A 144,179-nucleotide genomic window follows, 5' to 3' on the forward strand; every position below is an offset into this window, starting at 1 on the left:
AGTATTTGGATGACATGTTTCGTATCACCAAGATAACTATTCAAAGATAGCACAAATGGTTGGAGGATTCCATCCATCCATTGTGATACGTGCTCAGTCAGTGAGCCAATCCCACTGACAATGGGTCGTCCCTTAACTTCAGTAAGGGATTTGTGTATTTTAGGAAGATGGTGGAAGATGGGCACTACAGGGTGATCAACACATAGAAATTCAAAAGTGTCACGATCAAAGTGCCCATCCTCCAAGCCATCATCCAGAATACCCAAAAGTTCACGTTTATATATTGAAGTGGGATCAGCAGACAAGAGAGTATAATTGTCAGTATTATTTAACTGTCGAAAGGCCTCTTGTAAATACATATCTCGGTCGAGGACCACAATAGAACCTCCCTTGTCTGCTGAACGCACCACAATATCTTTATTATTTTTGAGTTCATCAAGGGCTAGTTTTTGTTGTTTCGTCAGATTGGAATGCGTCTTATTTTCTACCGCTTTCAGTGCTGTAAGGTCGCGTTCAACTCTTTTAAAAAAGGTTTCGAGTACTGGACCTCTAGTGTGTATAGGGTAGAATTCAGAGGGTTTCTTAAAAGTACCGTAGAAATTAGTGTTGTCTGATTGGGTCTTAGAATCGCCCTCTCTCATTAATTGCTCCAGTGTAAGGGTATCACATACCTCACTGAATGTCTGTATATGTCGTGTATTTTTCATATGTGATGATAATGTTACTCGTGGGTTATCTATCTCAGCTGCAGATAAATTACTTGCTCCACAATAAAATTTCTTTAGAGTCATGTTTCTTATCAATTTATTAACATCTAATAACGTTTTAAAAACGTCAAAGTTGCTTGCAGGAGAAAAATTCAAACCCAAACTTAATACAGATAATTGAGCTGGTGTAAGCGTGTACTATATATATATATATATATATATATATATATACAGGGAGTGCAGAATTATTAGGCAAGTTGTATTTTTGAAGATTAATTTTATTATTGAACAACAACCATGTTCTCAATGAACCCAAAAAACCCATTAATATCAAAGCTGAATAGTTTTGGAAGTAGTTTTTAGTTTGTTTTTAGTTATAGCTATTTTAGGGGGATATCTGTGTGTGCAGGTGACTATTACTGTGCATAATTATTAGGCAACTTAACAAAAAACAAATATATACCCATTTCAATTATTTATTTTTACCAGTGAAACCAATATAACATCTCAACATTCACAAATATACATTTCTGACATTCAAAAACAAAACAAAAACAAATCAGTGACCAATATAGCCACCTTTCTTTGCAAGGACACTCAAAAGCCTGCCATCCATGGATTCTGTCAGTGTTTTGATCTGTTCACCATCAACATTGCGTGCAGCAGCAACCACAGCCTCCCAGACACTGTTCAGAGAGGTGTACTGTTTTCCCTCCTTGTAAATCTCACATTTGATGATGGAACACAGGTTCTCAATGGGGTTCAGATCAGGTGAACAAGGAGGCCATGTCATTAGATTTTCTTCTTTTATACCCTTTCTTGCCAGCCACGCTGTGGAGTACTTGACGCGTGTGATGGAGCATTGTCCTGCATGAAAATCATGTTTTTCTTGAAGGATGCACTTCTTCCTGTACCACTGCTTGAAGAAGGTGTCTTCCAGAAACTGGCAGTAGGACTGGGAGTTGAGCTTGACTCCATCCTCAACCCAAAAAGGCCCCACAAGCTCATCTTTGATGATACCAGCCCAAACCAGTACTCCACCTCCACCTTGCTGGCGTCTGAGTCGGACTGGAGCTCTCTGCCCTTTACCAATCCAGCCACGGGCCCATCCATCTGGCCCATCAAGACTCACTCTCATTTCATCAGTCCATAAAACCTTAGAAAAATCAGTCTTGAGATATTTCTTGGCCCAGTCTTGACATTTCAGCTTGTGTGTCTTGTTCAGTGGTGGTCGTCTTTCAGCCTTTCTTACCTTGGCCATGTCTCTGAGTATTGCACACCTTGTGCTTTTGGGCACTCCAGTGATGTTGCAGCTCTGAAATATGGCCAAACTGGTGGCAAGTGGCATCTTGGCAGCTGCACGCTTGACTTTTCTCAGTTCATGGGCAGTTATTTTGCGCCTTGGTTTTTCCACACGCTTCTTGCGACCCTGTTGACTATTTTGAATGAAACGCTTGATTGTTCGATGATCACACTTCAGAAGCTTTGCAATTTTTTTTTACTTTTCTGAGCCTGTCAAGTCCTTTTTTTGACCTATTTTGCCAAAGGAAAGGAAGTTGCCTAATAATTATGCACACCTGATATAGGGTGTAGATGTCATTAGACCACACCCCTTCTCATTACAGAGATGCACATCACCTAATATGCTTAATTGGTAGTAGGCTTTCGAGCCTATACAGCTTGGAGTAAGACAACATGCATAAAGAGGATGATGTGGTCAAAATACTCATTTGCCTAATAATTCTGCACTCCCTGTATATATATATATATATATATATATATATATATATATATATATATATATATATACATACCTTTTGAATGAGCATGCAATTGCTAACTATGGCTTCAGGGAGCTGCAATTGTGGGGTCTGAATATTTACCCCAACACTGAGCTCCCTTAAGCTCCTGCCATCAGCCCAGCACTTTCAGTCTCCAGGGTGGGGGGATGTCCTCTGCATTCCCAGATTCCCCTTGCAATGCGGGGCCACTTGTCCACCTTGTAGTCCCTGGTAAGTGCAGGGGTGTTGCAATTAGTTCTAAAGGTGCCTCCCCCTCTCAAATGAAAACATTTAGTCTTCAACTGCACTTAAAGGGAGGGTTTAGCCAAACATTTTCAAGGTTAAGAGGAAAAAGGGAACAAACGGCAATGATTTGGTTTAATAGGTTCAGCAGTAATTCATGGAAGCACTTCTTTACAGAAAGGATGGTTTATTCATATCTCAACGTTCCATTAAAGGGACACTAAACACTTCATGCACCTCCCTCTAATTATGGGTGTCACCATTTTAGAAATTAGGTTTCACTGCAGGTATTGGAAGGAGAATTACTGCACATGTGCAAACACATCAGCACTGGAATGTAGTGAGAGACCGATTTCAATATGGTGGCGCCCAGTACTAGAGGGAGGCATGGAACTTCAGTACTATGCTTATAAAGTGTATTAAAGGACTAGGCAACACAGTAGATTTGCATAATCAACAAATGCAAGATAACAAGACAATGCAATAGCACTTAGTCTGAACTTTTTTCTGACAATTTTAAAAGTTATGTCTTTTTCCACTCCCCTTTTACCATGTGACAGCCATCAGCCAATCACAAATGCATACACGTACCATGTGACAGCAATCAGCCATTCACAAATGCATACACGCTTATTCTTGCACATGCTCAGTAGGAGCTGGTGACTCAAAAAGTTTAATTATACAAAGACTGTGCACATTTTGTTAATGGAAGTAAATTGGAAAGTTGTTTAAAATTGCATGCTCTATCTGAATAATGGAAGTTTAATTTTGATTGAGTGTCCCTTTAAGCGTTTAAAGTTCCTTTATAATTGGTAAGGACAAGTTATCCTATGTCAAATCCTATGCGTCTATGTTGAAATATCTACAACAATTTCCTGTGGGAGTTATATTTTTGTTCATATTATTTACTTACCTCTCCCTGCCCAAACTTCACTAATAAATATTTATGGCTATATTTGTTAATGCTTTTTTACACTTGCAATAGCTAGAATCTTAAAGGGACATGAAAGTCAAAATTAAACTTTCATAATTCTTGTAGAGGTCATAGTGTTAAGACACTTTTAAATTCAATGCTGTTATCAAAATTACTTTGTTCTCTTGGTATCTTTTGTTGTAAAAGCATATGCACATATCCTCAGCAGTGACAATGCACTACTGAGAGCTAGCTTGTGATTGTTGTCTACACACATTTGTATCTTGTCATTGGCTCACCAGATGTGTTCAGCTGTCTCCCAATAGTGCATTGCTGCTCGGGAACTGACTTTATCACTCCACTAGAGGGGTGCGTTAACTATGCATGTTTTTTTCCCCCCGCACCTTTTAAATAACGCTGGTATTTAGAGTTCACAGAAGGGCTGCGTTAGGCTCCAAAAAGGGAGCGTAGAGCATAATTTACCGCCACTTCAACTCTAAATACCAGTGTTGCTTACATACGCGGCCAGCTTCAAAAACGTGCTCTTGCACGATTCCCCCATAGGAAACAATGGGGCAGTTTGAGCTGAAAAAAAACCTAACACCTGCAAAAAAGCAGCGTTCAGCTCCTAACGCAGCCCCATTGTTTCCTATGGGGAAACACTTCCTAAGTCTGCACCTAACACCCTAACATGTACCCCAAGTCTAAACACCCCTAACCTTTCACTTATTAACCCCTAATCTGCCACCCCTGCTATCGCTGACCCCTGCATATTATTATTAACCCCTAATCTGCCGCTCCGTACACCGCCGCAACCTACATTATAGCTATGTACCCCTAATCTGCTGCCCACAACATTGCCGACCCCTATATTATATTTATTAACCCCTAATCTGCCGCCCCCAACTTTGCCGCTACCTACCTACACTTATTAACCCCTAATCTGCCAACCAGACCTCGCCGCTACTCTAATAAATGTATTAACCCCTAATTCTAAGTCTAACCCTAACACTAACACCCCCCTAAGTTAAATATAATTTAAATCTAACAAAATAAAATAAATCTTATTTAATAAATTAATCCTATTTAAAGCTAAATACTTACCTGTAAAATAAACCCTAATATAGCTACAATATAAATAATAATTATATTGTAGCTATTTTAGGATTTATATTTATTTTACAGGCAACTTTGTATTCATTTTAACTAGGTACAATAGCTATTAAATAGTTATTTACTATTTAATAGCTACCTAGTTAAAATAATTACAAAATTACCTGTAAAATAAACCTTAACACTACACTAGCAATTAATTAACTAAACAATCTACAATTAAATCAACTAAACTAAATTACAAAAACAAACAAACACTAAATTACAAAAAATAAAAAAAGATTACAAGAATTTTAAACTCATTACACCTACTCTAAGCCCCCTAAAAAAATAACAAAGCCCCCCAAAATAAAAAAATGCCCTACCCTATTCTAAAATAGGGCTACCCAGCTCTTTTACCTTACCAGCCCTTAAAAGGGCCTTTTGCGGGGCATGCCCCAAAAGTCATCAGCTCTTTTGAATTAAAAAAAACATACAATACCCCCCCCAACATTACAACCCACCACCCACATACCCCTAATCTAACCCAAACCCCCCTTAAAAAACCTAACACTAAGCCCCTGAAGATCTCCCTACCTTATCTTCACCACGCCGGGTATCACCGATCCGTCCAGAAGAGGGTCCGAAGTCTTCATCCTATCCGGCAAGAAGAGGTCCTCCAGAGGGTCCGAAGTCTTCATCCTATCCGGCAAGAAGAGGACATCCGGACTGGTAGACATGTTCATCCAGGCGGCGTCTTCTATCTTCATCCATCCGGCGCGGAGCGGGACCATCTTGAAGCAGCTGACGCGGATCCATCCTCTTCTTCTGGCGACTCCCGACGAATGAAGGTTCCTTTAAGTGACGTCATCCAAGATGGCGTCCCTTGAATTCTAATTGGCTGATAGGATTCTATCAGCCAATCGGAATTAAGGTAGGAAAAATCTGATTGGCTGATTGAATCAGCCAATCAGATTGAGCTTGCATTCTATTGGCTTATCGGAACAGCCAATAGAATGTGAGCTCAATCTGATTGGCTGATTGGATCAGCCAATCGGCTTGAACTTGAATCTGATTGGCTGATTCAATTAGCCAATCAGATAATTCCGATTGGCTGATAGAATCCTATCAGCCAATCGGAATTCGAGGGACGCCATCTTGGATGATGTCACTTAAAGGAACCTTCATTTGTCGTTTAACTATATTCCTCTTGAAAAAGCCCATCCGTTCAGACGGGGGAAACGCCTTGAGGTGTTTGTGTACGAGCTATACACATTTTCAAGTTCTGCCAGCTATCACAGTTGTAGGTGGGAAGTGGAGACCTATACCATTATACCCTGCTGCTCCTGTGTGATCATCTTTGATTTCTATGTGCATGTTGATTTTATTCATCTGGTAAGTGCATTACTTACCTTTTATATATTTTATCAGCTATTCGTCCAATAAATACTACTTAAATCGAGGTGCCCTTTTTGTCTTTTCTTGTCCTACATGTGTTTCCGTTGGCTGTGGGGAGAAGAACACAGCTTCAGAACAGTTGCACCTCTGCTGCCGTAGTTGATCTGGGGCTATGTCATCACTCGACACGCTTGTTTGACTCCAGAGTACATGGAGAGCAGCCGACTTAAACTACTATCAGCTCTGCTCACAACGGGTAAACATCTAAAACCCTTTCAGTGATTTTTCTTTATCTTCCTTGTGAAAGAGTGTTTTATGAGACTGAAATCAGAACATTGCTGTCCATGTATTTGCACAGCGTATACTGGACATTTTATTATTTGATCATTGTGCTTGTGAACTAATGTTTGGCCATCTGGCCTGTTTGAAGCGGTTACACTATATATATTTTTTTATTTGAATTGATACCAAACACAAGTATGGTCTGTATATAGGGGTTGTTTTAACACAATTTTTATGTAATATTTCTATGAAGGGGTTTTAGCGCAGTGAGTTTTTCTGTTGAGGGTTTATTTTACAAGTAAGTATTTAGCTTTAAATAGGATTAATTTATTTAATAAAATTTATTTTATTTCGTTAGATTTAAATTATGTTTAACTTAGGGGGGTGTTAGTGTTAGGGTTAGACTTAGCGGGTTAATACATTTATTAGAGTAGCGGTGACGTCCGGTCAGCAGATTAGGGGTTAATAAGTGTAGGTAGCAGCGACATTGGGGGGGGGGCAGATTAGGGGTTAATAAATATTATGTAGGTGTCGGCGATGTTAGGGGCAGCAGATTAGGGGTACATAGGGATAATGTAGGTTGCGGCGGTGTGCGGTCGGCATGATTAGGGGTTAAAAAATTTAATTATAGAGGTGGCGATGTGGGGGGACCTCAGTTTAGGGGTACATAGGTAATTTATGGGTGTTAGTGTACTTTAGAGCACAGTAGTTAAGAGCTTTATAAACCGGCGTTAGCCCATAAAGCTCTTAACTCCTGACTTTTTTCTGCGGCTGGAGTTTTGTCGTTAGAGTTCTAACGCTCTCTTCAGCCAAGACTCTAAATACCAGCGTTAGAAAGATCCCATTGAAAAGATAGGATACGCAATTGATGTAAGGGGATCTGCGGTATGGAAAATTTGCGGCTGGAAAGTGAGCGTTAGACCCTTTCCTGACTGACTCTAAATACCAGCGGGCGGCCAAAAGCAGCGTTAGGACCCCTTAACGCTGGTTTGGACGGCTAACGCAAAACTCTAAATCTAGGTGTATGTTTTTAATCTCATTACATTGATTAAACACATATAAATGTGAAAGCAAATGTGCAAAAACATAAATCAGTTTTCCTGTTTGCACTTTTACATCCCTTGAAGTCCTACCCATGGCAAGTTGATACATGAAGAACATGTGACTTGAAAACCACAAATTTAGCTAAAAAGACAGGTGAGCATAATAAGTCAGGCTCAAGTCAGCTTTAAGTCAATGCTTTGCTAAATTTCTTCAAGCAACCTGGACAATTTTCTCAACAACCTGATTTGAAACAATCTGATTAGCAAGTCAAATGTAAAAGATATCTTTAAAGTGAACTTGCCGTTTGAGAATACCTGACCTTAACATTTTTCTCCAAGTCTGTTATTTTAACTGACTTAGCACAGTTTGTAGATTCATGATCATGTAAAATCTAAAAAGTTATCTTTCAAAACAAATTATTAAAAGTTAACCCTTCTTCTCAAAATATTTGCAGTTAGTATCCGGGAGAAGATGACTGAGGGAGAAGCTTGGTGGACCAGGGATGGAGTCTCAAAAACCTGGAAAATAGTTATGGTGGTTATGGTGGAAGACACACATTTCATGGACTGGGTCAAGGCAGGTTGGCACATGGTTAGGCAGTCCTTATTTTCACTATGTCATACTGGACGCATAATAAATCTCTCAAACTGGAACTGTCCCGCAAAATATATAATAAGGGTAATTTGCTCCACTCAAGCATATCTAGACTAGACTATGAGTTTCTGCATCTTATTGATTGTCTTATAATTATTGTAAAGCATTGTTGTTTAAAGCAAATCAGCTTAACCAGACTTGTCCAACATAAGGCCTAAAGCCAAAGTATGGCCTTCAGATATGTTTTATCCAGGCCTCCATTTTTTGAAACTGAATACTGTATATGTATGAGCCAGGGGAAAATTAGCTGATACTTTTATTTTACAAAGGCAATTACCATTTTAAATAAGTAAATTAGATTCATAGTTCATATAGGAGAGAGAAAATGTGTGAGACCTTGTATTAATATATTTGTTGCTCTATATAAAGACACATACACCCCTCAGCACCCCCATAGAATTGCCACTGCACCCACTATTCATAATTGTGTGAAACAGCAGGCTGTGTTATGATACAGTCAAATGAACAGATTGTTGCAAGAGACAATAAGGGCTTTCATTGTTTTCAATCCTTCAACAAATGTATTGTTTCAAATTTCTATTCAAAAGAAACATAGTAAAATGAAAGACAACTAAAGCCCTTCATCTGCTTGCTTATATATTACATTGTAAATAATGGGACAAAACGAGCTAAGACAGCAGCACACACGTGTTTTATTGCACATATTCTTTATCTGAGAACAATTAAAGTAAGTGCTGCATATAAGAAGTGCATATCAGTGTATAACATGAAAATAACTAAAATTCAAAACTATACAGCATCTGAATGGACTAATCAATTCCCATAATATTTATTTTCTATCTGGGGTTATTTTCTTTGATAGCATAATTTAAAGCGGCATGAAACCCAAAATGTTTATTTCGTGATTCAGATAGAGAGTACAATTTTAAACAGTTTTCTAATTTACTTCTTTTATCTAATTTGCTTCAGAAGCAGCAATGTGCTATCTGGGAGCCAATAACATGAGGCATTTAAGTGCAGTAACCATTCAGCAGCTCCTGAGCCTACCTAGATATCATTTTCAACAACAGATATCAAGAGAAAAAAATAATAATTAGATAGAAATAAATTGGAAAGATGTTTAAAACCATATGATCTATCTGAATAATAAAAAAATAATTTGGATTTCATGTCCCTTAAAGGGACACTGAACCCAATTTTTTTCTTTTGTGATTCAGATAGAGCATGCAATTTTAAACAACTTTCTAATTTACTCCTATTATCAATTTTTCTTCGTTCTCTTGCTTTCTTTATTTGAAAAAGAAGGCATCTAAGCTATTTGTTTTGGTTCAGAACCATGGAAAGCACTTGTTTATTGGTGGATGAATTTATTCACCAATCATCAAGAACAACACAGTGTGTTCACTAAACATGGGCCGGCATCTAAACTTACATTCTTGCATTTCAAATAAAGATACCAAGAGAATGAAAATAATTTGATAATAGTAGTAAATTAGAAAGTTGCTTAAAATTGCATGCTCTATCTGAATCACAATAGAAAAAAATTGGGTTCAGTGTCTCTTTAAAAGGGAAAAAAATGTTGTATAAGAAATAATTTTGCATTATAATTGAATTTGCTAAAATTCTTAAACGTTATTACTGCCTAAGTGGTAAACTGTAAAGAGAACATCACCAAATAGCAATACTGGTGTAGACCTTTGTGCATAAACATACTCTCACATGCTCTAATCAGCAAGCACTACCCAGGTGCTGAACTAAAAATGGGCTGGCTCCTAAGCTTACATTCCTGCATTTCAAATAAAGAGAACAAAGAAAAAATTGATAATAGGAGTATCTGAATCATGAAAGAAAAAAAATGGGTTTTATATTCCATTAACATTTTTAAAACAAACTAACATGTTGTTTGATGCATTTTTATTTCAATAGCCAGACTCCACCCACTTCTTGCTTTATTTGGAGGAGTGAATCCAAGCTTGAGTCTTCAGACAGTGAGGCCGATTTATCAGTGTCAATCGGCCCCAATGCATCTGTTTCTGCTGCATCTGTTTTATTAAGACCGCTGCTTCTTTACTCATACGCCTCCTCTGAGGCTGCGGACATCAATCCGCCTTATCACGTACGATCTGGTTGAATAACACCCTGCTAGCGGCCGATTGGCCACGAATCTGCAGAGGGCGGCATTGCATAAGCAGTTCACCAAAACTGCTTGTGCAATGTTAAATGCCGACAGCATATGAAGTCGGCATTCAGCGATGTATGGCGGACAAGATCTGTTACAGCGGATCATGTCCACCAGACATTGATAAATCGGCCCCAATAAGTCTAGCCATGGTCATAATTTTATTATAAAGTATATTGTTTTGCAGTTGTTATCTGTTAAAGGCACGTAGGCGTGGATATGTAGAAGGGTTAGCTTTGAGAAGTCTTCAGGTTCTGAGAAATAGAAAATCCTCAATATTCAGAGTTAAATCATAGGAAAATGGGGCCAAATAAAAAATGAAAGTATATTGCAACATTTGATTTTGCAAAGTTACAATTAAACCTCACAGTGTTTATTGTTCCTTTAATGCAGCAGAGTTGAGCTATGCATCATGTAAATGCATAGACATTTAGACCCACACATTAAAAAATTAAAACTGAAAAGGGGGAAAAATAAATAGCGCTGTGGAATCTGTTGGCGCTCTACAAATAACCGATAATAATAATAATAATAATGATAATAAATAATGAAAGAATATTGCAAAGCTCTCTTACTATGCACAATCAAACTTTTTATTTTGAAACCTCAAGGTGTTTGAAGGATCATTCTATTGCAAGAGTTTTCATTAGCTCTAGAATGAAATGATTGAGATTTAGCGACACTGAATGTTGCCTACACAACTCTTAAATGGATTCTCCTTGTGCAATATAAGTGTTAGGACAATGTGATACTAAGAAATGTACAAACGAATGCTAAAGGGATTTAGGCAGTTTGGAACTTGGCGGCTTGGATTACAGGAAGTGCACGGTAGCGGCTGAACTGATGATAGGAATCATATTGAAAAGTATTGACAGGCTATTAATTAATTGTGGAACTCATTGTCTGAGGAGGTAGTAAATGCCAATACCTTAGATACATTTAAAGATGGTATAGATACATTTCTGGCTAGAAACAGAATTCAGGTATATGATGGCTGGTGTTAAATGGGTCACTTTTTTAAGGGGATTAATTTAAAGGGACAGTAAACGTTACAAACTAGTTTTAAAAACTAAATAAACTATTGCCTTTACACAATAAATCTATCTATCAATGCAGAACAGAAGCACTGTGGAAGGTTTTTTATTGTTAAATTACCAAATCATGGATCCCCTGGCCACCCATGTATCAGGAGCATTTAATCTCTACCAAAAAGCTATTTTCTTAAAATAAAACATTGTTAAAGACTGATGTGTGATCATCTTTCACTATTTAAGTTTTGAGCAATTTCAAATGTTTTCAGTCAAGGCTGCCACAAGATAACCTGTTTCCAAAGAGAAATGTTATTTAGTATTTCTTTCATGTAATTGGCAAGAGTCCATGAGCTAGTGACGTATGGGATATACAATCCTACCAGGAGGGGCAAAGTTTCCCAAACCTCAAAATGCCTATAAATACACCCCCCACCACACCCACAATTCAGTTTTACAAACTTTGCCTCCTATGGAGGTGGTGAAGTAAGTTTGTGCTAAGATTTCTACGTTGATATGCACTTCTCAGCATTTTGAAGCCCGATTCCTCTCAGAGTATAGTGAATGTCAGAGGGATGTGAAGGGAGTATCACATATTGAATGCAATGGTTTTCCTAACGGGGGTCTATTTCATAGGTTCTCTGTTATTGGTTGTAGAGATTCATCTCCTACCTCCGTATTCAGATTGACAATATACTCTCATATTCCATTACCTCTACTGATAACTGTTTCAGTACTGGTTTGGCTATCCGCTATATGTGGATGGGTGTCTTTTGATAAGTATGTTTTCATAACTTAAGACACTCTCAGCTATGGTTTGGCACTTTATGCATTAATATAAAGTTCTAAATATATGTATTGTACTTATATTTGCCATGAGTCAGGTTTATGTATATTTCCTTTTGCAGGCTATCATTTTCATATTTGAGAAAAAACATATTTAGGAAAATATTTTTTCTTACCTGGGGTATAGTCTTTTTTCAATTGACTGCTTTTTTATTACATTTCGCTGGCAAAATTATGCTCGCGAGGGAACAAAATGCCAAAGTTTATTGCGTCATTCTTGGTGTGAGAATTTTTTGGCGCGAAGGTACGTCCGATGACGCAAATTCATAATTTCCGGCGTCTTAGTTGACGCCGAGTTCCTTGCACAAGTTTGCATCTACAATGGAAAATTCTGTTTAAATTCTGTTTATAAACCTCCTGTGGTTACTCCAGAGGTTTTTCCAGTTCCTGGTGCTATTTCTGATATGATATCTAAGGAATGGAATAGGCCTGGTACTTCTTTTATTCCTTCTTAGAGGTTTAAAAAATCGTATCCTTTGCCAGCAGTTAGATTGGAGTTTTGGGAAAAGATCCTCAAAGTTGATGGGGCTATTTCTAATCTTGCTAAACGTACTACTATTCCTATGGAAGATAGTATTTCTTTTAAAGACCCTTTAGTTAGGAAACTTGAATCTTATCTAAGGAAAGCTTATTTATATTCTGGCTATCTTCTCAGGCCTGCCATTTCTATGGCTAATGTTGCAGCTGCATCAACTTTTTGGTTGGAAGGTTTAGCGCAACAGAAAATGGATCCTGATTTGTCTAGCATTGTTTGCTTGCTTCAACATGCTAATCATTTTATCTGTGATGCCATTTTTATATCATCAAAATTGATGTTAAATCTATGTCTTTAGCTATTTTAGCTAGAAGAGCTTTGTGGCACAAATATTGGAATGCTGACATGGTATCTAAGTCTAGATTAATATCTCTTTCTTTCAAAGTTAATAAGTTATTTGGTTCTCAGTTGGTTTCTATTATTTCAACTGTCACTGGGGGGGAGGGAGTTTTTTTGCCTCAGGATAAAAGACCTAAGGGTAAATCGAAAGCTTCTAACCGTTTTCGTTCCTTTTGACAAAATAAGGAACAGAAACCTAATCCTTACCCCAAAGAATCTGGTTCCAATTGGAAACCTTCTTCAAGTTGGAGTAAATCCAAACCATTTAAGAAGCCAAAGCCAACCCCCAAGTCTGCATGAAGATGCGGCCCTCATTCCAGCTCAGCTGGTAGGGGGCAGATTAAGATTTTTTTCAAAACATTTGGGAAGATTCTGACCAAAATCAATGGATTCAGAGTATTGTCTCTCAAGGGTACCGAATAGGATTCAGAGTAAGACCTCCTGTGAGAAGATTTTTTCTCTCACACATCCCAGCAAATCCAGTAAAGGCTCAGGCGTTTCTGAAGTGTGTTTAAGACCTGGACCTTTTAGGGGTAATCATACCAGTTCTGTTTCAGGAACAGGTTCTGGAGTTTTATTCAAATCTATTCATTGTGCCAAAGAAAGAACATTCATTCAGGCCAGTTCTGGATCTGAAAATTTTGAATTGTTATGTAAGAGTGCCAACTTTCAAAATGGTGACTATAAGGACTATTCTGCCTTTTGTTCAGCAAGGGCATTATATGTCCACAATAGACTTACAGGATGCATATCTTCATATACCGATTCATCCAGACCACTATCAGTTTCTGAGATTCTCTTTTCTAGACAAGCATTACCAATTTGTCGCTCTTCCATTTGGCCTAGTGACAGCTCCAAGAATATTTTCAAAGGTTCTCGGTGCCCTACTCTCTGTAATCAGAGAACGGGGTATTGCGGTGTTTCCTTATTTGGATGATATCTTGGTACTAGCTCAGTCTTTACATTCTGCAGAATCTCACACAAATCAACTAGTGTTGTTTCTACAAAGACATGGTTGGAGGATCAATTTACCAAAAAGTTATTTGATTCCTCAGACAACGGTCACCTTTTTAGGTTTCCAGATAGATTCAGTGTCCATGACTCTGTCTCTAACAGACAAGAGACGATTAACATTTGTTTCAGCTTGTCGGAACTTTAAGTCTCAGTCATTCCCTTCAGTGACTATGTGCATGGAAGTTTTAGGTCTCATGACTGCAGCATCTGACGTGATCCCCTTTGCTCATTTTCATATGAGACCTCTCGGGCTTTGTTTGCTGAACCAATGGTGCAGGGATTATACAAATATATCACAATTAATATCCTTAAATCCCAATGTTCAAGGGGCCTCTTTTGTTCGTCCAAGCTGGACTGTGATCACAACAGATGCAAGTCTTTCAGGTTGGAGAGCTGTCTGGGGATCTCTGACAGCTCAAGGAGTTTGGAATCCTTAAGAAGAGAGGTTACCAATCAATATTTTAGAACTCCGTGCTATTTTCAGGGCTCTTCAGGTTTGGCCTCTGTTGAAGAGAGAACCGTTCATTTGTTTTCAGACAGACAATATCACAACAGTGGCATATATCAATCATCAGGGTGGGACTCACAGCCCCCAAGCTATGAAAGAGTATCTCGGATACTTGCTTGGGCAGAATCCAGCTCCTGTCTAATTTCTGCGGTTCATATCCCAGGTATAGACAATTGGGAAGCAGATTATCTCAACCATCAGACTTTGCATCCGGGGGAGTGGTCTCTCCATCCAGATGTGTTTTCTCAGATTGTTCAGATGTGGGGTATTCCAGAAATAGAACTGATGGCTTCCCATCTAATTAAGAAACTACCCAGGTACCTGTCCAGGTCCAGGGATCCTCAGGCGGAAGCGGTGGATGCGTTAACAGTTCCTTGGTGTTACCAACCTACTTGTATTTTCCCTCCTCTAGTTCTTCTTCCAAGAGTGATCTCCAAAATCATCATGGAAAAATCATTTTGTGTTGCTGGTAGCTCCAGCATGGCCTCACTGGATTTGGTATGCGGATCTTGTTCGGATGTCCAGTTGCCAACCTTGGCCACTTCCATTAAGGCCAGACCTTCTGTCTCAAGGTCCATTTTTATATCAGGATCTCAAATCATTAAATTTGAAGGTATGGAAATTGAACGCCTAGTGCTTAGTCGTAGAGGTTTCTCTGACTCAGTGATTAATACTATGTTACAGGCTCGTAAATCTGTTTCTAGGAAGATTTATTATCGAGTTTGAAAGACTTATATTTCATGGTGTTCTTCTCATAAATTCTCCTGGCATTCTTTTAGAATTCCTAGAATTTTACAATTTCTTCAGGATGGTTTGGATAAGGGTTTGTCTGCAAGTTCCTTGAAGGGACAAATCTCTGCTCTTTCTGTTTTATTTCACAGAAAGATTGCTAAGCTTCTTGATATTCACTGTTTTGTACAGGCTTTGGTCCGTATCAAGCCTGTCATTAAATCAATCTCTCATCCTTGGAATCTTAATTTGGTTTTGAAGGCTTTACAGGCTCCTCCGTTTGAGCCTATGCATTCTTTGGACATTAAACTACTTTCTTGGAAAGTGTTGTTCATTTTGGCTATCTCTTCTGCTAGAAGAGTTTCCGAATTATCTGCTCTTTCTTGTGAATCTCCTTTTCTGATTTTCCATCAGGATAAGGCAGTTTTATGAACTTTATTTAAATTTCTACCTAAGGTTGTGAATTCTAACATTAATAGAGAAATTGTTGTCTCTTTTTTGTGTCCTAATCCTAAGAATTCTTTGGCGAGATCCTTACATTTTTTGGATGTGGTAAGAGCTTTGAAATATTATGTTGAAGCTACAAAAAATTGCAGGAAGACTTCTAGTCTATTTGTTATCTTTTCTGGTTCTAGGAAAGGTCAGAAGGCTTCTGCCATTTCCTTGGCATCTTGGTTAAAACTTTTGATTCATCAGACTTATTTGGAGTCGGGTCAGTCCCTGCCTCAGAGAATTACAGCTCATTCTACTTGATCAGTCTGCACTTTGTGTGCTTTTAAGAATCAGGTAAGTTCTTACATAAATTATGTTTTTTAAAGTTGTATACTTTATGAGTAGATGCCATAGAAATTCAGGACTCTGTTTACATATTAAAGAATTGAGCCCCATTTATCATGTTATCTGCAAACAAGTTTCCCAGGCAGGGAACTTATGCACATGCCTTTTGAAAAAAAAACACTTTTGCAGCTCCTCCTCCTATTCCCACACAACCAATTGCACAAAAGTAGGGTTTGTCAGTCATCCTGGACAAATGAGTCCTGCATTTATTGATCTACAACCTCTGAGACTGTGGATAGGTTAAAAAGCATTGGTGGTAATACTGGTCAAAATGGTCCCAAAGTTGCTTACGCAGCATCTTAAATGCAGGTCTTAGGATATAAAGAGTGCAATAGTAGTTTTGTACTAATTGCTAAACTATTTAAATTTTTAAAAATCATAGAATTATTAACTTTAACAGCTGCTTTAAGAAAAAGTAGAAAGGAGTCCAACCCGGACCCCTAGCAAGGTGTATCTAACAAAGTGACCAGTGAGTGTATATATATATATAAATAATTGTAGAAACATTTATTTAAGAATAAATAGAAACATATTCTGCTAAGTGAATAACACTGGAATGTGAAATATTAATTTTTCATGTCGGGTTAAATGCGTTCAGGATTGCGCTCCAGTAGGGGTATTAGTTTTTTTTCCCTCTTTTCACGCTCCATTGAAGTCAATGGGGGAATACGTTAAAGTGAAGGTCAATTTTCATGTGAAAGTGCCTGGTTTTTAAAAAAACTATTAAAAACAAGTTCACTTTCATTCATGAAAATTGACATTTCAGCCGTTTTTTTTTAAATATACTTACCTTTTCTTCTTGAAGCCGCTCCAGCGCATCACCAGCCCGACGCAAGCCTCTTCATACGTCAGCAATGACGATTCTGGCATCCTCCAATCACAGCTTCCCCCCGGGGTAATCATTGCCTGAGGCTACGCCGTGATTGGAGGAAGCCGGTTTCGCCATTGCTGGGTGAGAAGAAGCAGACGGGGCATCGTTTCAGAACGACGATCCGGCATTTCATTTGAACAATAGTTTTTTTTAAAAACGGACACTTTCACATGAAAATTGACCTACACTTTAAAGTGGTTGCTATATTCGAAGTTCCACTTTTTGCGAGCATCAGGTAAGTGCTCGTGCACAAACTTTTATACATTAGATTTGTATTAGCGGGATCGCTAATTTGCGCGTCACCTGTAATCTAGCCCATATTGAGATAAATATATTTCAAGGTAAAATTTGTGTTTCTGAAAATGTTTTGAGAGACTATGCTGTCCTGCCTAAACTTTTTAGACCACCTCGCCTGAGAGGAGAACTTTAGATCATGGAGCCATTAGAAAGGATCAAGTGTAATAAAAAGAGTTTAGAGGTTTGTAAAAACACAGTTCTCTAATAAATAAATATAAAATTCCTTAAGTGACATAATCTAGATCCCTTGTGCTCAATTTCATAGTGGAACTCCTCCACGGAATGCAGTACACATTGGTTGTTTAAAACATAGAATTTGATGGTAGATAAGAACTTAACAGGCCAGTCAAGTCTACCCATATTATATGTTTTCTTAGGATAGCCTTATGCATGTCACAGGCATTTTTAAAATCCATTACAGTCTTTGGGGACTGTATTTGCTAATGGCCGATTGGCCGCAAATCTGCAGGGAGTGGCATTGCACAAGCAGTTCACCAGAACTGCTTGTGCAATGATAAATGCCGACAGCATATGCTGTCAGCATTCAGGGATGTCTGGCGAATATGATCCGCTACAGCGGATCATGTCTGCCAGACATTGATAAATCGGCCCCTTTGTGTTTACCACCTAAATTGGAAGCTTATTCTATTAATCTACCACCCTTTCTGTAAAAAAATGGTTCCTCACATTTCTCCTGAATCTGCTAGCCTCTTACTTAAGATTGTGACCCCTTTTTTGCTGTAAAGTCAGTGTCCATATGATTTTTAATGTTCCAAAATTCTTCGTTTGGAGGAAGCCTTCTTCTCCTATGCTCCACTCCCTCTGCGTAATACCCATGCAATGCCAGTCACATGTGGTGTAACTACCAATGAGGATTAAATCTTAAGGCAGTACTAATGGCTAATCTTCAAATAAATAAAAAGTTCAACCAGGGAGATAATAAAACTTAGCTTTTAATCACACCAAAAGTGCTGTGTAAAATACACGTTTATGGAGGATTGTGATTCAAATAAATGAGTACTTATAAAGCATTTACATATAAACATTTATTTGATCAACGTAAGTATCATATTACTGATATGATATATGTATATATACCTTTATCATATAATAATTTGCAGGCTCAAATAAATGAGATCACCCTGAAAATCTCATAATATACTCAAGTTGTGAGAGCATACAAATTACATAGTCCATGTGACATCATCAATTGTCAGAATGTAACCATAATAAAAATTATACTCACAATAAACCCAATGGTGCACATGTTCGTATCTTAAATATCCAGAACATTTCTTGCCTGGAAAACAAATTTACTTTTATCTCCATCAGATTTTTTGAATTGCCGTCTAAGAGAAGGACCCAACATCCTTGTCATGAACTGTAGCAAAATGTTGAACAAGGAATCCTTTCCAAACCTAATTGATGACTAATGTTCTCTATTGGTCATGAGTTCTCCTTATCACAAATTGCAAGAAACACATGATCAAATAGATTACAATTGTGGATTTTTAATTCAAACACCCATTGATAGCAAAGGGTGACAAAATCTCATGCCTTACAATTGAGGATGCCACAGCAATACACACCTGTGATGGAGAGCAAGGAGATTTGGCACTGAGTCCGTTATTTTGAAGTTGTGTGGGGCACAAGATATTTCCCAAGGTATTTTTCCTCCTGTAGTAGAATCTACAGCCTTTATTAGTTAAACTCACCAATCTATCATCAGCTGCCAATAAAGAGAAATTATGTTTGATAACTTAGCAAATATCTTTATATTGTGCTGTATAATCCATCACAAAAGTAATACCTTCAAACTTAGAGCGTTGTCTTTTTTCACTGTATAATAGTGAACAACCTATCCATCATATCTTCTTCTCTTCTGAATCTCCTTATAGGATGTTCCCTGCAACCCCTCTCCCTAATTGCTAGATTATAGCTGGAGTACATATTACAAGTGGAGCAGTTTTTAAATTACCACAAGTGTGTTTGTGTGAATTTGCAATATTTTGCACTCCCTATTCTTTAAACAAGTCCTGTAGAGCACAAAAGTGCGCTCATATTACAGGTTGAACTTAAATGTGATCGCTCGAACACAATCACATTTTACACTCAAATATTTTATGCAACTTGAACGTTTGCATTAAGAGGTTGGGAATGTTTTTTTAATTTTTTGTAACTTAGGGCGTCTTAGGTTAGGGTCTTAGGGAGGTTAGCTTTTAGGGGGTTTAGGGTGTCTTAGGTTAGGGTCTTAGGGGGGTTAGCTTTTAGGGGGTTAATAGGTTAGGAAGTAGTTTGTGGGGGGGTTGTGGGGGTTTTTGGCAGTTAGGGGATCAATAGGTTAAAGGGTAGTTTGCAATGGAGCTAATGGCAGTTTAGAGGTTAATTAAGTAGGCAGTAATTGTGGTGGGGGTATTGACGGCTTAGGGGATGATAGTGCAGGGAGTTTATTGCGTGAGGGATGTGGCAGTTCAGGGGGTTTAGAGTGTGCAGAGTTTATAGTAATGGGGGTTGTGGCAGTTTAGGGGTTAATATTGTAGCAGAGAGGTTTGCGTTGGGGTAGTGGCAGTTTAGGGGTTAAAATTGTAGAGAGTTTATAGCAGTGGGGTGTGTTGGGGTGTGTGGTGGTATAGGGGTTAATAGTGTAGTGGGGTAATTTGCTATTGGGGATGTGGTGGTATAGAGGTTAATATTGTAGCGGAATTAAAAAAGTAGGGGGAAGTGTCAGTTTAGGGGCTGTTATAGTATGGGTCTTATTGCTATGGGGGTTTATGCACAAGTGTATGTTTTAGGTTGTTTTTACATTTCTGCTCCATTGAATTCAATGCAGTTACTGTAATATCGTGAAAGTAATATCCTCTGGTTAACTTTTTACGTGTCAGATTTTGTGTAATACCAGTACTACTGGACACGCACATCTTCTGGCGATGTTAACGGTAGAGCAGGAGTGGTAATAACCTTTCCACTTGTAATCTAGCCCTAAGTCTGTTCTCCTATCGATTTGCCTTAAATCAATACCCATTAAGATCTGTTCAATTTCTTTTCAATCTTTTAAAAGATACAGTACATGTAGAGAGTGACAACTCCTAGAATGCAAGAGTGTGTTGCCAGAAATACATCAGATCTGATTGATAGATCAATACTTGACATCAATGTGACAACTAAAAAAAATTATAGAATCTTTATTAAAAAGTCATAAATTCAGAAATGTTGTCCTCTGTACCATGACAAATAAAGATCAAATCATCAATGAAGCATCTATAAAATTGAATTGAGTTTCTGAAGGGATTTTCAAATGAAAAGATGTTGGAAAACTTCCACCAACCCATGTACAGGTTGGCATAGGAGGGAACAATTTTAGCCCCATAGCTGTTTCCTAGTCTTTGCAGGTAAAAAAAAACCAAAACCTCAAATTAAAACAAATTACGAGTAAGTAAAAAATATATCACATGTAAAATAAATGATAATAACGTGAAAAATCAGACAATCTCTCCAAAAAATATTGCCTTTAGACCCTGATGTTTGGGAATAGTGGAATACGGTGCTTTCAACTCTACTTTTAGTCAGCAGTATACTGGCTTCCAGGATACTGTAGATAATACATTCAACATATGTTGTGTATCTCTAATGTACCTGGGAAGTTAAAAAACCAAGGGCTCTAGGAGATCATCTACCCTTTGGGATAAGTGTTCAAAAACACTTACACTGGAGTGACCTGATGCTCCACATAAAAAAATAAAACGTGTCAAAATCAATAATGCCAGGCTCCAAAGCCTCATTCAGAAGGTCCCATAACTCTCCCTGGAATAAGGATGTGGGATTCCGTCATAATACATCATGTAAATGTCTCTTAGCTTCCTCAATATATGACATTTTGTCCATAACTACCACTGAGCCTCACTTGCCTGCCTGACCAAGGATTCATTACTACTCAAGTCCTCTAATGCCTTGATCTGTTCAATTCATAGGAATGTTTTTAATTTAATCATGTAATGCTACCAGATTATTTTACACCCTTTGGTAAAAGGTTTCAATGACCTTACCCTGCTATGTATTGGGTAAAAACTGAAGGGATTTTTTAATGTCCAGAATTTAGAGACAGTTCTCTCTGTACTCAATTCGGAGACATGATGAAAGTTACTAAGAGTGTAAAGATCACAGGCATCATGGAAAGACAACAAAGTCAACCTTTCCCAAGAAGCCAAAGAGGCTCCACCCCCCGCAAATCCACAATCATTATGTGTTGTTGAAATATCACTGAACTGTCTGCATAATGTAATGTTTTAGTGACGTCCAAAATAGTTTTAAACAAGTTAATATTGCCGTGGAGCCCTGGGCACAAATGCTAATCCATAGCCAAATTGTATAGTGAAACACCAGACAAATTAATCACTGGGTTTGTATTTCCTGTTCATCATGCCTTTTCATAGAGAGTACCTTCCTTGAGTGTTTTGAGCTAATCCCTGTCTCCCTTTGCCTCGATCTATGGTAGGGTTTGTGGAAAAAAAACTGTTCCAATAAAGTTAAACACCTGTCCTGACTGGTATTTTGTGTCGACACTACTTTAGTATATCTATTATTATTTTTTGCTTCAAATTTTTTTTATTGGGTTTATGAATTGTACAAAATGACAACCAAAGTACATTTATACAGATGACAAAGAACTGAGAACAATGAAGGAAAGTACAATGGATGTTGTCAACTTACCCAAGCATTTTAACCTTTTTTTTAAAAAAAATAACAACAGATTTCGTATATAATCATTTGAAAACAGTTTCAAAAGGAGACAGAGAGAGGGGGTGGATGGGAAGGGAAAGGAAGAAGGGGGGAAGGAGTCCAGACATGTAGGATATTATAAAGGTCCTGTAGGTATATAAAAAGTTAGGTCAGGGATTCATCTACCTGTCAACTATTCCTAAGAAACAGTCCCCACCACAGAATGACTGTATTTAATCATCAAGGCTAATGACTAACCAGTAAGCTCAGAGAGTCCCTGCTCCCAAATAAAAAGTATGTCTGTAAAAAAATCTCGTTTACCCATATAACAGTAGCATTGGTTCTCAAGAGTAAGTATATATTCTACTTCTGATATCCACTGGGTGTGTGTAGGGATCGATTGAGTTTTCCAGAGTCTGGGTATTAATCTTTTTGCACAGGCTAGCATCAGAAGCAGTAGTTTCCTACGATATGCACAGTGAAGTGTTGGAAGAAGGTTCAGGAGAATAAGGCTAGGACTAAGAGTTATCTGTGAGCCTAATATCTTATTAATACTAACTTCTAGTTGTCTCCAAAAGTCAGAAATGAGCAGGCAATCCCACCAGATATGGGTCATAGTACCCATACCTCCGCAACACCTCCAGCAGGCAGATGAGGCGGATGTATAGATATATCTGAGATGCTGTGGAGTCAGGTACCATCGGGCTAAAAGTGTATAATTCATTTCAGCTATAATTAGTGAGGTTGAGGCTGAATGAGAAGACTTGAAGCATAGCTTCCACTTATCATCATCAATAAACTCTGGTAGTTCTGCGTTCCATTTCAGAATTAATGCAGGTCTTAAGAGGTGTTTTCTCTTAAGTTTGGGATTTGTGCAAAGTCGCTCAAATGTCGATAACGGTCTGAAGATATTAGATTTGTGCATACTATTATTAAGTGAGTGTCTTATCTGAAAGTACGCAAACCAATTATGAAAAGGAGGGCCTAGGTCATTATGTAACAATACTCTGTCTTTAAGCGCACCTGCGTCTAATAACATATAGACAGGTAAGTTGTGTAAGTGTTCTGTATCATTCAGGTGGCTGAAAGAAGGGAGTTGAAGGAAAATCTGATTACCTAAAAGTGGAGTGAGAGGGGAAACTGTAGTAGAGATTCCTTTAGTATGTGTGACCAAATAGTCCCATACATCGAGAGTGGCCTTAACATAATTATTCTGATATGCCAGAAGTGGTCTATGAGTTTTGGCTAGCCATGTTATATCCCTCATATCTGCAACTCGAAGCAGAGAACTCTTGACTTGTAACCACAGTGCATTAGGGTAAGAATGGGACCAAGAGATCACCCTTGACAAGTGGACAGCCCTATAATAAGTCTAGGTTTTTTGTATAACCAAATAAAGGAATTGAGCAGTCTCTGTTGTGTGTGCAAATATGAGTCTGGTAGTCATCGGCAAAGTCTGAAAAAGATATAGATATTTTGGTATTATCGACATTTTGACAGTATTTATTCTTCCTATCCAGGACAAGTGCCCCTGTCTGTGCCAGCACTCAAGGAGAGATATTACTGAACGCTGATAAAATTAGATTGGAAGAGATGTTGATAGTTGCTGGGAATCGTTAGGCCCAAGTATTTAATGTTGTCGGTTATCCTAAATAATGTGTGATTCCTTATAAAGTCTGCTGAATATAAAGTGTGTTGAATAACATTATCCCCCACTTCTCCATATTAATGGAGAAATCAGAAACCTGGCCATAAGATTCTAGGGTCCGTATTAAGGTGGGGAGGGAAGTGGAGGGGGATTGGAGAGTGAAGATTATTTCGTCCGCGAACGGTAGGCATTTTTGATTAATGTGGTTATATTGCATTCCAAGTATATCTATGTTTTCTCTAATTTTTATGGCCAAAATCTCTATTGTCATTGCAAATAATAAGGGTGACAGCGGGCAACCCTGGCGAGTGTCGTTTGTGATGGGAAAAGATTGGGAGACCGCGCCATTCACTTGAACCCCAGCTTGAGGACTCGAGTATAAGGCCTGGATTCTAGACAGAAAAGTGTTGGAGAAACCAAATTTTGACAGGGCCCCCCACATAAAGTGCCAGTTGACCCTGTCGACAGCCTTCTCTGGGTCTGTTGATAGAAGAGTGAGAGGGGTCTTATTATCATGAGAGGCCTGTAAGGAGTGCAACACTCTGATAGTGTTATCCTTTGCTTCTCTCCCCTTAACAAACCCCACCTGGTCCAGATGTATAATTTTCAGTAAGATATTGTTCATACGATTCGCAAGTATTTTAGCATAGATCTTTATGTCAATATTTAGTAGTGAGATAGGTCTATAGTTACCCATCTGGTCGCTCGGTTTATCAGCCTTCAGAATGACCATGATTAGGGCTTCCAATAGTGAGCTAGGGAAAATTTCACCTCTATCTACTGAGGTAAACAACACATGCAATGGTGGGCCTAACTGGAGTTGGAATAATTGAAAAAATGTGTCCGTTAGGCCATCCAGACCAGGGGACTTGCCATTAGGGAGAGCTTTTATAGTGGTTGTGATTTCTTGGAGCGTTATAGGGGAGTCTAGGGAAAGTCTGTCATCGTCTGTAAGTTTCGGGGTCTTTAAGGTGTGTAGGTATTTCTCTATGTTACTGATTTTTCCCTGTGACATGTTAGGGTTGAGGTTATAGAGCTTAGAGTAATATGAAATGAGGAATCGGCGATACTTTCATTTTGGTTAACTGATCTACCTGAGGGATGTGTGATAGTTCGTATGAAAGATTTGTAACGTCGTTTTTTCAATGATCTGGCGAGGAGACGACCCTCCTTGTTGCTTTCGGCAAAAAATTTAGCCTTGGTAGTAAGAGCTCTCAAGTGTGCTTTTTGAGACAAATAGTTATTAAGGTGTTCTCATGCTAAGGAGAGATTCGAAAGCGTTTGAGGGGAAGTCGGATCTGCCTTGTGAAGGGTGTCTGCTCTGCCTAGGTCAGTCATCAATGAAGTGAATTGGGCCGAACTTAGCTTTCAAAATTTAGCAGCGTGTTTTATCAGATACCCTCTAATATAGCATTTGTACGCCTCCCAATTGTTTGCAGCAGACGTATCCTCAGGTCTGTTTATATGAAAATATTCATCCGTCGCCCTAGTCAGCTCTTCTAGTGTTTCTTGATTTGTTAAAGTAGAGTCATGAAGCCTCCAATTTAAAGAGTTTCTAGGCCTAGTATACCAGTGAAAAGAACCATGACATGGTCCGACCAGGGTGTGTGAATTATTTTGGAATGAATTAGGTCGGTTAAAAATGTTTGGTTGCTCATTATATAGTCCAGTCGGGAATAAGTGTGTTGGGGGTGAGAGAACGTATAGTCTCTTTGTGTGGGATGGGCTATCCTCCAAGTATCAAACAGGGAGATGGAATGTAGTGCGGTACAGTTGGCTTTTAGTAATCTATTGCTAAGATACGATTTCCCAGTTGAGTTATCTAAGGCCGGGTTCAATGTGTAATTGAAGTCCCCTCCTAGTATAACTGGTCCTTTAGAGATATCTAATATTTTGTTGACAACTGATGTATAAAACAAAGGTGTAGGCCTATTTGGAGCATAAACGTTAGCTAAGGTAATTGGACGACCAAAGCAAAGCCCGACCAAGATCAATAATCTACCCTCTTTGTCTGAGTGTTTCTGTAGGAGTTCAAAGGGAACATTTCGCCTAATAGAAATACAGACCCCGTTTTTCTTGTTCGGGCCAGAGCTTAGGTAGTGTTTATCATAATACCTTGTAGCTAACTGGGGTTCGCTACGTCTTTTAAAGTGGGTCTCCTGTGTCATAATTATGTCTGTATGTTTTTTATGAAAATCGTGGTATGCTATTGAATGCTTTTCAGCAGAGAGAAACCCCTTCACATTTTGACTAGCTACTGTTAAAGTACTCATATCTAAATCTGAGGTCCTAAAGTCAAAATTAGAAGTAGCTAGTGCCTTCTATATAATTTTAATATACACTAATTCACACGGGTATATCAGTCTAAGGTGTCTGGTAAGGGCAGGAAATAGGGAGGGTAAGGGAAAGGAAAAAGTAATAGGAGAAAAAGATAAGGATTTCAATCTAGTGAAAAAGTACACGTTAGATCGCTACAGGTAAGTGTGATAGGGGGGAGAGGGAAAAGTGTTTTAAGATTTCAAGTTTTGTCAAACCTATAAAACATGTAACAAATGACAAATAAACAAACAGATGAATAAATGGGGCAGGTTAACAAGATGAGTGTATGCATAAATCATAGTGGTGTTAATCAGCCTTATATGTTGTAAATCCCTGAAACCCGGGATGACAAAGGCAACAGTTTACATCATGAGAAACAGTAAGCTTATGTATTGCAAACGGAACAACATAACATTATAATAACAACTATTGACCTTGTGGTTCTCCAAGTTCCAACAGGAGCTTATGTTCATCAAAGGGGCGAAAAATATAAATTGTAGTACAGTTCACTTATTGATCACATAATTAACAATTACATATATATGGAATGTTAGTAACCAATTGATCTTAATCTATACTGCCAAGTCATGTTAATTCTAATGTGGTTTGGAGGTGATATCTCACAATGTCCAAGTTCCTTATATACTATTAGCAGAGGGGTACGTTGCACCACTATAGGCAAGTGGTGCAGGCCTATGGCACAATAGTTTTTATGCAAGTACCATAAGAACCGTTGAATTTCAGTTACCACTTTGTGCATATAAAATTAAAATTACTAAGGCCTAGATTTGGAGTTTTGCGTTAGAAGGGGTGCGTTAGCTACGCGTGCTTTTTTCTGGCAGCACCTTTTAAATACCGCTGGTATTTAGAGTTCACAGAATGGCTGCGTTAGGCTCCAAAAAAGGAGCGTAGAGCATAATTTACCGCCACTTCAACTCTCGATACCAGCGGTGCTTACGGATGCGGCCATACGCGGCCATCTTCAAAAACGTGCTCGTGCACGATTCCCCCATAGAAAACAGTGGGGCTGATTGAGCTGAAAAAAAACACCTGCAAAAAAGCAGCGTTCAGCTCCTAACGTGGCCCCATTGTTTGCTATGCGGAAACACCTCCTAAGTCTGCACCTAACACCCTAACATGAACCCCGAGTCTAAACACCCCTAACCTTACACTTATTAACCCCTAATCTGCCGCCCCCGCTATCGCTGACCCCTGCATATTATTATTAACCCCTAATCTGCCGCTCCGTACACCGCTGCCACCTACATTATAGCTATGTACCCCTAATCTGCTGCGCCTAACACCGCCGACCCCTATATTATATTTATTAACCCATAATCTGCCCCCCTCAATGTCGCCTCCACCTGCCTACACTTATTAACCCCTAATCTGCCGAGCGGACCGCACCGCTACTATAATAAAGTTATTAACCCCTAATCTGCCTCACTCCCGCCTCAATAACCCTATAATAAATAGTATTAAACCCTAATCTGCCCTCCCTAACATCGCCGACACCTAACTTCAATTATTAACCCCTAATCTGCCGACCGAATTTCGCTGCTACTGTAATAAATGGATTAACCCCTAAAGCTAAGTCTAACCCTAACACTAACACCCCCCTAAATTAAATATAATTTAAATCTAACTAAATAAATTAACTCTTATTAAATAAATTATTCCTATTTAAAGCTAAATACTTACCTGTAAAATAAACCCTAATATAGCTACAATATAAATTATAATTATATTATAGCTATTTTAGGATTTATATTTATTTTACAGGTAACTTTGTATTTATTTTAACCAGGTACAATAGCTATTAAATAATTAAGAACTATTTAATAGCTAAAATAGTTAAAATAATTACAAAATTACCTGTAAAATAAATCCTAACCTAAGTTACAATTAAACCTAACACTACACTATCAATAAATTAATTAAATAAAATACCTACAATTATCTACAATTAAACCTAACACTACACAATCAATAAATTAATTAAATACAATATCTACAAATAAATACAATGAAATAAACTAACTAAAGTACAAAAAATAAAAAAGAACTAAGTTACAAAAAATAAAAAAATATTAACAAACATTAGAAAAATATTACAACAATTTTAAACTAATTACACCTACTCTAAGCCCCCTAATAAAATAACAAAGCCCCCCAAAATAAAAAAATGCCCTACCCTATTCTAAATTAAAAAAGTTCAAAGCTCTTTTACCTTACCAGCCCTGAACAGGGCCCTTTGCGGGGCATGCCCCAAAGAATTCAGCTCTTTTACCTGTAAAAAAAACACATACAATACCCCCCCCAACATTACAACCCACCACCCACATACCCCTAATCTAACCCAAACCCCCCTTAAATAAACCTAACACTAAGCCCCTGAAGATCTTCCTACCTTTTCTTCACCATGCCAGGTTCACAGATCCGTCCTCGGAAGTGTTGATCCAAGCCCAAGCGGGGGGCTGAAGAGTGACGTCCATCCTTGGGCTGAAGTCTGGATCCAAGCGGCGGCTGAAGAAATCCATCATCGGGCTGAAGTCGGAAGTCCATCATCGGGATGAAGTCTTCTATCAAGCAGCATCTTCAATCTTCTTTCTTCCGGAGCGGAGCCATCTTCTTCCCAGCCGATGTAGATCCATCCTCTTCTAACGACGCCTACTAGCCGAATGACGGTTCCTTTAAATGACGTCATCCAAGATGGCGTCCGTCGAATTCCGATTGGCTGATAGGATTCTATCAGCCAATCGGAATTAAGGTAGGAAAATTCTGATTGGCTGATGGAATCAGCCAATCAGATTCAAGTTCAATCCGATTGGCTGATCCGATCAGCCAATCAGATTGAGCTCGCATTCTATTGGCTGTTCCGATTAGGCAATAGAATGCGAGCTCAATCTGATTGGCTGATTCCATCAGCCAATCAGAATTTTCCTACCTTAATTCCGATTGGCTGATAGAATCCTATCAGCCAATCGGAATTCGACGGACGCCATCTTGGATGACGTCATTTAAAGGAACCGTCATTCGGCTAGTAGGCATCGTTAGAAGAGGATGGATCTGCATCGGCTGAGAAGAAGATGGCTCCGCTCCGTAAGAAAGAAGATTGAAGATGCTGCTTGATAGAAGACTTCATCCCGATGATGGACTTCCAACTTCAGCCCGATGATGGATTTCTTCAGCCGCCGCTTGGATCCAAACTTCAGCCCAAGGATGGACGTCACTCTTCAGCCCCCCGCTTGGGCTTGGATCAACACTTCCGAGGCTTGGATCAAGACTTCCGAGGACGGATCGGTGAACCTGGCATGGTGAAGATAAGGTAGGAAGATCTTCAGGGGCTTAGTGTTAGGTTTATTTAAGGGGGGTTTGGGTTAGATTAGGGGTATGTGGGTGGTGGGTTGTAATGTTGGGGGGGGTATTGTATGTGTTTTTTTTACAGGCAAAAGAGCTGAATTCTTTGGGGCATGCCCCGCAAAGGGCCCTGTTCAGGGCTGGTAAGGTAAAAGAGCTTTGAACTTTTTTAATTTAGAATTGAGTAGGGCATTTTTTTATTTTGGGGGGCTTTGTTATTTTATTAAGGGGCTTAGAGTAGGTGTAATTAGTTTAAAATTGCTGTAATATTTTTCTAATGTTTGTAAATATTTTTTTATTTTTTGTAACTTAGTTCTTTTTTATTTTTTGTACTTTAGTTAGTTTATTTCATTGTATTTATTTGTAGATATTGTATTTAATTAATTTATTGATAGTGTAGTGTTAGGTTTAATTGTAGATAATTGTAGGTATTTTATTTAATTAATTTATTGATAGTGTAGTGTTAGGTTTAATTGTAACTTAGGTTAGTATTTATTTTACAGGTAATTTTGTAATTATTTTAACTATTTTAGCTATTAAATAGTTCTTAACTATTTAATAGCTATTGTACCTGGTTAAAATAAATACAAAGTTACCTGTAAAATAAATATAAATCCTAAAATAGCTATAATATAATTATAATTTATATTGTAGCTATATTAGGGTTTATTTTACAGGTATTTAGCTTTAAATAGGAATAATTTATTTAATAAGAGTTAATTTATTTCGTTAGATTTAAATTATATTTAACTTAGGGGGGTGTTAGGGTTAGACTTAGCTTTAGGGGTTAATCCATTTATTACAGTAGCGGCGAGATTCGGTCGGCAGATTAGGGGTTAATAATTGAAGTTAGGTGTCTGCGATGTTAGGGAGGGCAGATTAGGGGTTAATACTATTTATTATAGGGTTATTGAGGCGGGAGTGAGGCGGATTAGGGGTTAATAACTTTATTATAGTAGCGGTGCGGTCCACTCGGTAGATTAGGGGTTAATAAGTGTAGGCAGGTGGAGGCGATGTTGAGGGGGGCAGATTATGGGTTAATAAATATAATATAGGGGTCGGCGGTGTTAGGCGCAGCAGATTAGGGGTACATAGCTATAATGTAGGTGGCAGCGGTGTACGGAGCGGCAGATTAGGGGTTAATAATAATATGCAGGGGTCAGCGATAGCGGGGGCGGCAGATTAGGGGTTAATAAATATAATATAGGGGTCGGCGGTGTTAGGGGCAGCAGATTAGGGGTTCATAGGGATATTGTAGGTGGCAGCGGTATGCGGTCGGCAGATTAGGGGTTAAAAAAATTTAATAGAGTGGCAGCGATGTGGGGGGACCTCGGTTTAGGGGTACATAGGTAGTTTATGGGTGTTATTGTACTTTAGAGCAGAGTAGTTAAGAGCTTTATGAACCGGCGTTAGCCCAGAAAGCTCTTAACTCCTGACTTTTTTCTGCGGCTGGAGTTTTGTCGTTAGATTTCTAACGCTCACTTTAGCCACGACTCTAAATACTGGCGTTAGAAAGATTCCATTGAAAAGATAGGATACGCAAATGGCGTAGGGGGATCTACGGTATGGAAAAGTCGCGGCTGGAAAGTGAGCGTTAGACCCTTTCCTGACTGACTCTAAATACCAGCGGGCAGTAAAAACCAGCGTTAGGAGCCTCTAACGCTGGTTTTGACGGCTACCGCCCAACTCTAAATCTAGGCGTTAGTCTATTAGGTATATTGGACAAGGAACCAGCAATCAAAACCTTATCTTAATAACTGCAGCTAGACTAGACATTTACTACAATAATGTCAATGCGGTAATGACATGTATAATACTTGCCACAAGCCACTGGATCTTCTGCAAAAAGCTTCACAGTCTGTAGAAGAATATTTGATGTATGGTGTGAAATCACTTCCATAGTGATTTAAAAAAATGGGAATAAAAGATAGCTGAAGCTGGGGAATTAGGAAAGAAGTTCAACCCGGTTGCTGTACTTCAGGATCTATTGGGTCCATCTGTTTCCTTTTAGGTTGGTTGGATGACTTTTCCGGCCAAGGCCTCCTCTGTGGTTTTGGTCTTGTGATGAATTTTGAGGCTGCTGTGTGGAATCTGTTGATGGATGTGGGATGCCCATAGTAGTGCAAAATTTATCTACCTCAGATAATGCCTGACATTCATATCTATTCCCATTTCTGGTGGCAATCACTGAGGTAGGAAATCACCATCTATAAGGGATCTTTAGATGCCTCAAATGTAGAGTTAGAACTGAAAAGTCTCTTCACTTCTGTAAGGTCCTAGTGGATAGATCTTGAAAAATTTGTAGCCGAATGCCTTGATATATCACGGCTTGTTGCTTCCTAGCTAGATTATAGATATCTTCACGTGTCGATAGCTCTGGAAGCGAACAATTATGTCTCTTGGTGGAAGATCTGCAGCTGGCTTGGGACGTAAGGCCCTGTGGGCTCTGTCCAAGATGATGTTAGAAAGGTCCATGTCAGCTGCGCTTGCCATTTCCAAAAAGAGCCCCTGCAGGAAATCATTGTATCTCATTACTCTGAACGGACTCTGGTATACCCCGGAACTGCAGGTTATTGCTTCAAGTGCGATTTTCAAGGTCATCTAGTTTGTCTTCTAACTCCCCAAAATGTTGTTGGTGATGTGTCACCTTAGAGGTTAGCTGAGCCATCTTCTGGGAGAGAACATATTCATATTCTTCCAATGAATCCACTCTGCGACCTAAATCGCTGATATCCTTTTTTAAATCTGCACATTCACTCTAGTATATTTATTTTTATTTACATTGTTGGTGTGAATACTTTATACATGAGTGATGTTTTCATAAGGTTGCTTCCTTTCTATTACTATGTATCAAAAGAGAAGGTCTGTTGAGCTGGCTATGGCTCCCTTGGAGGAGCTGCTTGTTCATAGCATTGCTTGTTATAGAGGTTGCTTGTTTTGTTTAGCACTAACTATGCTATTGGATATGTGGTCTATCTCCACTTCATCTGATGTAGAACTCTTGTCAAGGGTCTTAAATTCACTATCTGAAAAAGTCAACTTCTTATTGTCCCTATTGCTTCTTGTTGACCTCTGATGTTGTTCTGCTTCTAGATTTCTGTCTCTTATCCTCAGACCTGCACTTCCTTTTTTAAATGTAAACTGAGTTACTATCATACGGCTAGATTACTTTTTGTGTTATGTAAACTGAGTTACTATCATACGGCTAGAGTTTTGCGTTATGAGTAAAAAAGCAGCAAATCATCGCAAATACTAAAATAACATTATTAACCCCTAATCTGCCTCTCCGGACATCGCTGCCACTATAATAAACATATTAACCCCTAAACCGCCATACTCCTGCATCGCAAACATTAGTTAAATATTATTAAAAACTAATCTGCCACCCTTAACATCACTGATACCTACCTACATTTAATAACCCCTAATCTGCCGCCCCCAATGTCGTCGCCACTATACTAAATGTATTAACCCCTAAACCTAAGTCTAACCCTAACACCCCCTAACTTAAATATAATTAAAATAAATCTAAATAAAACCTACTATTATTACCTAAATAATTCCTATTTAAAACTAAATACTTACCTATAAAATAAACCCTAAGCTAGCTACAATATAACTAATTGTTACATTGTATCTAGCTTAGGGTTTATTTTTATTTTACAGGCAAGTTTGTATTTATTTTAACTAGGTAGAATAGTTACTAAATAGTTATTAACTATTTACTAACTACCTAGCTAAAATAAATACAAATTTACCTGTAATATAAAACCTAACCTGTCTTACACTATCACCTAACCTTACACTACAATTAAATAAATTATCTAAATTAAATACAATGACCTAAATTACAAAAACAAACAAACACTAAATTACACAAAATAAAAAACTTATTACAAGATATTTAAACTAATTACACGTAATCTAATAGCCCTATCAAAATAAAAAAGCCCCCCCAAAATAAAAAAACCCTAGCCTAAACTAAACTACCAATAGCCCTTAAAAGGGCCTTTTGCGGTGCATTTCCCCAAAGAAATCAGCTCTTTTACCTGTAAAAAAAAATACAAATACCCCTCCAACAGTAAAACCCACCACCCACACAACCAACCTCACAAATAAAACCCTAACTAAAAAAACCTAAGTTCCCCATTGCCCTGAAAAAGGCATTTGGATGGACATTGTCCTTAAAAGGGCATTTAACTCTATTGCTGCCCAAAGTCCCTAATCTAAAACTAAAACTCACCCAATAAACCTTTAAATAACCTAACACTAACCCCCGAAGATCCACTTACAGTTTTGAAGAACGGACATCCATCGTCAACGAAGCCGGGAGAAGTCCTCAACAAAGCGACAAGAAGTCCTCAACGAAGCCGGGAGAAGTCTTCATCCAAGCTGGGAGAAGTGATCCTCCAGACGGGCAGAAGTCTTCATCCAGACGGCATCTTCTATCTTCATCAATACAGCGCGGAGCAGGTCCATCTTCAAGACATCCGGCATAGAGCATCCTCTTCTTACGACGACTCCCGACGAATGAAGGTTCCTTTAAGCGACGTCATCCAAGATGGCGTCCCTTAGATTCCGATTGGCTGATAGAATTCTATCAGCCAATCGGAATTAACATTGAAAAAATCATTTTGGCTGATGCAATCAGGCAATAGGATTGAACTTCAATCCTATTGACTGATCCAGTCAGCCAATATAATTGAGCTTGCATTCTATTGGCTGTTCCAATTGGATCAGCCAATCAGATTTTTTCAACCTTAATTCCGATTGGCTGATAGAATTCTATCAGCCAATCGGAATCTAAGGGATGCCATCTTGGATGACGTCACTTAAAGGAACCTTAATTCATTGGGAGTCGTCGTAAGAAGAGGATGCTCCACTACGGATGTCTTGAAGATGGACCCGCTCTGCGCCAGATGGATGAAGATAGAAGATGCCATCTGGATGAAGACTTCTGCCCTTCTAGAGGACCACTTCTCCCGGCTTGGATGAAGACTTCTCCTGGCTTCATTGAGGACTTCTTGCTGCTTCGTTGAGGACTTCTCCCAGCTTCGTTGACGATGGATGTCCGTGCTTCAAAACTTTAAGTGGATTCTCGGGGGTTATTGTAATGTATTTTTAAGGGTTTATTGAGTGGGTTTTAGATTAGGGACTTTGGGCAGCAATAGAGCTAAATGCAAGTGCAATGCCCATCCAAATGCCCTTTTCCGGGCAATGGGGAGCTTAGGTTTTTTAAGTTAGGGTTTTATTTGGGGGGTTGGTTGTGTGGGTGGTGGGTTTTACTGTTGGGGGTTGTTTGAATTTTTTTTACAGGTAAAAGAGCTAATTTATTTGGGGCAATGCCCCGCAAAAGGCCCTTTTAAGGGCTATTGGTAGTTTAGTTTAGACTATGGTTTTTTATTTTGGGGGGGCTTTTTTATTTTGATAGGGCTATTAGATTAGGTGTAATTAGTTTAAATATCTTGTAATTTGTTTTTATTTTGTGTAATTTAGTGTTGTTTTTTTTGTAATTTAGGTAATTGTATTTAATTTAGATAGTGTAAGACAGGTTAGGTTTTATTTTACAGGTAAATTTGAATTTATTTTAGCTAGGTAGTTAGTAAATAGTTAATAACTATTTAGTAACTATTCTACCTAGTTAAAATAAATACAAACTTGCCTGTAAAATAAAAATAAACCCTAAACGAGATACAATGTAACTATTAGTTATATTGTAGTTATCTTAGGGTTTATTTTACAGGTAAGTATTTAGTTTTAAATAGGAATTATTTAGTTATTAATAGTAGGTTTTCTTTAGATTTCTTTTAATTATATTTAAGTTAGTGGGTGTTAGAGTTAGACTTAGGTTTAGGGGTTAATAACTTTAGTATAGTGGCGGCGACGTTGGGGGCGGCATATTAGGGGTTAATAAATGTAGGTAGGTGGCGGCGATGTTAGGGGCAGCAGAATAGTTTTTAATAATATTTAACTAATGTTTGTGATGTGGGAGTGCAGCGGTTTATGGGTTAATATGTTTATTATGTGGCGGCGATGTCCGGAGCTGCAGATTAGGGGTTAATAAGTATAGACAGGTTGCAGCGACATTGTGGCCAGAAGATTAGGGGTTAATAAATGTAATGTAGGTGTCTGCAATGTTGGGGCAGCAGATTAGGGGTTAATAAGTATAATGTAGGTGTCGGCGATGTCGGGGGCGGCAGATTAGGAGTTAATAAGTGTAAGATTAGGGGTTCATGTTAGGATGTTAGGTGTAAACCTAAATTTAGTTTCCCCATAGGAATCAATGGGGCTGCGTTACGGAGTTTTATGATGCTTTATTGCAGGTGTTAGGCTTTTTTTCAGCTGGCTCTCCCCATTGATGTCTATGGGGAAATCGTGCACAAGCACGTAATACCAGCTCACCGCTGACTTAAGCAGTGCTGGTATTGGAGTGCGGTATGGAGCACAAGTTTGCTCTACGCTCACTTCTTGTCTTTTAACGCCGGGTTTATAAAAACCTGTAATACCAGCGCTGTAGGTGAGCGGTGACAATAATGTGCAAGTTAGCACCGCAACCCTCTTACTGCAAAACTCGTAATCTAGCCGATAGTCAGGACTATCCTTTAGGTATTTATCTTGTCTAATTATTATGACTTCAGATTTAACCTCAGCCACTGCTGCTTGTAACATAAGGTCAAATTGAGGATAATTGCTATCACCCCTCTGTGTAGTAAGCTCTTTTTGTACCAAATTAATAACATTACTAATATCTGATAGTAATTTAGTCTTATAATTAATGAGCAGTTCCTTCAGCTGAAAAGAAGAATCACTTATAACAGTATTCCATGAGTATATAATCCTTATCAACTGAGAATGTAGGACATTTGTTTATTTGTAGACCCCTTAGGATCATCTGTAATTGTGTATATTTATTAAAAATCCAATTATCCCATTTTAACTTATTTTCTTTTATAATGAGACTCTCCATTTCTTCAAATAGTATAGATAGTGTAAAATTAGCATGATCAAATGCAAAAATCGGTGAGAAGTCACATCCCACAGAGACCACTAGAACATTCACAAACCACTCCGGAGGGTCGGGGCTCCGCTATGGAGATAGCAAATTATGCTGTAGTGCTTTTGCCAACACCGCTTGAGGAGGCCCTGGTCTGAGAGGAGCCGCTATCCGACACGTCATCTTGGCCTCTGTTAGATCCGAAGTGTTCCACTAGCTTAAGGCACCCGGTTATCCCCTGAGCCTGAACATCAGGCCTGCATAGCTGATAAGGCTAACTAACCACCCTGTCGCGAGCTGGATTGGGGACTGATTCGAGAAGGAGTACCGGAGGGACAAGGAGTGGCACGAACAGCCGCCATCTTGCCTGACAACAAGGTAATTTCTACACCCATCGCAGCCTATCTCTAGTGCACGTAGAAACTACCCAGATCCTCCAGCCTACCAGACCAGGTTCCGAGTACCGGATTGAGCCACACCAGGTTCGATCACAGATCTACCTCCCTGGCAGCAACTTTTGTCAACAGACACCACCATACAGACTGTTAGGTGCTTATTGCACCGCATCCTGCACCATGATCAAGGCAAAGCAAGCTGCCGTGCAGAGGACGACACCTCCTGGAGCTTGGTGAGACCTTTCTGATTTTTCCTATGCCCCTGGTTGCCATACAACTCCCTGACCTAGCTTTAAACTCCTGGGGCCTAGAAGATCGTGCAACTGATCCTGCTGTTTGTGTACCACATTCAGTGGAATACTTAACCCTACAGACTCACCACACCCAGGTTACTCTGAGAACTAAAAGCTAATGTATCTCATCATACCCACTTTGGAGAACATAGCCTGGGGAGAGGCTTCTCAAGGACACTGGGCCACCTTAGAAAGACCCCTTCTCCAAACCACACATCCCAAATATAAACTGTTGCTGATGGTTGATAGAGAAAAACCTTCAATCATTTTTCTCAATCTGCAGGACATTTTATTACTGTTATCATTGTAAGTTATACACTGTGCTATCACTTGTTCTGAATTCACATGATATACTGTTTGTGGGTTCGTATTGTCATTGTGTGACCTTACCTCCCCCCCCCTTATGCAACTAGTAGATGACTCTTTACTGAGTCTCTACTTAACTCTGACCCCCTGCCATGTAGCTCTTCTCCCACCACCCCCTTTCCTGCTTAGCTTATAGGTGGGTCACTTCCCCTCTCCTTTGCCCTTCCCCCTGAGTCATATCCCTTTGTTTCCCTGAGGTGGGGGATAGATCTCAGCCTTTTCTCTGGGATTAACAACCACAATGCAAACTAGTAGCCCTAGATCTATGTATTAACAATACTCCAAAGCAGTGACACCCCTCTATAAGTAACCTGTGTCACTAACTCATTGTGTAGTCCCCCTCTCACCTCCTCCTTTCTCACCTAGCTTGTCTAGGTGAGTCACTTGCTCTCTCCCTTTTCCCTTACTTTGAGTCGTATTCCCTTTCCCTGAGGTGAGAGACAAACTTTGCTTAACTGCAGTTCATATCAGGTCCTCCCTAACGTAGCTAAGTCACAACTGTGTTTCAACAGCACCCACATATTGTTATTTTGATGAAAATATTTTTTGTGTATTGTTTATATGCCAACATAACAAACTTCTTGTAACCGTTGCCCTGTGGTTGGCTCCACCCCCCCTCCACTGTGCCAGGGCCTGGCTGTTTGGGCCGCACAAGCCTGTAATTACTAGCTATACCTTTTTCCTCTATTCGTGGAACTTTTACCGCTACGGGGGATGGTGAAGTCAACAACTAGAGCGAACGCATATGTATTATATCACTGTATTGCTTTGGTGTGTCCTCTGATTTTGCTTTGTGGTGTCTTCTTAGTACCTGCCCCTCCATTGCTTCCAGATTTAGCACACAGTATATCCCACAATTGGTGACAGCCTACAATTAGATTGACAGCTTATCGTATATCTAAAGCTTATCAGATAAATTAGGCCCACACTTGTGTATCCCTGACCAGCCCCTTTCCTTGTGGGCCCCTACCTGCCCTAATTGGTCCTCTGTTTCAGAACTTTGGCCCACCCCACTAGCTGACATGAGGGGGTAGTGCCAGAGAGATACCACCCAGCCCTGCTCCAACTTACGTGATACCCTAATTGAATAAGTGATTTCTCTTTTGTCAACTAAAAATAACCTAACACCACTTTTCAAACTACTATTAAAGAGCCTGTATTTACCCTATCTATGAACTTCAATTGAAAATGCCTCACACTTCTAGAAGGAACCCGAAGACCCAGACGAACATTAAAAAGACAGTCTTTGATCACTTCACTCAACCACCTAAAGACCCAGAGGAGGGGTCAAATGATGGTCTTAGTGACTCAGAATCACTAAGAGAAGGCTCACACTCTAGTTTGCACCTCTTCACCCAATCCCAACACTTCATCACTAAAGCAACTCTGAAAAAAATGTTTTCCCTGCAAACTCGTTCTATAATATTACACAGGAGATACAAAGAAGCTCTGCTAAACTGCAGAAAGATATTTCTGAGATATGGGAGAGAGTAGATGCCCTCGAAAAGGAAAAAAGATGATATGGTCACAGACTAAACGAACCTCTTAGCGTACTCGGAATCCCTGGCTTACCAGCTAACACAGCTCAAATTTAAGTTAGCTGACGTGGAAGATAGGGCCGCAGAAATAATGTCTGGTTTCATGGGCTCCCAGAAGATGTCCATCCGACAGACCTACAAGGATATCTAAAGGAACTCTTTAGTGAGCTCTTGGGCCCTGTTGAATATATGACGTCTACCATGGAAAGAGCCAACAAAGAGCTACGCCCGAGAACAGTTTTACAAGACAAGCCAAGAGACGTGATAGTCTTTTTACACAGCTTCGTATTCAAGGACAAATTGATGCAGGCTGCCTTTGGAAAACCGAATCTTTCAGATAAGTTTAAGGACATCCAGTTACTACCCGATTTGTCTGCACATACCCTCCAGCAGCACAGACAATTCCAACCAGTGACCTCAGTGCTGCGCAGAGCAAGCATAAAATATAGATGGGACTACCCAACAAAACTAATAGTTACAAGGGATAACTAGACACACGTGGTATCCACCTTGCCTCAAGGCTACACCCTTCTCACACAGTGGGGTCTCCAACCTGAAGTATTACAGATTCAAACCCCTCTACATCCAAAATTAAGTGCATCTGGATCGGAATGGTCTGTCAAAGATCAAAGAACAAAGAGGCAAAGACCCTACAGAACCAGGAATATTCACAGCCTCACACTCCTCCGCCCTGAACTCAGGCTCTATGTAATTAACTTATGATATCCCCTCTATTGGGTGCTATCAAAGCGGTCATAAGAGGATACATTATCCGCAAACAGGCCCGCCTGAAAAAACTTGCTGGACTCACCCTAGCCCAGGCACACAGAAAGCTTAGAGCTCTAGAGACCTCCAACCGCTCTAATATCACAGAGTCTACACAAATCACCACCATTCAAACCCATATTAGCCAACTGTAACTGCGTAGATCACAACAAAATGTATCAAAACTAAAATTTTTAACCATAAAAGTAACAAGGCTGACGCTATGTTAGCTAATAAACTTGCACCACAGGACCGACACATCCCGCATCCACCAAATTCATCAGAGCAAAAAACCATCCAACTACCTTCACAAGTGGGAGACAGCTTTGCAGACTATTCAAAATTATATAACATTGAAAAATCGGAAAGTACAAACCCCACTTCACCACACAACATCCGATTGTTCCTTAATTCACTTAATCTACCAACCCTCACAGTTGAACAACAAGACACACTCACTGCCCTCATTCACTCTTCCAGAAATTAAACGAATTGTAAAAACCTAAAGCCCTTCAAGGCCCCTGAGCCAGATGGATTCCCCGCCCATTTTTACAAGACATACTTGCAAGAACTATCTCCTTTGCTTCTTAGATTTTTTTGATTTGGCAAAAGAAGAAGGTGGGTTTAAAAAGGAGTTCTTGGAGGCTACTATTGTTACAATCCCCAAACCAAATAAAGACCCCGCTATGTGCTCTAACTACAGGCCCATCTCATTGATCAATGCAAGGTATGTGATTCAAGATGGCGTCCCTTGCATTCCTATTGGCTGAAAGATTTGAATCAGCCAATAGGAATTAGAGCTGCTAAAATCATATTTGCTGTTCAAATTAGCTAATAGGATTTAAGCAGCTCTCATTCTATTGGCTGATACATCATTCAATAGAATTAGAGCTGCTTAAATCCTATTGGCTGGTTTGAACAGCAAATATGATTTTTGCAGCTCTAATTCCTATTGGCTGATTTAAATCTTTCAGCCAATAGAAATTCAAGGGACGCCATCTTGAATCACATACCTTGCATTGAAGATTTAGTGTACTGCAGCGACCATTGGATGGACCCGCTCTGCACCGCCGGGATCAAAATAGAAGATGCCGTCTGGATGAAGAATGAAGAGGCCGCCTGGATTAAGACTTCTCGTCGCTTGGATGAGGACTTCGCTGCCGGGATGAAGATTGTAGAGGCCGCCTGGATGAAGACTTCTCTCCGCCCAGATGAGGACTTCTCCGCTGGGATGAAGATCTTTCAAGCGGGACTTCAAAAACTTTAAGTGGATCGTCGGGGGTTAGTGTTAGGTTTTTTTTAAGGGTTTTTTTTTTGGGTGGGTTTTTATTTTAGATTAGGGTTTGGGCATGTAAAAGAGCTAAATGCCCTTTTAAGGGCAATACCCTTAAAAGGGCATTTAGGGCAACCTTAGGTTTTTTAGATAGTTGTTTTTATTTTGTGGGTTTGTGGGGGTGGGGGTTTGTAATGTTAGTGGGTATTTGTATTTTTGTTTCACAAAAAGAGCTGATATCTTTAGGGCAATGCCCTACAAAAGGCCCTTTTAAGGGCCATTGGTAGTTTATTCCAGATTAGGTTTTTTATTTTGGGGTGTTTTTTATGATAATTTGTTTGTTATGTTGTGTAATGTAATTTTTAGGGGGTGTTTGTTTTTTGTAACAAAAGAGCTGTTTAACTTAGGGCAATGCCCTACAAAAGGCCCTTTTAAGGGCCCCCCAAATTGCCCTTTTAAGGGCCCTTGGTAGTTTTGGGGGGTGGGGGTTTGTATACAGTTAGGGGGTGTTTGTCTGTTTGTTTTTTTTATCAAAAGAGCTGTTTAACTTAGGGCAATGCCCTACAAAAGGCCCTTTTAAGGGCCCTTAGTAGTTTATTGTAGATTAGGTTTTTTTATTTTTATTTTTTATTTTTTAAAGGGTATTAGAATAGGAATAATTTTTATTTTTGGATAATTTCGGTTTTTTTTTTGTAATGGTAGTTTTTTTTATTTTTTGTAATGGTAGTTTTTTTTTAATTTTTTTTTAATTTTAGGTTTTAGTATAAGGTAGCTTAGGTTTTATTTCACAGGTATTTTTGTATTTATTTTAACTAGATAGTAAATAGTTAATAACTATTTACTAACTAGTCTACCTAGTTAAAATAAATACAAACTTACCTGTGAAATAAAAATGAAACCTAAGCTAGCTACAATATAACTATTAGTTATATTGTAGCTATCTTAGGTTTTATTTCACAGGTAAGTATGTATTTAGTTTTAAATAGGTATTATTTCATTAATAATTGTAACTTTACTTAAGCTCTATTTTAATTATGTTAAAGTTAGGGGGTGTTAGGGTTAGGTTTTGGGTTAGTGTTAGGTTTAGGGTTAGGTTTAGGGGTTAATAGTTTAATTTAGGTTGTTGCGATGTGGGGGCTGTTGGTTTAGGGGTTAATAACTTTATTTAGTTGCGGCGATGTCGGGGAGCGGCGGAATAGGGGTTAATAACTTTATTATAGTGGCGGTGATGTTGGGGTGTGGCGGAAAAAGGGTTAATAACTTTAGTATAGTGGCGGCGATATCGGGAGTGGCAGATTAGGGGATAATACCTTTATTTAGGTGACGGCGATATCGAGAGTGGCAGATTAGGGGTTTATAACTGTAGGCAGGCGTCGGCAATGTTGGGGGCAGCAGATTTGGGGTGTTTAGACGTAGGGTTTATGTTAGGGTGTTAGGTTTACACGTTAGGTTTCTTCCCCCACAGACATCAATGGGGCTGCGTTACTGAGCTTTTCTTTCTGCGATCGCAGGTGTTATACTTTTTTCTTACCCGCTCTCCCCATTGATGCCTATGGGGAAAGCGCACATGAGCAAGTCAAAACAGTGCTTGTTTTTGGTGCGTTATGGAGCTTAAAAATTCCATATCGCACGCACAAGCCGGGTTTTGAAAAACTTGTAATGGCTGCACTATATGGGGTTAAATAACCCAACTTTTGTTGCGTTCGTTAATTTCCCTATAGCGCTCAAAACTCAAAATCTAGGCTATTGTTTGTTACGTGTCTGAATTCGTAAGGTCTACAAAAAGACAAAAATAATATAAATCTTTCTAAAGCACATGCATACAATACAATTCAAATATAGCAATGTAAATCAGGTAGCATTTTATATAGGAAACAACAGGGAACCCGGAACATGGATGTAAGATGTCACTTTTTTTCTTTAATTAGTGTTCTCTAAGTATATGTCATTCTTGGATAATGAAAGCTGGGAGCATTTCAGAATCTGGGTCATTTTAAATCCTTGGGGGTTGTATTTTACGGAAAAAAAAAGTATAGGAGAATAAATGATTATCACGTTAAAAGAAAACAATGTGAAGTCTGCCTTCATCTTTCTTGCTAGACTATCATTTATTAGGTAGTAACTTTTCAAAAGGCAAAATAACAATATGCGGCATATGCATTAATTTGCATTTCAACCTTGCTATTATTTCTGAAAAATAAATTTGAGTGTCAAAAAAAAAAAATCACAACAAGGCCGCCTGCTAAGAAGCAAATCTGCACTTACTATATTTGGGGTAGTCATTCTTAAGCAAAGGATAGGCATCCTTAATAATATTCCTAGGAAATCTGTGTATAATTTTTATTTTTAGCCAACTTTACAAGTTATTTACATTCATGTTTTAGATATTCTGTGTTTTTAACAACCATGCTACGCTATACACAATGGAAAGTAGAAAGAATTCATAGGCAGGTAATCACTTTGTGATTAAAGGGACACTGTACCCAAAATTTTTCTTTTGTAATTTAGAAAGAGCATGCAATTTTAAGCAACTGTTTAATTTACTCCTATTATCAATTTTTTCTTCATTCTCTTGCTATCATTATTTGAAAAAGAAGGCATCTAAGCTTTTTTTTTTGTTTCAGTACTCTGGACAGCACTTTTTTATTGGTGGATGAATTTATCCACCAATCAGCAAGGACAACCCAGGTTGTTCACCAAAAATGGGCCGGCATCTAAACTTACATTCTTGCATTTCAAATAAAGATACCAAGAGAATGAAGAAAAGTAAATTAAAAAGTTGCTTAAAATTTCATGCTCAATCAACCTTTTCTATAAAAGAATATGCAGAGAGTGGCACAATCTGTAGTTAGTCTATCTATGGAGCAATCAATTGGCGTGTGGAGGTAGAGTGTAAAGAGTTTTCCTTTTTTTGGGCTATGGTTACTGTGACTCATTCCATAAGGGAGGATATAGGATATAATGATGGAAGGATCTCATTTGGCTTTTATTTTAATCTCGTTTTGCCACCGAACTGGATATATTGAGGTTTTATATTTAATCTTGCATTGATGGAGCTTTTTCCACTCATTGTGGTGGTTTGGATTCTGAGCTTCCAAATAAGAGCTACAAGTGAGGTTACCAAAGACCCTAAAGGGACATTAAATTTATGGGAACAACTACAATAAATGGTTAATACTCCCTTTGCTATTGTTTTTACATTTGTGTCATCAGCTCTCTTGAAAGCTACTTCTCTTCATACTAGTTCCACCTCTTCATAATAGGCTGAAAGGGACACTAAACCCCAAAATTTTCTTTCATGATTCAGATAGAAAATACAATTTTAAACAACATTCCAATGTACTTCTATTATCTAATTTGCTTCATTGTTTAGATATCTTTTGTTAAAGAAATAGCAATGCACATAGGTGAGCCAATCACATGAGGCATCTATGTGCAGCCACCAATCAGAAGCTACTTAGCCTATCTAGATATGCTTTTCATTAAAGCATATCAAGAGAATAAAGCAAATTAGATAATAGAAGTAAATTAGAAAGTTGTTTAAAATGGTATTCTCCATCTGAATCATGAACTAATTTTTTTTGGGTTTAATGTCCCTTTAATGCACTTTCTGGTTAGATAGCATGGGTAACAGGCCACATTTTGAGGATATCTGAACTGGAGTACAGGTGAAATAATCATCTGCTAAGTAAACATAATTATTTTACCTGCTCTCATATAAGGTAATTCTGAAAACCTGGCCTGTTAGGGAGGTTTGAAAACCAGTGCTCTATGCTATTCCTGAGTTCTTTTATATTTACAGTAGACAAGGCATAGAAACTGTAAAAAAAAAGTGTTAATTAAATAAACAAATGCAAAGCTTACAGTATGTATATTGCATGCTAACACCATGCAAATGATAAACTATTAAAAACCTAGCAACATCCCTGATCTGTAAGTGTAAGCCCTCTCTGTCACAGGCTGTGAGAATATGTGTGCTCCAAGATGGCGACATCCAGTATGAAAAGGTGGAGCTTCAGCAACTGGCACTTTCAAGGTGTTCAAAAGAAGAGAATGGTTCTGAAGAGAGCTGCAGGCACAGGAATATATATAATAACAATGAGTAGTAACCATTCTATTATAGTTGGGCCAAAAAGTTTAACATCCCATTAAAAAGCTTAAAGAGGTTGCTCTTTTATCATCAGTGTTGTCCATTCCAACTCATTTCTCTTCATTTCCTCTTATTTATTGGTAAGCTTGTTTACACAGATGATCTTTAGATATTTGGATCATACTATAGATTGTATTGTGTGCCCGGGAGTCACCATTATGACTACTTACTTTCTGTCTTGTTGTAAGCAAACTATGTCTCACGTGGCTTCTCCATTTTGTAATAGTCATTGTCAAATGTCTAACATAATTCCAAAAGGTAGTGTATTTAAATGGGTACAAATTAGATATGCATATTTGTCATTGGTTTCTATGAATGAATGACAAATATGCCCGCTGGTAGCAGCATTCAGCTCATTTTGGATCCGGATTTGTTTAAAGTGTTGCAGTTTTTTGATTATTGCACTTTCAAAGGAATAAATCTGGCTCTGAAAAGACTATGGCCATATTCATCATTCGTTCATAGGAACGAATGACGGATGCACATATCTAGTAAGAAGGATAAGTATACAGTACAATGACAGGTGTTTCTTTCCCTTAAAAAAATATTACAGGACAGGACAGCAGCCTAAACTTAAATAAAGTTAAATTGGTAGCTAATGCTAGTGCTACAATTCAGCAGCAGCAACATCTTTATAATATATTTTTTTTTTTTGTTCATGGGTTCAAAACTGTCAAGAACAAAAGTAAATCTTACACGCTAAAAGGGTGATACAGAAATCAATCAACTGACAAAGACATTGCTGTATCGGTAAATCAGAAGCCTTTTCCACCTGCATAATAGCACTGCCTGCCTTAAGAGTAATGCTTTTCACCTCATCAATAAATCAACTCATTTTTTTGTTGCATACATTCGTACATTTGTACAGAAAATTTGGATTTTTTTTATATTTGTCTACTAAAAATATCTTGCATATTAAGCAGTCTATCACACAACCAAGCTTGTAGAATTTGAGGGAGTAGTTACACGTTTATGGGTAAATGTATTAAATGGCGAGTGGCGCTATAGCGAATCATGTCTGCTCAACATCACTAAATGCTGACAGTGTACGCTGTCGACATGTATCAGTGCACAAGCATTTCTAGTGAAATGCTTGTGCCATGCCGTACCTTTCTCACTGGCGGCCAATTGGCCACTAGCAGGGGCTGTCAATCATCCTGATCGGATTAGTATGATTACAATCCTTCACCTAAAAGGTGGCGGAGAGGTTAAGTAGCAACGGTTGAGGGTATCTGGCTAGGGAAAAGAAGAATCACTCTGCTTCTATACGCAGATGATCTTTTGGTTTTTATAAAGGATACTAAGAGAAACATCCCCATTCTAATACAGGCTTTGGAAAAGTTTAGAATATTTTCTGGCTATAAAGTAAACATTAATAAATCTGAGATCTTTTAGATTTATAAAAAGAAACATAGTTATTGGAACACCACTGTCATGAGATGCAGGACATATGCAGGACAATGCAATGATGGTACAACTCTATTTTATTGCAGAGCATAGCAATACACATCTAGTCAGGTTGATTGTACTAAACTAACTGCGACACAGACACCGGACCTAAGCCCCGGCCACAAACTAGTGACATCACATCCTGCTCTCATCACATCTTCCCCTTTTTCAAAGGCAAAGCATACATTTGCATATAACAAATAACAAGGTACACAAACAGAGTATACAACAACATCTTTGTTTTTGAACATTATATAAACAAATCGGTTAGAAAACATGAACAAATAAATTACATCCTGACTTGGACATCGGGGTAGACTACCCTAGTCCACAGTGACCATGGGATTATTCTGCCCATACTTCCGGTCACTGTTCTAGCTAAAGTCAGTCCCTATATCGGGCCGGAAGTTTCACCACTCTTCCGCTTGATGTAACTTTGCATGAACTGTCCTCTGATATAGAAGATGGTGAACAAGAGTCCGCTGGAGGCAAAGATATATCCCCGTTGTGGTCTTGCTGAGGGGAAGGCACCTCTCTTAGAACAGGGGATCCCACCGGCGGTGGTACTGAGGCATCCAGTTCCAGACTCTCAGGTACAGACTGAAGATGTCTTCGGTTACGGCGTGTAACCGTCCCTCCCTCCGTAAGGACTGTATAAGACCTTGGTTCTGGAGAGCGGCCAACTACCGTAGCAGGCGTCTTCCATTTCTTCTCATCGTCCAGTTTAATTCTGACACTTTGGCCTGCTTTCAGTTCCTGTAAGGGCCTGACAGAATGTCTCCTGTCGTAGAAGAAACGATAACCCTTTTTGGCCTCTTCATCCCTCCTAAGGACTTCGTCCCGAGGAACAGGGCCAGGCGGCTTGAAGACACCCACTGAGGGTAAAGTGGTGCGAATCTGGCGTCCTAGCATCAGCTGTGCCGTGGCTCGAATGGGCGTCGCCCTGTATGACAAGAGGGCTAGGTACGGCTCAGATTGCTTTAGAATGAATTTTGTTGTTTGAACTGCCCTTTCAGCCATTCCGTTGGCCTGCAGATAATGTGGACTTGATGTGGAATGTACAAAATCATATTCCCTGCTGAAAGCACTGAACTCTGTAGAAGCGAACTGCATACCATTATCACTCACCAGCTCCATTGGAATGCCCCAGCGGGTGAACAAGCTCTTTAGGCGAATGATAACGGCCTGACTTGTGATATCATTCAGGGGTGCAATTTCCAAATACCTGGAATAGTAGTCGATCACAACAAGAAACTTTTTCCCGTGCAGTTCACACAAATCAGCAGCTATTATCTGCCACGGTCCCGCAGGCAGCGGAGTAGAAATCAAGGGCTCCCTTCTCTGAGTAGGCCGGCGTTCCCGGCAAAAGGCACATTTAGACACGTGATTTGCAATGTCGGAGCTGATCCCAGGCCACCACACAGCTGTAGCTGCCCTTTCTCTGCACTTTGTAATGCCTAAGTGACCATCGTGAATCCTGTTTAACATCTTCTTCTTCATGCTGACAGGAATTACAATGCGGTCTTGGAACAGCACCGACCCCTCAAGCTCCGCGAGCTGTGACCTCTCTGGCTGGTAAGCATTTAAAGACATCCAGGCTGCCTGGCTCTCGAGCCAGCCTTCTTTTATGTAGCTTATAACTTCTTGCAGATCTGTGTCCAAATATGTCTCTTTCTTTATGTCTTCCAGTTTCCTTGAAGAAATGGACTTAGAGGCCAGAACTGAATCAACATACACTTTCACATCCGATTCTGTGGAGGATTCTTCAGCAGCAGCCAGCGAGAGCTTGGATAGTGTATCCGCCACAACCAGTTGTTTCCCCGGCACATGCACTGCCTGAACATTGAACCTGAGCAGTCTCATTAAAAGTCTCTGGCATCTCAAGGGTGTTTTGTCAATGTCATAAGAGTTGATTAGAGGGACTAGCGGTTTGTGGTCAGTTTCCAGACTAAATTCCTCCAAACCCACTAGATAGCGCTGGAAGCGCTCACAGGCCCAAACTGCAGCCAGGCACTCTTTCTCAATTTGAGCGTATTTTGACTCTGCAGCCGTCAGTGTGTGGGAACAGTAGGCGATGGGTTGTAGTTTATTTTCGTTCAGCTGCAGGAGTGCAGCCCTCAACCCATAACTGCTTGCATCGGCACTAACCACAGTCTTTTTTGAAGGGTCGTAGAACCCCAACACTGGGGCAGATCCCAGCAGGGACTTGGCATGCAGGAAAGCTTTTTCTTGAGAAGGTCCCCAGACCCAGGCAACATCTTTTTTAAGCAACTCTGTGATAGGGTGTAAAACTGTTGATAAATCTGGAAGAAACTTGCCCACGTGATTTACAAGGCCCAATATCTGTCTCAGCTCATGTACATCAGAGGGACTTTTCATCTGTTCAATAGCACAAATTTTCTCGGGGTCTGGTTTGATGCTATCCCGGTTGATGATATGCCCAAAGTAGCATAATTCAGTTTTCCTAAAATGACATTTTTCTTTATTCAGCTTCAGCCCAGACTCTTTGATAGCTTGTAGCACACAACTCAAACTCTGATCATGCTCCTCCACTGTAGACCCATACACTAGAATGTCGTCCATGACGACCGCTGTGCCCACGTGGTCACTCAGGAGAGAACTCATTTCCCTTTGAAAGATTTCAGGAGTGGAGGATATCCCAAAGGGGAGTCTGCAGAAGCAGAACTGACCTACCAGTGTGATAAAGGTAGTCAGTTTGCAGCACTTTGGATCCAGGGGGATCTGCCAAAAGCCGATAGAAGCGTCTAATGTGGAAAAGAACTTCGCCCCAGCCAACTTTGGAGCTATATCTTCTAATGTCGGCAGCACAAATCTCTCTCTCTTCACTGCCTCATTCAACCTTTTCAGGTCCACACAGATGCGCACCTTTCCGTTTTTCTTTGCAACTAGAACAATGGGGCCACACCAATCAGTCGCTTCAACAACCTCTTCAATAACCCCCATAGACTTCATGCGCATAAGCTCCTTCTCCACTTAAGGCATGAGCGGGAACGGAATTCTACGAGGAGTAGAAATACTGTATGGGACTGCATCACTTTTAAGTGCTATACGAACTGGTTTGCAATTCAGTAGGCCCAACTCGCCAAACATATCTTCGGAAATCTCATTCACTCTGGCCATGAGGCCTAAGTCACAGGCTGCTTTTCTGCTCAATAAATTGTTAACACACTGACCTCGAATCACATGCACCCACATGGTGAACGTTCTTTGCTTGTACTCACAGCTGGCAAGAAATTTCCCCGCACAATCAATGCGGCCACCAGGACTATGGACATTTGTAGTAACCTTCGCCAGCTGGGGCTGTCGAGGCAGTTTCATAAATTCAGCAAAAGACATTACAGTGATATCTGCTCCTGTGTCAATCTTAAAATCAACTTTGTCTCCCATTACAGTAAAAGTAACTTTCCAATCTTCCTCTGAGCTTGGCCGTTCCACAACGGACCCCACAAAAGACCCTTCCTGACTCTCCTGGTCACCGTCCACCTGCATCTCCTTAATGTAGTATTCAGTTCTACACACCACTTCAAAATGGCCCATTCTGTTACATTTTCTGCATCTTTTATCCCTGGCAGGGCATAAAACACTGTGATCATGAGCACGGTAGCACCGCGTGCATCGAGCATATTGCGCCCATCCACTTCTAGGCCTTTCCAGTACTTTAGATCTACCGCTCACACTGTGCCTTTCACTAGCATTTTTCCTAGACTGTTGCACTTCATCCACAATACTCTGAGACCTCAGATCAGCACTTTGCTTTTTCACCAGTTCACTCTGGCGGGCCATCCTAATAGCCCCATCTAATGTTAAATCAGGCTCTAACTGCAGCATCAGTGAGACTTCAGCATCTGCAATCCCAATAACTATTCTGTCTCTGATTTGCTCTTCTTTAGCAACACCAAACTCACAGAATTCAGCTAGTTCATACAGGCTGCGCACAAAAGACTCCACAGATTCTCCCACACGCTGATTACGTTTGTGAAAACAAGCTCTCTCATGAATCCCATTTCTTTTGGGCACAAAGTGGGCACTGAGTTTATCCATAACTATATTGAAGTCAAATTCTTCCCCCTCTTGGAAAGTAAAAGCATTGAACACTGGCTCCACATCTTTCCCCATAGAGTATAAAAGAGAATTAACTTGTACTTCACCACTCTCCTTGTTCAGTTTGGAAGCAATCCTGAAGCGCTGAAACCGCTGACGCCATGTGGGCCAAGCTGCAGGCTGAGAGAAGTCAAAAGGCTCAGGTGGGGTAAACTTTGACATTGCAATCGATCAGGAACAGAAGCGCAGTCCAGAACTTCTGACACCATGTCATGAGATGCAGGACATATGCAGGACACAGCAATGATGGTACAACTCTATTTTATTGCAGAGCATAGCAATACACATCTAGTCAGGTTGATTGTACTAAACTAACTGCGACACAGACACCGGACCTAAGCCCCGCCCACAAACTAGTGACATCACATCCTGCTCTCATCACAGCCGCTTTTAAAGAAGCAAATTTCAAATATTTAGGCATTGTGCTGGCTAGAGACCCAGATAAGTGGAATGCGCTAAACTATCCCCAAATATGGGCAAAAATCTTCAAAGATCTTGCAAATTGGGCTAAATCTCCTCTATCTTTGACTGGTAAAATTAATTTAATAAAAATGATATTTCCCAAGCTTGTGTACCTATTACAAAACGTACCTATCTTTATCATAATGTTTAAACTAAATTGCCTGAAATTTCTGGAGGGGGGGGGGGAATGCAAGGTTCTTACTCTACAGAATATGACTCTGTTAGGAAAAGAAGGAGGTATGGCTTTCCCAGATGTGGAAATCTATAATCTAGTATGTATGGGAAAATTTGCACTGGAATGATTAACAGAGGCATACTATTATGCTGTAACAGGACTGGAAGAACAGATAGTTAAACCATACTCTCTTAAGGCCCTTGTACATTGCAAAGAGAATCTTCCAGAAAAAGTTAAGAATCTAAGTACTATTAAAAACGTGATTCTGGCATGGCATAAATTATCGAAAATATTACAAATTAATCCTAGGTGGTCAAAGTATTTGACAATAGTTGGGAATCCAAATTTTGTACCTGCAATAGACTCAAAAATATTTCAAAATTGGAAACTTAAGGGACTGATATTTGTAGAACAACTAAGAGATAAAGAGATTAAATGTTGTAAATCCTTTCAGGATATAAAAAGTGAGTTTGGAATCTACAAATAAGACATTTTTTAATGAAATAATTAAGGAATGTTCAGAAGTGCATGGGATAGACTGAAAACAGTGCTAAATATCTATAAACAAGGAAATCCCTCCATTTCTGTTTTTTACAAAACAATAAAAAAATGTCAAGGGTACGCACGAATAGGGATAATAGCAGCAAGATGGCATCAACTAGTAGAGAGACTACAAAAAAAGTTTTGATTTGGTAGATAAAGCAACACTATCTATTGCTTGGAGAGAATCTCATACCAAAATGGTTAATAGAGTATACACCACCCCAGACTTAAAGACAAAATGGGATAAATCAACGGTTAATAAATGTTCTAAATGTAGTCTACCGATAGCGTATATAGTTAATTGTCTATGGAGCTTCCCAAAAATTACAAAATTCTGGCTTAAGCTTAATTTCTGGTTAAATAAAATCAATAAGAAAGTGATTAAGCTAGAAATAGAAGATATTTTTTTTCTTGTATCAAGCTCCCAGAATATATGTTAACTCTAAATTCGTGAATACGGTATTATTGATAGGGAGGTCTTTAATTTTGAAACATTGGAAGTCTAAAAGGAGCCCTAATATGTTAGAGTGTATTAATAAAATTAAAGGACAACTGGCGTTAATGTATTTTCTTTTTCTTGATAGCTTACTCTTTTCTCTGTTTTTGTTGGAGATATTTAAAAAAAGAAGACGCATTTGCAGCGTAATAAATGGAGCCCTTAATGTGCATCTTTTAAAGTTGCATTTTCTTTCTGCAGGGCATAGTAATTTATATCTTAGATGTGTTCAGTTATAAGTGTCAATATAGATTTTGAACATATTTAAATCAGAGGCAAGGGTGTTTTTCCTCAATACAGCAAGGTTGAAGGCAAATTAGTTGAAGCTTAGAAAGTGGTTTAGACACTTGGGGCAGAAGGATCAAAGCTTTGCATAGGACATACATGAAAAACCACACTTGCAAGGGCTGCCCTCAGAGAATTATCTAACAAAAGTAGATGTGTCTGAGAGTTGTGAGATATCTCCCATAGAAATAATGTAATGTATGCTTCATATTCACATTAAACCAATTTGTGAGACACACTGTTCTCTAGATAACAAATGTCTTTAGAGAATTAAGACAGGGGCTTCATGGTAACTGGTGAGATTTCTTAGAAACATCTCAGAAGCCAAGAGAGCTTTATATAATTGGGTCCTTGGAGTTACCTATTTATTCAGTTGTGTCAAACAGAGAGTACCAGTTCATTGGTCTGAGTTAGGGTGAAGCACACTTAGTCCATACAGATGGGAGCTTATGGTTCTTGTGTTGTGTTGGACAGGGTTATATGCCATTTTGGTTTGACTTTGTCAAAGTTTGTATCTCAATCATTCAAAATAAGCACTTCAAAAAGAAGACAAATGGGTGCTAAAATCTGCCAAAATGAATGCTATGTTTGGCATTAATACACTATAGGTTTTTACTATTACATTTTTATAGAAATATATAAACAGATTTAGATAGCAGATCATAAACTAATCAAGTCTGCCAATATTTCTTATAAATGTAATAATTTGTTTTGTGGGCATTCTTTTTTTTAATTAATTTATTTTTCAATTACATTTTTATTGAAACCTTTCAAAAATACAAACCAAGTGCAATTCGTTGCTGTTACTTCCAATGTTAACAGCAAATATATTCAAGTAATTTATAAAAACTCTAACATAACAAGTAAAAATCCTATATTTTAATACTAAGTGAACATACAACTGATTACATTTGAGTCAATGACTACCTTATAAAAGCACAGAACTCACACAACTGTATGGTTCATTAGCTCTAGTCAAAGTGATTGAAAATGTCTCAACTTCTCCAAGCCTTCCAACTCCCTATGCTAGATTAAAGGGACAGTCTCCACCAGAAGTCTTATTGTTTATTACCCATTCCCCAGTTTTGCATAACCAGCACAGTTATATAAATACACTTTTTACCTGTGTGATTACCTTGTTTCTAAGCCTCTGTAGACTGCCCCCTTATTTCAGTTATTTTGACACATTTTAGTCAATCAGTTGCTGACTCCTAGGTAACTCCACGGGCGTGAGCACAATGCTAACTATATGGCACACATGAACTAACGCTCTCTAGTTGTGAAAACATATAAAAATTCAAGTGCTAAGAAATTAGCATATGAGCCTACCTAGGTTTAGCTTTCAACTAAGAATACCAAGAAAACAAAGCAAATTTGATTATATAAGTAAATTGGAAAGTTGTTTAAAATTACATGCCCTATCTGAATCATGAAAGTTTAATTTTTAACTAGACTGTCCCTTTAAGGTTTGATTGGATAAGCCTGTATTACTAAAATCCAACATGTACTGCCTGCCTGGCTGTCCTTAACATCAATTATTAATACTTGAATGACAGGATTGTACAGGGGACAGGGGACAATGGACAAATAGTCCCAATTTTCTGTACATCATAAAACAAAGAAGTTTGATTAGCAAACAAAAATATTGTTCTTTCCCCCCTCCCTTCACCTTTTTTTCACCAAATGGTACAAATAAATAAATAATTTTGGTCAAATCATCGTTTATTAATCATCCATTTTGTTCAATAATACATTTGGCTGTTCGTGGATTAGAATTCGTATTCATCCAAAGTCAAATGCACATCTCTAATATATAGGTTGCTTATTCTTTCTTTATATAACTTTTAACACAGCCAGATTCAATTATGTTAAATCTTGCAACCTCTGCTTCATGCTGAGGGGCTGATTTATCATGGCCCGAATGGGGCCAAATACCCCTGTTTCCGCGTGAGCCTTCAGGCTCGCCGGAAAGAGGACTTAAGAAGCATATGATTGGGTTGATTGACACCCCCTGCTAGCGATTGGTCGCGAATCTGCAGGGGGCGGTGTTGTACAAGCAGTTCACCAGAACTGCTTATGCAATGTTAAATGCCAACAGTGTATAGCTGATACGCGTATCATGTCTGACATATATTGATAACTTGGCCCCTAAGTCTCATTAATCCCTAAAAAAGTTTCCAACTAATAGAAAACTCACATACTTGCCAACTGTCACAATTTTCCTGGGAAAGTACTGAATGTGGCTGCCTGTTTCATGATTTTGGGTGTCTTTCTTGCCCTGTAAAAATATTCATTGAGTTGAGGGCTTGGCATAAAAGTCTGGGGCTGTGGGAAACAGACATGAGGTCTTTGGTGGTCCTATGTAAATATTTATTTGAATATTTTTAAATTTGATTCTCTTACAACAGCAGATTAATACAATGGCCCAGATTTAACAAAGACCATATTGTCTAGCGGGTAGCATTATGCTGCCCACATTTATTATTGCACACTATGGCTATGGCACTCGCAGCCAATCAGGCACGAGCAGGCCTGTTAATCTGATGACCGATGCTTTTTAACTCTCGGCTGCAGGCTTGCACATGTTAATTTTGTGAACTAGCAACTGTGAATTAGGTACTAGAAAAAATAACAAGTTACTGAAAAACTCTTCAATAACTGGATTTTCTATTAAAAGGACCCTGAAGTCAAAATTAAACTCTCATGGATCAGTTAAAGGGACAGTCTACACCAGAATTTTTATTGTTTTAAAGAGATAGATAATCCCTTTATTACCCATTCCCCAGTTTTGCATAACCAACACAGTTATATTAATATACTTTTAACCTCTGTGATTATCTTGTATCTAAGCCTCTGCAAACTGCCCCTTTATTTCAGTTCTTTTGACAGACTTGCAGTTTAGCCAATCAGTGCCTGCTCCCAGATAACTTCACGTGCACGAGCACAGTGTTATCTATATGAAACACTTGAACTAACACCCTCTAGTGGTGAAAAACTGCTAACATGCATTCTGAAAAGAGGTGGCCTTCAAGGTCTAAGAAATTAGCATATGAACCTCGTAGGTTAAGCTTTCAACTAAGAATACCAAGAGAACAAAGTAAAATTGGTGATAAAAGTAAATTGGAAAATTGTTTAAAATTACATGCTCTATCTGAATCATGAAAGTTTATTTTGGCCTAGACTGTCCCTTCCCTGCAGTTTTGAACAACTTTCCAATTTACTTCCATTTTTAATGTGTTCTCAATATTGTTATACACACACTTTTTGAGTCATAGGCTCCTACTGAGCATGTGCAAGAGTTCACAGTGTATACATATATAGGACCCATGGATAGGTTACCAGAGGTGGTTGCGGCACCCGAGGCTCTGATTAGAACAGAGCACTCCGGAGTGCATTGGCCCTTGACCAAACTCAGAACATGCTTCGGCATTCTGTTCATCTGCAAAATGTCCGTCAGACAGAATGCTGTCTGCCAAATGTCCGACGGCATTTTGTCAGAGCACCACTAATCACTGTTGTTTTTCAATGTTTATTTACAATTCATATCACCTCCCAAATTTGTAAAGTGCCCCTTCATTTTATCAAATAGGAACCCTTTATCATACCCTCTTACTCTCCCAAGCAAGGTCAGATTTTTTAGTGGCTTCACTTAAACCATAAATGCCCACATTTAGATTGTAGAGGTTATAAGTAGGTAAGGACTAATTCTCCTTGGGCCCCATGTATGAATGAGTATGAAGTTCACTTACCCAATGAACTTGTTCATCCACAGGTATAAGGAGCATATAATAGCCTGAACAAACTGATAGTATTATAGCTGCACAGTAGTGCAGTTGTAGTTTAATTTTAATAGACTGTTCAATATTAAACTCTGTTTAGATGCTTGTAACTTTGAATTGAGTGAACCAATTTATTTGAAATATAGCAGCATTGATAGGTACACTAAGTGACATTTGAAGTAAATTTGAAGTATTTTTGGAGTTAAAGGGACAGTCAACACCAGAATTGTTGTTGTTTTAAAAGATAGATAATCCCTTAAATACCCATTCCTTAGTTTTGCATAACCAATACACTTATAATAATACACTTTTTACCTCTGTGATTACCTTGTATCTAAGCCTCTGCAAACTGCCCCCTTATTTCAGTTCTTTTGACAGACGTGCATTTTAGCCAATCATTGTTTACTCCTCTGTAAATTCATGTGCATGAGCGCCAATGTTATCTATATAAAACACATGAACTAATGTCATCTAGTGGTGAAAAACTGTCAAATGTAGAGGTGGCATTCAAGGTCTAAGAAATTAGCATATGAACCTCCTAGGTATATCTCTTAACTAAGAATACCAATAGAACAAAGCAAAATTGGTGATAAAAGTTAATTGGAAAGTTGCTTAATAAGTTGCTATATATATTTATATTTATATATATATATAAATAAATAAATATATATATATATATATATATATATGTGTATGTGTGTGTGTGTTAAGGATGGGAAAATGTGTTTATATTCAAATTTGAATGTTAGAACGAATGTTATTGTAGAAATTTGATTTACCTAATTGAATGATGATAAGAACGAATTTTCTTAAAAATTCTATAATCAAATGTTATTTTCAGTTTTCGAATGTCACTTTCGAATTTGAATATTACTTTCAAATTCGAATGTCACTTTCAAATTCAAATGTTCATGATAGATGGAATATACACATTTGAAAATCGAATGTGTATATTTAATTTATTATGAACATTTGAGTTTGAATATTACATTTATAAAACACAGTTGTAGACTAGAAATACTATTTCAAATTTGATTACATTTACAAAACACAGTTGTAGACTAGAAATACTTTTTTAAATTAGAATTTGAATGTTGCATTTCAAAATTTAATGTGATAAAATACATAGCTAAACATTCTATTATTCAAATGAATATTTTTGAATGTTATTGAAAAAATTGAAAACCAAAATTCAAAAATAGAATGTTAAATTGTTATATAAACATTTGAAATTCGATTCGAACGAACCAATGTATCAAAATTCATTTAAATTTTGAATTGTTAGAAAAATTTGCCCATCCCTATAGTGTGTGCATGGGTGCAAATGCAGGAAAGGGTGGACAGAGCTTACAAAATGGCAGCTTAGTCCTGATAGGAAAATGATGAACTTCCTCTTAAGTTTATTCTCAATGAGACACTCCCATCCACATGTGCCCAAGGGAAAACAAACAGACAGAAGATAGTGTAATACCGAAACAGATCTGTCCGAGCCTTCAGCAGCACTCCATCTAAGACTTCGGGAAGTTTCTTTCCGGACTCCAGGAAACACAAAGTATTTATTATAATTAACTTTGATTCTACTACAGTGTGCTGATATATACTTGGTGAAACGTATCTTAAGCACACAAAAAGTGAACATTGCCTTAAAGTGACAGTCTAGTCAAAAATAAACTTCCATGATTCAGATAGGGCATGTCATTTTAAAAAAAACTTTCCAATGTACTTTTATCATTAATTTTACTTTGTTCTCTTGGTATTCTTAGTTGAAAGCTAAACCTAGGAGGCTCATATGCAAATTTCTTAGTCCTTGAAGGCAGCCTTTTCATTTTGACATTTTTTCACAACTAGAGGATGTTAGTTCATTTGTGCCAGATAGATCACATTGTGCTCATACATGTGGAGTTATCTAGGAGTCAGCACTAATTGGTTAAAATGCAAGTGTGCCAAAAGAACTTAAATAAGGGGGCAGTCTGCAGAGGTTTAGATACAAGGTAATCACTGAGGTAAAAAGTATATTAATATAACAGTGTTTGTTATCTAAAACTGGGGAATGGGTAATAAAGGGATTATCTATTTTATTAAACAAAAAAAAATCTGGTGTAGACTGCCCCTTTAAGAGCTTTATATTTTTATGTTATTCTATTTTATCTTATTTTAATTTATCTTTTCATTGTGATCTATTTATGTGGTTTGGAGATATAAGTTATAGATTTATATATAATATTCACTTTATATTTGCTTTGCCACATTTTGCCATACATTCGAAAATTTGCAATATTAAGATACTTTCTGAGGTATACAACCATAGCCTGAAGCACTTAGATAAGGTGATATAATTTATTTGCCTACATCAAAAATGAACATGAACTTTCAACTGAGCTTAGTTATTAATGTTTTTTTTAATGAACTTTTCTACTACATAAACCTCCACATTCAAAATTTTCTTTAATTGATTTTAGAAGGTGCTCTGCATTCCTTCTCTTGTATCAAAACATATATATTTTAATCCATGACTAATAAACGATAGTGTTATGTTTCCAGTGACCGGACCATCTCCATACCCCCATACTTTGGACACCTTATTTTTTTTACAAGTAACATTGAGTATTTTAGATGATTTTCTATAGCACTAGAAAGATAGGAAAGACTGTTGTTGGTACCTCATACTTATTACACTAGTTAGAGGTTTCCAATATAGAGGTCTACATTAAGGAGGAATTGTTTTTTAAAATTTTGTAGCTTTTTTTAAATCGAGATTTTATCAACCACTTTGACTATGAAATAAAAAAATTATGTGTACCATAAATGGACTACAGATCTAAATTACCTAACCCCAGCACTAAGGATTATGGTATAATGATCAAGTTCCACAAATATTTATTACTAATACCCTTATAATTTCATCAAGAAAACAACTACTGTGAGGACATAAGATTAAATTGACCTCTCATTTTGGGATTTAAAAGAGATAAAATATTATACAGTAAACCATTTTGAACCCCTAAGTACAGACCATATTCTTTAAATAAAGTGCGCATGGTACCAATGTATCAGCACTCTCTGTTCCAATCGTGGGAATGCGGGGTGCCATCCAGAATATATACCAATAGTAAAGGATGCACTCGCCGTGTATCAAAATATTTTATAAGTGAGTAAACGTTTTCAGGGTGTAACCCCCGTCTTTAGACTCCTTTTCACCTTGTTTTTTTCACAGGAGTCTGAAGACGGGGTTACACCTTGAAAACGTTTACTCACTTACAAAATATTTTGATACACATGAGTTATTTACCTTTTATATATATATATATATATATATATATATATATATATATATATATATATATATATATATATATATATATATATATATGTATATATATTAGACGTGCACAGCGGAAAAATTAATTTCGGTTAGTTTCAGACCGATTTTAATTTTTTCTAATTTCGTTTCGGATTGATACGAATTTGGATACATTCGAATGTATTCATTTTGGATTCGAATAAATTCGGATGTATTCGTTTCAGATTAGATTCGTAAATTCGGAAGTTCGGTATGTGTTATTTTGATCCAGATGGTTCCAAGTTACTCAAACTGAATTATTTCACTGTTCTATCTCACTAAATCTCACTACATTTAATTTTTATACTGAATTGTGATTAGTCCATGGCCATTCGAATGTAACAAATAAATCCAAACTAATTTGGATTTATTCGTTACAAATGCATTCAGATTAGTTTAGTTGCTAGGGTAATTCGGAGATTTGTATCTCCGAATTTGGCGAATTTGTCCGAATTTCGATTCAGAATGAAACAACACGCACATGTCTAACATATATATAAAGAAAAAGAAGAGTTATCAACCAGCGCTAAACAGTGAGTTATATCGTCAGTCCGTTCTACAAGAGCAAACCAAAGATAGCTGCCTGTATCTTTAAAGAGTATGTGTTAATAGGCCTAAAACCACAAACAATACAAATAATAAAACAAATGAAACAAGCGCAAAGAAGGTGCTTTCAAGTGGTATGCAAATGTGTAACAAGCCAAAAATATATTCATAGAGAATTCACAAATATATATTTAAAAAGTCCAAATTAATGCAGTATCGGAGTCTTCAAATGGTTCCCCACTAATTTTAAAATCATACCCATATGCAGTGGAAAATCTATAAAAATAGCCTTTTGGGGTTTCTACTTACAAATTTTTACCTCAATCAAATGAGGTAAGTGCTGCATGATTCAAGGAGAGGCTTCAATTCCGCCACTGTGTATTAATGCTTTGGTCATTCCCTGAGTTATGGTAGACTTAGGGGTTATTTAACAAGCAGCGGGTGCTGCATCAACGTCCCATCATTTCTGATTCACCAGAAACGGAAGTTAAGAAGATCCTTAACTTCTCGGCACCTTTTATGTGGCAGACTGAAATCATCCTGATCCAGTTTGCAGATATTTTTTGTGGACCATGTCATCTGAAAGTCTGGTAGTCTGTATATCTGCTTCCCATTTCCCAGCTGCATATGCTTTTGAGGTCCAAAATGCAGAAAATAATCACATCTCTGCAGCATACACAGTATAATATCCACAAACAGACTTAAAGGGACAGTAAAGTCCAAAAAACCTTTCATGATTCAGATAGGGCATGTCATTTTAAACAACTTTCCAATTTACTTTTATCACCAATTTTGCTTTGTTCTCTTGGTATTCTTAATTGAAATCTAAACCTAGGAGGTTCATATGCTAATTTCTTAGACCTTGAAGGCCGCCTCTAATCTAAATGTATTTTGATAGTTTTTTCACCACTAGAGGACATTAGTTCATGTGTTTCATATAGATAACATTGAGCTCATGCTCGTGGATTTACCATGGAGGCAGCTCCGGTTGGCTAAAATGCAAGGTTGTCAAAAGAAATGAAATAAGGGGGCAGTCTGCTGAGGCTTAGATACAAGGTAATTACAGAGGTAAAATGTATATAATTATAACTGTGTTGGTTATGCAAAACTGGGGAACTGGCAATTAAGGGATTCTCCATCTTTTAAAACAAAAAAAATTCTGGTGTTGACTGTCCCTTTAAGAAAATAGTAAGTTAAAACAAATGACAGTTTGTATTTTATATATATATATATTTATATACACACAGAAGTTTCACAGACGTTATCTTTATCTGTTATATTAACATGAAATAAAAAATCGAGTAGAAGTTATATCTATATAAGATATTAAGTTATGTAAATTCACAACATGAAATACTATTTTTCACTGCCTAAAAGTCACAATCTTCTCTGCCTAAGTATTTGGCTTGTTGTGTTCTAAAATGCAAATAATAATCTATATTTATTTAAAACAACAAATATTACCCTTCTGATTATATTGTTGTACTATTTATACTATGTATACAAACATTCAAATTATAAAACTACATTTACAGACACAGACAAACAGGATTTGTTTTTGTGGAAGTCATACCACACCCATCACACACACACACAGAAACACAGAGTAAACACCATGGGGCCGATTTATCAAGGGACAAATGGCCCCTGATACCCCTGTTTCCTGGCGAGTCTTCAGGCTCGCCGGAAATAGCAGTTATGAAGTAGCGGTCTTAAGACTGTTTCTCTTTAACTGGTCAGCTGCCTCTGAGGCTGCGGACATCAATCCGTCTGATACTATACGATCGGGTTGATTGACACCACCTGCTAGCGGCCAATTGGCCTTGAATCTGCAGGGAGCGGCATTGCACAAGCAGTTCACCAGAACTGCTTGTGCAATGTTAAATGCTGACAGCGTATGCTAGACACTCAGGCCTAGATTTGGAGTTTGGCGTTAGCCGTGAAAACCAGCGTTAGAGGCTCCTAACGCTGGTTTTAGGCTAACTCCGGTATTTGGAGTCACTCAAAATAGGGTCTAACGCTCACTTTTCAGCCGCGACTTTTCCATACCGCAGATCCCCTTACGTCAATTGCGTATCCTATCTTTTCAATGGGATCTTTCTAACTCCGGTATTTAGAGTCGTGTCTGAAGTGAGCGTTAGACATCTAACGACAAAACTCCAGCCACAGGAAAAAAGTCAGTAGTTAACGCCGGTTCATAAAGCTCTTAACTACTGTACTCTAAAGTACACTAACACCCATAAACTACCTATGTACCCCTAAACTGAGGCCCCCCCACATCGCCGCCACTCGATTACATTTTTTTAACCCCTAATCTGCCGACCGCCACCTACGTTATACTTATGTACCCCTAATCTGCTGCCCCTAACACCGCCGGCCCCTGTATTATATTTATTAACCCCTAATCTGCCCCCCACAACGTCGCCTCCACCTGCCTACACTTATTAACCCCTAATCTGCCGAGCGGACCGCACCGCTACTATAATAAAGTTATTAACCCCTAATCCGCCTCACTAACCCTATAATAAATAGTATTAACCCCTAATCTGCCCTCCCTAACATCGCCGACACCTAACTTCAATTATTAACCCCTAATCTGCCGACCGGAGCTCACCGCTATTCTAATAAATGTATTAACCCCTAAAGCTAAGTCTAACCCTAAAACTAACACCCCCCTAAATTAAATATAATTTTAATCTAACAAAATTAATTAACTCTTATTAAATAAATTATTCCTATTTAAAGATAAATACTTACCTGTAAAATAAACCCTACATTGTAGCTATTTTAGGATTAATATTTATTTTACAGGCAACTTTGTAATTATTTTAACCAGGTACAATAGCTATTTAATAGTTAAGAACTATTTAATAGCTAAAATAGTTAAAATAATTACAAATTTACCTGTAAAATAAATCCTAACCTGTTACAATTAAACCTAACACTACACTATCAATAAATAAATTAAATACAATACCTACAAATAACTACAATGAAATAAACTATCTAAAGTACAAAAAATAAAAAAGAACTAAGTTACAAAAAATAAAAAAATATTTTTCAAACATAAGAAAAATATTACAACAATTTTAAACTAATTACACCTACTCTAAGCCCCCTAATAAAATAACAAAGACCCCCAAAATAACAAAATGCCCTACCCTATTCTAAATTACTACATTTCAAAGCTCTTTTACCTGAACAGGGCCCTTTGCGGGGCATGCCCCAAGAAATTCAGCTCTTTTGCCTGTAAAAAAAAACATACAATACCCCCCCCAACATTACAACCCACATACCCCTAATCTAACCCAAACCCCCCTTAAATAAACCTAACACTAAGCCCCTGAAGATCTTCCTACCTTGTCTTCACCCTACCAGGTTCACCGATCCGTCCTGAAGAGCTCCTCCGATGTCCTGATCCAAGCCCAAGCGGGGGGCTGAAGAGGTCCATGATCCGACGTGGAACATCCTCTTCTCCCGACGCCTACTAGCCGAATGACGGTTCCTTTAAGGGACGTCATCCAAGATGGCGTCCCTCGAATTCCGATTGGCTGATAGGATTCTATCAGCCAATCGGAATTAAGGTAGGAATATTCTGATTGACTGATGGAATCAGCCAATCAGAATCAAGATCAATCCGATTGGCTGATCCAATCAGCCAATCAGATTGAGCTTGCATTCTATTGGCTGATCGGAACAGCCAATAGAATGCAAGCTCAATCTGATTGGCTGATCGAATCAGCCAATCGGATTGAACTTGATTCTGATTGGCTGATTCCATCAGCCAATCAGAAAATTCCTACCTTAATTCCGATTGGCTGATAGAATCCTATCAGCCAATCGGAATTCGAGGGACGCCATCTTGGATGACGTCCCTTAAAGGAACCGTCATTCGGCTAGTAGGCGTCGGGAGAAGAGGATGTTCCGCGTCGGAGGTCTGCAAGATGGATCCGGAAGAAAGAAGATTGAAGATGCCGTTGATAGAAGACTTCATCCGGATCATGGACCTCTTCAGCTCCCGCTTGGATGAAGACTTCATCCGGATCATGGACCTCTTCAGCTCCCGCTTGGATGAAGACTTCAGCCGGATCATGGACCTCTTCAGCCCCCCGCTTGGGCTTGGATCAGGACATCGGAGGAGCTCTTCAGGACGGATCGGTGAACCTGGTAGGGTGAAGACAAGGTATGAAGATCTTCAGGGGCTTAGTGTTAGGTTTATTTAAGGGGGGTTTGGGTTAGATTAGGGGTATGTGGGTGGTGGGTTGTAACGTTGGGGGGGGGTATTGTATGGTTTTTTTTACAGGCAAAAGAGCTGAATTTCTTGGGGCATGCCCCGCAAAGGGCCCTGTTCAGGGCTGGTAAGGTAAAAGAGCTTTGAAATGTAGTAATTTAGAATAGGGTAGGGCATTTTGTTATTTTGGGGGTCTTTGTTATTTTATTAGGGGGCTTAGAGTAGGTGTAATTAGTTTAAAATTGTTGTAATATTTTTCTTATGTTTGTAAATATTTTTTTATTTTTTGTAACTTAGTTCTTTTTTATTTTTTGTACTTTAGATAGTTTATTTCATTGTAGTTATTTGTAGGTATTGTATTTAATTTATTTATTGATAGTGTAGTGGTAGGTTTAATTGTAGATAATTATAGGTATTTTATTTAATTAATTTATTGATAGTGTAGTGTTAGGTTTAATTGTAATTTAGGTTAGGATTTATTTTACAGGTAATTTTGTTATTATTTTAACTAGGTAACTATTAAATAGTTCTTAACTATTTAATAGCTATTGTACCTGGTTAAAATAATTACAAAGTTGCCTGTAAAATAAATATTAATCCTAAAATAGCTACAATGTAATTATAATTTATATTGTAGCTATATTAGGATTTATTTTACAGGTAAGTATTTAGCTTTAAATAGGAATAATTTATTTAATAAGAGTTAATTAATTTCATTAGATTAAAATTATATTTAACTTAGGGGGGTGTTAGTGTTAGGGTTAGACTTAGCTTAAGGGGTTTATACATTTATTATAGTAGCGGTGAGCTCCGGTCGGCAGATTAGGGGTTAATGTTTGAAGTTAGGTGTCGGCGATGTTAGGGAGGGCAGATTAGGGGTTAATACTATTTATTATAGGGTTAGTGATGCGGATTAGGGGTTAATAACTTTATTATAGTAGTGCTCAGGTCCACTCGGCAGTTTAGGGGTTAATAAGTGTAGGCAGGTGGAGGCGACGTTGAGGGGGGCAGATTAGGGGTTAATAAATATAATATAGGGGTCGGCGGTGTTAGGGGCAGCAGATTAGGGGTACATAAGGATAATGTAAGTAGCGGCGGTTTACGGAGCGGCAGATTAGGGGTAAAAAATAATATGCAGGGGTCAGCAATAGCGGGGGCAGCAGATTAGGGGTTAATAAGTGTAAGGCTAGGTTTGTTTAGACTCGGGGTACATGTTAGGGTGTTAGGTGCAGACGTAGGAAGTGTTTCCCCATAGCAAACAATGGGGCTGCGTTAGGAGCTGAACGCGGCTTTTTTTGCAGGTGTTTTTTTTTCAGCTCAAACAGCCCCATTGTTTCCTATGGGGGAATCGTGCACGAGCACGTTTTTGAGGCTGGCCGCTTGCGTAAGCAACTCTGGTATCGAGAGTTGAAGCTGCGTTAAAAATGCTCTACGCTCCTTTTTTGGAGCCAAACGCAGCCTTTTGTGGACTCTCAATACCAGAGTTATTTTTATGGTGCGGCCAGAAAAAAGCCGGCGTTAGCTACGCGGGTTGTTACCGACAAAACTCTAAATCTAGGCCACATACTGTACACCCACACTGCACACAGTACATACATTAAACAGATATACTGTACACATTAGATAAATACATACATAAACCAACACTAGACACATACAAAACGCACAAACCTCTCATATACACATAACCAGTTTTTACAATTAAAAAAAAAAAGAAAGTCAATGACAAAAAATACATTTAAGTTCCTAAATCAAAGTTTAAAAAAATGGAAATTCCAAAATGAATTTCCCCACCCGAACAAACATCAATACTATACTAATATAATATATTCTTTGGTAGGGAATTTAATTTTTAAAATTTCCATGATTTGTAACATTTAATTGGAAATTAAAATTCTGGCATTAACATGTGTTGTTTTTATTTGCCATTAAATTGATTAATAACAGAACCATTTCTAGTGAATGCTGCTCTCACAGTAACTGAAGTTCTAAGGATTACCTTAATCAACCTTGCTCTTAAATGGAACAGAACACTTCAAGCTTTGTATGGCATTAAGTACTGTCAGTCACAACACAGAGTGGTTTCAAAACAAAAGATAAATTATATCACAAAATTGTCGAACTAGTAGTTAATGCATTATGAAATGTGATGATTTCAACTGTTATTAAACCTCTTATGAAATATTTTTTTGGCTGTAAAGTTGTAATACTGCATATATAGATATGGTGTGTGGAAGCACACCAATCCTCAAGGGGGCGCTCTCAATCAAAACAAATGTAACACAATGTAATAAGAACAATAATAATGTATACAACACTCAAAAAATAAACAGCAGAATACCAGAGGGAAAAATAAAATATAACCTTGTGACTAGAAACACAATAAATGTCCAATAACTAAATAATATCATGTAAATCACAATAGCTCCAGATAATTGCAAAGGTCAGCTCTCTGTCGTAGGTGTATCGTTCTTGTGTAGTCACTCAAATTAATGTCTTACCAAGGAATAACTCAGAGAACACAGATCTGCATCTAGTCACTAACTGTTTATTATCCTAACTGAACTTGTTACCATATATGGTAGAAACACCAACAGCCAATCAACATTCTGTATGCAAATTGACAAACACATCACATGACATGTTAATAACATTACATCTCCCTTTTTATGAAATTTTAAAATATCACATTTATATTTTATATTATAGGTCCAGAATGTTTCTAGGTTTTACCATACAACCAGAACGTGTGAATTGAAAACTTGCTGTGCATGTTTCAGCGTTGTCAGTGTTTTCTTTCAGTTGTTCTGGGATTGCAGGTGTATTTGTGGTTGTGCTTGGGATCACAAGGGTTGGCTCATGTGCTTCTAACTGCGGTTCTTTAGTTCCCATCAGGTGTCGTCGGTTGCGACGGAGAACTTGATCATCGCTGGTGCGGATGTGGTAAGATCTTTGTGTGTCTGCAGGCTGCAGAATAGTGGCAGGCACCCATTGACCACTGGCTTGCTGAAAACGAATAGTATTTTCTTGTGTCAATGTGGACAAAGGCTGTGCAGTGCGATTATAGTAATGTCTTTGTTTAGCTTGTTTATGTTCTCTTGTGGCACGCACACATTTTTGATCAACTACCTGAGGCTGCAGTTGCTCACCAGTTGTAGGCAGGATAGAACGTAGACGTCTACTCATGAGCAATTGGGAGGGAGACTTGAATCAATCCACAGGGGTATTCCTGTGTTCCAGCAGGCTAAGGTATGGGTCCTTTCCTTCAGCTTTTGCTTTGTTTATTATGGTCTTTGCTGTTTGCACTGTCTTTTCTGCAAGACCATTGCTTTGTGGATGGTGGGGACTGGACGTTACATGTGCAAAGTCCCAATGGACTGTAAAGTTTTCAAAGTCACCTGATTTATATTGCGGACCATTATCTGAAATTACCAATTCAGATATACCATGTCTTGCAAATATAGCCTTTAGCTTGCAGATTATGGTCGCTGATGTGGTTGAGTGGAGTCTTTACAATTCAAAAAATCTGCTGTAGTAATCAACAGCGATTAAGTAGTCCTGACCATTCCACATAAAAAGATCTGTTGCAATGATTTGCCATGGACGCTCTGGAATCTGATGAGAGATCATGGGCTCTTTAGGGTTAGACTTTCGGCGTTCTAGGCAGGTAGGGCATTTTTCGACCATATCCTCAATTTGTTTGTTCATTCCTGGCCAAAATAATATGTCTCTGGCTCTTTGCTTACTCCTCTCAATTCCCATATGCCCAGTGTGTACAGGGAGTGCAGAATTATTAGGCAAGTTGTATTTTTGAGGATTAATTTTATTATTGAACAACAACCATGTTCTCAATGAACCCAAAAAACTCATTAATATCAAAGCTGAATAGTTTTGGAAGTAGTTTTTAGTTTGTTTTTAGTTATAGCTATTTTAGGGGGATATCTGTGTGTGCAGGTGACTATTACTGTGCATAATTATTAGGCAACTTAACAAAAAACAAATATATACCCATTTCAATTATTTATTTTTACCAGTGAAACCAATATAACATCTCAACATTCACAAATATACATTTCTGACATTCAAAAACAAAACAAAAACAAATCAGTGACCAATATAGCCACCTTTCTTTGCAAGGACAGTCAAAAGCCTGCCATCCATGGATTCTGTCAGTGTTTTGATCTGTTCACCATCAACATTGCGTGCAGCAGTAACCACAGCCTCCCAGACACTGTTCAGAGAGGTGTACTGTTTTCGCTCCTTGTAAATCTTACATTTGATGATGGACCACAGGTTCTCAATGATGTTCAGATCATGTGAGCAAGGAGGCCATGTCATTAGATTTTCTTTTTTTATACCCTTTCTTGCCAGCCACGCTGTGGAGTACTTGGACGCGTGTGATGGAGCATTGTCCTGCATGAAAATCATGTTTTTCTTGAAGGATGCAGACTTCTTCCTGTACCACTGCTTGAAGAAGGTGTCTTCCAGAAACTGGCAGTAGGACTGGGAGTTGAGCTTGACTCCATCCTCAACCCGAAAAGGCCCCACAAGCTCATCTTTGATGATACCAGCCCAAACCAGTACTCCACCTCCACCTTGCTGGCGTCTCAGTTGGACTGGAGCTCTCTGCCCTTTACCAATCCAGCCACGGGCCCATCCATCTGGCCCATCAAGACTCACTCTCATTTCATCAGTCCATAAAACCTTAGAAAAATCAGTCTTGAGATATTTATTGGCCCAGTCTTGACGTTTCAGCTTGTGTGTGTTGTTCAGTGGTGGTCGTCTTTCAGCCTTTCTTACCTTGGCCATGTCTCTGAGTATTGCACACCTTGTGCTTTTGGGCACTCCAGTGATGTTGCAGCTCTGAAATATGGCCAAACTGGTGGCAAGTGGCATCTTGGCAGCTGCACGCTTGACTTTTCTCAGTTCATGGGCAGTTATTTTGCGCCTTGGTTTTTCCACACGCTTCTTGCGACCCTGTTGACTATTTTGAATGAAACGCTTGATTGTTCGATGATCACGCTTCAGAAGCTTTGCAATTTTAAGAGTGCTGCATCCCTCTGCAAGATATCTCACTATTTTTTACTTTTCTGAGCCTGTCAAGTCCTTCTTTTGACACATTTTGCCAAAGGAAAGGAAGTTGCCTAATAATTATGCACACCTGATATAGGGTGTTGACGTCATTAGACCACACCCGTTCTCATTACAGAGATGCACATCACCTAATATGCTTAATTGGTAGTAGGCTTTCGAGCCTATACAGCTTGGAGTAAGACAACATGCATAAAGAAGATGATGTGGTCAAAATACTCATTTGCCTAATAATTCTGCACTCTCTGTATATGCTTTAGCATATTTGGCCTCAGCACACCTGGGACAATGATTTTCTCGCCTTTGAATAGGATCCCTTCAATCTATGAAATTTAATCTCTGGAAGGCTGGAAGGATATATTTTCCTTATGTTAGGCCACCCAGATTTGATTATGTTTTTCAGCATAATGAGCTGAGGATCCTGTTCTGTAGCTGTTCGAATGTCAGTCAGTTTCCTGTCACTAATAGGGAGATTGGTTATGACTGTGTGAATCTGTGCATCCATTCATTCAGTGATTCGAGTCTGTATGGTATTGATTTCCTGGACAGGGTGTCGGCTATTGGAATATCTTTTCCTGAACGATGTACTATTTCAATGTCATACCTCTGTAGTTGCAAGATCATTCTCCGAAGGCGTGGTGGTGCAGCTGCAAGGAGTTTCTTCATTATGGGTATTAAAGGTTTATGGTCAGATTCAACAACAATCTTTCTGCCATAGACATACGTGTGAAAATATTTGCATCCAAACACCACAGCATATAACTCCTCCTCAATTTGAGCATAGTTTTCTTCTGTTGGTGTGAGAGATTTAGAAGCATAGGCAATTGACTTACCTTCTTGGAGCAATACAGCACCTAGGCCACTCTTTGACGCATCAACCTGCAGGCAGAGCTCTTTGCTAGGATCTTAGTAACATAGAATGGGACCAGGTTCCTTTGTAATCAGCTCTTTCCTTTTATCAAATGCTTTTTCGTGAGTTTCGTCCCATACAAACTCATTTGTCTGTTTCAGAAGTTGCCTCAATGGCGCATTAATCTCAGATAAGTTTGGTGCGAACTTGGACAGATAATTAACCATACCTAGGATGGTCTCCAGCTCTGACTTGTTCTTGGGAGGACGCATAGGCATTGATCTTCTCTGGATCAGGTTTGATGCCTTCACGTGTTAGCTTGTGCCCAAAATAACTGACCTCTGAGACACATATCACACTTTTCTCTGGGTTAAGGCGTACTCCTTTTTCATGGGTTCTCTTGAGTACGGCATGCAAGTTTGCATCATGTTCCTCTTTTGTTTTTCCAAACACGAGTATGTCGTCAACAATGGCTGTTACCCCCTCAAGCACTTCATAAGTCTCATCAATCGTTCTATGAAATTCGTCTTGAGCTGAAATCAGACCAAAGGGTAAGCGGAGGAATCTGTATCTTCCGGCCACTGTATTAAATGTTGTTAGCTTGGATGATTCTTTTGAGAGTTTGATCGCCCAGTATCCAGATGTTTTCCAGTGCGGGTTTTTTCCACAACTACCAGGGCATTGACCCAGTCAGTGGGTTCAAGCACTTTCACAATAATCCCTGATTTTTCCATATTGTCTAGCTCCTCCTTGAGGCAACTACGCAGCATGAATGGAATTGTCCTGGGTGGGTATACAACAGGGACTGCTGTGGGGTGTAGGTGTATAGTGCATTCACCTGGAAACTGTTCAATGCCTTGAAAAACATCAGAAAATGCCTGTATTATAGCACAGGGTTTATCTACATCTGCGCACACTGAGAAGACAAGCTTAATTAACCCCATGTCTAGACATGCTCTCAAACCAAGTATAGGTGGGGCGTGTGTGTTGACAATGTAGAATTCAAGCACAGCTTTCGTGTCTTTGTATTTACATTTTAACTGACAGGTCCCTTAAACATCAAGCGGCTCACCTCCTTAGCCTGTAAGACGGCGTGATGTGGGCTTCAGTGCTAGAGTGCTGAAGAGATTTTTAAATCTGTTGGTAGGAATTATATTTACCTGAGCACCAGTATCTAATTTAAATTTGACTTTATCTGCTTGTGCACCTAACTCAATTTCTGCGAAAGCCTGTTCACATTCCTTGTGCTCTTTGTTAACTGCATCAATCAACAGTTCATCCAGCTCTTCAATATTTGTGTTTTGAACTGTATGTACAGTTTTACGTGTATCTGGCAGCCTTGACTTACATGCCTTTGCAAAGTGATTAAATGTATTGCATATTTTGCACTGACGTCCTTTTGCAGGGCACGTGTCTTCCTGGCTGTGTTGAAGAGCATAACGACTGCATAGCCTGTCTTTAGTGATGCTCCTGTCACTTCCTTTCACAATTGTCCAATGCTTTTGCTGGGCTGATGCTGTTTTTTTACTAAACACTGCATGAGCTGACTGGCTCTGGGTTGCAATTGCACGTGAGTTTATTGTCTTAAGCTGCTCTTGTGCAATTTTATGTGACTGCGCTATATCAATGGCTTTTTCAAGTGTCAGATCAGCACCCTGATTAAGTAATTTCTCTCTGACTTTTGGAGAATTAGTGGCAAAAACAATGCGGTCTTGTACCATCTCATCACTTTTAACATATCCACAGTCTTTTACAAGCAATTTAAGTTCTGTTACAAAATGTTCAAATGCCTCATGCCCCCCCTGCATTTTTTCATGAAACTTGTATCTTGGATTAGCTTTGGGCATAACATATTGCTCAAATTTGTCATAATAAGACTTCAACTTTTTAGACTCCTCAAATGTTAATGTCCAAGTATTATAAAAATCTCTCCCTTTTTCACCTACCCAGAGATGCAAGTAGCTGCACAAGGTTTCCTCAGGCTTGCCACATAGAGGGCCAGAAAATATGAGCTGTACATGCTGGCGAAATCTCCTCCATGCATCTGGTAAATTGCTTGAGTCCCAATACATCTGTGGCTTAGGCACACCTGATAAATCCATTTTGCAGAAAGAAACCAGCTTCTGACACCATGTATTGTTCTTGTGTAGTCACTCAAATTAGTGTCTTACCAGAGAACACAGATCTGCATCTAGTCACTAACTGTTAATTATCCTAACTGAACTTGTTACCATATATGGTAGAAACTCCAACAGCCAATCAACATTCTGTATGTAAATTGACAAACACATCACATGACATGTTAATAACATTACAGTAGGGGGTCAAAATCCTGATGATAACAGATGGTCGGGAAAAAAAAAACACACAGAGGCGCCCAATGGCCTAATACCACAATGCCAAGGGACAAGTGAAATATGTAAGACTAATACTCACAAACGAATAGCACCAAAAAGTGCAAGGAAGCAGACTGGAACCTCACAGTTGCCCAGCAAACTGAACAGACGCAGAGATAATTCTGTAGTACTTCTTCACCAGTGAGGTCCTCCTGGTTCCTAAAGGGGAGGCTATAGAGCCAACATAGCCCAGTACAGTTTGTACAAATATATGTGTATCCAGGGAATATGCACACTTACATGTAGCAAAGCACCCCCAGGTGCAATATACACAGACTGGGACTTCTCAGCCGCCCAGCTGACTGTTTCAAAGGTTTCAGCACATTAGATAGCTCCCAAAACTGGTGCAGGAGTATAGATGGATTCCCAGATAAATCCAGCATCAAGTGTATTAGTTAAAAAGAATATTTTTATTTTAAAAGCAACATGTTTCTCAGCCTACAACTGGCTGTTTCCTCAGGCTATGATCTTTGTAATACTGAACATAGTTATAATACTGAACATAGATGCAATTGCAAAAATAATGTTTTTTTATTAACCCTTTTATGCCCGGCACAAGTGTTTAACATCGGACCAAATTTCCGATGTAAACCCTTGCTACAAAAATTAAATCACACGATCATGTGATTTCAAGGCTAGGATCGGATCATGGGGGACTGCCTACGTTACTAGGGATGCCCCCAGTCCAATCTTAAAGGGTCAGTATACACCAATTTTTCATGTATCTGCATGTAATAGACACTACTGTAAAGAATAATATGCACAGATACTGATCTAAAAATCCAGTATAAAACCATTTAAAAACTTACTTAGGTACAGATTGGGTCTTCTGAGTATAAAGCTATGTTGTTTGCCGACGACGTTCTGTTGACAATCACTAGGCCATTGAGCTAGCTACCACACCTTTATCAAACTTTACATGACTATGCAGAGATCTCAGGGTACAAGATAAATTCCGATAAATGTGAAGCGCTGGCAATTAATTTACCTCCCCATACTAAAAAAACGATCGAGTTGAATTTTGAATTCAACTAGGCAAAGAGCTCTATCACTTATCTAGGAATTAAGATAGGCGGAAAATTATCAGATTTGTATAACTTAAATTACATCCCGGTTTATAAAGCTATCAGAAATGACCTAAGAAAATGGAGAAAAGTAACTTTTCATGGTACGGGAGATTAATGTCTATCAAAATGAATGTCCTACATAAATTAATGTACCTGTTCAGGGCTATACTGATCAATATCCCCTTACCAGAGCTGGAGGCATTGCAAACGGATCTTTTGAAATTTTTGAGGGGTGCAGGGAGACCAAGAATAGCGTCACAATTGCTAAAATTGCACAGGCAAGCAGGGGGGGGGTGGGAGTCCCAAACTTAGTTGAATATTATGAGGCTGCAAGGCTGGCACAGACGGTAACCCTAAGTAAACTATATAGTGGATTGGTGTGGACACAAATAGAATCAGAGATAGCAGGTAGTTTGAGGGCAGCAGACATTATTTGGGATTCAGAGGTACTAGCGAAACCAGAGGAATATAGGTCGCCGATAACAATGGAGGCAATCCGGTTGTAGAATAAGACCGCGAAAGGATTGAGTCTATGTGGACCAGTATCACTGGTGAGCCCTGTTAGGTTCCTGTTGCCAAAAAATATAAGAAAATCAGTAGATAAATGGGCTAATAAGGGGTTATACAGGGTGGCTGACTTTTTGCCGGGCTCCAAAATGCTCACGTTCAATCACATTAGAGACCAAATAGAACCGGAACAGTTGCATTGGTTTATTTATTTACAGGTTATGTCAGCAATAATAACATATCTGTTGCACAAACAGGGCCAACACCCTACAGAACTTGAGAAAATGGTAATGACGGCTACTAGAGGGAAAAAGCTGATATCTCGACTCTATGTCTTAATTCAGAAAGGTAAACACGAACCCAAATTAGAAGTTACTGAGAGATGGGAAAGAGACACATTAGAAACCTGGGAGACAGATGACTGGAATGAGCTGACGTTGAACTCCTACAAAGGTCTGATAAGTGCAGACATGAGAGAAAATTGTATAAAAGTAATGTACAGGTGGTACTTGACGCCGGTAAGGACAACCCACTATTCTGTGACACACAATAGAAATTGCTATAGAGGGTGTCAGGAAAGGGGCACATTTAAACATATGTGGTGGGAGTGTCAGGAAGTCCAAACATTATGGGGAAGACTTTCAGAATTGATAGGCAATCTGTTGGAGGAGAGAGTGTCCCTTACAATGTCACAAGCGTTACTCCATGAAAGGGTGAAACCATTTAACACAATTAACAAATTCATTAGAATCCTTTGCACATGTATGAGAATGTATGGAAAGTCTGAGTACCCTCGTGGCAAGAGGTTGTGGGGAAGATTACGGAGACATACACTATGTCAGAATTAGCAGCTTGGTCACAGGGACAATCAGAGCAATTTAATAAGATCTGGTTTTACTGGATGTTGAGGTCAGAGCATCATCAGAGACAGGTAGACATAAGGTAGTAATTGAGACGATAAGATCAGGAGAAGATCTGGTTCGGGTGGATACTGCGAGTTAACATAGGTAGAATCCCGTATGGAAGGAGTAGGAGATAGGTACAGCCTGCGATACAATATGAGGGCGATTAGCTTTTAGTACAGAAATGATGGCACCTCCTGGAGGGGGGGGGGGTGGGATGGGTATTAGTTGGGGAGGGGGTTTTAGGGTCAGGTATCAGTTGAATGCAATATGAGTACAAGGTGTTATGACTCTTGGATAGGCTTAAGGACACACACTATCATAATGCCAAGATATAATTTCATTTGAAAACTTTAATGTGGTTGATGTGGAATGCTAATTTTCAGAAGACACCTGTACAATTATGCAAATGTGAATGATGTTGTTTATGTTTAATCATATTATAATCAATAAAAATTATTTCAACATAAAAACTTACTTAGAAGCTCCCAGTTTAGCACTGTTAAAAAAAGTTAACTGGAACACCCACTGCAAAATAAGCAGATACTCCCCCCTCCCTTCCTCTGCATATGAAAAGACCCTTTACACAAACAGGAGCAAGCTGGAGTAGGTACAATATAATAATACATCAGTATTCTCCTAAAACTTTGGGCCTTGGTTAAGAGTCTGAAAATCAGCGCAATGTTATTTAAAAATAAGCAAAACTATACATTTTTATAAAAACACTACCAGATGGGTTATATAAATGTATCAGCTACAAAACATTTAAGTAAAGAAAAATCTAGTGTATAATGTTGTAAGGATAATGTGAAAGTTTAAAAAAGAAAAGTATGCTTCTATAGAAAATACATCAAAATATTTAATTTTATTATTTTAGAAAATATATCTATTTTGTGATTCAGATAGAGCGTACAATTTAAAAAAAGTTTCCAGTTTGCTGTTATTATGAAATTTGCTTAGTTCCCATGGTATTCTGTGTTGAAGAGATACCTAGTAAGGTTTCGATCATTACACGGCAGGCGATAGTGCTGCATCTAGTGCTCTTGCTAATGGAGAACATTCTTGCAAAAATGCTGCCAACAAAAGAAACCAAGAGAATGAAAATAAAATGACAATATGGGCTTGATTTATCAATCCCTTCTCCTCCCTATAACTGTCGGTTCTCACGAAAGAACCTACAGTCACAATGTATCAAGTAGCGGTCATTAGACCGCTGCTTCCCTACACTCTTCTCAAGCTCTTCGGTGGAGAATTTCAATCTTTCCGGTCTCGTCCGACCGGGGAGATTAACAGCTTCTGCCCGCACTTGATTGGCTGTGCGTGGGCAGGGGGCGAGGTTACACAAGAGCGCTTGTGTGCAATAGAAATTTCTTTAAAATGACATGCTCTAGCTGATCAAGAAATAAAAAAAATTGCATTTTATGTCCCTTTTTAAGTACAAAAACAGTTGTTCTTCAATTCCAGTCTTTGGGACCTAGTAAAAAGCCTTGTTTTCAGGATAACCTTGTGTGGGAGAAGGTAGTAACTTTACCTGTGCTCTAGTTCAAATATCATTACAAAACGGCCTTTAAAGGGACACTAAAGTCAAAATAAAACTATCATGATTCAGATAAAGCATGTCATTTTAAACAACTTTCCAATTTGAATCGAATATCTAATTTGCTTTGTTCTTTTGATATTCTTTGTTGAAAAGTATACCTAAGTATTCTCAAGAGCAACAATGAACTACTGGGAGCTAGCTGGTGATTGGTGGCTGCAAATATATTCCTATTGCTATTGGCTCACTCAATGTGTTCAGCTAGCTCCCAGTAATACATTGCTGCTCCTTCAATAATGAACAGCAAGAGATCAAAGCAAATTTAATAATATAAGTAAACTGGACAAATATTTAACATTGTATTATCTATCCAAATCATGAAAGAAATAAATGGTTTCCCTGTCCCTTTGAGCAGGTTCTGGTGACTGTAAATGAAGAATACTCTTTTCAATACTTTTAAAATAAAAATTCCCTAGGTTTAGAAAAACTGGCAGACAAATGTTACCAAAACATCCTTTTTTATCTAATTTGAAATGTTTAACTTTTGATATTGCACTATTAACATTTGTAAATCAACATTTCCCAATATTCTACAAAAGCTAAGCCTAGGTAGACTCATATGCTAAAATCTAAGCCCTTGATGGTTGCCTCTTATCTCAGTGTATTTTGACAGTTTTCCACAGCTAGACAGCTGCGCCATATAGATAACATTGTGCTCACTCCAGTGGAGTTATTTATGAGTCAGTACTGATTAGCTAAAATGCAAGTACAGCCCATTTGGTTTCTCAGATTTGGGCAATGGTGGGCTGCTTTTCCCATAAAGATACTCTGCATAAACCGTGGTCAACCCGTGGAGTCTTACTAGTAAGAATGTGGCAGTCAGTGTTTATAAACTGTGCACCTTTTCAGTGCCATTAAAGGGACATTATACACTAGATTTTTCTTTGCATAAATGTTTTGTAGATGATCCATTTATATAGCCCATCTGGGAGTGTTTTTGTAACAATGTATAGTTTTGCTTATTTTTTAAATAACATTGCTCTGATTTTCAGACTCCTAACCAAGCCCCAAAGTTTTAGGAGAATATTGACCAGGGATGGGCGAATGATTCTAAAAATTCAAAATTTAAAATGAATTTTGATACATTTGTTCGTTTGAATTGAATTTCGAATGTTTATATAACATTCTAACATTCTATTTTCGAATTTTCGTTTTTCGAATTTTTCAATAAAATTTGAAAATATTCGTTCGAATAATAGAATGTTTAGCTATGTATTCATTCAATTTCGAAATGTAATATTCGAATTTGAATGTGACATTCGAATTCGAATGTGACATTTCAATTTGAAATAGTATTTCTAGTCTACAACTATGTTTAATAAATGTAATATTCAAATTTGAATGTCACATTCGAATTTGAAATAGTATTTCTAGTCTAATACTGTGTTTTAAATGTGATATTCGATTCGAATGTGACATTCAAATTCAAAATAGTATTTCTAGTCTAATACTGTGTTTTATAAATGTAATATTCAAATTCGAATGTGACATTCGATTTGAATGTGATATTCGATTTGAATGTGACATTCAAAATAGTGTTTCTAGTCTACAATTGTGCTTTATAAATGTAATATTCGAATTTGAATGTGATATTTGAATGTAACATTCAAATTCGAATGTGACAATCGAATTTGAATGTGACATTCGAATTCGAAATGTGACATTCGAAAACTGTAAATAACATTCGAAAATCGAATTTTTAAGAATATTCGTTCTTATCAACATTCTATTATGTAAATCGAATTTCTACAATAACATTCATTCTAACATTCGAATTTGGATATAAACACATTCGCCCTTCCTTAATATTGACGTATACCTACTCTAGCTTGCATCTGTTTGTGTAAAGGGTCTTTTCATATCCAAAGGAATGGGGAGCGGGGGAAGTGTCTGCTATTTTCCACTTGCAGTGGGTTTTCCAGTAACCTTTTAAACAATGCTAAACTGTGAGCTTCTAAGTAAGTTTTTAATCGATTTTATACTGGACTTTTATATCAGTGTCTATGCATATTATTCTTTATAGTAGTGTCTATTACATGCAGCTATATGAAAATTGGTGTATTCTGTCCCTTTAATGACTGTTCATGTTATGTTTTCCAGACTGTCTGGTTGATTAAGGATGTTTCTTAGGATATTTGTCAAAATATGGATGTTATCTAATGACTTTCCTGAAGTTCCTGACTTTACATATGCCGGTTTAATATGCATCTGCTGATGTTATATGTTGTCGCAATTTGCTCATATTCACTTTGGTGTTTTATGATTTTGCTTACTATTTAATGTTAGCAACATATATGGGAATCGATTTAATGTTTGCGGGTTTAATGTCAAAATAAACAATTTTTCACATATACTGACTATGTGCATTTATGCCATACTCAGGGTATGGAGTCTACCTCTTGTCTTATTCTGCAATATTGGAATTAAACTGATATCTGTATTTTGAAGAAAGCCATTTTAAATATTTTTTGAAGGTTTAATATATGTTGTCACAACAGTGTGAAGTGGAATGGTAACAGGAGTTCTGAAATAATGAGATCATTTAGGAAGTGAGTCATAACTAATGAATAGCATGACATTTCTTCATAGAGGCCTGATGACTAAAACCTCGTCAGGATAGAGAGAAATCACATAAAAATGTTGGGATTATTTTAGACTTTACTTTGTAATCCAGGACTCTCTCCTTCACATCAAGAACCCTGTGAGATAGATACCCCTCAAGTTAAAATGTGTGTTTCTAAAATTCTTTGAGGGAACTCTCCATACTAATGTAACTTCTTAGATCAACTCACCTTAGCAGGGAGCTTTAGATGATTGGGTCTTTGTAAAAGTATGCAGTTGCCTATAGCCACTTTCAGTTAAGAAGGTTCTCTGCTGGCAAGTCAACTGATACAACTTAAAGGGACACTGAAACCAAATTTTTTTCTTTAGGGATTCAAATAGAGCAGGCAATTTTAAGCAACTTTCTTATTTACTCCTATTATCAATTTTTCTTTGTTCTCTTGCTATCTTTATTTGAATAAGAAGGCAACTAAGCTAAGGAGCCAGCCACTTTTTGGTTCAGTACCCTGGACAGCACGTTTTATTGGTGGGTGAATTTATCCACCCATCAGCAAGAACAACCCAGGTTGTTCCCCAAAAATAGGCCGGCATGAAAACTTACATTCTTGCTTTTCAAATAAAGATACCAAGAGAATGAAGAAAATCTGATAATAGAAGTAAATTAGAAAGTTGCTTAAAAAATCTTAATCAAGAAAGAAAAAAATTGGGTCCAGTGTCCCTTTAACTATTCCCTACCTAATTGCTTATATGTTGTGCCCCATATTTGGACACCAAGTAAAGGCAGAGGCCCCAAGTTATCAAAGTCTGGCGGACCTGGTCCGCACTGTCGGATCAGGTCCGCCAGACTTCGTTGAATACGGCGAGCAATACGCTCGCTGTATTCAGCATTGCACCAGGAGCTCACAAGAGCTGCTGGTGCAACGCCGCCCCCTGCAGACTCGCGGACAATAGGCCGCCAGCAGGGGGTGTCAATCAACCCGATCGTACTCGATCGGGTTGATTTCCGGCGATGTCTGTCCGCCTGCTCAGAGCAGGCGGACAGGTTATGGAGCAGCACTCTTTGTGACCGCTGCTTCATAACTGCTGTTTATGGTGAGCCTGCAGGCTCGCCAGAAACACGGGGCATCAAGCTCCATACGGAGTTTGATAAATTTTGCCCAGAGACTGCATGTGGTGTTATTAAACCTTAGTATATATAAACCACTTGGCAGTAGAGGAGATAAATTGCTTGGAGATGACTAAGTAACTTTGGTCTGTTGGTGCTAAATATAGAAACTGAACCCTGCTAATGCAGGATAAAAAAGTTATTTGTACATAATAATACAGTGGCCACCACAGCATATCAAATTCCCAGTGTTGTCTATTAAAGGATAAACCTAGATTATCCAATTAGTGCAGGAGGAGGTCGAGCTGCAGCAACTGATTGGCTGATTTGCCCATATCCATTTGCAGAAGGACATTGGCTGTACTATTTTTCTATTTATTATTTTAGAATTTAAAAAGTAGTTAAATAAAAAAAGGGCTGGTAATTAAACAATAACAAAAATGATTCAGCGAGGTAGAGTTAAGTTAAGATGTTTCTTCTTATTTCTTGAATATCTGTCTCTCCAAAGCCTTAAACGTTATTAATTGTAATATTATTTAATTTAATTACATATATTAACTCAAACCATCACCCTATTTTAAATAAAACGGCATTATAACATCAGTTAACCCAGTAAGCATCTCTAAGATACAATCGGCTAGATTAGGAGTTTTGCGGTAAGGTAAAAAAGCAGCGTTAGGTCCTAACGCTGTTTTTTTTTACGCCCGCTGCTATTACGAGTCTTGCAGGTATAGGTGTCCCGCACACTTTTTTGGCCTTACCGCAAACCTACTTACATAAACTTCGTAAAACCTTTTTTCTATGGGGCTTCCATAGCGCTGGTATTACGAGTTTGCTTGGGAGGCCAAAAAGTGAGCGGTACAGCCTCTACCGACAAGATTCCAAACGCATTTTAAAGTCAGTAGTTATGAGTTTTACACTACAACGCTGTAGCATAAAACTCATAACTAAAGTGCTAAAAAGTACACTAACACCCATAAACTACCTATTAACCCCTAAACCGAGGCCCTTCCCGCATCACAAACACTATAATAATATTTTTAACCCCTAATCTGCCACTCTGGACATCACCACCACTATAATAATAAACATATTAACCCCTGAACCGCCGCATTCCCGCCTCGCAAACACTAGTTAAATATTATTAACCCCTAATCTGCTGCCCCCAACATCGCCGCCACCTACGTTATGCTTATTAACCCCTAATCTTCCACTCCGGACATCGCCGCCACCTACATTATATTTATTAACCCATAATCTGCTGCCCCCAACATCGCCGCCACCTACCTACATTTATTAACCCCTAATCTGCCGTCCCCAATGTCGCCACCACTATTCTAAATTTATTAACCCTTTAAACCTAAGTCTATCCCTAACCCTAACACCCCCTAAGAAATATAATTTAAATACATCTAAATAAAATTAATATCCTTAACTAAATTATTCCTATTTAAAACTAAATACTTACCTGTAAAATAAACCCTAAGCTAGCTACAATATAACTAATAGTTACATTGTAGCTATCTTAGGGTTTATTTGTTATTTTACAGGCAAGTTTGTATTTATTTTAACTAGGTAGAATAGTTACTAAATAGTTATTAACTATTTAATAACTACCTAGCTAAAATAAAGACATATTTACTTGTAAAATAAAACCTAACCTAAGTTACACTAACACCTAACACTACACTACAATTAAATAACTTACCTAAATTAAATAAATTAAATACAATTAGCTAAATTACAAAAAAAAACACTAAATTACAGAAAATAAAAAACAAATTACAAGCTCTTTAAACTAATTACACCTAATCTAAGAGCCCTATAAAAATAAAAAAGCCCCCCCAAAATAAAAAAACCCTAGCCTAAACTAAACTATCAATAGCCCTTAAAAGGGCCTTTTGCGGGGCATTGCCCCAAAGAAATCAGCTCTTTTACCTGTAAATAAAAAATACAAATACCCCCCTCAACAGTAAAAGTAAATTTATGCTTACCTGATAAATTAATTTATTTTACGATATGACGAGTCCACGGATTTCATCCTTACTTGTGGGATATTAACCTCCTGTTAACAGGACGTGGCAAAGAGCACCACAGCAGAGCTGTATATATAGCCCCTCCCTTCCCCTCCACCCTCAGTCATTCGGGTGAAGGTATAGGAAGAGAAAAGGAAAGACTAAAAGGTGCAGAGGTGACTAAAGTTTAAAAAATATAAAGAAAACTGTCTTAAAAAGAACAGGGTGGGCCGTGGACTCATCATATGATAAAATAAATTAATTTATCAGGTAAGCATAAATTTACTTTTCTTTTACAAAGATATGAGTCCACGGATTTCATCCTTACTAGTGGGATACCAATACCAAAGCAAAAGGACACGGATGAAAGGGAGGGACAAGACAGGAACCTAAACAGAAGGCACCACTGCTTGAAGAACCTTTCTCCCAAAAATAGCCTCAGAAGAAGCAAAAGTATCAAATTTGTAAAATTTGGAAAAAGTGTTAAGGGACGACCAAGTCGCAGCCTTACAAATCTGTTCAACAGATGCATCGTTTTTAAAGGCCCATGTGGAAGCCACAGCCCTAGTAGAATGAGCCGTAATTCTTTCAGGAGGCTGCTGTCCAGCAGTCTCATATACCAGGCGGATGATACTTCACAGAAAAAAAAAAGAGAGTTAGCCGTAGCTTTCTGACCCCTACGCTTTCCAGAATAAACAATGAATAATGAAGATGTTTGATGGAAATCCTTAGTTGCCTATAAGTAAAACTTTAAGGCACGGACCACATCCAAATTATACAACATACACCCCTTCTTAGAAGAAGGGTTAGGACATAAGGAAGGAACAACAATTTTCTGATTAATATTCTTATTTGAAACAACCTTAGGAAGGAATCCAGATTTGGTACGAAACCACCTTATCAGAATGAAAAATGAGATAAGGAGAATCACACTGTAGTGCTGAAAGCTCAGAAACTCTTCGAGCAGAAGAAATAGCAACTAAAAACAAAACTTTCCAAGATAAAAATTTGATATCCATGGAATGTATGGGTTCAAACGGAACCCCTTGAAGAACTCGAAGAACTAAATTCAAACTCCAGGGAGGAGTAATGGGTCTAAATACAGGCTTAATTCTAGATAGAGCCTGACAAAAAGACTGAACATCTGGCACATCTGCCAAACGTTTGTGAAACAGAATTGACAAAGCAGAAATTTGTCCCTTTAAGGAACTTGCTGATAACCCTTTCTCCAATCCTTCTTGGAGAAAAGACAGAATCCTAGGAATCCTAACTTTACTCCATGAGTAACCCTTGGATTCACACCAATAAAGATATTTACACCATATCTTATGATAGATTTTTCTAGTGACAGGCTTTCTAGCCTGTATCAAAGTATTTATGACCGAATCAGAAAATCCTTGCTTCGATAAAATCAAGCGTTCAATCTCCACGCAGTCAGCTGCAGAGCAATTAGATTTGGATGTTGGAAAGGACCTTAAATGAGAAGGTCCTGTCTCAAAGGAAGTTTCCATGGTGGCAGAGAGGACATGCCCACTAGATCCGCATACCAAGTCCTACGTGGCCATGCAGGCGCTATCAGGATTACTGAAGCTCTCTCCTGTTTAATTTGAGCAATCACGCATGGAAGGAGAGGAAATGGTGGAAACACATAAGCTAGGCTGAACAACCAAGGCACTGCCAAGGCATCTATCAGTTCGGCCTGAGGATCCCTCGACCTGGATCCGTATCTTGGAAGCTTGGCATTCTGTCGAGATGCCATCAGATCCAATTCCGTTCTGTCCCATCAGAGAATCAATGAGGCAAATACCTCCGGGTGAAGTTCCCACTCCCCCGAATGAAAAGTCTGTCGACTTAGAAAATCCGCTTCCCAGTTCTCTACTACTGGGATGTAGATCGCTGACAGATGACAAGAGTGGGCCTCCGCCCAACGGATTATCTTGGATACCTCTATCATCACTAAGGAACTCCTTGTTCCCCCTTGATGATTGATATAAGCCACAGTCGTGATGTTGTCTGACTGGAATCTGATGAATTTGGCCGAAGCCAACTGAGGCCACGCCTGAAGCGCATTGAATATTGCTCTCAGTTCCAGAATATTGATTGGAAGTAGAGACTCCACCTGAGTCCAAACACCCTGAGCCTTCAGGGAGTTCCAGACTGCACCCCAGCCCAGAAGGCTGGCATCCATTGTCACTATCACCCATGAGGGTCTGTGGAAACATGTCCCCTGGGACAGATGATCCGGCGACAACCACCAAAGAAGAGAGTCTCTTGTCTCTTGATCAAGATTTATCTGAAGAGATAAATCCGCATAATCCCCATTCCACTGTCCGAGCATGCACAGCTGCATCGGTCTGAGATGAAAGATGTCCATTGCCACTACCGTTAATCCAATTACCTCCATACACTGAGCCACTGATGGCCGAGGAATGGACTTAAGTGCTCGGCAAGTATTTAGAATCTTTGATTTTCTGACCTCTGTCAGAAATATTTTCATGGCTACCGAGTCTATCAGAGTTCCCAAGAAAGGAACCTTTGTCTGTGGAACAAGTGAACTCTTCTCTATGTTCACCTTCCAACCGTGAGTTCTCAGGAAAGACAACACTGTGTCCGTGTGAGATTTTGTCAGTTGATATGTTGACGCCTGAATCAGAATATCGTCCAGATAAGGAGCCACTGCTATGCCTTGTGGTCTGAGAACCGCTAAAAGAGACCCTAGAACCTTTGTGAAGATTCTGGGTGCTGTGGCCAACCCGAAGGGAAGAGCCACGAACTGATAATGTTTGTCCAGGAAGGCAAACCTTAGAAACTGATGATGATCCTTGTGGATAGGAATTTGAAGGTAAGCATCCTTCAAGTCCACGGTAGTCATATATTGACCCTACATTGGTAAAATTGTTCGTATAGTCTCCATCTTGTTTAGACACTTGAGGTCTAAGATGGGTCTGAAAGTGCCCTCTTTTTTGGGAACCACAAATAGATTTGAGTAAAACCCCTGTCTTTGTTCTGATTTTAAAACTGGACAAATTACTCCCATGGTAACAAGATCTTTTACACAGCGTAAGAACGCCTCTCTTTTTATCTGGTCTGCAGATAATCTTGAAAGATGAAACCTCCCTCTTGGGAGAAAATCCTTGAAATCCAATTGATAACTGTGGGTCACTATTTCTAGTGCCCAGGGGTCCTGAACATCTCTTGCCCAAACCTGGGCAAAGAAAGAGAGTCTGCCCCCTACTAGATCCGGTCCCGGATCGGGGCCACCCCTTCATGCTATCTTTGTAGCAGCAGCGGGCTTCTTGGATTGTTTACCTTTATTCCAATTTTGGTTGGGTCTCCAGACTGACTTAGATTGGGTAAAATTCCCTTCCTGCTTTGTGGAGGAAGAGGAAGCAGAAGGTCCTCCCTTAAAATTCCGAAAGGAACGAAAATTATTCTGTTTACCCCTCATCTTAACAGACTTATCCTGAGGTAGGGCATGGACTTTACCTCCTGTATTGTCAGAAATGATTTCCTTCATTTCTGGCCCGAAAAGTGTCTTACCTTTAAAGGGATTAGCTAAAAGCTTAGTTTTTGAATAACAAATCCTGCATTTTTCGCCGCTAATTTAGCAATTTGAAAAGCGGCATCAGTAATAAAAGAATTAGCTAACTTGAGAGCCTTAATTCTATCCAAAATGTCATCTAACAGAGTATCAACCTTCAGGGACTCTTCCAGAGCTTCAAACCAAAAAGCTCTGCAGTAGTTACTGCAACAATGCAAGCAGTAGGTTGTAAAAGAAAACCCTGATTAATAAACAATTTCTTTAAGAGACCCTCTATTTTTTATCTATAAGGGTCTTTGAAAGCACAACTGTCCTCAATGGGTATAGTTGTATGCTTTGCCAGGGTAGATATAGCTCCCTCCACCTTAGGGACCGTTTGCCACAAGTTCAGAATGGTGTCTGATATGGGAAACATTTTCTTAAAAGTAGGAGGGGGAGAAAACGGAATACTTAGTCTATCGCATTCCTTCTTTATAATTTCCAAAATTCTTTTAGGAAACGGAAAAACATCAGTGTAAATAGGCACTTCTAGATATTTATCCATCTTACACAATTTCTCTGGTGGTATCAAAATAGGATCACAATCATCCGGAGTCGCTAAAACCTCACAAAGCAACCGACAGAGGTGTTCAAGCTTAAATTTAAAGGACATAACGTCCGAATCTGTCTGAGGTAACACATTCCCTGAGTCTGAAATTTCTTCCTCAGACAGCAATTCCCTGACCCCTAACTCAGAACACTGTGAGGGTACATCCGAAATAGCTAATACAGCATCAGAGGATTCAGTATTTACATTAATACCTGACCTACTGCGTTTACCCTGCAACACTGGTAATTTAGATAATACCTCTGTAAGGGTAGTTGACATAACTGCAGCCATCTCCTGCAGAGTAAAGGAATTAGAGGCACTAGAGGTACTTGGCGTCGCTTACGTGGGAGTTAAAGGTTGTGACACTTGGGGAGAATTGGATGGCATATCCTGATTCTCTTCAGATTGAGAATCATCCTTAGGCACACTATCTTGACCTAAAATATGGTCTTTACAATGTAAGGCCCTTTCAGTACAAGAGGTACACAATGTAAGAGGGGGTTCCGCAATAGCTTCTAAACACATAGAACAATGAGATTCCTCAATATCAGACATGTTGAACAGACTAATAATAGCCACAGAAGTTGATTAAACACTTTATTTATTGCTTTAAATAAATCTTTGAAAAACTTGTACTGCGCCTTTAAGAAAGAAAAAGTGAACAATTTTTCCAAAACTGCTTAAATAACGTTAATTTGTTACCAAAATTAACTAAAACGTATTGGTATATCCAAAAATAATTGCACCCTATGAGTAAGGTCATAAATAAGGCTCTAAAGTGAAAAATATCTCAGTTTACACAAAAATACCCTCTGTACTTCGCCACAGCACTGCTGTGGCGCCTACCTGCCCCCAGGGTACTTCGGAATGAATAGCCAACACTCCAGGCCAGAGACTACTGTCCAGGAGCAACCGGAGTTACTGCTTGCTGCTTCTCTGTCAGAAGGAAGTGCGCATCTGAGCGAGTGAAAACAAGCCCCGCCCCTTATGGCCGAAGTCGGAGTAGGCCCAAACACAACCGCATGGGAAGCGGGTTTTCATATAGCTAAGTGGAACAAAAACAAAAAAAAACACCCCAAACACATCACAGCAAGTCATGCTGGATATATAATCAAAAATAGCTCAATCGTTGAACTGCTTATCGATTTAATGCCCTTATGCCTCTCCCAGAGTGTCATATCATGCCCTTATGTCAGAAATATAAAATAAAAACAAGGGACTCCAGTAACACCCTTCTGTATAACAGGTCTACTGCTTACCCCATTCCCATATAGGGAAATAAATGCCAGCCAGTTCTGATATATCAAGTCTCTTCAGAAATAAAAGGCTGCACATACCTTAATGCTGCTTGTAGCATGAAACCGGTCTCCATACTGAAGATGTCTCATGTGTTACCTTCAGAAGTCTTGTAGGGACCAGCATGGATCTTAGTTACAACTGCTAAGATCATCAACCTCAGGGCAGAAATCTTCTTCCATAACCCCCTGAGGAAAATAGTACACAGGTACCATTTAAAATAAAAAAAACTTCTTGATTGAAGAAAATAAAACTAAAACCTCACTTTACCTCTTCCTAGTATAACACAGGCAAAGAGAATGAATGAGGATGGAGGGGAAGGGAGAGGCTATATATACAGTTCTGCTGTAGTGCTCTTTGCCACTTCCTGTTAGCAGGAGGTTAATATCCAACAAGTAAGGATGAAATCCGTGGACTTGTCATATCTTTGTAAAATAAAACCCACCACCCACACAACCAACCCCCCAAATAAAACCCTAACTAAAAAAACCTAAGCTTCCCATTGCCCTGAAAAGGGCATTTGGATGGGCTTTGCCCTTAAAAGGGCATTTAGCTCTAGTGCTGCCCAAAGCCCTAACCTAAAAATAAAACCCACCCAATACACACTTAAAAAAATCCTAACACTAACCCCCGAAGATTCACTTACCGGGAGAAGTCTTCATCCAAGCTGCAAGATGTCCTCAATGAAGCCGACAGAAGTGGTCCTCCAGACAGGCAGAAGTCTTCATCCATACAACATCTTCTATCTTCATCCTTCAATCAGCCAATAGGATTAAGCTGGCATTCTATTGGCTGTTGGATCAGCCGATAGGATTTTTTCTACCTTAATTCCGATTGGCTGATAGAATTCTATCAGCCAATCGGAATCTAAGGGACACCATCTTGGATGACGTCACTTAAAGAAACATTAATTCCGAAGAAGCCGTCGATTCAAGAGGATGCTCCGCGCCGGATGTCTTGAGGATGGAGCTGCTCCACGTCGGAAGGATGAAGATAGATGATGCCGTCTGGATGAAGACTTCTGCCCGTCTGGAGGACCACTTCTGCCGGCTTCGTTGAGGACATCTTGCCGCTTGGATGAAGACTTCTTCCGGTAAGTGAATCTTCGGGGTTAGTGTTAGGATTTTTTAAGCTAAATGCCCTTTTAAGGGCAATGCCTATCCAAATATCCTTTTCAGGGCGATGGAGAGCATAGGTTTTTTTAGTTAAGGTTTTATTTGGGGGGTTGGTTGTGTGGGTGGTGGGTTTTACTGTTGGGGGGTTATTTGTATTTTTTATTTACAGGTAAAAGAGCTGATTTCTTTGGGGCAATGCCCCGCAAAAGGCCCTTTTAAATGCTATTAATAGTTTAGTTTAGGCTAGGTTTTTTTTATTTTGGGGGGGCTTTTTATTTTTATAGGGCTCTTAGATTAGGTGTAATTAGTTTAAAGATCTTGTAATTTGTTTTTTATTTTCTGTAATTTAGTGTTTGTTTTTTTTTTGTAATTTAGCTAATTTAATTTATTTAATTGTATTTAATTTATAAGTTATTTAATAGTAGTGTAGTGTTAGGTGTTAGTGCAACTTCGGATAGGTTTTACTTTATAGGTACATTTGTCTTTATTAGCTAGGTAGTTTTTAGCTAGGTAGTTATTAAATAGTTAATAACTATTATTAACTATTCTACCTAGTTAAAATAAATACAAACTTGCCTGTATAATAAAAATAAACCCTAAGTTAGCTACAATGTAACTATTAGTTATTTTGTAGCTAGCTTAGGGTTTATTTTATAGGTATTTAGTTTTAAATAGGAATAATTTAGTTAATGATATTAATTTTATTTAGATTTATTTAAATTATATTTAAGTTAGGGGGTGTAAGGGTTAGACTTAGGTTTAAAGGGTTAATACATTTAGAATAGTGGCGGCGACGTTGGGGACGGCAGATTAGGGATTAATAAATGTAGGTAGGTGGTGGGAATGTTGTGTGCAGCAGATTAAGGGTTAATAAATATAATGTAGGTGGCGTCAATGTCCGGAGCGGCAGAATAGGGGTTAATAAGTATAATGTAGGTGTCGGCGATGTCAGGGGCGGAAGATTAGGGGTTAATAAGTGTAATATTAGGGGTGTTTAGACTCAGGGTTCATGTTTGGGTGTTAGGTGTAAACATAACTTTAGTTTCCCCATAGGAATCAATAGGGCTGTGTTACTGTGTTTTACGCTGCTTTTTTGCAGGTGTTAGACTGTTTTGTGCACAAGCACGTACAACCAGCTCACCGCTGACTTAAGCAGCGCTGGTATTGGAGTGCAGTGTGGAGAGCAATTTTGCTCTACGCTCACTTCTTGGCTTTTAACGCCGGGTTTTAAAAACCCGTAATACCAGCGCCGCAGGTAAGTGAGTAGTGAGAAAAAAACTGCACGTTAGCACCGCACACCCCTAATAACGGAAAACTCGTAATCCGTCCGAATATTTTTAATATACATACAAATTGTTATTCTTTTCTGTCAACATGTAAAAGGTTAAATTGTTTCCTATATATTATGGACATAGCATACAGTTACCAATACATATAGGTGGAATTATTATGTCCAATAACAGATATAAATACAATGTATATTATTCTAGGGAACTTATGTAATAAAAGCGTCAAACAAAATCCTTTAGAAATGTTTAAATATTGAATGATATTTCTGCAAAATCCCTTATTAAGATCTATGGGGTTTTATTAGTTAAAAGGACAGTATAATTAAAATTAAACTATCATGATTCAGATAGGACATGTAATTTTTTAACAATTTTCCAATTTACTTTTATCATCAAATTTGCTTTGTTCTCTTGGTATTCTTTGTTGAAAGCTAAACACAAGTAGGCTCACAGAGTAATTTCTAAGCCTCGAAGGCTGTCTCTTATCTCGCTGCATTTTGACAGTTTTTCACAGCTGGACAGTGCTAGTTCATGTGTTGCATATAGAAAGCACTGTGCTCACTCCCATGGAGTCATCACTGACTGGCTAAAACACAAGTCTGTCAAAAGAACTGAAATAAGAGGGCAGTCTGAGATACAAGGAAATCACAGAGGTAAATATTATATTAATATAACCATGCTGGTTATGCAAAACTGGGGAATGGGTAATAAAGGGATTATCTATCTTTTTAAACACTAAAAAGTCTGGAGTAGACTGTCCCTATAAATCAAAAGATTATAGCTCAATCTTTTTTGCCTAATTCTACATGAGTAGAATCCTTTAGAATACTAAAGGATTCTACTCATTTAAAATTTGAATAAGAAGATTGAGCTATAATATTCCAGATGCACTAAGACAGGGATCACTATAAACTCCTGTGATATTCCAAAAAGGTAATATGCCACAACACTAATCTATAATAGCACTAAAGACCAAGCACCATTTCAGACTATCTGGTCTTAATCATGCATAAAAGTCTTCATCATATACTCCTTTATATAACATAAAAATATTGTACCAGTCATTAAAAATCTAAAGGATTTCAAGCGATCCCATAGTTAAATAAATCATATACACTTCATTGACAATATTTCTTAAAAGGCATTAGGTTTCTTTATCTAGAGAGAAAGCTATCTCTTAAGGGGACATTCCGGTCAAAATTTAAATGCACATAGATGAATTACATATTTGAATAGAAACATATTTGCAATATACATGTATTAGCAAAAATGCTTCTAATAAATGTTATCACTGTTTTAGTGTTAACATTTTTCTCTGCACATGCATGTGAAGCATAGCTAGATATTCTCAGTGCACCAGCATTTTAAATACTGCAGCTGCTCAGAGCATCAATGTGGCTTGCATCATTCCAGCAATTAACAAATTGAGTCATTACCAGATGGTACAAGCACCTTAGGCTCTCTGTGTTTAAAATGCTGGTGCACGGTGCATACTTAAATACACATTTGAAACAGCTATAACTTTTATTAGAAGCATTTTTGCCAATACATGTAAATTACAAAAATGCTTCTGTTCAAAACTGAAATGCATCCATGTCGATGTCAGATAATGCACCACTTCTCCCAGGAAATTGTTGCAATTACAAATGTTTCGGCCTTCATGTTTTATTTATTTTCTTTGTATTGGTATGAAACAAAAAGTGGAGAAAAAAAACCCAAATCTGACACATTCCACTCAAAAATCCAAAAATGGACTGGACAAAATTATTGGCACCTTGTCAAAATTGTAAGAAATAATTGCATTACAAGTTTGCGATGCTCCTGTAATTTGTAATTAAACTCACCTGTATCAATTAACAGGTGCTGACAATATAGATATCACACTGGCAACCAGTTAAAATGGTGAAAAATTGACTCAACCTTTCTATTGTGTGTCTCTGAGCGCCACACTGAGCACGGAGAAAAGAAAGAGCAGCAAAGAATTGTCTGAGTATTTGAGAACAAAAATTGTGGAAAAGCATGGACAATCTCAAGGTTACAAGTCCATCTCCAGAGATCTTAATGTTCCTGTGTCCACTGTGCGCAACATTGTCAAGAAGTTTACAGCCCATGGCACTGTAGCTAATCTTCCTGGATGTGGACGAAACTCATTGATGGTTACAGAAAGTGATTGAATTCAGTTATTTTTTTTAAGGGGTGGGCTACCAAATATTAAATTGAAGGTTGCAAATAATTTTGTCCAGTCCATTTTTGGAGTTTTGCGTGGAATGTTTCAGATTTGGCTTTTATTGCTCCACTTTTTTTGTGTCATACCAATACAAACAAAATAAATAAACATGAGAAGGCCTAAACATTTGTAATTGAAACAATTTTCTGGGCGAAGTGGTGAATTATCTGACAGAAATGCAAGGGTGCCAATATTTTTGGCCATGACTGTATACAAGTATATATATATATGTGTGTGTGTGTGTACATATGTATTTATTTGTTCTATATGTCTGTAAATGCATGTATACACCTATAAATACATAAATACATTTGTACACACATATAATATAAAGATCTGAGAACTCATATCTTTATGCCCTTAAAACATTTTTGGGCAATTTTGTTTTTAATAATTTTTATTAGATAGTGTTATTATGTGTAACTGTACTTTTAAATGTATTTTAATGTGTTTTGTGACACTTTTTTGTTATGCGAAACACTTAACCAGAGCTCTGAGGTTGCGCTATCCTGAGGCTTGTTAGATTCAATTGCGCTCAAGTGATCACGTTTTCTTTCAACTTGTAATACGAGCGCTACATCCGAAGCACGCAGAAAGCTGCGATAAACCAAATAATTGTTAGCGCAACACTCATAATCTGGCTGTTAGGAGTAAATAAAATATTTCAGCTATCAAATTATATTTAGATTTTGATTTATAAATCACAAGATTATAGCTCAATCTTTTTAGCCTAATTCTACATGAGTAGAATCCTTTAGAATACTAAAGGATTCTACTCATTTAAAATTTGGATAAGGAGGGGGGCGGAGTTAGCCACTGAAGAAGCAGGACATGTTCCGAGGAAGCTCCTGACATTATTCATTTTAAAATAGCTATTATCCTTAAAAATCATCATCAACTTTGAATAACATTAATCTTAAAAGGAATAATAGGAACAGCGGGCTGAGGAAAAATCAGAAAAGGGGTAGTCTGATGGAGTATTCGCACTGTTTACAAGGAACAACCACGAGAGCTCAACCCTATCTAAAATGGCGGCGATCCTACACTTCTTGCAGCAGCTAGAAGTCAAACTGGACCTCCATTTCCTTCAGCTAAAGGAAGAACTGGTTATAGAAAGGAATGGAACAGGAGAGGACTACGGAATGTGCATTAAACAGACTCAGCTTGAAGACAATTTGTCTGCCACCGCCTCCTCCTTTCCACTGCAAGGCATCGGGTCCGCCGTTGGCTTCACCCACTCAAACATGGTAGCTACCCAACCTACTAACCTAGAATGCGATGTCTGGTCTGAAAGGAACATACCTGCCCCTGCATAGATTCTGGACTCCAATTTAGGTCGTATTGAACATCCTACAGAGCAGGAGGACATACTCGACTTTTTAGATTGTGGAAACTATGAGGGGTCCTTTACCATCTTGTCCAGCTGGCCATTAGAAAAGGGGCTAAGACTGCTAGAGAACATCGCTTCGGGAGCCAACACCTACACGGTACAGAATACACCCACCTCACCGGGGACTGCAGTAGCTGTTTTCAACTCTCCCGTACCTTTTACAGAGGCGGCACTGTCACCTTACTCTTCAGTCCTAGGAACAGGCAGAGAGATTTTGATTACTGCGCTAACCGCAGGGGAGCTGTATGAGGGATCTGTCAGTCTAATACGGTCCCAATCACATTTGAGCCTCCGGACAGTTGCGAGCTCTGTCAGAGCCTTCACAGCTTCCAGGAGACCGGAACAACTACTGGGTAAAAAGGGGAAAGTCCCTGGAACTATCCGGATTGTAGTATGCTGTAGGCTAGGCATCGGGTAAACTCCCTGCATCTACCCATTCCTCTCAACATGACTGAGACTCAATCCTCTCCCTTTCTTTCTTTTTTTTTTGGCAAGTTATCCAATATAGTTTCAAACAGTTAGATATTCTTGAACTTAACTCTCAGGTCTATATCTCATATCTCAATTTATAAGGCAAGTCTTTTTGGATATTGGGCATGAGGCATGTTTTATAACCATGAGGGACCTAATGCTGATATATATCTATAGCTCTCTACTGTATCTATTTACTTTTTTTAGTTATTTTTTATTTTATTTTTTTATTGAGAAGTATTGCTTAATGTTGTATTCTACCAAACATACAGCTGCATCACTCTTTTCTATTAAACATATAGTTCACAGTGTAAGTGTACCACTGCTGTTGGGCAGTGTGTCTCCTCTCAAAGCTATCATGATACATGTTGAATTCACTGTTTTATTCCTCAGAAACTGATAATCATTATAGGTCCGTATGAGTGAGCATAACACTACCAGAAGGATGTCAGAAAAACTAAGGGGGTTCCTTTAATAATAAGTAATGTCTGAATTTGTTAGTTGATAGTGCTCCTCCACTACTGTATATCTGTCCCCATATTTAAGTTATTTAAGTTAGACAGTTCCCTCAATCTATTTTAGATAAGAATTTATATATGTTATTGTGATATACACCCCCACTGAGAACCTTTCATTATATATATGTCTGTTTTTCTTTTTGAGGGTTATTTGTTACTATAGTTCATAGGTAACTTAGCAGGTACTACTTGAAAATAGATACGGCATCGGCTGATATGTACTCTTGCCCATGTAAGGATGCCCAAGTGTCCTACCATACTTTGTTTATTTTTTTTTTATGGGGCCATCATGTCTAACAGACTATGCCACTATCGTTTGCAGTTAAGCCCTAGCTGGGAGCCTATTGTTATATTTCTTTCCCTCTCTCCATATTACATCCCATAAAAAGTTTTCAATGCCATGACAGACTGAGCACATATCTGTAGTGTAAGGTATTTTAAGTCCTGGTTATCATTAGTTATCAGTTGTTACATTAGACATTTAGCTGGCTTTTGTATACCCCCCAAACATTCTCCCATATTACACGTTATTCATAAGCAGATTGTGATTTAATATCAAGGACAATTCTGTTTAATGCATTGGCTAGTATAATACTGTCCTCCTATGTTATTTGTTTTACCTATTTTACTGAATACCTCCTGTTAATACCAGTGTTAATTTCGTCGACTAAAACTAGACTAAAATGACTATAAAACTAAAGAAATTCTAATGACTAAAATACGACTAAAACTAAAATGACATTTTAGTCAAAAGACTATGACTAAAACTAAATCAAAATGACATTTTAGTCAAAAGACTATGACTAAAACTAAATCAAAATTACATTTTAGTCAAAAGACTATGACTAAAACTAAATCAAAATTTGCTGACAAAAACATTTTATGCAAGGTGTTAATCAATCCCTATGCAATTACTGCTCTTTTGTAAAATTTACTAAACTTAATTTTATTAAATTTTAAGATAAATAAAGACATGTTATATACCACAACAGTTAAATCTGTTAAATCTGTATTGCATGTTCAAACCTTAATACCATAAATAAAATCAGGTTAATAAACCTTTACTCCAGGACTATATAATTTGTTTGGAAGTTCTAGAGCAGTGATAATTTCGTTGCCGAAAATGTTTCGAATCTGTGAACAATCAATTGATTCTTCCTATAGAAATAAGCATAACCCATGAGTATGGATTTAAGTTATGCTGTGCCTGTGCTAGCTGCAGAAACATTTTGTTATGTTGAGTTACTTGATACTTGTTTTAATTATTAACAGAGAACTGTTAAAGTTTTTATATTGGGTAATATGTTCAATACAGCCAATACAGTTTACAGTTTTGTTTTTTTATATTTTAAAGTTGCACTTCTGTTTGTTTATGAAACTTGGTTTTATTTAATTTTAAGTTTAATAAAGATGTTATATATCACAACGGCTAAATATGTGTCTGTATTGAGGGTTTAAACCTTAATACCATAAATAATAACAGGTGTTTACTTCTGGATTATATAATCAGTTTGCAAATTATAGAGAAATGCTTAAATAATGCATTACACTTTAACTAAACCCCTTAGATTTTAGTTGACTAAATCTCCAGTAGATTTTAGTCGACTAAATCTCCAGTAGATACTGGAGATTTAGTCGACTAAAATCTACTGGAGATTCAGTCGACTAAAACTAGACTAAAACTAAAACAATTCAGATGACTAAAATACGACTAAAACTAAAATGGCATTTTAGTCAAAAGACTAAAACTAAGACTAAATTGAAATTTGTTGTCAAAATTAACACTGGTTAATACTCCTATTGGGTGTCATATGATAATATTCTTTTATGCCACATTTCTACTGAGTTCAGTCAGGAAGTGTCCAATCTTTACCTATTGCAGTCCTGAAGGCTGCTGCTCATTGCAGAAGATACATATTTTTCCCAGGTTGTTAGTTTGGTGTACATATACTAACATTCCCCCAACTATCTTGAATACCTACATAATATTGGTCATATCAACAGACTACATACCCTAGCTTGTTGCTTATCTCCCTCATATTGTGCTAGTGTTGTGGGGTATGGAAATAACAGTGTTACTATGTTAGTACATAGGGGAACCACTATTGACCGTCAAGCTTTCTACTTATTCCTTTTCACAACATGTCCACATATTTTCTTATACTCATTGAGCTATCTATCACTTAACACTTATAGTTTGGATACAGAGTTAAAGCTGCTATAATAATGGTCTTCTCTTCTGCATTCCCCGCTCAGCCCCCATGCTATGTACTTTATAAGTAGTCAGCTACTACTCTTCTAAACCTCAGACAGGAGACATATGGTTGTAGACCGATTACACTTCACTATGCACTCTTTAGCCTTAACTTCTTATGAGTCCTAACTACCTTCCACTATGTTATACCTCACCATTACTCTCAAGTTAGGTTTACTAAGCTTTCTACTAGCTCTCTTTCTTATCTTAATATGTTCACATATGCTTTGGGGCCCTCCCCAACTATGTACACAGAGGAAATTTTTAGTCAGAGACTCCATATGAACTAGGCTTTCGGAACCACTACTTATTTGACTATACTAATGTCATAGTTATTTTATAACTACTAACTCATACAAAGATTGAAGCATAGCAGACGTTGAATGTTGAGATTTACTGTATAGTGTAGTGTAACAGTTCTCTCTAGACTATTCCTTACGTTATCCCCCTCAATATTGCACAGCTTACTCCGACATAGATGCCTATTACCCCCTGGTTTAGAAGCTAGCATAATGCTTATCTCATCCCATATTTTTCATATTAAAATATATTATAGATTCCCTCAGTAGTATAACCCATGATCTCTCCTGTTAACAACCAATATCTATTATATTGACCCCCTGACTATATAATCTCTTCTATGCGCCCTTGCATTTTTAGGTATCAATTATCATGTGTTCCTGGCTGACTTTTTTATATAGAGGTTAACTCCATTAGTAGTTCACTTGATAGCTCAGAAATTCAATTGTATTTATCAACTCGGTACCCTGGTTGGCTCCGCCCTCCATTCCCACTCCCCCTCCCCACTCCCGCCCGCTGCACCCCCCCCCCCATAAAACTTTAAAAGCTAACTCCTCCCTGGCCTTAATTTAATCTGAATAGATACTCTTATTTATCTTCTACACAGCTCAGAGAGGACCACCTTTGTTTTCGTTATTTTACTGTCTTTATTATAAAACTGAAGTCTCACCATGGATTGTCCAAATTTATATTAATGCTTGAAACATATGGATATATAATGTCCATCTATCTAATAATACTGTATATGCATTTCCTGTAACTGTTTTAGGACACTCTCTTTTCATTGTACTTGAGTATGACTTCAATAAAAATTATTAAAAAAAAAATAAAAATTTGGATAAGAAGATTGAGCTATAAAATTCCAGATGCACTAAGACAGGGATCACTATAAACTCCTTCTGTGATATTCCAAAAAGGTAATATGCCACAACACTAATCTATAATAGCACTAAAACCAAGCACCATTTCAGACTATCTGGTCTTAATCATGCATAAAAGTCTTCATCATATACTCCTTTATATAACATAAAAATATTGCACCAGTCATTAAAAACCTAAAGGATTTCAAGCGATCCCATAGTTAAATAAATCATATACACTTCATTGACAATATTTATTAAAAGGCATTAGGTTTCTTTATCTAGAGAGAAAGCTATCTCTTAAAGGGACATTCCGGTCAAAATTTAAATGCACATAGATGAATTACATCTTTGAATAGAAACATATTTGCAATATATATGTATTGGCAAAAATGCTTCTAGTATCTCTGCACGTGCATGTGAAGCATAGCTAGATATTCTCAGTGCACCAGCATTTTAAATACTGCAGCTGCTCAGAGCATCAATGGGAATGCATCATTCCAGCAATTAACAAATTGAGTCATTACCACATGGTACAAGCACCTCAGGATGCCTAAACAAGTGCTGTGTTTAAAATGCTGGTGCACGGTGCATACTTAAATACACATTTGAAACAGCTATAACTTTTATTAGAAGCATTTTTGCTAATACATGTATGTTACAAAATTGCTTCTGTTAAAAATTGAAATGCATCCATGTGGATTTCAATTTTTGCTGGAATGTCCCTTTAATGGATATTGTTCTGTTAGTTATATATTTTGTAGTTGTTATATAATTATTACATTCTACAGCAGTATGTATGTTCTGTTCTCTAAAACAGGAGTGAATGGACAGATACAAAAGAATTTGAGTGAATCCCATGTGCGCTTGCTAACTAATAATTGCTAGAGGCAAAAAGTAAGAGGATAACCTGATAGCTACGTTGGTCTGCCTGTAGTTCAGAGTCCAGTAGAGATGATTTTGAAATTGGCAGAAGAGATGTTATCACTTTGAAGTAACAGCCAAAGAATATTCACAAGTTTCTGGGAAAAAAAAGGTATCAGAGATATTCAAGTCATATTTTACATATGCATAGTAAATATAAACAATACCTGTATCAAATAAAAAAAATAAAAAATGCTCAAAAAAGTAAAAATTCTCAATTAATTCAAATTGTAATTTTATTAGGAATATTTATATTTTTCTGTGGTTCAACAGCATAGGAAATAAGCTCATGCACTGATGAAACCATTGTGTTGAAGTATGTTGCAGATGTAAGGTTCGGACATCTGCAGCATCCAATTCAGCCTTTATAGAGGCAATGGAAAATACTATATGTAGAGCCATTTTACGAGTGGAGCAGTATTTATCGCTCGTGCTAACTCCACTAAAGTAAGCTTCTTGCACTCGTCGGGTAGTGCTCATATTATAAGTTGAAAGTAAAAAGTTTTCAATCTCATGCTAACCCAATGCGCGCAAAAAGCCAAAGTTAGAATATCACAACCGCGTTAATGTATTCCCCCATAGAAATCAATGGAGAAACAAACAAACAACCTACTCGCGCGCAAACCCCATCACATATTCCCAAATGCTCTAACCCGACTTAAAAATATGAATATTTCACATTCCAATATTTTTCACATAGAAGAATATGTTATATGTATCTATAAATACATATTTATACATATATCTGAGGATATTTTGGTAAAATATATATCTATACCTATACATATATTTAGGTCTTAAAGGGACAGTCTACACCAGAATTTTTATTGTTTTAAAAGATAGATAATCCCTTTATTACCCATTTCCCAGTTTTGCATAACCAACACAGTTATAATAATATACTTTTAACCTCTGTGATTATTTTGTATCAAAGCCTCTGCAAACTGCCCCTTTTTTCAGTTCTTTTGACAGACTTGCAGTCTAGCCAATCAGTGCCTGCTCCCAGATTACTTCACATGCACGAGCACAGTGTTATCTATATGAAATATGTGAACTAACACCCTCTAGTGGTGAAAAACTGTTGAAATGCAATCTGAAAGAGGTGGGCTTCAAGGTCTAAGAAATTAGCATATGAACCTCCTAGGTTAAGCTTTCAACTAAGAATACCAAGAGAACAAAGCAAAATTGGTGATAAATGTAAATTGGAAAATTGTTTAAAATTACATGCTCTATCTGAATCATGAAAGTTTATTTTGGCCTAGAATGTCCCTTTAAGTATATGATTATATATAGATATAGATATATTCAGGTATATATAAGAATATATATTTAAAAAATATTAGAACATCCCTATGTACAGAACATTGGAATGTGACATATTTACAGTAAAAATACAGTATAACACTTAATTAAAAAATAATACTGCCCAAATATGATTTTACATGTTTTTATCTACTTGGCTGCAAAAGGCTCCAATGCGCATATATATATATATACACAGTCATGGCCAAAAATATTGGCACCCCTGAATTTCTGTCAGATAACGCACCACTTCGCCCCCAGAAAATTGTTGCAAATACAAATGTTTAGGCATTCTGATGTTTATTAATTTTGCTAGTATTGGTATGACACAAAAAAGTGGAGATAGAAAAGCCAAATCTGACACATTCCACGCAAAACTCCAAAAATATACTCAACAAAATTATTGTCACCTTCTCAAATTTTTAAGAAATAATTGCATTCTAGGGGCTAGATTTATTAAGCAGCAGATGCTACTTTCTATTTCCATCATTTCAGGCTTGCTTGAAACGTAAGTCAAGAAGCACCTTTGAGGTGGCGGACTGCAATCATCTCGATACGATGCTGTGGGCATTTAGCGAGGTTGAGCGGACATGATTCACTACAGTGAATCATGTCCGCTCTACCTATAGTTTATCTACCCCCAAGTTTGTGATGCTCCTGTAATTTGTAAATAAACTCAAATATATCAATTAACAGTTGCTGACAATATTAAAATCGCACCGGCAACCAGTTAAAATGGTGAAAAATTGACTCAACCTTTCTGTTGTGTGTCTCTGTGTGCCACACTGAGCATGGAAAGAAAGTGAAGCAAACAATTGTCTGAGTATTGTGTATATATGTTTGTGTGTGTATGTCTGTGTGTGTATGTATGTGTATACAGTCATGGCCTAAAATATTGGCACACCTGCATTTCTGTCAGATAATGCACTACTTCGCCCAGAAAATTGTTGCATTTACAAATGTTTAGGCATTCTCATGTCTATTTCTTTTGTTTGTATTGGTATGACACAAAAAAGTGGAGAAAAAAAAAGCCAAATCTGACACATTCCACGCAAAAATCCAAAAATGGACTGGACAAAATGATTGGCACCTTGTCAAAATTGTAAGAAATAATTGCATTACAAGTTTGTGATGCTCCTGTAATTTGTCATTAAACTCGTCTGTATTAATTAACAGGTGCTGATAATATAGAAATCACCCCGGCAACCAGTTAAAATGGTGAACAATTGACTCAACCTTTCTATTGTGTGTCTCTGAGCGCCACACTGAGCATGGAGAAGAGAAAGAGCAGTAACCAATTGTCTGAGGATTTGAGAACAAAGATTGTGGAAAAGCATGGACAATCTTAAGGTTACAAGTCCATCTCCAGAGATCTTAATGTTCCTGTGTCCACTGTGCGCAACATTGTCAAGAATTTTACTGTAGCTAATCTTCCTGGATGTGGACGAAACTCATTGATGGTTACAGAAAGTGATTGAATTCAGTTATTTTTTCCAAAAGATGGGCTACCAAATATTAAATCTAGGGTGCAAATATTTTTGTCCAGTCAATTTTTGGAGTTTTGAGTGGAATGTTTCAGATTTCGCTTTTTTTTCTCCACTTTTTTGTGTCATACCAATACAAACAAAATAAATAAACATGAGAAGGCTTAAACATTTGTAATTGAAACAATTTTCTGAGCGAAGTGGTGAATTATCTAACAGAAATGCAAGGGTGCCAATATTTTTGGCCATTACTGTATACAAGTATATACACTGTGTGCAGAATTATTAGGCAAATGAGTATTTTGACCACATCATCCTCTTTATGCATGTTTTCTTACTTCAAGCTGTATAGGCTCGAAAGCCTACTACCAATTAAGCATATTAGGTGATGTGCATCTCTGTAATGAGAAGGGGTGTGGTCTAATGACATCAACACCCTATATCAGGTGTGCATAATTATTAGGCAACTTCCTTTCCTTTGGCAAAATGGGTCAAAAGAAGGACTTGACAGGCTCAGAAAAGTAAAAAAAAATGAGATATCTTGCAGAGGGATGCAGCACTCTTAAAATTGCAAAGCTTCTGAAGCGTGATCATCGAACAATCAAGCGTTTCATTCAAAATAGTCAACAGGGTTGCAAGAAGCGTGTGGAAAAACCAAGGCGCAAAATAACTGCCCATGAACTGAGAAAAGTCAAGCGTGCAGCTGCCAAGATGCCACTTGCCACCAGTTTGGCCATATTTCAGAGCTGCAACATCACTGGAGTGCCCAAAAGCACAAGGTGTGCAATACTCACAGACATGTCCAAGGTAAGAAAGGCTGAAAGACGACCACCACTGAACAAGACACACAAGCTGAAACATCAAGACTGGGCCAAGAAATATCTCAAGACTGATTTTTCTAAGGTTTTATGGACTGATGAAATGAGAGTGAGACTTGATGGGCCAGATGGGTGGGCCCGTGGCTGGATTGGTAAAGGGCAGAGAGCTCCAGTCCGACTCAGACGCCAGCAAGGTGGAGGTGGAGTACTGGTTTGGGCTGGTATCATCAAAGATGAGCTTGTGGGGCCTTTTCGGGTTGTGGATGGAGTCAAGCTCAACTCCCAGACCTACTGCCAGTTTCTGGAAGACACCTTCTTCAAGCAGTGGTACAGGAAGAAGTTGGCATCCTTCAAGAAAAACATGATTTTCATGCAGGACAATGCTCCATCACACACGTCCAAGTACTCCACAGCGTGGCTGGCAAGAAAGGGTATAAAAGAAGAAAATCTAATGACATGGCCTCCTTGTTCACCTGATCTGAACCCCATTGAGAACCTGTGGTCCATCATCAAATGTGAGATTTACAAGGAGGGAAAACAGTACACCTCTCTGAACAGTGTCTGGGAGGCTGTGGTTGCTGCTGCACGCAATGTTGATGGTGAACAGATCAAAACACTGACAGAATCCATGGATGGCAGGCTTTTGAGTGTCCTTGCAAAGAAAGGTGGCTATATTGGTCACTGATTTGTTTTTGTTTTGTTTTTGAATGTCAGAAATGTATATTTGTGAATGTTGAGATGTTATATTGGTTTCACTGGTAAAAATAAATAATTGAAATGGGTATATATTTGTTTCTTGTTAAGTTGCCTAATAATTATGCACAGTAATAGTCACCTGCACACACAGATATCCCCCTAAAATAGCTATAACTAAAAACAAACTAAAAACTACTTCCAAAACTATTCAGCTTTGATATTAATGAGTTTTTTGGGTTCATTGAGAACATGGTTGTTGTTCAATAATAAAATTAATCCTCAAAAATACAACTTGCCTAATAATTCTGCACTCCCTGTATATATATACTGTATGTATATATATACATATATATATATATATATATATGTATATGTATATATATATATATATATATATATATATATATATATATATATATATATATATATATATATATATATATATACAGTATATATATAAAAAATATATAAATTATATATATATATATATAAATATATATATGTGTGTGTGTATGTGTACATATGTATTTATGTGTTTATAAGTGTATATATGTCTGTAAATGCAAGTATACACCTATAAATCCATAAATATATTTGTACACACATATAATATAAAGATATGAGAACTCATATCTTTGTGCCCTTAAAACATTTTTGTGAATTTTTTTTTTTTTTTTTATTAAAGCAAGCTTTATTGAAACAAAATGAAAAGTAGTAGTGCTTACCAAGGCAGAAATATACAATACATTACATTTTCTTAGTTCGGTGTCAATTGTTATATAAATAGATAAGCATCATTTTTGTGAAATTTTGTTTTTAATAATTTTTATTAGATAGTGTTATTATGCGTGTAACTGTACTTTTAAATGTATTTTTAATGTGTTTTGTGACACTTTTTTGTTCTGCGAAACACTTAAGCAGAGCTCTGAGGTTGCGCTATCCTGAGGCTCGTTTAATTCAATTGCGCTTAAGTGATCGCGTTTACTTTCAACTTGTAATACGAGCGCTACATCTGAAGCACGCAGAAAGCTGTGATAAACCCAATAATTGTTAGCGCAACACATATTTCAGCTATCAAATTATATTTAGATTTTGATTTAAGATAATTTATTTCCAATATTATTTTGCTCTGCTCAATCTCAATAGACTGCACTGTTGGTATCACAAAGCATTTGGAATGTCTAGGGTTAATACTAAAAAGGGTTATTTTCTACCAGTCAGCTGGTATTTTTAAATGTGATTGGGTTTGTTTCTTTTTCAAAATGTCTAGTATGGAAAGTTGCATGGCTGAAACACATTATTCCCAAATTTATAGTGCCTTTAGATTATTGATTTTATTTATACCACTATTAAATAATTTGGATTTTATTTAAGACTGTGCCAGAACTCCATAACATAAAGGGCGCGATCCGATATACAGCGCAAGTTTCGGCGCAAGCGTGGGAACCGTAATTTCACCTCGGACATCGGGGTATTACATATACCCCGCCGCAGTTCCTAAAGTGCCGTAAGTCTGAGAAACTAGCAATGTCCAGAAATAAGCGTAAATACAAATTTTATTTAATTGTATTTAATTTTAGGTAATTGTAGTTATTTTATTTAATTAATTTAATGATAGTGTAGTGTTAGGTGTAATTGTAACTTAGGTTAGTTTTTATTTTACAGGTAAATTTGTAATTATTTTAACTAGGTGGCTATTAAATAGTTAATTATTTAATAGCTATTGTACCTAGTTAAAATAAATACAAAGTTGCCTGTAAAATAAAAATAAATACTAAAATAGCTACAATGTAATTATTAATTATATTGTAGCTATCTTAGGGTTTATTTTATAGGTAAGTAATTAGTTTTAAATAGGAATAATTTAGTTAATAATAGTAATATTATTTAGATTTATTTAAATAATAATTAAGTTAGGGGGGTGTTAGGGTTAGGGTTAGACTTAGGTTTAGGGGTTAATAACTATTAGTGGCGGCGGCGGCAGATTAGGGGTTAATACATTTAATAGCCTATGTGGGCTATGGCGGTTTAGGGGTTAATAATTAAATTGGTTAATTGCGGTGTGGGCTATGGTGGTTTAGGGGTTAATAGAGTTAATTAGTTATTGCGGTGGGGGATTGCGGTTGACAGGTAGATAGACATTGCGCATGCGTTAGGTGTTAGTTTATTTTTGCAGGCATTTTATGGAGTTACGGTGCTCCCATGCTTAGCGCAAGGCCTGCTACGGCTGCATTTTATGGCGAGGTGAAAATGGAGTAAGATTTCTCTATTTTCGCCACGTAAGGACTTGCGCTGAATATTATTTACCAATTTACGACGCGGTCCCATGTTAGCCTATGGGAGTAAAAATTGCGAGCGACGGGTGAAATTTACGGCCGTAACTTGTATGCTACACCGTATATGTAATACCAAAATTGCGCAAAATCTGGTGTCGCCGGCTTATGCGGGCGACGCTGCATATGTGATCGAGGCCAAAGTATTAATAATATTACAGTTGAACAATCAGCTATAGTTTATGTTTCATGGACAGTTTAGCATTTGAGGGACAGTAAACCTTAAAGGAATAGTCAAAATGAAACTTTCATGATTCAGATAGAGCATGCAATTTTAAGCAACTTTCTTATTTACTCATATTATCAATTTTTCTTTGTTCTCTTGGCATCTTTATTTGAAAAAGAATGAAAAAGCTTAGGAGCCAGCCCATTTTTGGTTCAGCACCTTGATAGCGCTTTCTAAATAGTGTCTAAATGTAGCCACCAATCAGCAAGTGCTACCCAGGTGCTAAACCAAAAATGGGCCATGTCCTAAGCTTACAGTCAAATAAATATACCAAGAGAACATAGAAAAATTGATAATAGGAGTAAATTAGAAAGATGCTTCAATTGCATGCTCTACCTGAATCATGAAAGTTTCATTTTGACTAGACTATCTCTTTAACAATATTTTCATATCTTTGTACAACATGTGTAAAATCATTTACTATAATGAAAAACAGAGGACAGATGTAAGCCTTTCTGAATAGGCCCGTTTTCAAGGAGCGTCTGAAGCTATACAAAGTTGGAGATAGTCTGATGGAGCAGTGTAGAGAGTTTTAGGGGACAGGAGCAATGTGTGAGAGGTCTTGAAGGCATGAGAGGGACATAGAGATAATAGAAGTATAGAGACGATGGTCAGAGGTTGATCAAAAAGTATGGGTCATGGATTATTTGGAGATAAGAGAGGAAATATAGTGGGGAGTAAGGTTGTTACTCCCCACTATATTAAAAAGTGTTGTAGAAACTGTTTAAGTTAATTTTATTTACATATGGAGGTGTAAGTAAGAAGTGGCATGCACGGTGCACATGAGCAATCAAAACCGTTGTGTATTCCAATAGATATGACAGCGTCGGAATTTGCTACCATCTTAAATTGCTTGTCATTACGTAACTGCCTTCTTCACATTATTTTCAAACATATGTGGAGTGCGTTTACGTAATTCTAAACATGAGCTCATCTAGGTAGCAAATCTCGATGATGGAGCAAATTTTTACGGAACACTGTCACATTTTTTAGAATCAGACCCTTAGGTCATCTATCCATAAGTACTGATATTGTTTAACAACTGAGTTAAATGTACTTTAGTCCAGTTATACTAAAGTCATTTATACTTGTTTTTCATTTCTGATTATATAATAGTAATTAGGATTTTTCTATGATAAAAAAAAGCATTTTCTTGCTTATGTAATTGAATCAGAATTGTAGCCAAAAACTGCATTTTGACATTTTGTATTTTGCTTAATGTTTTTACAGCACTGGCAATCACTGTCTTTTACATTGAAATTAACAACCTACCATCTGTCAAGTGTTCAGATAATCATTGAGTTTATCTCGCAGTACTGTTATTAGTGTGTGACCCAACAAAAAAGCAAAAGAACGCAACCCAGTGTGAACCATAAAATCTATGATCTCATTTAGGAATGACAGTTTGACAATCTATTATTCTGAGTTTTTGGCTTTAAAACTAAAAAGGAACTTATGCTTCATAATCTGATTAGTCATACAAGGTACTGTCTGCTTTTAACTACAAAGCCTTTGTACATAGTAGTCTTGCATTCATTTTTCTTGTATTGATCTTTGAAATATCAAGCAGCATGATGCACAATTCAGCCAAAATTTTAAAAAGATAACTTTAAAAAAGTATTTTAAACCTTAATTTGTATTGTTTTGCAGTTCAGAGACGCCCACCTCATAAGTATTTTTTAGCTTCATATGCTGTGAGGCATATATAAATGAGTTTCTGCATATATCAGTCACAGAGCTCCTGTGAGAGGGTACAATTCTTTGAAATCCAAGTCTGAGGTCAGAAAAAAAAATTAAAATGTTTTTTTAGATCTACAGGAAAAGCAGGCAAAATAGTGAAAGCATAACTCCCAACCATATCCTGTCTCAATGACTAAAGGGGGATGAAACCAAAAAAATATATTTTGTGATTCAGAAAGAGCACGCAATTTTAAATGATGTTTGCAATTTACTTTTATTATAAATTTGCTTCCAAACAGGTAATAGAAAAACATACCAGCAATAATGCAGCAGGTGTGCTAGTGCAGACTGAGGTTATCTGCCAGAACTTGACAAAAATCCAAATAATATAGAATGTCCACAGCACCTTATTCTTAAGACAAATCCTTTATTAGGACAAGATGAAGTAGATGCAACGTTTGCCTTTCAGCCCTTAATCATGCATTATGCATGATTAAGGGCTAAAAGTCCCGAAACATTGGGGTCTATCTATCATGCTCTGAAAGGAGCTTGACGGCCCATGTTTCTGGTGAGTCTTCAGACTCGCCAGAAACCGCAGTTATGAAGCAGCAGTCACAAAGACCGCTGCTCCATAACCCTGTCCGCCTGCTCAGAATCATAATTCAACCCGATCGAGTACGATCGGGTTGATCGACAGCTCCCTGCTGGCGGCCCATTGGCCGCGAGTCTGCAGGGGGCGGCGTTGCAAGAGCAGCTCTTGTGAGCTGCTGGTGCAATGTTAAATGTGGAGAGCGTATTGCTCTCTGCATTCAGCAATGTCTTGCGGACCTAATCCGCACTGTCAGATCAGGTCCTAAAGACATTTCTTATATATGCCTTATTGCATCTACTTTATCTTGTCTGAATAAAAGAATTGTCTTAAGAATAAGGGTCTGTAGACATTCTTTATCGTATCAATTTTGCTTCAGGTTGGTAGGTGCCTGGAACACTACATGGCAGGAAAAGTGATGGCATCTGGTGTTCTTACAAATGGATAACATTCTTGCAAAATTGCTGCCATATAGTGCTCCAGACACATACACGCTCCTGAGCTTATGTCCCTGCTTTTCAACAAAAAATACCATAAGAATAAAGAAAATGTGATAAGTAAATTAGGTGTTTAAAATTGCATGCTCTGAATGAATTATTAGGAATCCTAACTATGACTCTGTTTCCACCGCAATAGCCCCAAATTTTCCTTTAACACCCAACCCCTAAAAACACTTAAAGGGACACGAAAGCCAATTTTTTTCTTTCGTGATTCAGAAAGAGCATGTCATTTTAAACAACTTTCTAATTTACTTCTATTATCTAATTTGCTTCATTCTCTTGATATCACTTGCTGAAAAGCATATCTAGATATGCTCAATAGCCGCTGATTGGTTGCAAGAGGCCTTGTGTGATTGGCTCACACATGTGCATTGCTATTTCTTCAACAAAGGATATATAGAGAATTGCGCAAATTAGATAATAGAAGTAAATGGGAAAGTTGTTTAAAATTGCATGCCCTATCTGAATCATGAAAGTTTAATTTTGACTAGACTGTCCCTTTAAGGCCAAAAATTAAATAAAGTCCAAAATAAATAAATTAAAATTTATATATTTTTAATAAGAGAAAGAGCAGCAAAGAATTGTCTGAGGATTTCAGAACAAATATTGTGGAAAAGCATGGAGGGCACAGGGAAAGAGCTTATTATAGCGCCATCTCACGTGAGTAGGATACCGTCAAACACAATCTTTGTTTACTGATCATTTACAGTGTTACACTATTATATATATCTTTTCCCTCTGAGGAATCATCTGACTTTTTTCACCATTCAGATGGACATATGCTTTATATTATCACATATCTGTAGATTTTTGGAACATTTCTAAACATCTGCCATTATTTATATGGCTTCACCCTTTGCTAAATCACATTTGTTTATCACAGTTTTGTATTTTTGTGATTTTATTGCACATTTTTATATGCTTAATATTTTAAATGCTTTTAAAACTTGTATTTTGCATGTAGATATTTTACATTGCAGTGCGTAACTTCTATTATACATTATCAATTCAAAAAGGGACATGAAACTGTTGGGTGCAACTACAATGTATGTATGTGTATGTATTGGGTACTTGTAAAGCGCGGCTAATCACCCGTAAGGGTCTCAAGGCGCTGCTCATTTTATCGACCTCGGAAGGATGAAAGGCTGAAAGGACCTTGCCGGGGATTGAACCTACAACCCTTGGGTTGCTAGCGAGCTCCGCCACAGTGCATGAGCATGCTGAGCTATCTGTCCGGCCAATAGCATGGCTATGACTAAATATGCTGTTGCTTTTTCTCCTGTTCCTCCAGCTCTTTTCAAAGCTTTTTTTCCATTTATGTAGCCACTTAAAGATGCAAGATGACAATGCTCTGCCTCTTCATACTGAAGTTTGTCATCTTGGAGCACAGGCAATTATAGATCAGTGAGGTTGACATCTTTTTGACCACTTTATAATATGCTTCATAATAGGTCAACAATACACAGCAGGAACATTACATTTTTGCAGTGGCTGCATTGTTCTATATATATCATTGACACTAACCCCAAGAAAATGATACAGCTGTCAGAAAGCTGACAACACTGAATGTGTCAGAATTACCTGAACTGCAAGATGGAAGGTGCAGTATGAATAGGCGGAGCTTAATCATCTGGCACCATTAAGGTAATAAAATAGGAGAACCATTTTGAAAAGAGCTACAGGAACAGAAGCAAATATAACAACATTGAGACCAGTATCTTTTCTTTTGTAGTTGTGCCCATCTGTTTTATCTCCATTGAACATTTGTAAGAAAAATAAAAGGAACTTTAAAAGTAAAACAGTAGGGTAACGATTGGATTAAAAAATAAATAATGATAACATATAAATCTGGTTAAATAATTCAGGTGTGATATACAAATAGCCTTCATATTGCAAGTTGACAGTTATAGGTTGCAGTCGAGTGAAAGCCGAAACTGCACTAGAATATTTAGCGCGACTTGAGACCTAGGGGCCGATTTATCAAATGACTGTCCGACATGATCCGTTCAGCGGATAATGTCCGACAGAGATCACTGAATGCCGACTGCATAAGCTGTCAGCATTTAACATTGCACAAGCAGTTCTGGTGAACTGCTTGTGCAATGCCGCCCCCTGCAGATTCGTGGCCAATTGACTTCTATCAGGGGGTGTCAATCAACCCGATCATAAAACAATCGGGCGGATTGATCTCCGCAGCCTCAGAGGTGGCAGACCAGTTAAGGAGCAGCGGTCTTAAAGGGACACTGAACCCAAATTTTTTCTTTTGTGATTCAGATAGTGCATGCAATTTTAATCAACTTTCTAATTGACTCCTGTTATCAAATTTTCTTCATTCTCTTGGTATGTTTATTTGAAAAGCAAGAATGTAAGAATCGATGCCGGCCCATTTTTGGTGAACAACCTGGGTTGTCCTTGCTGACTGGACAGCACCAATAAACAAGTGCTGTCCATTGTTTTGAACCAAAAATTTCCTGGCTCCTTAGCTTAGATGTCTTATTTTTCAAATAAAGATAGCAAGATAATGAAGAAAAATTGATAATAGAAGTAAATTAGACCCAAGTTGCTTAAAATTGCAGGCTCTATTTGAATCATGAAAGAAGAAAAATTGGGTTCAATATCCCTTTAAGACCGCTGCTTCAAAACTGCTGTTTCCAGCGAGCCTGAAGGCTCATGCAGAAACAGGGGGATCATGGGCCATTCGGCCCTTGATAAATCGGCCCCCTAAAGTAAAGTGTATGGAATAAAATATAAATTAAAGTTACATATAAACACATATCACAACATTTGTACATATATATAGACATATATGTATATATTAGGTTTAAAAAACAATGGAGAGTGCTACCAAAGGTATTACAAATCAAAACAAGAGCAAATAAAGTGAATATAGGGCCCACTTATCAAACTCCGTTAGGAGCTTGTGGGCCCGTGTTTCTGGCGAGTCTTCAGACTCGCCAGAAACATCAGTTATGAAGCAGCGGTCACAAAGACCGCTGCTCCATAACTCTGTCCATCTGCTCTGAGCAGAAGGACAGGAATCGCCTGAATAGCTTAGCTTGTTAGATCAGCACTGCATGTGTGTAGTTCCCTAAGTGTGCTAGTCCATAAGTGTAGAGAGAGTTATAACAACGGAGTTATTATATATATATTATATGGATATTAACAATATAGAACAGCAACTGGTATATAATTGGAACATAATTGGAACTTTTAATCCTGCTTAAACTGCTGTCTCTCCTCTCTCATCAGGTATGTGCTTAACAAGGACTCCATTTTAAAACTGCAACACATATTAGAACTGCATATTTCCCCCAAAAAACTTTATCTCTCTGGTATGTGCTTAACAAGGACTCCATTTTAAAACTGCAACACATATTAGAACTGCATATTTCCCCCAAAAAACTTTATCTCTCTGGTATGTGCTTAACAAGGACTCCATTTTAAACTGCAACACATATTAGAACTGCATATTTCCCCAAAAAAACTTTATTTCTCTCTGGTATGTGCTTAACAAGGACTCCATTTTAAACTGCAACACATATTAGAACTGCATATTTCCCCAAAAAAACTGTATTTCTCTCTGGTATGTGCTTAACAAGGACTCCATTTTAAACTGCAACACATATTAGAACTGCATATTTCCCCAAAAAAACTGTATTTCTCTCTGGTATGTGCTTAACAAGGACTCCATTTTAAACTGCAACACATATTAGAACTGCATATTTCCCCCAAAAAACTGTATTTCTCTCTGGAATGTGCTTAACAAGGACTCCATTTTAAACTGCAACACATATTAGAACTGTATATTTCCCCAAAAAAACTGTATTTCTCTCTGGTATGTGCTTAACAAGGACTCCATTTTAAACTGCAACACATATTAGAACTGCATATTTCCCCAAAAAAACTGTATTTCTCTCTGGTATGTGCTTAACAAGGACTCCATTTTAAACTGCAACACATATTAGAACTGCATATTTCCCCAAAAAAACTGTATTTCTCTCTGGTATGTGCTTAACAAGGACTCCATTTTAAACTGCAACACATATTAGAACTGCATATTTCCCCCAAAAAACTGTACCTTAAAAAAAAAAACCTTCTTTTCTGTGTCTTCCATTTTGATAAGAAAAGTGCCATTTGCAATGTTTGTTTAGGCCTTGTTTGATCCTGCTCTAATTTATGACCTATGCTAATTAGGATCATGTGACTGTTATTACCTTTAAATTGAATATCCCCAGCTTGTTACATCAAGCTTAGCTTGTTAGATCAGCACTGCATGTGTGCAGTTCTCTAAGTGTGCTAGTTCATAAGTGTAGAGAGAGTTATAACAACGGAGTGTGCTAGTTCATAAGTGTAGAGAGAGTTATAACAACGGAGTGTGCTAGTTCATAAGTGTAGAGAGAGTTATAACAACGGAGTGTGCTAGTTCATAAGTGTAGAGAGAGTTATAACAACGGAGTGTGCTAGTTCATAAGTGTAGAGAGAGTTATAACAACGGAGTGTGCTAGTTCATAAGTGTAGAGAGAGTTATAACAACGGAGTGTGCTAGTTCATAAGTGTAGAGAGAGTTATAACAACGGAGTGTGCTAGTTCATAAGTGTAGAGAGAGTTTATAACAACGGAGTGTGCTAGTCATAAGTGTAGAGAGAGTTATAACAACGGAGTGTGCTAGTTCATAAGTGTAGAGAGAGTTATAACAACGGAGTGTGCTAGTTCATAAGTGTAGAGAGTTATACAACAGTGTGCTAGTCATAAGTGTAGAGAGAGTGTATAACAACGGAGTGTGCTAGTTCATAAGTGTAGAGAGAGTTATAACAACGGAGTGTGCTAGTTCATAAGTGTAGAGAGAGTTATAACAACGGAGTGTGCTAGTTCATAAGTGTAGAGAGAGTTATAACAACGGAGTGTGCTAGTTCATAAGTGTAGAGAGAGTTATAACAACGGAGTGTGCTAGTTCATAAGTGTAGAGAGAGTTATAACAACGGAGTGTGCTAGTTCATAAGTGTAGAGAGAGTTATAACAACGGAGTGTGCTAGTTCATAAGTGTAGAGAGAGTTATAACAACGGAGTGTGCTAGTTCATAAGTGTAGAGAGAGTTATAACAACGGAGTGTGCTAGTTCATAAGTGTAGAGAGAGTTATAGCAACGGAGTGTGCTAGTTCATAAGTGTAGAGAGAGTTATAGCAACGGAGTGTGCTAGTTCATAAGTGTAGAGAGAGTTATAACAACGGAGTGTGCTAGTTCATAAGTGTAGAGAGAGTTATAACAACGGAGTGTGCTAGTTCATAAGTGTAGAGAGAGTTATAACAACGGAGTGTGCTAGTTCATAAGTGTAGAGAGAGTTATAACAACGGAGTGTGCTAGTTCATAAGTGTAGAGAGAGTTATAACAACGGAGTGTGCTAGTTCATAAGTGTAGAGAGAGTTATAGCAACGGAGTGTGCTAGTTCATAAGTGTAGAGAGAGTTATAGCAACGGAGTGTGCTAGTTCATAAGTGTAGAGAGAGTTATAGCAACGGAGTGTGCTAGTTCATAAGTGTAGAGAGAGTTATAGCAACGGAGTGTGCTAGTTCATAAGTGTAGAGAGAGTTATAGCAACGGAGTGTGCTAGTTCATAAGTGTAGAGAGAGTTATAGCAACGGAGTGTGCTAGTTCATAAGTGTAGAGAGAGTTATAGCAACGGAGTGTGCTAGTTCATAAGTGTAGAGAGAGTTATAGCAACGGAGTGTGCTAGTTCATAAGTGTAGAGAGAGTTATAGCAACGGAGTGTGCTAGTTCATAAGTGTAGAGAGAGTTATAGCAACGGAGTGTGCTAGTTCATAAGTGTAGAGAGAGTTATAGCAACGGAGTGTGCTAGTTCATAAGTGTAGAGAGAGTTATAGCAACGGAGTGTGCTAGTTCATAAGTGTAGAGAGAGTTATAGCAACGGAGTGTGCTAGTTCATAAGTGTAGAGAGAGTTATAGCAACGGAGTGTGCTAGTTCATAAGTGTAGAGAGAGTTATAACAACGGAGTGTGCTAGTTCATAAGTGTAGAGAGAGTTATAGCAACGGAGTGTGCTAGTTCATAAGTGTAGAGAGAGTTATAGCAACGGAGTGTGCTAGTTCATAAGTGTAGAGAGAGTTATAGCAACGGAGTGTGCTAGTTCATAAGTGTAGAGAGAGTTATAGCAACGGAGTGTGCTAGTTCATAAGTGTAGAGAGAGTTATAGCAACGGAGTGTGCTAGTTCATAAGTGTAGAGAGAGTTATAGCAACGGAGTGTGCTAGTTCATAAGTGTAGAGAGAGTTATAGCAACGGAGTGTGCTAGTTCATAAGTGTAGAGAGAGTTATAGCAACGGAGTGTGCTAGTTCATAAGTGTAGAGAGAGTTATAGCAACGGAGTGTGCTAGTTCATAAGTGTAGAGAGAGTTATAGCAACGGAGTGCGCTAGTTCATAAGTGTAGAGAGAGTTATAGCAACGGAGTGTGCTAGTTCATAAGTGTAGAGAGAGTTATAGCAACGGAGTGTGCTAGTTCATAAGTGTAGAGAGAGTTATAGCAACGGTGTGTGCTAGTTCATAAGTGTAGAGAGAGTTATACCAACGGAGTGTGCTAGTTCATAAGTGTAGAGAGAGTTATAGCAACGGAGTGTGCTAGTTCATAAGTGTAGAGAGAGTTATAGCAACGGAGTGTGCTAGTTCATAAGTGTAGAGAGAGTTATAGCAACGGAGTGTGCTAGTTCATAAGTGTAGAGAGAGTTATAGCAACGGAGTGTGCTAGTTCATAAGTGTAGAGAGAGTTATAGCAACGGAGTGTGCTAGTTCATAAGTGTAGAGAGAGTTATAGCAACGGAGTGTGCTAGTTCATAAGTGCAGAGAGAGTTATAGCAACGGAGTGTGCTAGTTCATAAGTGTAGAGAGAGTTATAGCAACGGAGTGTGCTAGTTCATAAGTGTAGAGAGAGTTATAGCAACGGAGTGTGCTAGTTCATAAGTGTAGAGAGAGTTATAGCAACGGAGTGTGCTAGTTCATAAGTGTAGAGAGAGTTATAGCAACGGAGTGTGCTAGTTCATAAGTGTAGAGAGAGTTATAGCAACGGAGTGTGCTAGTTCATAAGTGTAGAGAGAGTTATAGCAACGGAGTGTGCTAGTTCATAAGTGTAGAGAGAGTTATAGCAACGGAGTGTGCTAGTTCATAAGTGCAGAGAGAGTTATAGCAACGGAGTGTGCTAGTTCATAAGTGCAGAGAGAGTTATAGCAACGGAGTGTGCTAGTTCATAAGTGTAGAGAGAGTTATAGCAACGGAGTGTGCTAGTTCATAAGTGTAGAGAGAGTTATAGCAACGGAGTGTGCTAGTTCATAAGTGTAGAGAGAGTTATAGCAACGGAGTGTGCTAGTTCATAAGTGTAGAGAGAGTTATAGCAACGGAGTGTGCTAGTTCATAAGTGTAGAGAGAGTTATAGCAACGGAGTGTGCTAGTTCAAAAGTGCAGAGAGAGTTATAGCAACGGAGTGTGCTAGTTCATAAGTGCAGAGAGAGTTATAGCAAACGGAGTGTGCTAGTTCACAAGTGCAGAGAGAGTTATAGCACGGAGTGTGCTAGTTCAAAGAGTGCAGAGAGAGTTATAGAAACGGAGTGGCTAGTTCACAAGTGCGAGAGAGAGTTATAGCAACGGAGTGTGCTAGTTCACAAGTGCAGAGGAGAGTTATAGCAACGGAGTGTGCTAGTTCACAAGTGCAGAGAGAGTTATAGCAACGGGAGTGTGCTAGTTCACAAGTGCAGAGAGAGTTATAGCAACGGAGTGTGCTCACGTTCAACAGTGCTTGAGAGAGTGGTTATAGCAACGGAGTGTGTAGTTCACAAGTGCCAGAGAGAGTTTATAGCAACGGATGTGTTGCTAGTTCACAAGTGCAGAGAGAGTTATAGCAACGGAGTGTGATAGTCACAAGTTTTGCAGAGAGAGTTTTAGCAACGGAGTGTGCTAGCTTCACAAGTGCAGAGAGAGTTATAGGCAACGGGTGTGCTAGTTCACAAGTGCAGAGAGAGTTATAGCAACGGAGTGTGCTAGTTCACAAGTGCAGAGAGAGTTATAGCAACGGAGTGTGCTAGTTCACAAGTGCAGAGAGAGTTATAGCAACGGAGTGTGCTAGTTCACAAGTGCAGAGAGAGTTATAGCAACGGAGTGTGCTAGTTCACAAGTGCAGAGAGAGTTATAGCAACGGAGTGTGCTAGTTCACAAGTGCAGAGAGAGTTATAGCAACGGAGTGTGCTAGTTCACAAGTGCAGAGAGAGTTATAGCAACGGAGTGTGCTAGTTCACAAGTGCAGAGAGAGTTATAGCAACGGAGTGTGCTAGTTCACAAGTGCAGAGAGAGTTATAGCAACGGAGTGTGCTAGTTCACAAGTGCAGAGAGAGTTATAGCAACGGAGTGTGCTAGTTCACAAGTGCAGAGAGAGTTATAGCAACGGAGTGTGCTAGTTCACAAGTGCAGAGAGAGTTATAGCAACGGAGTGTGCTAGTTCACAAGTGCAGAGAGAGTTATAGCAACGGAGTGTGCTAGTTCACAAGTGCAGAGAGAGTTATAGCAACGGAGTGTGCTAGTTCACAAGTGCAGAGAGAGTTATAGCAACGGAGTGTGCTAGTTCACAAGTGCAGAGAGAGTTATAGCAACGGAGTGTGCTAGTTCACAAGTGCAGAGAGAGTTATAGCAACGGAGTGTGCTAGTTCACAAGTGCAGAGAGAGTTATAGCAACGGAGTGTGCTAGTTCACAAGTGCAGAGAGAGTTATAGCAACGGAGTGTGCTAGTTCACAAGTGCAGAGAGAGTTATAGCAACGGAGTGTGCTAGTTCACAAGTGCAGAGAGAGTTATAGCAACGGAGTGTGCTAGTTCACAAGTGCAGAGAGAGTTATAGCAACGGAGTGTGCTAGTTCACAAGTGCAGAGAGAGTTATAGCAACGGAGTGTGCTAGTTCACAAGTGCAGAGAGAGTTATAGCAACGGAGTGTGCTAGTTCACAAGTGCAGAGAGAGTTATAGCAACGGAGTGTGCTAGTTCACAAGTGCAGAGAGAGTTATAGCAACGGAGTGTGCTAGTTCACAAGTGCAGAGAGAGTTATAGCAACGGAGTGTGCTAGTTCACAAGTGCAGAGAGAGTTATAGCAACGGAGTGTGCTAGTTCACAAGTGCAGAGAGAGTTATAGCAACGGAGTGTGCTAGTTCACAAGTGCAGAGAGAGTTATAGCAACGGAGTGTGCTAGTTCACAAGTGCAGAGAGAGTTATAGCAACGGAGTGTGCTAGTTCACAAGTGCAGAGAGAGTTATAGCAACGGAGTGTGCTAGTTCACAAGTGCAGAGAGAGTTATAGCAACGGAGTGTGCTAGTTCACAAGTGCAGAGAGAGTTATAGCAACGGAGTGTGCTAGTTCACAAGTGCAGAGAGAGTTATAGCAACGGAGTGTGCTAGTTCACAAGTGCAGAGAGAGTTATAGCAACGGAGTGTGCTAGTTCACAAGTGCAGAGAGAGTTATAGCAACGGAGTGTGCTAGTTCACAAGTGCAGAGAGAGTTATAGCAACGGAGTGTGCTAGTTCACAAGTGCAGAGAGAGTTATAGCAACGGAGTGTGCTAGTTCACAAGTGCAGAGAGAGTTATAGCAACGGAGTGTGCTAGTTCACAAGTGCAGAGAGAGTTATAGCAACGGAGTGTGCTAGTTCACAAGTGCAGAGAGAGTTATAGCAACGGAGTGTGCTAGTTCACAAGTGCAGAGAGAGTTATAGCAACGGAGTGTGCTAGTTCACAAGTGCAGAGAGAGTTATAGCAACGGAGTGTGCTAGTTCACAAGTGCAGAGAGAGTTATAGCAACGGAGTGTGCTAGTTCACAAGTGCAGAGAGAGTTATAGCAACGGAGTGTGCTAGTTCACAAGTGCAGAGAGAGTTATAGCAACGGAGTGTGCTAGTTCACAAGTGCAGAGAGAGTTATAGCAACGGAGTGTGCTAGTTCACAAGTGCAGAGAGAGTTATAGCAACGGAGTGTGCTAGTTCACAAGTGCAGAGAGAGTTATAGCAACGGAGTGTGCTAGTTCACAAGTGCAGAGAGAGTTATAGCAACGGAGTGTGCTAGTTCACAAGTGCAGAGAGAGTTATAGCAACGGAGTGTGCTAGTTCACAAGTGCAGAGAGAGTTATAGCAACGGAGTGTGCTAGTTCACAAGTGCAGAGAGAGTTATAGCAACGGAGTGTGCTAGTTCACAAGTGCAGAGAGAGTTATAGCAACGGAGTGTGCTAGTTCACAAGTGCAGAGAGAGTTATAGCAACGGAGTGTGCTAGTTCACAAGTGCAGAGAGAGTTATAGCAACGGAGTGTGCTAGTTCACAAGTGCAGAGAGAGTTATAGCAACGGAGTGTGCTAGTTCACAAGTGCAGAGAGAGTTATAGCAACGGAGTGTGCTAGTTCACAAGTGCAGAGAGAGTTATAGCAACGGAGTGTGCTAGTTCACAAGTGCAGAGAGAGTTATAGCAACGGAGTGTGCTAGTTCACAAGTGCAGAGAGAGTTATAGCAACGGAGTGTGCTAGTTCACAAGTGCAGAGAGAGTTATAGCAACGGAGTGTGCTAGTTCACAAGTGCAGAGAGAGTTATAGCAACGGAGTGTGCTAGTTCACAAGTGCAGAGAGAGTTATAGCAACGGAGTGTGCTAGTTCACAAGTGCAGAGAGAGTTATAGCAACGGAGTGTGCTAGTTCACAAGTGCAGAGAGAGTTATAGCAACGGAGTGTGCTAGTTCACAAGTGCAGAGAGAGTTATAGCAACGGAGTGTGCTAGTTCACAAGTGCAGAGAGAGTTATAGCAACGGAGTGTGCTAGTTCACAAGTGCAGAGAGAGTTATAGCAACGGAGTGTGCTAGTTCACAAGTGCAGAGAGAGTTATAGCAACGGAGTGTGCTAGTTCACAAGTGCAGAGAGAGTTATAGCAACGGAGTGTGCTAGTTCACAAGTGCAGAGAGAGTTATAGCAACGGAGTGTGCTAGTTCACAAGTGCAGAGAGAGTTATAGCAACGGAGTGTGCTAGTTCACAAGTGCAGAGAGAGTTATAGCAACGGAGTGTGCTAGTTCACAAGTGCAGAGAGAGTTATAGCAACGGAGTGTGCTAGTTCACAAGTGCAGAGAGAGTTATAGCAACGGAGTGTGCTAGTTCACAAGTGCAGAGAGAGTTATAGCAACGGAGTGTGCTAGTTCACAAGTGCAGAGAGAGTTATAGCAACGGAGTGTGCTAGTTCACAAGTGCAGAGAGAGTTATAGCAACGGAGTGTGCTAGTTCACAAGTGCAGAGAGAGTTATAGCAACGGAGTGTGCTAGTTCACAAGTGCAGAGAGAGTTATAGCAACGGAGTGTGCTAGTTCACAAGTGCAGAGAGAGTTATAGCAACGGAGTGTGCTAGTTCACAAGTGCAGAGAGAGTTATAGCAACGGAGTGTGCTAGTTCACAAGTGCAGAGAGAGTTATAGCAACGGAGTGTGCTAGTTCACAAGTGCAGAGAGAGTTATAGCAACGGAGTGTGCTAGTTCACAAGTGCAGAGAGAGTTATAGCAACGGAGTGTGCTAGTTCACAAGTGCAGAGAGAGTTATAGCAACGGAGTGTGCTAGTTCACAAGTGCAGAGAGAGTTATAGCAACGGAGTGTGCTAGTTCACAAGTGCAGAGAGAGTTATAGCAACGGAGTGTGCTAGTTCACAAGTGCAGAGAGAGTTATAGCAACGGAGTGTGCTAGTTCACAAGTGCAGAGAGAGTTATAGCAACGGAGTGTGCTAGTTCACAAGTGCAGAGAGAGTTATAGCAACGGAGTGTGCTAGTTCACAAGTGCAGAGAGAGTTATAGCAACGGAGTGTGCTAGTTCACAAGTGCAGAGAGAGTTATAGCAACGGAGTGTGCTAGTTCACAAGTGCAGAGAGAGTTATAGCAACGGAGTGTGCTAGTTCACAAGTGCAGAGAGAGTTATAGCAACGGAGTGTGCTAGTTCACAAGTGCAGAGAGAGTTATAGCAACGGAGTGTGCTAGTTCACAAGTGCAGAGAGAGTTATAGCAACGGAGTGTGCTAGTTCACAAGTGAAGAGAGAGTTATAGCAAAGGAGTGTGCTAGTTCACAAGTGCAGAGAGAGTTATAGCAACGGAGTGTGCTAGTTCACAAGTGCAGAGAGAGTTATAGCAACGGAGTGTGCTAGTTCACAAGTGCAGAGAGAGTTATAGCAACGGAGTGTGCTAGTTCACAAGTGCAGAGAGAGTTATAGCAACGGAGTGTGCTAGTTCACAAGTGCAGAGAGAGTTATAGCAACGGAGTGTGCTAGTTCACAAGTGCAGAGAGAGTTATAGCAACGGAGTGTGCTAGTTCACAAGTGCAGAGAGAGTTATAGCAACGGAGTGTGCTAGTTCACAAGTGCAGAGAGAGTTATAGCAACGGAGTGTGCTAGTTCACAAGTGCAGAGAGAGTTATAGCAACGGAGTGTGCTAGTTCACAAGTGCAGAGAGAGTTATAGCAACGGAGTGTGCTAGTTCACAAGTGCAGAGAGAGTTATAGCAACGGAGTGTGCTAGTTCACAAGTGCAGAGAGAGTTATAGCAACGGAGTGTGCTAGTTCACAAGTGCAGAGAGAGTTATAGCAACGGAGTGTGCTAGTTCACAAGTGCAGAGAGAGTTATAGCAACGGAGTGTGCTAGTTCACAAGTGCAGAGAGAGTTATAGCAACGGAGTGTGCTAGTTCACAAGTGCAGAGAGAGTTATAGCAACGGAGTGTGCTAGTTCACAAGTGCAGAGAGAGTTATAGCAACGGAGTGTGCTAGTTCACAAGTGCAGAGAGAGTTATAGCAACGGAGTGTGCTAGTTCACAAGTGCAGAGAGAGTTATAGCAACGGAGTGTGCTAGTTCACAAGTGCAGAGAGAGTTATAGCAACGGAGTGTGCTAGTTCACAAGTGCAGAGAGAGTTATAGCAACGGAGTGTGCTAGTTCACAAGTGCAGAGAGAGTTATAGCAACGGAGTGTGCTAGTTCACAAGTGCAGAGAGAGTTATAGCAACGGAGTGTGCTAGTTCACAAGTGCAGAGAGAGTTATAGCAACGGAGTGTGCTAGTTCACAAGTGCAGAGAGAGTTATAGCAACGGAGTGTGCTAGTTCACAAGTGCAGAGAGAGTTATAGCAACGGAGTGTGCTAGTTCACAAGTGCAGAGAGAGTTATAGCAACGGAGTGTGCTAGTTCACAAGTGCAGAGAGAGTTATAGCAACGGAGTGTGCTAGTTCACAAGTGCAGAGAGAGTTATAGCAACGGAGTGTGCTAGTTCACAAGTGCAGAGAGAGTTATAGCAACGGAGTGTGCTAGTTCACAAGTGCAGAGAGAGTTATAGCAACGGAGTGTGCTAGTTCACAAGTGCAGAGAGAGTTATAGCAACGGAGTGTGCTAGTTCACAAGTGCAGAGAGAGTTATAGCAACGGAGTGTGCTAGTTCACAAGTGCAGAGAGAGTTATAGCAACGGAGTGTGCTAGTTCACAAGTGCAGAGAGAGTTATAGCAACGGAGTGTGCTAGTTCACAAGTGCAGAGAGAGTTATAGCAACGGAGTGTGCTAGTTCACAAGTGCAGAGAGAGTTATAGCAACGGAGTGTGCTAGTTCACAAGTGCAGAGAGAGTTATAGCAACGGAGTGTGCTAGTTCACAAGTGCAGAGAGAGTTATAGCAACGGAGTGTGCTAGTTCACAAGTGCAGAGAGAGTTATAGCAACGGAGTGTGCTAGTTCACAAGTGCAGAGAGAGTTATAGCAACGGAGTGTGCTAGTTCACAAGTGCAGAGAGAGTTATAGCAACGGAGTGTGCTAGTTCACAAGTGCAGAGAGAGTTATAGCAACGGAGTGTGCTAGTTCACAAGTGCAGAGAGAGTTATAGCAACGGAGTGTGCTAGTTCACAAGTGCAGAGAGAGTTATAGCAACGGAGTGTGCTAGTTCACAAGTGCAGAGAGAGTTATAGCAACGGAGTGTGCTAGTTCACAAGTGCAGAGAGAGTTATAGCAACGGAGTGTGCTAGTTCACAAGTGCAGAGAGAGTTATAGCAACGGAGTGTGCTAGTTCACAAGTGCAGAGAGAGTTATAGCAACGGAGTGTGCTAGTTCACAAGTGCAGAGAGAGTTATAGCAACGGAGTGTGCTAGTTCACAAGTGCAGAGAGAGTTATAGCAACGGAGTGTGCTAGTTCACAAGTGCAGAGAGAGTTATAGCAACGGAGTGTGCTAGTTCACAAGTGCAGAGAGAGTTATAGCAACGGAGTGTGCTAGTTCACAAGTGCAGAGAGAGTTATAGCAACGGAGTGTGCTAGTTCACAAGTGCAGAGAGAGTTATAGCAACGGAGTGTGCTAGTTCACAAGTGCAGAGAGAGTTATAGCAACGGAGTGTGCTAGTTCACAAGTGCAGAGAGAGTTATAGCAACGGAGTGTGCTAGTTCACAAGTGCAGAGAGAGTTATAGCAACGGAGTGTGCTAGTTCACAAGTGCAGAGAGAGTTATAGCAACGGAGTGTGCTAGTTCACAAGTGCAGAGAGAGTTATAGCAACGGAGTGTGCTAGTTCACAAGTGCAGAGAGAGTTATAGCAACGGAGTGTGCTAGTTCACAAGTGCAGAGAGAGTTATAGCAACGGAGTGTGCTAGTTCACAAGTGCAGAGAGAGTTATAGCAACGGAGTGTGCTAGTTCACAAGTGCAGAGAGAGTTATAGCAACGGAGTGTGCTAGTTCACAAGTGCAGAGAGAGTTATAGCAACGGAGTGTGCTAGTTCACAAGTGCAGAGAGAGTTATAGCAACGGAGTGTGCTAGTTCACAAGTGCAGAGAGAGTTATAGCAACGGAGTGTGCTAGTTCACAAGTGCAGAGAGAGTTATAGCAACGGAGTGTGCTAGTTCACAAGTGCAGAGAGAGTTATAGCAACGGAGTGTGCTAGTTCACAAGTGCAGAGAGAGTTATAGCAACGGAGTGTGCTAGTTCACAAGTGCAGAGAGAGTTATAGCAACGGAGTGTGCTAGTTCACAAGTGCAGAGAGAGTTATAGCAACGGAGTGTGCTAGTTCACAAGTGCAGAGAGAGTTATAGCAACGGAGTGTGCTAGTTCACAAGTGCAGAGAGAGTTATAGCAACGGAGTGTGCTAGTTCACAAGTGCAGAGAGAGTTATAGCAACGGAGTGTGCTAGTTCACAAGTGCAGAGAGAGTTATAGCAACGGAGTGTGCTAGTTCACAAGTGCAGAGAGAGTTATAGCAACGGAGTGTGCTAGTTCACAAGTGCAGAGAGAGTTATAGCAACGGAGTGTGCTAGTTCACAAGTGCAGAGAGAGTTATAGCAACGGAGTGTGCTAGTTCACAAGTGCAGAGAGAGTTATAGCAACGGAGTGTGCTAGTTCACAAGTGCAGAGAGAGTTATAGCAACGGAGTGTGCTAGTTCACAAGTGCAGAGAGAGTTATAGCAACGGAGTGTGCTAGTTCACAAGTGCAGAGAGAGTTATAGCAACGGAGTGTGCTAGTTCACAAGTGCAGAGAGAGTTATAGCAACGGAGTGTGCTAGTTCACAAGTGCAGAGAGAGTTATAGCAACGGAGTGTGCTAGTTCACAAGTGCAGAGAGAGTTATAGCAACGGAGTGTGCTAGTTCACAAGTGCAGAGAGAGTTATAGCAACGGAGTGTGCTAGTTCACAAGTGCAGAGAGAGTTATAGCAACGGAGTGTGCTAGTTCACAAGTGCAGAGAGAGTTATAGCAACGGAGTGTGCTAGTTCACAAGTGCAGAGAGAGTTATAGCAACGGAGTGTGCTAGTTCACAAGTGCAGAGAGAGTTATAGCAACGGAGTGTGCTAGTTCACAAGTGCAGAGAGAGTTATAGCAACGGAGTGTGCTAGTTCACAAGTGCAGAGAGAGTTATAGCAACGGAGTGTGCTAGTTCACAAGTGCAGAGAGAGTTATAGCAACGGAGTGTGCTAGTTCACAAGTGCAGAGAGAGTTATAGCAACGGAGTGTGCTAGTTCACAAGTGCAGAGAGAGTTATAGCAACGGAGTGTGCTAGTTCACAAGTGCAGAGAGAGTTATAGCAACGGAGTGTGCTAGTTCACAAGTGCAGAGAGAGTTATAGCAACGGAGTGTGCTAGTTCACAAGTGCAGAGAGAGTTATAGCAACGGAGTGTGCTAGTTCACAAGTGCAGAGAGAGTTATAGCAACGGAGTGTGCTAGTTCACAAGTGCAGAGAGAGTTATAGCAACGGAGTGTGCTAGTTCACAAGTGCAGAGAGAGTTATAGCAACGGAGTGTGCTAGTTCACAAGTGCAGAGAGAGTTATAGCAACGGAGTGTGCTAGTTCACAAGTGCAGAGAGAGTTATAGCAACGGAGTGTGCTAGTTCACAAGTGCAGAGAGAGTTATAGCAACGGAGTGTGCTAGTTCACAAGTGCAGAGAGAGTTATAGCAACGGAGTGTGCTAGTTCACAAGTGCAGAGAGAGTTATAGCAACGGAGTGTGCTAGTTCACAAGTGCAGAGAGAGTTATAGCAACGGAGTGTGCTAGTTCACAAGTGCAGAGAGAGTTATAGCAACGGAGTGTGCTAGTTCACAAGTGCAGAGAGAGTTATAGCAACGGAGTGTGCTAGTTCACAAGTGCAGAGAGAGTTATAGCAACGGAGTGTGCTAGTTCACAAGTGCAGAGAGAGTTATAGCAACGGAGTGTGCTAGTTCACAAGTGCAGAGAGAGTTATAGCAACGGAGTGTGCTAGTTCACAAGTGCAGAGAGAGTTATAGCAACGGAGTGTGCTAGTTCACAAGTGCAGAGAGAGTTATAGCAACGGAGTGTGCTAGTTCACAAGTGCAGAGAGAGTTATAGCAACGGAGTGTGCTAGTTCACAAGTGCAGAGAGAGTTATAGCAACGGAGTGTGCTAGTTCACAAGTGCAGAGAGAGTTATAGCAACGGAGTGTGCTAGTTCACAAGTGCAGAGAGAGTTATAGCAACGGAGTGTGCTAGTTCACAAGTGCAGAGAGAGTTATAGCAACGGAGTGTGCTAGTTCACAAGTGCAGAGAGAGTTATAGCAACGGAGTGTGCTAGTTCACAAGTGCAGAGAGAGTTATAGCAACGGAGTGTGCTAGTTCACAAGTGCAGAGAGAGTTATAGCAACGGAGTGTGCTAGTTCACAAGTGCAGAGAGAGTTATAGCAACGGAGTGTGCTAGTTCACAAGTGCAGAGAGAGTTATAGCAACGGAGTGTGCTAGTTCACAAGTGCAGAGAGAGTTATAGCAACGGAGTGTGCTAGTTCACAAGTGCAGAGAGAGTTATAGCAACGGAGTGTGCTAGTTCACAAGTGCAGAGAGAGTTATAGCAACGGAGTGTGCTAGTTCACAAGTGCAGAGAGAGTTATAGCAACGGAGTGTGCTAGTTCACAAGTGCAGAGAGAGTTATAGCAACGGAGTGTGCTAGTTCACAAGTGCAGAGAGAGTTATAGCAACGGAGTGTGCTAGTTCACAAGTGCAGAGAGAGTTATAGCAACGGAGTGTGCTAGTTCACAAGTGCAGAGAGAGTTATAGCAACGGAGTGTGCTAGTTCACAAGTGCAGAGAGAGTTATAGCAACGGAGTGTGCTAGTTCACAAGTGCAGAGAGAGTTATAGCAACGGAGTGTGCTAGTTCACAAGTGCAGAGAGAGTTATAACAACGGAGTGTGCTAGTTCACAAGTGTAGAGAGAGTTATAACAACGGAGTTAGACAAAGGAGAGGACAACAGAAAAAATTACTTTTCAAATTCCAACATTTAAATGCAAGCATGCTACACTTTCTAATGTCTGCATTAACCTTTTCCTCCCTTCTACTTAAAGTCACAGCTCTTCCTTACACAAACAGCACTCAGGAAATTCATATTTCTCCTTCCCTTCTACCTTCCCCCCTCTACAACACACATGAACTTTATTCCTATCTCACATCCCTCAGCCAGCCATGCTTTACTAATCAAAAACTTAAACACTCACATAAGACACATTCTTATCTCCTTTCACTCACCATCGTTCTTCTTCTTGCAGCTGGTCCACCCCAAATGACACCTCATACACCTTGCACACGAAACCCTCTAAACCTCATTAACTGCACCTCTATTACTACACCCCAATTCTCGTGTGCCCTTTGGAATGCACGCTCGGTATGCAATAAGCTTACATCTATTCACAACCTATTTATTTCACGTTCACTTAACCTGTTAGCCCTCACTGAAACTTGGCTCTCCTCCTCTAACACAACTGCTGTAGCCTCTCTGTCCTATGGTGGCCTGCACTTCAGTTACACTCCCAGGCCTGGAGACAAACAAGGAGGAGGAGTAGGAATTCTCCTGTCTCCACACAGTACCTTTCACTGCATTCCTTCACCCCCCTCTCTTTCCTTCTCATCTTTTGAAGTTCACACTATCCGCCTCTTCTCCCCTATAGCTCTTCGTGTTGCAGTTATCTATTGGCCCCCTGGCCCAGCATCACAATTTCTGGACAACTTTGAAGCCTGGCTTCCACATTTTCTCTCTTCTAATGTCCCTTCTCTCATCTTAGGGGACTTCAACATACCCCTTGATAAGCCTAACACGCCTGCTGCCTCTAAACTTTTATCCCTTACCACCTCTTTAGGCCTGTCCCAGTGGACAACATCACCAACACACTGTGAAGGCAACTCCATAGACCTGGTCTTCACAAATCTCTGTGCTGTTTCCAACTCTCTTAACTTCCCCTTTCCTCTCTCTGACCACCATCTATTAATATTCTCTCTCACTCTACCTGCTACATCTTTGCAAGCCCCCAAAAAACTGCTACCTCACAGGAATTTAAATGACTTGGATCTCACAGACTTTTCCACTCAACTGAGTCCTCTGCTCTCTGACATTTCATCCCTCTCCTGCCCAACCCTCGTGAGTCTACAGTATAATTCGGCACTAAAATCAACACTTGACAAAACTGCACCCTCCACTCTTCGACGTACATCAATCACTCGACGGCAACCGTGGCACACTAAACAGACCAGATATCTTCAGCGATGCTCACGGGCCACTGAACGGCAGTGGAGGAAATCATGCACCTTTGCTGATTTCCAACATTATAAATTCACCCTTAAGTCCTACAACTCTGCGCTCAGCCTGGCAAAACAAGTCTATTTCTTCTCCCTCGTGTCATCTCACGCATCCAACCCCAGAAAACTGTTCTCAACCTTTAACTCCCTTCTACGTCCGCCTGCCCCCCCGCCCACTACCAACCTCACTGCTCAAATTATTGCTGATCACTTCAAAAATAAAATTGACACCATTAGAAAAGAGATCTGCACCTCGCACCCCGCAAACCCAGCGATCCTACCCACCCCTTCTATTAACAAAAATCTATGCTATTTCCCTCCTGTAACAGAGGAAGAAGTCTCTGCACTCCTATCCTCGGCTCATCTCACAACCTGCCCACTTGACCCTATTCCTTCACGACTTATTCCCCTTCTCTCTGCTTCACTAACCCCTACCCTAACTCATCTCTTTAACAATCCCTCACTGCTGGCACATTTCCTGACACATTCAAGCATGCGTCAATCATACCAATCCTAAAAAAGCCCTCGCTTGACCCCTCCACGCCTTCTAACTATCGACCGGTCTCCTTACTTCCCTTTGCTTCAAAATTATTGGAACGACTAGTCTATAATCGGCTAACTCAATTTCTCACAACTAACTCTTTACTTGATCCACTACAATCTGGTTTCCGCCCTAAACACTCAACAGAAACCGCTCTTGCTAAAGTAACAAATGACCTGTTATCAGCCAAAGCAAAAGGCCATTCCTCATTACTAATTCTTCTTGACCTGTCCGCAGCTTTTGACACAGTTGACCATCCTCTCCTCCTAAAAATACTACATTCATTTGGCATCCGAGACACAGCCCTCTCCTGGTTTGCATCATATCTTTCAAACCGCTCGTTTTCAGTTTCCTTTAACAACATATCTTGTGATCCTATGCCTCTCTCAGTTGGAGTACCGCAAGGCTCTGTCTTGGGTCCCTTGCTTTTCTCTCTTTATACATCCTGCCTTGGAAAACTTATAGCCTCCTTTGGATTCCAGTACCACCTATATGCTGATGATACCCAAATCTATCTTTCCTCTCCTGATATCTCTCCCTCTTTACTCAACCAGATTTCTGACTGCCTCTCTGCAATTTTCTCTTGGATGTCTTCACACTACCTCCAACTCAATCTGTCCAAAACTGAGCTGCTTCTTATTCCCCCCTCTTCGAGACATCCGACACCTGACATTTCTCTGATGGTTGGAGACTCTATTCTCAACACCTCACCCCAGGTCCGCTGCCTTGGGGTCACACTAGACTCAGAACTCACATTCAACCCACATATACAAACGCTTACCAAATCCTGCCGGTCACACCTACGCAACATTTCAAGAATTCGTCCCTTCCTTACTCAAAATACTACAAAAATACTTATTCATTCCCTCATCCTGTCACGCATTGATTATTGCAATCTACTCTTAAATGGCCTTCCAAAACACCGCCTCTCCTCCCTCCAATCTATTATGAATGCTTCTGCTAGACTCATCCACCTAAGTCGACGATCTACATCAGCTGCTCCGCTCTGCCAGTCTCTACACTGGCTCCCCATACACTCCAGAATACAATTTAAAGTATTAGCCCTAACCTACAAAGCACTCAACAGTCTAACTCCCAACTATATCTCCTCTCTCATCGTGAAATACTCCCCATCCCGTCCTCTTCGATCAAACTCTGGCCTACGTCTCTACACTCCTGTTATCTCTACATCCCACTCCCGCCTCCAAGACTTCGCACGTGCTGCCCCTGTCCTCTGGAACTCTCTACCCCGCTCCATCAGACTGTCTCCAACCTTGTATAGCTTCAGAAGATCCTTGAAAACCCACCTATTCAGAGAGGCTTACCATCTCTCCTCCATCCTGCATCCGAACCAAGCTTATACATGTACATGAACTGCCTTACTCACTGCTGAAAATACAACCGATGTAACAAGCTACCCCAACCTTATGTCTCTGCACCCTAAACCTATAGACTGTGAGCTCGCCGGAGCAGGGCCCTCTTCCTCCTGTGCTAGATTTGTTTAGTCTTGTTATGTTTTGTATTGTATCACAGATCTTTGTCATTGTATACCCCCATTGTTGTACCCAGCGCTACGGAATTTGGCGGCGCTATACAAATAAATGATAATAATAATAATAATAATAATTTAACCCGATCGAGTACGATCGGCTTGATTGACACCTCCCTGCTGGCAGCCGATTGGCCGCGGGTCTGCAGGGGGCGGCGTTGCACCAGCAGCTCTTGTGAGCTGCTGGTGCAATGCTGAATACGGAGAGCGTATTGCTCTCTGCATTCAGCGAGGTCTTGCAGACCTGATCCACACTGTCGGATCAGGTTCGCAAAACCTTTGATAATTTGGCCTCAAAGTCTCAATAATATAGTGAACAATTATAATAGCAGCCGTAATAACAAAAAGAATAACTAGATAATAAAAAAACACAAAGAAAACAGCGCTATAAAATCATATATACAAAATATTTCCAAATTAAAACGACTTACAATCAATAAAAGAGTATATAAAAGAAATAAAGGAAGGGGGGCGGAGCGAGGCCAAGCTGGAAATGGCCGCAAAAGACTGAAGCTCTGAGCAGGTTAGACGAACCTTAGCCAAAAAATAAGAGTCGGACTCTGAAATACAGGACCAATTAATGGCATATCACCTATCTACACTTGGGGGATAGACAGGTGCAAGAAAAACTCTGATGTTAAAAACGGGAGGCGTAATGTAAAGTGATAACGCTGTGTAGGCCTAAGCCCTGACAGCCTGTAAAACCGGAGGGGTGCAGATTTGCAATTTTCTCAGAGGGATGAGGAGCTACATGGTTCACGATCTTAGGAGCTCTGGAGACCAAACATAAGTGACAGGTATGAAACACATCTGTTCAAATCAATAAGCAAGGGGAAAAATGTGCTTAAAAATTTAACGCTGCAGATTATATGACGGCCCACGTGGCACACAATAGCCACGGCATTTTCATATCCCCTATAACAGTTATTTCTCTCACATGAGGATCATAAAGCACAAGCTGTGACGAGCCTACCTTCCTACCCATAAATAAGCACCAATAAACAGAAATTGGCCACTGGGGATGGCCCCAAAAAGACTCAATAAGCAGAACAAACCGAGCAAAGTATTAAAAAATCAAACACTCTCACCAGTACCTGTAAGCAACTTTTTCCAGCCTCAAGAAAATCCCCATAGGGAAGCAGACAAAACTACAATGGAGACACAGCCTAACTCCATGTCAGTGGTGATATCAAAAGAATATGCAGATCAGCTAAAAATGGACATTGCTAAGCTGCCTACCAAGGCTGACTTTGACGGTTTGAAAGACTTAATACAATCTGAACTGTCTTCCATGAAACATGACATAAAGGAGATAGGAAACAGGATAGAGTCCATAGAAGAAGTACAAGATTCCACAGATAAAATAGTGGACTCACTAACAACTCATGCCAGAGAGCAAGAAGCCTATATGGAAGCTATGGATGATAAACTAGAAGACCTTGACAACAGGGGCCGTAGAAACAATCTGAGGGTAAGGGGAACACCAGAATCCATTACCCCAGCAGAAATACCGGAATACCTACAAGGGCTGTTTAAGCACTTACAGAATGACCAACAGGCTCCTGACATGGAACTGGACAGGGCACACAGAGCCCTACGGCCCCCTCCACCATCGAATGCACCTCCACGAGATATTATTCTAAGGTTTTTGAGGTACACAGACAAGGAGAAGATATGGCTTCAGGCACGACAACTGAGACAAATAACATACTTAGATCACCACCTACAAATATTTCTAGACCTTAGCCCCATAACAGTGCAGAAAAGAAAGGAGGTCCGCTTTATAACTAAAGTACTACAGGAGAAGAATGTGAGATATAAATGGGGCTATCCCTTTTGCCTACATGTGCAACACGAAGGAAGATCAGTGACATACAGATCACCTAAAGACCTAGAGGACCTATCTCAACTACTGAACATCTCTTTTAGTCCACCAACTACAGCTGAAGAAAGGCCAAGATTGCCAACTGCTGCAACATCTTTCAGCAAGCAGATGAACCAAAAGCCGACCTGGTCAACGGTCACAGCGAAGAAAAGGAAGGAGAAAAGACCAAAGCCCTCAACATTGTCCAGCAGTGACCCAGGATGAATAACAGGACAGTGAATTTGTGGGTGAGATAATTCTATATTGAACTTAGTGAAATGTCATATAGGACACTAAAATGATAAGTGAAGCAAGTCATATGGACATTGATCAACGTAAAAGAAAAGTTAACATTTGGGTTAAGTTTGTAAGTTATCCGGTTTTGGTTGCCGGATCTGTTAAATGGTTAATCAAATCATTACTAACGTATGCATAAGGAGTTAGATTAAGTTTGGTTCTGTTATGATACTATGGACTCCGAAAAGACCCCCATAAATGTCTTAAAGGGATAAGCTTTCCACCACCTCCCTTCCCCCCCTCCCCCTAGAAATGTTTATATTGGCAAGAGGAGTCAACCAGCAATCCCCCCTAGCTGGGATTTATAGCACAAGATAAATTGTGCCCAGATTGTAATGTTTGAATTGTTTGAAATGTTTATATTATACAAAGTGAATGCAGTTCTTTGTTTTATTGCCTTGAAAGTCTTAAACCACTGTTTTAAAGTTGCCACAGGTCAGGAGCAAATGCACGGTCGACATGGTTGCCTTGAATGGAAACACTACACAATTAAGGTACAAGATAAATTCCAAGTGTTAATCAAGTTTATATTTAGTCTTCTTACTGAGTTAGATGACAGAAAACACACAGAATAGCCTTAACATTCTAACGGCAAACGCAAAAGGTCTCAATAGCCCACACAAAAGAAGCGTAGTGCTAAAAGACATAAAAGATAAAAGGGGGGATATAGTGTTTTTTTACAGGAAACACATTTTGTAAAGGGTAGGGAACCTAAGACATTCAAATTTAAATATGGTGAATCGTTTTATGCATCCAATTCTACCAAAACAAATGGGGTGGGAATCCTAATCAAAAGAAATATACCCTTCCAGCAGATCAAGGTACATAGGGACAGGGAAGGGAGATACTTGATTGTCATAGGTAAGCTATTTAATACAGTGGTGACCATGGTCTGCACGTATGCCCCCAACACTAGACTAACTTACTATTAGAAGTGTCCAAAGGTACCCTAATTCTTGGAGGGGACTTCAATCTTACACTCGACCCCTATATGGACAATTCCAATCACACTTCATCCGTCCCCAACAAAATAATTAACACAACACGACAGTGTCTAAAAGACCTCACGGTTCACGATGCTTGGAGAGTGAAGTATCCAGACGTAAGAAATTACACTTTTTATTCACACCCCCATGCCCGATACTCTCGCATTGACTACATCATGCTAGACGTAGCCAGCTTAGCTAGGGTAAAGGAACTCACCATTTATCCCAGAACATGGTCGGACCACTCGATGGTAGGCTGCACTATATATTGGCCCCTAATGAATAAAATCTCACACACATGGAGAATAGATGACAATTTAATTAGGGATCCAGTCTATGCATTCAAAATAGAAAAAACATTAACTGAATACTTTACACTGAATCAAGCCTCCATATCAGATACCAGGCTCTTGTGGGAAGCCCACAAATCAGTGGTTAGAGGCGAATTAATAAGCTTGAAGGCTCACAACATAAAGGAAGAAAGAATTTATCTACACAATACTCTTACTAGGCTTTCAGAGCTAGAAAAACAACACAAATATAACACTAATGATCACACATTACTGAAAGCAATAGAAGATTGTAGATCCACGATACAAACCATTATAGATAAGGAGTGCAAGCAACACGCAATAAAACTGGGGCAAACATATTTTGAGGGTAACAACAAGAGCAGCTCATTATTCGCCAGAAAACTCAAAAGGAAAATTAATAAAACATATATTTTACAGATAAAAGACATCAAGGGGAAAGATGTATACACGACTACCCAAATAGCTGAGGCATTCAGAACATATTATGAGCAATTATACAATATTAGTAAAGGAGGGGAAAATCCACCACAATTGAAAAATAGCTCACTGACACAGGAATACCTAGAGAAACTAAAGTTCCCCACACTGAGACAGGAACAGATAGATTCACTGGATACTCCTTTCTCTTATGAGGAAATCAAGAAAGTAATAAAAGACCTACCTACAGGGAAGGCCCCAGGCCCAGACGGCTACTCAAACAGTTACTACAAACAATACAAGGACATTTTAATACCACAACTATTAGACTTGTTTAACAGCATCAGTGAGGAGAACCCATTCCTAGACACTAACCTGGAAGCTCATATAGTGGTCTTGCCTAAACCAGGCAAACCCCCAGACAGGGTGGAGAATTTCAGGCCCATTTCACTATTGAATTCGGACCTCAAAATCTATGCAAAAATTCTATCCAACCGTTTAAATCAGGTACTGCCCCAGCTTATTAAGAATGACCAAGTAGGTTTCATTCAAAATAGAGAGGCCAAGGATAATACCGTTAGGGCAATACATCTCCTAGAATACACCCAGCAACAGAAATTGCCCCTAGCCCTGGTTTTAACAGACGCGGAAAAAGCGTTCGACCGCGTCTATTGGACATTCCTCAGGGCCACATTACAAAAATTCCAACTGGGAAAGATCACCATATCAAGGATTTTCGCCCTTTACCACTCCCCGTCAGCTAAGGTCAGAGTCAATGGCCATCTGTCTAATCCATTCAGTATATCAAATGGGACCCGCCAGGGTTGCCCTCTATCCCCATTGCTGTTTGCCTGTATAGTGGAAGCTTTGGCCTTGGCAGTTAGAGAAAAACCCTCAATCCAGGGACTAGACATAGCGGGCTCTACCCATAAGATCTTATTATATGCTGATGATATTTTATTTTTCCTTACCAACCCCGCAACCTCTATACCCTCCCTTTGTGATGAACTAGACAATTTCCAAAAAGTATCCAATTTCCTCATCAATAAATCTAAGTCAGAGATGCTTTTGCTAAACCATGATCCCCTGCAATCCCAAGATATATGTCAGATATGTCCATTCAAAAAAAGAGGGAATTCCCTGAAATACCTAGGCATATACTTAGCCCCAACAACTGACGAAATGTTTCAACTAAATTATGTCCCCATCCAACAAAAGATCATAGCAGATCTCTCAGCTTGGAGATCAAAGAATATCTCCTGGTTAGGGAGAATCACAGTCCTAAAAATGAATGTCCTTCCAAGGTTATTATACATCTTCCAAACCCTGCCCATCCCCACACCCAAGAACTTCATTAATTCATTACAATCCAAACTATTAGCATACGTATGGGAAAATAGGCCAGCAAGGATCAATAAGCAAATAATGTGTATGCCAACTAAAAGGGGTGGATTAGGGGTTCCTGACTTGGAAAAGTACCGTACGGGAATATTCTTACAACGGATCATTGATTGGTACACGAACTTCCCCACTAAGGCTTGGGTGGTACTGGAGCATGATATTGCGAATAAGACACACCTGGGGTCTCTCTGCTGGCTTCCGCCAAAACAGATCTCTTTAGAACATCATCCTAACTCTATCATTGCAGAGACATTCCGGGTCTGGAACAATATACTAATATCATACCCGAATATATCCTCAAGACCCTCCCCGTTAACACCCCTTACAAATAATACAGACTTTATACCGGGGCTGAATTTCCCCAGCAAAACCCTATCCAACAAGCGAAGAACCTTAGCGGCATATCAGTTAGGTAATGAGCACAAATTTTATAACCTAGAAGAGTTAGCGACAGAGGGAATTGACCTATCAAAAAATTGGTTACTACTACGCCAGTGCCAATCATATATCACAAAACACCCCGATCGAAGGAATTTAGTGAGGCCCATGACTGCATTTGAATCACTTTGTAGATCAGACACCCCACATAAAAAGACATTAGCTATTTCTCATGCACTACTACAAATCCCACCTCATGGCTACACTCCGTATTACATAGACAGGTGGAATACAGAACTGAACCTAGACATGACACCAAGAGAGGTCTCAGAGATTTTCACGAATGTAACCAAGGTCTCCTCCTCCAGCCGGCTAATTGAACTAAATTTAAAAATAATCCAAATATGGTACTACACACCAGCTAGGATACATAAACTCTATAAGACGGCAAGTGATGTATGCTGGAGGTGTGAAAATGGCAGGGGGAACATGGCTCACATCTGGTGGGATTGTACTATGATAAAGGAAGTGTGGGAAAAAGTGGCAAGGGAGACTTCAGAAATGGTTGGGGTCACGATACCACCAGACCCTCGCATCTGGTTATTTAATATTATTCCAAGAAAAACACAAACACAAGTGAAAAAACTAATCTTTATTGCAAGTAATGGCATGAAGACATTACTTGCAAGGCATTGGAAACAAAAACACATCCCCACAGTTGCTGATTGGCTCCATACTTTCCAACATATCTTACAATTAGAGGAATATGCATACATCAAGTTGAGGACTGAGGTGTCATACGGTTTAATGAAAATCATGTGGGACACATATATAGCAAATAAATTTCATAATTAGCAAATGCGACTTAAGGCGTGTTTATGCTTTATTAGGAGATTGACTAAGAACCTAGGGCTCCTGACAACTGTGGCAACAGAATGTTCCTAGATACATATTGTTAGACGCATTCCACTGTACAACTGAAAAATGTAAAAGAAAATGTTAAACGGTTTGTTGCAATTTTATGACTTTTGTATTGTACGAATTTTGTATGACAATAAAACGGTTTATTAAAAAAAATAAAAAATAAAAAAATAAAGGAAAATAAATATACAGTATCTGTCTGTCAGTGATTGTTAATCATTTTAATTTGGAAATAAATATTTTGTGTATATAATTTTATAGCGCTGTTTTCTTTCACCGAGATTACGAGTTTTGCGGTAACAGGGGTGCGTTGCTAACGAGCAGTTTTTTCTCACCGCTCACTTAAGACAATGCTGGTCTTACGGTTTTTTTTAAACCCGGCGTTAGCCACAAAAAGGTGAGCATAGAGCAGAATTTAGCTCCACATCTCACCTCAATACCAGCGTTACTTACGGTAGCGGTGAGCTGGTAAAACGTGCTTGTGCACGATGTCCCCATAGGAATCAATGGGGCAGAATCGGCTGAAAAAAACCCTGCAAAAAAGCAGCGTTCAGCTTCTAACGCATCCCCATTGATTCCTATGGGGAAACAAAAGTTATGTCTACACCTAACACCCTAACATGAACTAAACACCCCTAATATTACACTTATTAACCCCTAATCTGCTGTCCCGACATCGCCGACACCTGCATAATATTATTAACCCCTAATATGCCGCTCCGGACACCGCCGCCACCTACATTATCCCTATGAACCCCTAATCTGCTGCCCCCAACATCGCCGACACCTACTTTTTATTTATTAACCCCTAATCTGCCACCCCCAATGTCGCTGCCACCTAACTACACTTATTAACTCCTAATCTGCCGCCACCAACATCGCCGCCACTATAATAACGTTATTAACCCCTAAATCTAAGTCTAAACCTAACCCTAACCCCACCTAACTTAAAAAGAATTTAAAATAATCTAAATAAAATTACTACAATTAAATAAATAATTCCTATTTAAAACTAAATATGTACCTATAAAATAAACTCCTTCCAACCCCAACGTCGCCGCTACTATAATACATTTATTAACCCCTAAACCTAAGTCTAACCCTAAGTCTAACCCCCCCTAACTTAAATATAATTTAAATTAAACAAAATTAATGTAACATAATTAAATAAATTAATTTTATTTAAAACTATATACTTACCGATAAAATAAACCCTAAGATAGCTACAATATAACTTATAGTTACATTGTATCTAGCTTAGGGTTTATTTTTATTTTACAGGCAACTTTGTATTTATTTTAACTAGGTACAATAGTTATTAAATAGTTATTAACTATTTGATAACTTCCTAGTTAAAATAAGTACAAATTTACCTGTAAAATAAACCCTAACCTATGTTACAATTACACCAAACACTACACTATCATTAAATAAGTTAACTGACGGCTAGATTTAGAGTTTGGCGGTAGGAAAGGGTCTAACGCTCACTTTGCAGCCGTGACTTTTCCATACCACAGATCCCCCTACGCCATTTGCGTATCCTATCTTTTCAATGGGATCTTTCTAACGCTGGTATTTAGAGTCGTGGCTAAAGTGAGGGTTAGAAATCTAACGCCAAAACTCCAGCCGCAGAAAAAAGTCAGTAGTTAAGAGCTTTCTGGGCTAATGCCGGGTTATAAAGCTCTTAACTACTGTGCTCTAAAGTACTCTAACACCCATAAACTACCTATGTACCCCTAAACCGAGGTCCCCCCACATCTGCCGCTCCGTACACCGCCGCCACCTACGTTATCCCTATGTACCCCTAATCTCCTGCCCCTAACATCGCCGACCCCTATATTATATTTGTTAACCCCTAATCTGCCGCCCCCAACGTCGCCTCCACCTACCTACAATTATTAATCCCTAATCTGCCGACCGGATCTCACCGCTACTCTAATAAATGTATTAACCCCTAAAGCTAAGTCTAACCCTAACACTAACACTCCCCCAAGTTAAATATAATTTAAATCTAACGAAATAAATTAACTCTTATTAAATAAATTATTCCTATTTAAAGCTAAATACTTACCTGTAAAATAAACCCAAATATAGCTACAATATAAATTATATATTAAATTAGTGTTTATTAAGGGGGTATTGGGTGGGTTTTAGAGTAGGGTTGGGTGTGTGGGTGGTGGGTTTTTAATGTTGGGGGTGTATTGTCTTTTTTTCCAGGTAAAAGAGCTGATTACTTTGGGGCAATGCCCCGCAAAAAGACCTTTTATGGGCTATTTGTAATTTTGTGTAGGGTAGGGATTTTTATTATTTTGGGGGGCTTTTTATTTTATTAGGGGGATTAGATTAGGTGTAATTATTTTAAAATTCTTGTAATTATTTAATTTTTTTCTGTAATTTAGTGTTTTTTTTTTTTCATACTTTAGTTTATTTTATTTAATTGTAGTTAATTGTAGGTAATTTAGTAAATCAATTTAATTATAGTGTAGTGTTAGGTGTAATTGTAATTTAGGTTAGGATTTATTTTACAGGTACTTTTGTATTTATTTAAGCTAGGAAGTTATAACTATAGTACCTAGTTAAAATAAATACAAAGTTACCTGTAAAATAAAAATAAATCCTAGAATAGATTACAAATGTAACTATTAGTTATATTGTAGCTAACTTACACCGAAATTACGAGTTTGGCGTAAGCTTGGTAGGAATTTTTCCTACCTTAATTCTGATTGGCTAATCCTATCAGCCAATCGGAATTCAAGGGACGCCATCTTGGATGACGTCCCTTAAAGGAACCTTCATTCTTCGTTAGGACGTCGTTTGAAGAGGATGGCTCCGCATCGGCTGGATAGAAGATGGCTCCGCTCCGGAAGGATGAAGATAGAAGATGCAGCCTGGATGAAACCTTCTGCCATTTGGAGGACCTCTTCTGCCCCGATCGGATGAAGACTTCTGCCATATGGAGGACCACTTGTGCCCGGCTGGGTGAAGATGGCTGAAGGTAGGGAGATCTTCAGGGGGTTAGAGTTAGGTTTTTTTAAGGGGGGATTGGTGGATTTTAGAGTAGGGGTGTGTGGGTGGTGGGTTTTAATGCTGGGGGGTATTGTATTTTTCTTTTTCAGGTAAAAGAGCTGATTACTTTGGGGCAATGCCCCGCAAAAGGCCTTTTTAAGGGCTATTTGTAATTTAGTATAAGGTAGGGAAATTTTATTATTTTGGGGAGCTTTTTTATTTTATTATGGGGATTAGATTAGGTGTAATTAGTTTAAAATTCTTGTAATTTTATTTTTTTTTTCTGTAATTTAGTGGGTTTTTTTCCGTTATTTAGTTTATTGAAATTAATTGTAATTAATTGTAGGTAGTTTAGGTAATTTATTTAATGATAGTGTAGTGTTAGGTGTAATTGTAACTAAGGTTAGGGTTTATTTTCCAGGTAATTTTGTACTTATTTTAGCTAGGTAGTTATTAAATAGTTAAACTATTTAATAACTATTGTACCTAGTTAAAAAAAATACAAACTTGCCTGTAAAATAAATATAAATCCTAAGCTAGCTACAATGTAGCTATAAGTTATATTGTAGCTATCTTAGGGTTTATTTTATCGGTAAGTATATAGTTTTAAATAAAATTAATTTATTTAATTATGTTACATTAATTTCGTTTAATTTAAATTATATTTAAGTTAGGGGGGGTTAGACTTAGGGTTAGACTTAGGTTTAGGGGTTAATAAATGTATTATAGTAGCAGCGACGTTGGGGTTGGAAGATTAGGGGTTAATAAATGTAGGTAGGTGTCGGCGATGTTGGGGGCTGAAGATTAGGGGTTTATAACTATAATATAGGTAGCGGCGATGTTGGGGGCAGTATATTAGGGGTTCATAGGGATGATGTAGGTGGCAGCGGTGTCCGGAGCGGCAGATTAGGGGTTAATATTATAATGTAGGTGTCAGCGATAGCGGGGCGGCAGATTAGGGGTTAATAAGTGTAAGATTAGGGGTGTTTACACTCGGGGTTCATGTTAGGGTGTTAGGTGTAGACATATTTTTTATTTTACTATAGGAAACAGTAGGGCTGCGTTAGAAGCTGGACGCTGCTTTTTTGGAGGTGTTAGGTTTTTTTTCCAGCCAGCTCAGCCCCATTGTTTCCTATGGGGAAATCGTGCATGAGCACGTTCAGCCAGCTTACCGCTACCGTAAGCAATGCTGGTATTGAGGTGAGATGTGGAGCTAAATTCTGCTCTACTCTCACCTTTTTGCGGCTAACGCCAGGTTTAAAAAAATCTGTAATGCCAGTGTTGGCTTCTATCTATCTATTCGGTACTAATAGAGCGCAAACTAATCACCCGTGAGGTTCTCAAGGCGCTAAGGGAAAGGGGATAGGGGATAGGAGAAAGGGGGGGGAGGGGGAGGAGATGGGCATTCCGTCGAAGAGCCAGGTTTTGAGGTCCTTTCTGAACTTTGTAAGGGAGGTGGATTATCTGAGGTAAAGCGGGAGGGTGTTCCAAGTCTTAGCCGCCATGTGGGAAAAGGATCTTCCACCCGCTGTGGATTTGCTGATGTGGGGGATGACTGCGAGTGCTTGTTCGGCCGATCGGAGTTGTCTGGCGAGGGTGTAGAAATTTACACGGTGGTTGAGGTATTCAGGTCCGATGTTGTGTAGGGCCTTGAACGTGTGGGTAATGAGCTTGAAGGTGATTCTCTTGTTGATGGGGAGCCAGTGAAGGTTCCTTAGGTGTTCGGTGATGTGGCATTGCAGGGGGATGTCAAGGATGAGTCTGGCTGAGGCGTTCTGGATACGTTGGAATCTCTTTTGGAGTTTGATGGTGGAGCCGGCATAGAGTGCGTTGCCGTAGTCTAACCGGCTGTTGACGAGGGCGTGTGTGACTGTTTTCTTGGTTTCGGTAGGGATCCACTTGAAGATTTTTCGTAGCAGGTGGAGAATGTGGAAGCATGTTGAGGTGATGGCATTGATTTGTTGGTCCATGGAGAGTAAGGAGTCCAGGATGAAGCCTAGATTTCGTGCGTGGTCGGTTGGGGTTCGAGGGTGACCGAGGGCTGTGGGCCACCAGGAGCTGTCCCATGCGGATTTATTGGGTCCGAGGAGGAGGACTTTGGTTTTGTCTGTGTTCAGTTTGAGCCGGTTGTCCTTCATCCAGGCGGCAACTGCTGTCAGGCCTTCATGGACATTCTTTTTGGCGGTGGTGGGATCTCAGGTGAGTGAGATGATTGACTGGGTGTCATCAGCCTAGGAGACGATGTTGAGGTTGTGGCATCGAACAATGGCGACAAGAGGGGCCATGTAGATGTTGAAGAGGGTGGGGCTCAGCGAAGAGCCTTGCGGTACACCGCAGTTGACTGGTGTGGGTTTAGAGGAGAAAGGCGGGAGTCTGACTTTCTGGGTCCTACCTGTGAAGAAGGAGGTGATCCATTCCAGGGCTTTGCTGAAGATGCCGGCATCGTGTTGGTGCGTGCAGAGGGTGTTGTGGTTGACAGTGTTGAAAGCTGCTGAGAGGTCTAGGAGGATGAGGGCGGCAGTTTCTCCTCGGTCGAGCATGGCGCAGATGTCGTTTGTGGCAGCGAGGGGGGCGGTCTCTGTGCTGTGGTTGCTTCTGAAACCAGGATGTGATTGGCCTCAATGTGGTCAATAAGTTGCAAGTTGATGGACTTCTCCATGACTTTGGCTGGGAAGGGGAGTAGAGAGATGGGGCGGTAGTTATTCGGGTCCGTGGGGTCTGCCGAGGGTTTCTTCAGCTTCCAGATATACCCGGGAAGGTGCCGGTTTTGATGGAGCCGTTGATGGTGCGGCAGAGTTCAGGGGCAATGATGTTGCTTGCTTTGTTGAATATGTGATGGGGCATGGGTCTGAGGGTGCACCAGAGTGGATGGATTTCATGATTCTGAGGGTGTCATCTGTGGTGACAGGGCTCCAAATAGTCCGTGTGTGGTGGGTGGGGGCAAATTTTGGAGGGGTGTCGGGTGTAAGGGAGTGGGTGGTGGAGGTTGAGTTATGAGGCGTGAAACTGTCATAGATGTCGAGGATCTTATGGTGGAAGTGTGCAGTGAGGGTATTGCAGAGGTCCTGGGAGGGTGGAATGTTGGTGGTGTCGCTGTTGGGTTTACAGAATTCCTTGATGACTGAGAACAACTCCTTGCTGTTTTGTGCATTAGAGTTGATTCTGTCTTGGATGGCTGTTTTTTTGGCGGTTTTTATAAGGTGGTGGTGGGTGGTGATTGCTTCCTTAAAGGCAACTTTATCCAGAAGGTTCTTGCTGGATCTCCAGGTTCTTTCCAGTCATCTGCAGTGGTGTTTGGAGTCCTGGAGGGCAGGGGTGAACCATCTAGCTTTGTTGGTGGTTTGGCAGCCAGATGGTTTTTTGAGGGGGGCGAGGGTGTTGGAGCAGTCTGTAATCCAGCGGTGGAGGTTGCAGGCGGAGGAATTGGTGTCTGTGGAGGTAGGTGGGGAGGATTTGTTTATGGTGCGGTGTAGTTGGTCTTGGGTGATGTTGTTCCAGTTTCTGCGGGGTGGGTGGTACTGTCGGAGGTGGGTGGTGGGTTTGTTGAAGGAGAAGTGTATGCAGTGGTGGTCAGTCCAGAGGAGTTCAGTGATGTGATTGACTGAGATGTGGTTGCCTGAGGAGAAGATCGGGTTGAGGGTGTGGCTGGCTGTGTGGGTTGGGTAGTTTACGAGTTGCTTTAGTCCAAAAGTTCCGAGATTTTCCAGGAGGGTGGAGGTGTTGTGATCATTGGGGTTGTCAAGATGGAAGTTGATGTCACCGAGGAGGATGTAGTCCATTGAGGTGAGGGCATAAGGTGTGATGTGGTCAGCGATGGAGTCGCAGAAGGTGGGACAAGGTCCGGGAGGTCTGTAGGTGAGGGTGCCATGGAGGGTGGTGTTGAGGTTGACCTTGATCTTGAAGTGTAGGTGTTCTAGGCCTGGTGAGTGGTTGTGACTTGGATGGTGTGTTTGTGGATAATAGCGATGCCTCCTCCTGGTCGGTTGCTGTAGTCTTTGTGGCAGATCTTATAACCGTCGGGTATTGCAGTGGCGATGTCTGGCCCTGATGCAGGGTTTAGCCAGGTCTCAGTGAGGAAGGTGACTTCAGGTTAGGCGGAGTCTAGCAGGTTCCAGATTTCGAGGGCCTGCTTGTGGATGGAGCGGGTGTTGAGGAGGATGCAGTTGAGGTAATTGCGGTTGTTTTTGGGTAGGTTATTTGGTTTGGTTGTGGTCCGGAGGCAGGGGAAGGAGCAGTTGCGGCAGGTGAAAGGTCCGAAGGTGTTGGTCGGGTATGCGTGGTGGCAGGCGAACAATCTACCAGTGTTGAGCGCGTGGAGGGTGCTGGCGTTGTAGTGGCGGCAGTTTCTGGAGCCAAGGTTTGTGGCGTTGGGTGCAGTTGGGGCGCGGACGGGCGCTGACAGGCTTGCCTTTGACTCACCTTTGGCGCACCAGCGACGCACCCTGCTGCATAGGGGGTAG

This window comes from Bombina bombina, chromosome 7, assembly GCF_027579735.1.
Source record: "Bombina bombina isolate aBomBom1 chromosome 7, aBomBom1.pri, whole genome shotgun sequence".
Classification (NCBI taxonomy): Eukaryota; Metazoa; Chordata; class Amphibia; order Anura; family Bombinatoridae; genus Bombina; species Bombina bombina.